General features: G+C 42.5%; 1 long non-coding RNA gene and 1 pseudogene across 1 annotated transcript; one reads left to right on the top strand and one right to left on the bottom strand.

Moving 5' to 3' along the window:
- Positions 1-6,266: 6,266 nt before the first annotated feature.
- Positions 6,267-75,058, top strand: LOC143116905 (NACHT, LRR and PYD domains-containing protein 12-like; annotated as a pseudogene).
- Positions 75,059-118,057: 42,999 nt separating this feature from the next.
- Positions 118,058-119,259, bottom strand: LOC143137554 (uncharacterized). Its single transcript, XR_012990016.1, has 5 exons — positions 118,976-119,259; positions 118,696-118,870; positions 118,489-118,550; positions 118,289-118,384; positions 118,058-118,186 (listed from the first exon to the last, which is right to left on the bottom strand). It is a non-coding gene; the product is annotated as an uncharacterized LOC143137554 (long non-coding RNA).
- Positions 119,260-127,531: the final 8,272 nt, after the last annotated feature.

The following is a 127,531-nucleotide window of genomic DNA, read 5'->3' as shown; positions in this document are numbered from 1 at the left end:
TAGGCCACAGCTGCCCACATCAGTTCATATGTACATGGACACTGCATTGTTAAACAGGCCTCAGTTCATATGTGGATGTACATGGACACTGCAGTGTTAAACAGGCCTCAGTTCATATGTACATGACACTGCAGTGTTAAACAGGCCTCAGTTCATATGTACATGTACACTGCAGTGTTAAACAGGCCTCAGTTCATATGTGGATGTACATGGACACTGCAGTGTTAAACGGGCCTCAGTTCACATGGACACTGCAGTGTTAAACAGGCTTCGGTTCATATGTGTCTGTATGGACACTGCAGTGTTAAACAGGCCTCAGTTCATATGTACATGGACACTGCAGTGTTAATCAGGCCTCAGTTCATATGTGGATGTACGTGGACACTGCAGTGTTAAACAGGCCTCAGTTCATATGTACATGGACACTGCAGTGTTAAACAGACCTCAGTTCACATGGACACTGCAGTGTTAAACAGGCTTCGGTTCATATGTGTCTGTATGGACACTGCAGTGTTAATCAGGCCTCAGTTCATATGTGGATGGACACTGCAGTGTTAAACAGGCCTCAGTTCATATGTACATGGACACTGCAGTGTTAAACAGGCCTCAGTTCATATGTACATGGACACTGCAGTGTTAAACAGGCCTCAGTTCATATGTACATGGACACTGCAGTGTTAAACAAGCCTCAGTTCATATGTGTCTGTATGGACACTGCAGTGTTAAACAGGCCTCAGTTCATATGTGGATGTACATGGACACTGCAGTGTTAAACGGGCCTCAGTTCATATGTACATGGACACTGCAGTGTTAAACAGGCCTCAGTTCATATGTGTCTGTATGGACACTGCAGTGTTAAACAGGCCTCAGTTCATATGTACATGGACACTGCAGTGTTAAACAGGCCTCAGTTCATATGTACATGGGCACTGCAGTGTTAAACAGGCCTCAGTTCATATGTACATGGACACTGCAGTGTTAAACAGGCCTCAGTTCATATGTACATGGACACTGCAGTGTTGAACAGGCATCAGTATAAGTATAAGTATATATACTTTTTTGATCCTGTGAGGGAAATTTGGTCTCTGACTTAATCCCAATCCGTGAATTAGTGAAACACACTCAGCACACAGTGAACACACAGTGAGGTGAAGCACACACTAATCCCGGCGCAGTGAGCTGCCTGCATCAACAGCGTCGCTCGGGGAGCAGTGAGGGGTTAGGTGCCTTGCTAAAGGGCACTTCAGCCGTGCCTACTGGTCGTGGTTCGACCGGCAACCCTCCGGTCACAAGTCCAAAGCACTAACCAGTAGGCCACAGCTGCCCACATCAGTTCATATGTACATGGACACTGCATTGTTAAACAGGCCTCAGTTCATATGTGGATGTACATGGACACTGCAGTGTTAAACAGGCCTCAGTTCATATGTACATGACACTGCAGTGTTAAACAGGCCTCAGTTCATATGTACATGTACACTGCAGTGTTAAACAGGCCTCAGTTCATATGTGGATGTACATGGACACTGCAGTGTTAAACGGGCCTCAGTTCACATGGACACTGCAGTGTTAAACAGGCTTCGGTTCATATGTGTCTGTATGGACACTGCAGTGTTAAACAGGCCTCAGTTCATATGTACATGGACACTGCAGTGTTAATCAGGCCTCAGTTCATATGTGGATGTACGTGGACACTGCAGTGTTAAACAGGCCTCAGTTCATATGTACATGGACACTGCAGTGTTAAACAGACCTCAGTTCACATGGACACTGCAGTGTTAAACAGGCTTCGGTTCATATGTGTCTGTATGGACACTGCAGTGTTAATCAGGCCTCAGTTCATATGTGGATGGACACTGCAGTGTTAAACAGGCCTCAGTTCATATGTACATGGACACTGCAGTGTTAAACAGGCCTCAGTTCATATGTACATGGACACTGCAGTGTTAAACAGGCCTCAGTTCATATGTACATGGACACTGCAGTGTTAAACAAGCCTCAGTTCATATGTGTCTGTATGGACACTGCAGTGTTAAACAGGCCTCAGTTCATATGTGGATGTACATGGACACTGCAGTGTTAAACGGGCCTCAGTTCATATGTACATGGACACTGCAGTGTTAAACAGGCCTCAGTTCATATGTGTCTGTATGGACACTGCAGTGTTAAACAGGCCTCAGTTCATATGTACATGGACACTGCAGTGTTAAACAGGCCTCAGTTCATATGTACATGGGCACTGCAGTGTTAAACAGGCCTCAGTTCATATGTACATGGACACTGCAGTGTTAAACAGGCCTCAGTTCATATGTACATGGACACTGCAGTGTTAAACAGGCCTCAGTTCATATGTACATGGACACTGCAGTGTTAATCAGGCCTCAGTTCATATGTGGATGTATGTGGTGGATGTTTTATCATGTTTGTCTCTGTTTATATGGTAGAACATCATCATCATCTTTGTGTTTATGATTCAATTCGGTATGTTCTCTTTTAAATTGTCTTTATTTATATATGCTTAAAAGTTACAAATCTTGCAGAAAAAATATATTTAGAGTATAATAATAATGCCGGTATTTTAAAACATTTGATGGGTTCAAAACAAAAGACCCTGTCTGCCTCAACCAAACAGCAACAATGAAATACAATATGTATCAACAGGACAGCTGAGATGCTATAAATGGACATTTTAGCTGCATCTTCTGAAGCTACAGTAGAGAGAAGTCTGTTGAAGTCTGCTAACTTCAGCAGCTACAGCAGACACAGGAGAGAGAAGCGTGTTGAGTTCAGGTGTTGAGTTCAGCAGCTACAGCAGACACAGGAGAGAGAAGTGTGTTGAGTTCAGCAGCTACAGCAGACACAGGAGAGAGAAGCGTGTTGAGTTCAGCAGCTACAGCAGACACAGGAGAGAGAAGCGTGTTGAGTTCAGGTGTTGAGTTCAGCAGACACAGGAGAGAGAAGCGTGTTGAGTTCAGCAGCTACAGCAGACACAGGAGAGAGAAGCGTGTTGAGTTCAGGTGTTGAGTTCAGCCATCTCCACTTCATCATAGAGGTCTTCATCTCCACTCTGCTGACCCTCTCTGCTCTGACGTCCAGAGGTCTGCTCTCCTCTTCTGCTCCTCAGCCTGAACCAGATCACAGCAGTGACCAGCCCCAGCAGCACACAGCCTATCAGTGGAGCGTACGCTCTGTAGAAAGGAGAGTGCACCCCAAACGGATCCCTGTACACAAGGCGGAAGGTGCCCTCAGAATAAACATAGTTCAAATTCCCTAATGTCCCCTTATATCCATACACTCTCCATGTGTAGAGCCCGCTGTCCTATGCTGTGAGGTTGGAGATGGTCAGAGTAGAGTTAGAAAGTAAATTGGACACAGTCACTCTGCCCCTCAGATCTTCAGGTAGCGGCACAGGGTTTGTTTTATAAGTATTATGGAAGTCTACAATCAGAACCTGTGGCTGGAACACTTTCTGATGGTACCACTGGATCCCATACGTTAAGAAAGACTCATTCAAGTGTTCAGTAATATCCAGAAGGACACTTTCACCATGAGAAACCACATCCAAAAGAGAGAATTTCATACAAACAAAGAGGACAACCATTTCTGTAGCAGCATCATGCTCCACACATGTATACAACCCAGAGTGTTGTGGTGACACAGAGGTAATGAGGAGGGAGTAGTTTTCAGTCTGGCTGCCGTTTAGCATGTACATCACTTCCTGTGGTTGAGTCTGATTAATGCTGGACTGGACAGACCTATTGTGAAAGATCCAGTGCACTTTTCTGGGGAGCCCTTCTTTCAGCATGCAGGGAAGAGTCACATTCTCCTCTTCATAAGCAAAGACAGATTTAGGCATTGTATATAACTTTCTGTTTCTATAACTTTGGCATTGAGCTCCTCTCCATACTGTACAATAGAAGGTAGAGTGACGTTCTCTAAGCCCAGACAGTGTGACCAGAGAGGTGTTGAGATCCACCTGCGGGGGGGCTACAGATCAAAACGAAAAACGACGGTTCCATGCTATCCATGTGGGGTTACATGCCCACCAAGTTTCGTGTACCCCGGTCTTTCAGTATCCCGGGAATCCTTGACGGAAATTTGGGCATGCGAAAAAGAAAAAAAAAAAATCTGACTAAACCTATATGACCGCCGCTTCGCCTCGCTGCGGTCATAATAAATGGCAGAAACAAACCAAATGCATGTAGCAGTAGGCTGGCCTTTTGCTGAAGAGATTTTCCATTTACTAATTTACTATGAACTAATCATGTTTTGGTACTTGTTGTCCAGTGAGATACCAGTGAGAATTGAGTGTGGATAATGCAATTTAGTGAGACAGTTAGAATCATATAGGCCAGTGGTCTCCAACACGGTGCCCGCGGGACGGCTATGAGGCGCCCCCAGCGCACCTTCTAAAAATAGCCAACAGGTCGCCTGCAGATCACGCTCTAAAAACACGCTCCATTGTGAAGTTTTCAATAGATATTTAAGTCTAGACCAGAACCATTTTAAGAATGTATGTAGCCATACATCTGTAACATTAAATTGATATTGGTGATACCTTACAAATTGTAGCTGCGTTACATTTTAGCCTTTGGCTCCAAATCCGTTTCCCATTCAATCTTTAAACAACAACGGAAGCGGAGCGCAGTAAAGGGGGAAAAAAACTTGGTCATCTGGTGTAGCCAATGGAAACATATCTTTGCAAAAGTTCTGTGGCCATTCCATGTTCGTCAAATACGGTTCTTGCATGATTGTTCAAGGACTGAAAAACAATTGCTTTAGCTCACAGGCCTTTTCTCCTCCGTAGGCTACTGCCGTATAATAGCGCTGAAAATTTTGTGGCATGCATGACTGAGCAGGACTGTGCATGACCTTTTTTGTCAGATCATGGAGAGATTTCAGGTGTGCAATAACTTTAAAAGGAGTCTTCATATGTTAGGGTGGTATGGGCGATTACTATTGAAATGTTAAAACCGAATTGTCCACTGAAATCAGGACTTAAACAACCCCTGAATTCATAATGGTGGGTGGGTATAAATTGGGTACAAATTGTAACCCAAATTATTAATTGCACATAAATATTGTTTTTTTTGTTAAAAGAATTGGATTAGATTCCCCATGCAAACTTTGAAATGAACAAACTGAACAAAAATGTTGGTTGTGTTGCATAGGCTATTGATAAAGTTGAAAATACAGTTGCTTAATATATAAAGACTTATAGGCCTACACAATATTGATAATTTAAAAGTAAAAATCACATAGGCCTATTATTTAGGAGGATTACCCTCGCAAAAAAGGGGTGAGGGTATGTTTGTTTCAAATGAGTAGCCCTCCATATGATTTCGGGTCTTCAGGTAGCCCTCATTCCCAATAAGGTTGGAAACCCCTGATATAGGCCTTTCAGCGTGATTTCTTTTTGTGGAAAAAATGTGCTGGACTGGGCGGCGGTCATATTTTGTACCGCTCTGCGGTACATCTAGTTAGTCATTAGGCTAGGCCTAGGCTACATATCAACATAAGACTAGCTTGTGCTAGTTTCTGCCTAGCAATAATGTCAATGCTTTAACTCCGCTAACCTTTCTCTCTGCCTTCCATCCATGTGTAAAACAGCAAGCAACCACGCAAATCTGTCGACTGTCAAAAATCCTGTAGTTTTCCTCGAACTTGATCGCTTGTAGGGTCATGCCATTAGACGAGGGGCCGCTCATTTATCCCCCTACATTTCTGTAAATAGACTTGACCTGCAATCGGTTCATTGGATAAACCAGAAACACATTCCCCAGTCCCAGGAGGCTTTGCTCTATTCTAGCCTAGGCCTACGTTAATTTAAGAACAAACAAACAAATTGAATTTTCTTTTTTTTTTTATTTGTGACCATGAAATTTCTGTAACGCCTGAATAAGACAAAAATGAATTAAGATAAAAAATTAAGGCTAGCCTACACAAAAATCAGCATGGGAAAGATGAGTGTGCAGGGTAACCATGAATGACATATAGACAGTGAACGAGTGGTATAAATAATGGTTGGACTTCCTAAGACTCTGAAGTGTAGATCATGGAGATTTTCGCGGAAAATTCATAATTAATCATTTTGATGGCCGCGTATGCGTCCGTGAAAATGGCTCTATGGGCCGGCCCGCACCGCGCACATTCCTCGGCCGGCCGACCGGGAGAACTCCCGATTGCCCCTGGACATATTGATTAGTGTGGTTTATTTTCGCGGAACGGATGTACAGGACTGAACAGCGGTCATATTTTGTACCGCTATGCGGTACATCTAGTTCATTAAGCAACTGTTTCCGGTTAATTGTGTAAAATTCCCCCCTCCCACCTACTCTACACCTATGCCTTGTACTGTGTCTTTAAGGAAACAATCTCAACACTGAAGGATGGGCTCTAGTGCTGTGTGACGTTATCTAAGCTGTAAAACCTTTTATAACAGCTTCTTGCAGGAACACAGAGTTCACTCAAACAGGTGTCAGCCAGTACAGGTGGAATATGTCTTCGGTGGTTAAAAAGATCTCAAGGTCAGTACATTTAATTATTTTGTTGTGAAATGGAATTTGAGGGTGACCACTTAACTGAAATGTTCTGTTTGTGCAATGGCTGCTGCAACAATTAGCTTCCACTGTAATCAATAAAACTGGCTACACCAGATGTGATAGCGGTGCATTCCTGTAAAAATTGGATAAATCTTCTAAAGCTATTTTTACGAACAGAGTTCTTCAGTTGTGGAACCACTGTAGTCCGGGATTAAGACTCTAAAACAAGCCGTATGAAATCTAACAAATTTCCATCTCTTGTTCGTACCAAGCAAGATATCACAGAAATAGAACAGAGGGGTATTTCACAAAGGCAGAATTAAGACATCCAAGATAAATGATAAAGTGAGGTTTGACATAGCATTGTCTGGTCATCCTATCTTAACTCGTTTCACTAATGCCAATCCAGGATGAGTAGGAGGGACTCTTGTCAAGCCAGGTGTAAGTAATTCAGGATGTGTGCACATTCTACTCCAAAGTGACCACGGTTGGAATTTAAAATAGTGTCATTCACACAAAGTGAACAACTGCTTTTGATATAGACTAACAATGAAGTCAAGTTTTCCTTTTTTGACTGGGGAATCATGGCTATTTCTGTAAAACAGCAGGAGTAGGTGTGGTAGACCTGTGGGATATTTTTTTATTTTTCTCATTGAATGTTTAGTATATCCTATATACCGGTACATGTAGTGAAATCTAATTGCCATCTTCTTACTCTGACCCATGTGTTTTCTGAAACTCCTATATTGGAATGTTTTGACTTAGGAAAGTTAAGATAACCCCTGTGTCACCGAACTGTGGGTAACCCTCAGGATGGGGGGGTCGTAAACATTTCTTATCTCTGTTAAAATACCAGATGGTTAGGTGATCACTGGAGGGTGACACCTTGTGATTTTCCGTGGGTGTGGGGTAAGGGTATAAGAATTGGCTTCACCCACAGATGGGTGGGCTTGTTACTTTGACATTTCATGTGTGTAACATGCTTCCGGTGTCGTGAATAAAGCTGCAGTCTGAATGCAACTGAATGCAAATTTATGTATGCACCCACGTGTGAGTGCTTCCTTGTCTCGGCACGCAACGTCATTAAGAAAGCGCTTGCCACTCCAAAGATGCACATAGTATGCCTATATATTGTCTTTATGTAACAAGATGTATGTTGTCTCCTTCTAAGGTCTCCCTGCCACAGAGCTTACTAAGGATAGACTGAGGCTGATTTTATCAAAAATACAAAATTCAGTTTATTGTACAAAAAGAATGCAAGTTTAAAATATTGAGGACCAGTCAATCACAACATATCCAGAGACATGACCCAAGGAAGCCAATAGCCAGTGCCACACTGTCAAACAATACACACACCCTTTATAAGAAAGGCAAGCACAGCAACTGGGAAATACTGCACCATGCATAAGAAAGGCAAGACACAGCAACTGGTAATTGCACACTCTATAAGAAAGGTATACACAGCAACCAATAGCCACCACACACTTCTATAAGAAAGGCAAACACAGCAACTAGTGAAAATATGGAGCTCAGTCAGGGCTTGGCCTATCCTGGGTTCTGTAAGGAGTGCTGAATAAGACTAGTCTCCCAATGCACAATTTAACAAAAGAAAATTATAAAAGAAAATAAAACAATCAAATGTTCCTTGGAGGTGTGACCTTACTATGCTAAGTAATACTGGGGGAAAAGCGGCAATTATCTGCCCGCTGATTGTCTGTAGCAGCTAAGGGAGACACAAGCATACAACCATCACTCTTCAATATACAATTAATATTTACACCATTAAAGAATACACAAGCATACAATAATCACTATACAGTCATAAATACTGACACTTTACACTTTTCATCCGTCTGTCTTTTCCCAGATGTACCCAATACATTAATATTCAAGATGGCATGGTTTGCTCTTTAATGCTTGCCATAGAGACTAGATAAATACCCTACTAAATATCCATCCCATATTAATAAATAGTATTACCATTCCTAGCAACACACACGCGCACACACACACACACACACACACACACACACACACACACACACACACGCTACATCAATTTAACTTTTGTACTATGTAGGTAACCTAGCCTGGGTGTTCCCATGCTGCCTTGCGCGCGATTTGATTCACGCTGCTAAGGCAGCCTGGAGACCATGGAGCAAATTTTCGCCTGAGATAGGGGACCAATCACAGAACAAGGGGGAAAGTAAGACGATGATGAGCTATGCACAGACGCATTTGATAGACATCCGTGGCACCCAATAAACAGATCTGGGCATTTTTTTTCAAATACGAGAAAATGAACGTTTGGTTTCCAGACCACGTCTCATTGAGAAGTGGTGGCGCTAGCCAGGCTATAGGTAACCATAAAATGGCTTACCAATGTAACGCCGAGCTGATCACGGCCCCCTCATAAGACCCAAGGCGAGAGTAGACAAGTGTTGGAACACGGTTTTACCCGCTTGCCGCTACGAGTGAGAAGAGACTGTTTAAGATAAACTGTATTAATATTTGCCATACGTCATGATCAATTAAGAGCGCTTACCAGCCGATAATGTTACACGGTTTAACCCACTTGCAGCAGCCGTCCTGTTAGTAGGCTATTTAGTTTATTCGCTTCTGAGGTATCAAGACCTCCGCGGTTAGTTGAACAAACTTTCCTGCGAACTCAGCTCGACACAGTAATTGTACACGCTGTTTGGACAAAAGACTGACGACTCACATACAGGTGGTTCCACTTGCTACCTTGCACTACTCTGATTAACAGAATCAAATCAGCTTCTTCCTTTACCTACTCCAGTCCCTGAAGGGCTAAAGTCTCTCTCGGCTCCCTCTATAGGGATGGAGTAAATAACGCGTTCCCCCCTGCTACACCCAGTTACATCTATAATCAAAATAGTTTAAAACACCTTCGAAAAACTGCCTCAACACTTCCAGTCGACTACTACAGTAGGCTGTTCATCAAATGTCTATCTACAAAAGAAGCAAACAACAAGTATGTTAACTAGATGTACCGCAGATCGGTACAAAATATGACCGCCGCCCAGTCCAGCACATTTTTTCCACAAAAATAAATCACGCTGAAAGGCCTATATGATTCTAACTGTCTCACTAAATTGCATTATCCACACTCAATTCTCACTGGTATCTGCTACAACAAGTACCAAAACATGATTAGTGCATAGATTTCACATGTAAAATTCATTTTATACAACCCCACCTCCATCTTGCCTGTTCATAATTCTGAGAAATTATTGAATTGTGTGCATGTGTGCATGTACATGTTTATGTTATGTGTGTGGGTGTGTGTGTATGTGTGTGTGTGTGTGTGTGTGTGTGTCTGTGTGTGTGTGTGTGTGTGTGTGTGTGTGTGTGTGCGTGCTTATGTGTGTGCCTGCGTATGTGCCTGTGCATGCAAGCGTACATATGTCTACTGTGTGAGTATGTGTCATACGTATGATTACTGTGAATGTATGTGTGTGTGTGTGTGTATCTGTTTGTGCACATGTGTGCACATGAAATGGGTTAACATGACCCCTGGAGGCAAACATACAAAAAAAAATGGTCCTCCTAAACCCTACGGTTCTCAAGATATTCATAGAAAACTGTGTCTGCCCTACCCTCCTTTCGGGGGGTCCAGTCCAGCGGGGGGGCTACAGATCAAAACGAAAAACAATGGTTCCATGCTATCCATGTGGGGTTACATGCCCACCAAGTTTTGTGTACCCCGGTCTTTCAGTGTCCCGGGAATCATTGAGGGAAATTTGGGCATGCGAAAAAAAAAAAAAAAAAAAAAAAAAATCTGACTAAACCTATATGACCGCCGCTTCGCTGCGCGACGGTCATAATAATTATAAGGCTACCATAATTAAAATGATAACCATATGGTATTAGGCAGACAATCTGTTGTGTTTTGCAAGTAAATACATGTAGCAAATAGTATATTTATGGAATAAAGCTCTTTGAATGACAGCTAGCTGAACCAATAAGACAACATAATCACCATTAGAATTAACTTAGCTTGGCTGTTAGCCTGGTCGGGACCAGGCTAGGTGCAGAGAATAACTTATATGTAACTTATGTGCCATCTCTTTTGTGAAACCTAGTCAAGGCTAAAATCATCCTGGATAACCAAAATATCCCAGCTTAATCCCTTATTTAGGTTTTGTGAAATACCCCTCAGGAGACTGTTACCCACAGCATACCCTTTACACATACACATGAAAAATCACAAGAAACTTCCCCCCAACAATGATCTACCATTCCAGTTAGTATTAACAGAGATAAGGATGTTACAAAACCCCTTAACCTTCTAATGGCCTAGGCTATGTTTGTGTCCTTGGGGTGAAGACAATCAGACACCCTACAGCAAACAGTCTTTTCACTCTCTGGAAATTTCCACAGATGGAGACTTTGGATGAAGGGAACCATTTTCACATAGCACATATGTATAGTTAAACTAAACATTTCAGTAAATGAGAAACATATAACAAATTACACTACACTGTGTGTCTGTGGGAGTTTATCCAATAGCACCAGAAGACAAAAGCTGACTCCAGATTAGCAAGGCCTCATGTACCTGTAGTCCCTCTGGTATCAGTGTATCCCACCATTGAGTTCTGTGCTCATGATAACAGTCGGGGAGGTGCCTGTAGACAACAACATGACCAGGACTGTAAATCAGTTACTAAGCAACACTGGAACACTGGGCTCCAATTCAAAGCCATCAACAACAGGGTCTGGTGTCAGATTCCTATAGTCATATATGTATGTAGTTTTCAAATTAAACGGGTATTTTTAAAAATATATTACAGTCTGTCAATTAACTAATATTTTATCTTGGTCTAAGTATGATGCTGGTGACTTGACTAAACAACATCAACTTAATGTTGTGCTTTACTTAATGCCCAATGTTTTATTTGTATAGAGAGCTTGAAACATGAATTAAAGCAACACCATGGAGTTTTTCAACCTTAATAATATTTCCAAGACCCTTGTGATGGTACATTGACTTACAATAGGTTGAATGACACGTATGCCATAGCCTGACAGGGTCTGTATTGCTTACTGGCACTACGGAACTTCGGGATGCGGGTGGTAACCCGAGCATAAAAAGAACTACAAAATTTGACTGCTTTACGGCATACCACCCCCCCCCCCCCCTTCCTAAAATTTGGACGTGAGAGCCCAATTAGCGTTTGTTTGCTGGTGTTATACGGTAACTGGCTTTCATGTTAACTGGCTGTGTGTGGAAGTGTAGGATCATTATGACACCCTCTGTATGCACGCCAAGTTTCGTGGAATTCCGTTCATGGGGGGGCCACACAATAAATTAATTTATGTTACTATACACCAACTGGCCTGTAGGTGGCCGGAGACAGTTTTCTGTGAATATCTCGAGAACTGTAGGGCCTAGGAGGTCCACCTTTTTTATGTATGTTGGTCTTAAGGGGGCATGTCAACCCATCCCATTACCCCTTATTTCATGTATAGCGCCACCTAGTTAAAAATTAAAAAGCAAAAAATTAGGTGTTTTCATCACAATATCTCTGGCTGACAAGGTCAAAACTGCACGAAATTAAAAGTGTAGGATCATTATGAAATCCTCCGAATGCATGCCAAGTTTTGTGTACTTTCGTTCATGGGGGGCCTTACAATAAAATAATTTATGTGTACATTTAGTGACGTACACCAACAAGGATTCCCGGGACACTGAAAGACCGGGGTACACAAAACTTGGTGGGCATGTAACCCCACATGGATAGCATGGAGCCGTCGTTTTTCATTTTTATCTGTAGCCCCCCCGCTGGACTGGACCCCCCGAAAGGAGGGTAGGGCAGACACAGTTCTCTGTGAATATCTTGAGAACTATAGGGCCTAGGATGACCATTTTTTTCCGTATGTTTGCCTCCAGGGGTCATGTTAACCCATTTCATGTGCACACATATGACATATGTACGCTTGCATGCACAGGCACATACGCAGGCACACACACAAGCACGCACACGTAGAATCATATAGGCCTTTCAGCGTGATTTCTTTTTGTGGAAAAAATTTGCTGGACTAAGCGGCGGTCATATTTTGTACCGCTCTGCGGTACATCTAGTTTTAAACTGTATTAATCGCAGATTTTCATTAGTAGTTAATTTGTATGTTAGTGACAAGCATTCTTTCCATTTTTCTGTAACATCAACTCCTAGGTCTTCAGTCCATTTATTGTATATACTTTGTAGTAATACATCACTGCTTTCCATGCTTATCAATAAATTGTACATAGAGCCGATCAATTTCTTCTTTTTGTTACTTTGGCTTAAAGAGGCCCTCTGCAACAATTTTAGCAAAAATTACCTTAATTATGCAGGTTGAGAGTCGTTCTGATGGTTCTACATCACTTTTTGGGTCATTTGGTAGGTGCTTCGTCTCCCCCTAGTGCTTCTCTGCGGAAAAAACGAATATGCAACTTTCTGATCGCGGTCCGAACACATCCAGATGTAACTCGGCAGAAATACTTGAAAATGTAGTCAGATTGTAGTTTCTAAGAAGACTGCAAAACAGGCTCCGACTTGGCTTTGTTGCTGTTGAAATTGTAAGTAGCCTACCCTTGGGTGAACTTCGTTTTTGTAATGTGATTTGATAGTCTCTTGAACAATGTGTTTGCTCGACCGTTTTATTGCGAGCCCTATGTGTTTAGCTTGGTTTATTGATGGCTAGCTCGCTAGCTAGTGGGGGTTTAGCGTAGCAGTCACTTGCTACCGAAGCTGTAGGGGGAGCTATGTCGTGAAAATGCGATCCCAAATCAGGCGAAAACCCAGAAACAGCGAAGGAATAACCAGACCTGCATAGGGCTTCTTTAAGATCTTAGCCATTTCCGGGCTGATTTCCTTTCCCAAGTCGAAATTCCTAGTTATCCAGTTCTTCAGTTGCATGTATCTACATATTTCTGTATCTTTTAGGTTAAATTTGCTTTTTAATTCACTGAATGGTACAACAGAGTCGTAATTTGTGACATCTGACAACCGCTGGATTCCAGCTTTTATCCATGTTTCCCAGTATAGCTGGGTGCTCTGTATATTTATTGATGGGTTGTTCCATATTTGTATGTGCCTGGGAAGCCCTATTTCTTGATGGAGAATTTGTTTTATTTTATTCCATGCCTTAAATGTACTATTAATAACAAAGTTTGTTGATTTAATGTTGTCTTTGGAAAAAAAGTGCTAACAGTAAACTGTTGCATTGTACTTGATTGTTTTCTATGTCTACCCATGGATCTTCATTTGTTTTATTATGACCGCCGCCGCATGTCCAAATTTCCGTCAAGGATTCCCGGGACACTGTAAGACCGGGGTACACAAAACTTGGTGGGCATGTAACCCCACATGGATAGCATGGAACCGTCGTTTTTCGTTTTGATCTGTAGCCAGCTACTGGTTATGTGTGTGACATCAAGTGTGAACATATTCAGTCATAGGGTTCCTTGTGTGTCTTTGGTGTTTGCAGACCACAGACAAAGAGACCTCCATCTCCAGTGCCCAGCTGTGTTTCCTTGAAGAGTGAGAAGTCTCTGCCTCCACCTCTTAACTTCAGCAGTGGACCAGTCCCATCAGGAATAAAGTGAGTTTAGACATATAGGAGATTGTGCAGGGAGTTCTACATACACACACACACACACACACACACACATTATATACACAAAACCCAAATCATGAGAGAAGATTGACAGAAAGAGATAAAACAGTGACTGGTTATGTTTGTGACATCAAGTGTGGACATATTCAGTCATTTGGTTCTTTGTTTGTCTTTGTGTTTGCAGACCACATACAAAGAGACCTCCATCTCCAGTGCCCAGCTGTGTTTCCTTGAAGTCTCTGCCTCCGCCTCTTAACTTCAGCAATGGATCAGTCCCATCAGGAATAAAGTGAGTTTAGACATACTAGTGCAGCGCCTGTTCAAACATGCTCTAGCCCAATTACATGCCTGCAGGTAGGCCTACTTTAAAAATAGGATGATAGGGAAAAACATAATTCCAGGTAAGCATTCAATAATGAATTCATGATAATATAATAAATGTGAAGTGAGCAGAATTTAACTCATTGAATGCCAAGCTGTTTTCGGGAGCTTTGTCCTAGAGTGCCAGCAATCTAGACCATTGTTGATGATTTTTGTACAGCCACAGCATATGCTGTGTTATAGCTATGAACACATACAATGGCTCATTTAAAAGGTGAGACTTTAAGCTCTCAGTGGGTGCAAACCGTGTATTTCTACACGCCTCTGTTCCTGAGAAATCCCAAGCTAAACAGTGGCTAGTTTTCATCAAAATCGCTGTTTTTTTTTCTAGAAATGGAGATATAACGTCTTTCATGAAATATGAAGTGTTGCCTGTAAACTTTCCGGGAAGTGATCAGCGAGACCTGGTGAGACTGCCACCTAGTGATAGACCCACGAAAATGGCCTGGTTTTGAGCTGACGTGCAGGCGTCACTGATTCGACCCAAAGCTGCAACCGAGTTATGATAAAATGTCCAGATAATGTGCGTTTTCATGAGTTTTCGATCGCCATATATTTCATCTCCATTCATCACAGAGTTCCCAAAATGACATATAAGGCGTGTTAGAGTGTCTAGTTTCGTAATTTTAAAAAAAAGCTAAAAACGTAATATTACGTTTTTGGCACTCAACGCATTTTGGCACTCAATGAGTTAAGCATGGCTGCATGTGACATTTTTTACAAATCAAAATGACATAATTCTAACAGCTGTTTTGAGTCAAGGCTATATGCTTAGCCTATTGATTAATTTGATGATAGAGAAAACATACCATTTTGTGGAATGATGCATCATCATATGAAATTTGCAACGGTATGACTTAAAAACAGTATCTGGTGGCCTATAAGTGACATCACACTATGTCTGCCACTCGTTGCTTGTTGCTGATTATGCTTTGCATGTGTGGCATTCTGAGACATTCTTTAATTCGGGAACATTATCACTTGTTTCAATTTAGGACATTGCAGTCATTTTGAAGAGCCACTGCATACCTGTGTGTGTTGGCGTGTTGCAAAATCCGGAGTCATTTTATGCAAGCAAACCGCATACAGGGGGTCTTTATTGTTGAGGTCAGACATGTGAACACATCTTGTACTCGCTTAAGTTTTTACCCGTGTAACCTACACTGATCCAGTTCTGCCAAAGCCCTGCTTCTATCCTCACTGGTAACTTACAGTATAGTGCTGTGTGGGAGGGGGAGTGGCTAGCGGCGAAAGCCAATGTGTGCTTCTATTACCAATATATTTAACGATATCTTTTGCATTTCTTATTCAAACAACGTCACTGCACTTACCCATGCCTGTAGCAAGACACCTGCCAAGTTTGAAATGAGTCTGACAAACGGTCAGCGAGATATGCGTGCCACAGACATTAGGACACACAGACACACACACAGACGCTTCTTGCTTTCATAGATAGATAGATAGATAGGAGATCATGCAGGGAGTTCTACATACACACACACACACACAAACATATACACAAAACCCAAATCATGAGAGAAGATTGACAGAAAGAGATAAAACAGTTACTGGTTATGTTTGTGACATCAAATGTGGACATATTCAGTCATTTGGTTCCTTGTGTGTCTTTGTGTTTGCAGACCACATACAAAGAGACCTCCATCTCCAGTGCCCAGCTGTGTTTCCTTGAAGTCTCTGCCTCCGCCTCTTAACTTCAGCAGTGGATCAGTCCCATCAGGAATAAAGTGAGTTTAGACATATAGGAGATCATGCAGTGAGATACAAACAGACACACACAAAGACCACCACCACCAATAATAATTATCATACCATTTCTGCCAGGTTTCATGAAAATCTAGCCAGTCAATTTACATAATTCAAACCAACAGATGAGTATAAACGTTCTGCTTCTTCTTTCTATAAGACCGGCAACTTCAGCCTTCATGTTTCCACATTGTTTTAAGTGATTTGAATCGACTCTCATGTTGTGATTCAGGAATGATACACACACATACAGATACACACACTTGTGTTGTGTTATTCAGGAATGATAATTCTCAGAATTAGAATGATGGGCACAGCGAAGCGGCAGATGTTTTTTCTTTTTCGCATGTCCAAATTTCCGTCAAGGATTCCCGGGACACTGAAAGACCGGGGTACACGAAACTTGGAGGGCATGTAACCCCATATGGATAGCATGGAACCATCATTTTTCGTTTTGATCTGTAGTCCCCCCGCTGGACTGGACCCCCCGAAAGGAGGGTAGGGCAGACACAGTTTTCCGTGAATATCTCGAGAACCCTAGGGTTTAGGAGGACCATTTTTTTTGTATGTTGATCTCAAGGGGCCATGTCAACCCATTCCATAACCACTCATTTCATGTATAGCGCCACCTAGTTAAACACAAAAAAGTAAAAATGAGGTGTTGTAATCGCAGGTATCTGTGACCTAACTTAGTCAAAACTGCACGAAATTGGAAGTGTAGGATCATTATGAAACCCTCTGAATGCACACCAAGTTTCGTGGAATTCCGTTCATGGGGGGCCACACAATAAATTAATTAATGTTACTATACACCAACTGGCCTGGCATTCCATATGCACACATGTGCATAAACAGATACACACGCACACACATACATTCACAGTAATCATACGTATGACACATACTCACACAGTAGACATATGTACGCATGTGTCACGTGGGTCTATTAGCTTGGTTTACCCGTGACCAGGCAAACAATTTAATAAGCAGCAGGGAATGTGGTGGGCAGGCGAAGGATACCAAAACAAGGATTTACTCTTATTATTTTGTTCAATTTATTAATCAGTTATGTCCTAGACCAGGGGTGTCAAACTCATTTTGGTTCAGGGGCCACATACAGCCCATCTGATCTCAAGTGGGCCGGACCAGTGAAATAATTGCAAAACATCCTTTGACAACTCCAAATCTCCAGATAAGTTTTTTTCAGTAGGCTATGCTTTACCCTTCAGCCTACATTTGTAGCCTACATAATCACAAGGGATATATTAGATTATTACACATTTATTCAGAGAAGCCAATGAAATTGAAATAAAATGCATTTCACTCTCATAAACAACTGGTTTATTTTTATAGTTGAGTGGATAGGCCTACATTTTTACATCTGACCACCTGAACCAACTCACCACACTAAACTCAAGTGGGAGCTATGAAGAAAGTTAACATCCTGCCTTAAAAATGTAAATGTGCAAATGTATGAAAAATAAAATGAATTTAACAAAAATAAGTTAGCAGTGCATGAGCAATACGATCAGCTGATACGATTAGGTTACATCAGATCAAATAATTTTGTAGGCTAGGTGGCGGTGCTGTGTAATAGGCTATCCACCATAAAGGCCAGATCCTGCACCCATTCCGGGCATTTAAATTGCTACTGGTCTGCCTTTTTTCTCCAAGAACTGTCCAATTTCCTCTCGTAGTTCAAAGAAACGCTTGAGTACGGCACCTCGGCTTAACCACCGTACTACAGCGTGGTATGGTAAGCCAGACAGAATGCCATTATCACTAAGAAAACTGACGGTGAGTCAGACCTCGCGACCTGATTAAATTTACAGTTTGCACAACCACACTTTAACATGATCCAAGTTTAGTGTTTTACAACACAACACTTCCTGGTGCAAAATACAATAAAATGCCCAAACATCTTGTCCTCCGTTTGCAGGCTGCACTTTGTCTCTGAATTTTGTCGCAACGCCTGCTTTTCTCCCGACAATGTAGCCAAACTGACAGCACAGGACCAGTCAACTCCGAACTTTTTTTTTGTTTTTTGGCTGCGCCTAGCGGCTGAATTGAGCATTTCGGTTATTTCTTTGAAAATTCATAACTCCTCACAGGAATGGGCTAGAGATTTTTTTTTTTTTTTGACATAGTCAGAAATTTATTCTCTACAAGTCTGGGCCGGATTAAACCATCTAGCGGGCCGCATCCGGCCCGCGGGCCGTATGTTTGACACCCCTGTCCTAGACAAAAAAATGTTAAAACATCACAAGTGGATTATAGTCCAATTCATGTTAGGATGGCAGTCACAAATTTCTAAAACAGTCTTCAAGTAAAAGCAATCAAGAGGCAATACCGCGTCTAGCCACTAGGAGCGCTGTACTCCTTCCAGCCACCGCACCAGCACAGTGAAGCGCAGAGCAAACGATCCCGTTTCCCAAACAGCTGACGGTCAGGTTGACCACGGCTAGCAGTTACAAGCTAGCGGACAAAGTTCAAACACCCACAACTAGCGTAGCGTGGCAGCAACAGATACAGCGGCAGGAGCAGTAGTAAGAGGCAAGCAGGCAGCAAGCAGAGCAAGCAGGAGTTCCGTCCCCAAACGGAGTAGGCAAGCAGGCAGCAAGCAGAGCAGGCGGCAATCGGAACAGCAGGGTAGCCTACCGTCCTTCCGTATGGCTCGTCCTCCGTCGGTAGAGGTTCCAGCCGCGCTGTAACACAGAAACAGCTCGGCAGTAGGCAGCACAACCAGCGGCTAGCAGGAATCTAATAAACAACACAGCTAATAGTCACTTACTAGGCCGGGCACAGACCCTCTAGTACAGCAGCCGGATATTCCGATCGCGGCCTCTCATCCGCGTTCTAGGATCAACGTGAAGGGAACGATACTGTCACTCTTGAGTTTCTCTGCCGCTGTTGCTGCTACATCCATCAACTCGATGCTGTCGCCTTCCGTGGAGCATCCCTGGTCAGGGGATAAAGTAGGAAAGCACCCTCCCCCAACACATCTGTCCCAAATCTCATTTAACCAGCCACCCGCCAGGATTGGTGGAAAGTTATGGGTCCATTATCCCTCATTATCAGTCAACATTGGGAGCACCAGGGAGGGGTAATACACAGCACACAAGAACACACGGGTGAATTTGACACAGCACACAAATAAAGCAAAATAATTCCTAAACAACCAAAATATTCACACATGTGACACATGCATGCACAGGCACATACGCAGGCACACACACAAGCACGCACACACACACACACACACACATACACACCCACACACATAAACATAAACATGTACATGCACACATGCACAAAATTCAAGAATTTCTCAGAATTATGAACAGGCAAGATGGGGGTGGCGTTGTATAAAATTAATTTTACATGTGAAATCTATGAACTAATCATGTTTTGGTACTTGTTGTCTAGCAGATACCAGTGATAATTGAGTGTGGATAATGCAATTTAGTGAGACAGTTAGAATCATATATGCCTTTCAGCGTGATTTATTTTTGTGGAAAAAATGTGCTGGACTGGGCGGGGGTCTGCGGTACATCTAGTTTGTATAGTGAATGTAAATATGTTTATAAGTGTTTATGTAGTTTACAGAAATGAGTAACTTCCAGAAAAAAACAGTATGTGTATTGGGACAAAAACAGACACAGACGCAAACACAGATGATAAATTGAACATCTTATCCCATGTCTATGCAGTGAGCTCAGTACTGATCTGATCCAGGATCAGTCCAGGTGTGGAGTGTGTGAGCAGGTACTGAGGGACCCAGTCATCACCACTTGTGGACACAGTTTCTGCAGGCAGTGCATCAACAGCTACTGGGAGCAGCCTGGACTACCAGGAGACCAAGCCTGTCCCCAGTGTGGGAAGACATGCAGAACCCAACCTCCTCTACAGCCTCCTCTGGATGAACACACGGATATGAGCACACAGGGTGAACACACAGGCCTCATCAACAGCAGAAGAGACCTGCACATACATATACCAGACAGAAAGAGAGAACTGGTTGCTTTTTTGCTTTTTAAAATTTGCATTTTCATTCTATCTGCTTTTCTATATGTAGAATATTACTATGAATATTACTACATTACTATATATGTTAGTGTAAAATTGAAAATGGTGCTATTTATTTTCCTTTGTTGTTGTTACTTATTAGTGATTGTGGATATACAGTAGGCCTATTTTTTGCAGTGAGTTCTTATGTATATTAATAATTTCAGTAGTTTTTCATTGACTTTTATTATGAGTTTTTAATGACTTGTATTGTCATTTGTAAACAGATGACGACCTGAAGAGAGTTATACAGAATCACAAAGCCAGTCTGAAGAGGAGGTTTGAGAACATATCTGAAGGCATCATCAAACCAGGAGCTGAGACACTCCTCAATAAGATCTACACAGAGCTCTACATCACAGAGGGAGAGAGTGAAGGGGTAAATAAGGATCATGAGGTTTGGCAGGTAGAGTCAGCATCCAGATCTCAAAACACAGAAGACACACCAATCAACTGCAATGACATCTTCAAGCCCTTACCTGGACAGGAGAAGCACATCAGAACTGTGATGACCAAAGGTGTTGCTGGCATTGGAAAAACAGTCTCAGTGCAAAAGTTCATTCTTGACTGGACAGATGAGGTTGCCAATCAGGATGTAGATTTTATGTTCCCCCTTTCTTTCCGTGAACTGAATATAGTCAGGAGTGATCAGTACAGTCTTCACAGGCTCCTGCTTGACTTCCACCCTGAGCTGAAGGACCTGAATGATGGTGAAGGATACAAAGACTGTCAGGTTGTGTTCATCTTTGATGGTTTGGATGAGAGTCGGTTGACTCTGGATCTGGAACAGAATAGTAAGTTGTCTGATGTGAAACAAACATCATCAGTGGATGTTCTGATGACAAGCCTCATTCAGGGAACTCTGCTTCCCTCTGCACTCATCTGGATAACCTCACGACCAGCAGCAGCCAGTAAAATTCCTACTCAGTACATTGATCAGGTAACAGAAGTACGAGGATTTAGTGACCCACAGAAGGAAGAGTACTTCAGGAAGAGGATCGATCAATGATGTGAGTCAGGCAAACAGAATCATCTCCCACATTAAGGAATCTAGGAGTCTCCATATTATGTGCCACATTCCAGTCTTCTGTTGGATTGCAGCCACTGTACTTCAGCAGATGCTGAAAAGGAAAAACATCAAAGACATTCCCAAAACACTGACTGAGATGTTCATACACTTCCTGCTCATCCAGACCAAAAGAAAGGATCAGAAATATAATGGAGGGACTGCAGCAGATCAAGATAAACTACTGGAATCTCAGAGAGAAATGTTGCTGAAGCTAGCAGAACTGGCTTTCAAACATTTGGAAAATGGGAATCTGATGTTTTATGAGGAAGACCTGCAAGAGTGTGGCATTGATGTCAGTGAAGCATTAGTGTACTCTGGCATGTGTACTGAGATCTTCAAGGAAGAATCTGTGTTTCACCAGAAGGTCTACTGCTTTGTGCATCTGAGTATCCAGGAGTTTCTGGCAGCTTTTTATGTGTTTCACTCTTATGTGACTGAGAACCTCGAGGCACTGAAATCCCTCATCAGTGACGAACACAGACAGAGAGCTGATCCCAACCCCTCGATTTTCTCATCTCTTCAAGCAGTGCTGGGCTTACAATCACAGGATCATCTACATGTGCTGCTCAAGAGTGCAGTGGATGAGGCTTTAAAGAGCAGAAATGGACACCTGGATCTTTTCCTTCGCTTCCTTATGGGCATCTCTCTGGAGAGCAATCAGAGACTTTTAAAGGGTCTACTGAACCAAACATACAGCACATCAAAGAGTATTAAAGTAACATGTCAGTATATGAAGGAGCTGAACAGAAAAGATCTCTCTCCTGAACGATGCATCAATCTTTTCCACTGCTTATTTGAAATGAATGATCATTCCATGCACAAAGAAATTCAGACATACTTGTCATCACCAAAGAACATCAAACAGAAGTTGTCTCCTGCCCACTGTTCAGCACTGGCCCACATGCTTCTGATGTCTGAGCAGGTCCTGGATGAGTTTGACCTGAAGAAATACAACACATCAGATGAGGGACGCAGGAGACTAATCCCAGCTGTGAGGTGCTGCAGAAAGGCACGGTAAGTTTCTGATGGAGAGACTGTGCTAACTATACTGACTAAATAATGTTGCAGTCACTGCTGTCTATTGTTGATGTAGCCTGACAGTAAAAAACATTTAGATACTTCAATTCTAAAATAAAGGTCATTACCGCTCACTGGCGTAAAATTGTTAGAGTGTTTCGAATGACACGTGTTCTGATGTAATATTACAAATTGTGTGTTCGTGTACTTTTGCATTCATTCATTATTCCGTTTTGAAAGTGAAATGGAAAATGAAAAAAGTGGTATATGCCTTTTTGAAGTTCTATAGTCACTTGTTATTAAGTAAACATGTGACCGCGCACATCCCTTTATACCGTTTCGGATGGGTGTTGGATCAGTAGCCTGGCCTCGGCCTGCCTACGTACTTCCGGTCGATTTCTTTTCTCTACAGTACTCCGTCTGGAATAGGTTGATTCGCGCTCGTTTACTTCGGAGGTTGGGCAGCCGACCAACCAGCGAACAGAGGGCGTCCCTGAGAGCGATTACATTACCCAGGCATGGTGTTTCAATTACTACGTCCCCGCCCCCGAAGCAGATCGCTTGGAATACATCAACGTAGGGAGTGAAAAGGGCTTATACTTATGAAATCTTTGAGCAAATGTGAATAAAAGGCGCAAATAAGGTTGGTGTGAGTTATTTCAGCTCTTTCTAGTTTAGCCTATTAACAGGAGTGTCAGGAACGAAGTCAAAGTGGAGTAGGATGTTATATCGACAGCTAAACTTTAGTCATAGATTTTGTCACTTGAAATAGGCTACGAACGTACCCGAGTCAAACTTTAGTTTAGTAGGCTACATGGTCGCGTCAAAATCGCTATTTTTCAAACACTAAGAAGGCTCGACATAACTTGAAACTTTGATCGAAGCATCATCAGTGTCTCTACATATGAACTCGAGCATTAAGAACATTGTTCATGTACACATAGTACTAAAAAGAAAGATTTTGGACAACTCACTCCTTGCAAGATGGCAAGATGGCAGCGAGCAGAAAAACAAGTGAGTTGTTCAAAACTTCTCTTTTTGTAAACTCTGTGTACACCAACAATGTTCTCAATGCTCGAGTTCATGTGTAGAGACACTGATGATAATTCGATCAAAGTTTCATGTTGTGTCGAGCCTTCGTAGTGTTTGAAAAATAGTGATTTTGACGCGATTGTATCAAAAAAGTAGTGGCCCTATAGGATTCCCATTCAAAAGGTAATTTCACCCGAAAACGACAATGCATACAAGCTTAAAAGTGGCGCTTTGGACGTACTTATGCATTAATATGAAAGTTTGACTTGGGTACATTCACAAAACACTATATGATGCATTTTGGCAAGAGTTACACAGATGTAACGTGTGATTGTTTCCTGATAAGATGCACGTTTGCTTGTTATGGGCGTGATGCAGAGAAACTTCTCTGTATGATGAAACGCCAGTTGTTAGTGATTGGTTCAAAGGAACTCCAATGATTTTAAACCTCAAACTGTGCCCTCCCACCCGGAAATAAACGTACACCTATAGATCTAGGCCAGACTCTCTGCGAAGTCAGTCTTTTACGATAGTCACTTGCTAAAATAAAAATTATCCTATATGTTCAGCTAAGGGATTAGGCTACAAAGACAAAGTTGACTTAATGAATACAAGAACATTTCTACAGCATTGAAAGTGCTCAAGAGCCTCATTCTCAAATGGAAAAGTTTGGAACAAGTACACAGACCACGTACTTGAGTAAAAGTTGAAATACCTATTGTAAAATATTACTCCAGTAAAAGTGGAAATGCTCCCTTTAAACGGCGACTTGAGTAAAAGTATAAAAGTACTTGGCTTCAAATGTACTTAATTATTATGACCGCCGTGCAGTCAAACGTAAAAGTAATTTGGTGTAATGTAGTTTCAATGTCTTGTTATGTCCTTTATACACTCAGTCAAGTCATTTAAAGGATAATTCCGGTATTTAGCACTTTGAGTCCCTTTTCTGGTTTGTTTTGGATGCACTAGAGTGGTGGACACCAAAGTTTTGATGATGGATCGTCGATGGACGATGGGACTTTCTGACTCGTTTTGAATTGCCTTTGACTGTTTCAGAGTGGCTGGCTATGGGCATGCACAAACATGTCCTTAAAGGGACAGTGTGGAACTTTTCAATTGTTTGTTAGCTTTATTAACATTTCCCATTCATAAATGTGGCCTCATTCATGTTTAATTACCATCACCACCAATTCGAAGCATACCTATGGGCTTAGAAATCGGCATTTACATATACATAGCGTTTATAAACGCTCCATCTACGTGCGCCACCATAAAATAACGGTGACCGGCTAGGGACATTTGTGAAATACAGCGCCGTCTTTGGCATGCAAAGAAAACTTTCATGGATTCATCTGCTGAATTTCCCTAAATTCAGCGATGTAAGTTATGAACCCATTTTCTACAAGCTACATGTCTTGCTAACATTCCAACATTGGCATTGTATTTTCCAACGAAACGAATAAAGAGAAAAAATAATTTGTTTATGATCTGTTGCTCTCTCAGCAAAGCTCTTGTGCACAGCCACCTGTTCAAAGGCTCTAGACCCAGAGACAGTTGATAAACTAACCTGGCATAGTTTTGCTAGAACTAGCAGACTAGGGTCGAAACTGGGTGGAAACAAATTCTTAGGGCAGCCGTGGCCTATTGGTTAGCGCTTCAGACTCGTAACCGGAGGGTTGCCAGTTCGAACCCTGACCAGTAGGCACGGCTGAAGTGCCCTTGAGCAAGGCACCTAACCCCTCACTGCTCCCCGAGCGCCGCTGTTGTTGCAGACAGCTCACTGTGCCAGTATTAGTGTGTGCTTCACCTCACTGTGCTGAGCGTGTTTCACTAATTTACGGATTGGGATAAATGTAGAGACCAAATTTCCCTCATGGGATCAAAAGAGTATATACTTATACTTATACTGACTACCACAAAGTTGCTGAATGTATGTTATTTCAGGTTAGTTTGCAACACACAAGTTTAACCAAAGTCCTTAGCTGCTACCTAGCTAGTGAACATCACTAGCCATCACTAGCTAACTAGCTCGGTTAACAGGCAAAATTAAATGATTTATTCCATGTCCGAAAGTGTGTTTCATTGGCATCACACACAAGCAATAACAAAAGAGAAAAGTTTATGTTTTGACAAACCTATTTAGGAATCCGGAACTAGGGCCATCATAGATAGATAGATAGATACTTTATTGATCCCCAAGGGGAAATTCAGGGGGTCTCAGTAGCATACAGACATCACACACAACATGCACTTACCGCAGAAATGGTAAATATAAGTATAAGTATAAACATATAACCAAACTCCACTGTACAATAGAGACAGTAGGAGATAAGAAAAACTAACAAAACTAAATACTAAATATACTATATAAATTAAATGTAAAAAATCCAGTGTGCTTGAGGGTGATCAAGCATGAGACGCTTGTAGTGACAGGGCCTGTAGTTCTGTGTGCATGGTGAGGTGCTCAAGAGAGTGAGTGTCATGGTGAAGGTGCAAAAGTAGTCCAACAGTAGTCCTGTAGTTCTGTGTGTTTGGTAATGTGCTCAAGAGAGTGAGTGTCATGGTGAAGGTGCAAAAAGTAGTCCAACAGTAGTCCTTTAGTTATGTGTGCATGGTAAGGTGCTCAAGAGAGTGAGTGTCATGGTGAAGGTGCAAAAAGTAGTCCAACATTAGTCCAACAGTGCAACAGTGCAATAATAAGGTCTAGAGACCAGTATAAATAATATGGACAAATAGGAGAGTAAAGTATAATGTAGACAAGGTAATATAAAAAAACTATAAACCATGTCAGTGCAAGAACAGGTTGAGGTAATAGGGTTACAGCCATTCAGTATTGTAGCAGAAGCCATTGATCATGTGTGCTAATCAGTGGCGGTTGCTGCTCTTTGGAACAGGGGAAGCTCTGATAAAAATGGTCAATTATTAAATTAATATTATTAAGGTGCTATATTGTTCTTTGAGGGCAAAAATTATCCCCAAACCCAGAATAGACCAAACAGTAGGCTATAGAGTTGGCATGATGGCAGACATGGCAGCTAGAGGGGCCTTCTACAGTTATTTCTCTGTGTACGTTCATCTGCCTTGCTGTTTTGTTTTTAATCTCCCCTGGTGGGCTTTTAAAATTCAAGTAAACATTAGCATAATATAGCCTACACCGCGCTAACTTAGCCTAAATACACAACTGAAACAAAAGCAAGTCACAAACTATGTATCTTCACATTACGGTTTTATTTACAGTATGCTATTTATAAAGACAAATAGAAATCGACTGCATTGCTCACAAATTATGAGAATTTGAGCTGCAACTTGCCTTGCCTCTCGACTTCACCTGCCAACACTAACGTTAACGCATCCCTTGAACTTGCACCACTTCCTGTCAGATCGCGACATATGCTGTCAATCAAAAAGAGTCCAGCCTCTATGACGGTTCCTCCAATCATCACACAGAAGCTCGGCGTCCGGGCCATCCCACTGTCCCATTCACTCCCAGAGACGCCGGGCTTCCCTGGAAATGATGATTTTGTGGCGCTTGTCCAATAAATGTCTAGCTTTTCTGCACTGAGATCAGCCCACTCTGTAGTGCCATTGAAAGTCCAGTGAAGTCTATGGGTTTTTGCATGGTTTTTTTGATGGATCGTGTCGTCACAGCAATGTATTACGGGTGCGAAATCACGATAAATGACCTTGTTGCTGAACAAACTAGCCATGAAGATGAACATGTTTTCAGCATGTTCTAGTTGGAATAGTAGGCTAGAAGCTTAGCTAATGTAATAGTGTTATTTGATGCGATTTTCAGTGATATTTTAGAGGAATTTAGTAGTCTTAGAGCAATCGCCTCTGGTACTAATATAGCATGAAAAAGAGTGTAGCAGGAAAACAGTAGTACAAATATTAGGCTGTGGACATTAGTAAAACAGTAGTAAAACAGTAGTAAAGCAGTAGTGGACAGTCGGTACTCAAACATGGAGAGGGTGGAGAGGCAGACAGACTAAGTAGAGAAGTCTATCTCTCCTCTTCCCTTTAGTGAAGCATTGAACAGTTCAATGGCCCTGGGGACAAATGACTTCCTCAGCCTTTCAGGTGTGCAAGGCAGTGAGCGAAGTGTCCAGCTGATCAAGCTCTTTTGCTTTATGATAGTGCTGTAGAGTGGATGGCATTCATTGTCCAAGATGTTGATCAGTTTGCTCAGGGTCCTTTTGTCTGATATTGAACCCCAGGGATTGTGTGTGCATTGCCAGGTTTAGCCTCAGTTATGAATTAAAATGTGTTTAATGCAATACATATAAACTGTAGAGATGCAACCTGGTCATTACAATATTTTTCCCCCCGTCGATTCTGCTCCATAACCCATTGCATTCCGTTAGTCCATAGCCTACATTGCACACAAACATTAACAATACACCGATAGTGCTTACTTTCACCTCCTGGACCTGCATCACTTTGTTTCCCCCCGAGGAACACGAGCCCCATGGCAATAGCTATTTTATTCCTTGTTTGGGACAGGGGAAAGTGTTGATTTGAGTGGAGGAAACTATTATCGCAATATAAAGTGATTATCATTACTGCAGTGTAATAATTAGTTAAGGGTAAGGCTATTTGCACCCCTGGTACAATTAGCAGTGTATGCGATTCGTACCCTGGTGCAATAAGAAGTGAATTATATTCGTACCCCGGTGCACACAGCAATGTGTCCTATTAGTACCCCGTCTGGTACAAATATCAATGTATGCTATTCGTACCCCGGTGCACACAGCAATCTGTTCTATTAGTACCCTGTCTGGTACAAATATCAATGTATGTTATTGGTACCCCGGTGCACACAGCGATGTGTTCTATTAGTACCCCATCTGGTACACATATCAGTGTATGCTATTTGCACCCCTGTGCATTTATTCTGGCATATTGATCACACAATTGTTATGACCTAGGGGTAAGGCCACAACAAAAGAGGGAGTCGAGAGGTTGGATCTTTAACTAAAATATGGATTTATTAACCAAACTAACCAAATAACAAACAAACAAACGGTGTGAGGTGGGTCAAAATCAGTCATCAGTAATGCATGGATGTTGTGTGTTTGCAATGTGTCTGAGTGCAGTGTTGCATGTCCAAAACCCAAAGTAAGAATGGCCCTCTAGGAGCAGTACCATCACCGTCAGGTAAAAGCTTACCTTCTGCGACCAGTCTTAGCCGTTCTAAAGCCACATCGCGTTCATTCCTTATTCTTTCCATTTCTAACTGACGCTCAGCTTCTCTTTCATGCCGCTCTGCCTCACGTTGAGCTTCTCTCTCTTGCCGTTCAGCTTCCCTTTCTTTCTGCTCTACCTCACGCTGAGCTTCTCTCTCTCTCCGTTCAGCTTCCCTTTCTTTCTGTTGCATTTCTATAAGCACTTTTTGTTGCTCAAAAGTGAGTGATATTTTGGAAAACTCTGTCGAAAGAGGTGTCGACGTTGCTCCTCCTAACTCTAACTCCTCCATGATTAGAGATGCTGGTGATGGAAGAATATTCCTAATAACCAATTCTGCCTGAACTGATGTTCTTATCTGGGCCAATTTCGCTGTTTTGGGTAAACCCAAGTCAAAATTATAATGTTCGCAAACCTGACGCAACTGATCCTTTTTTAAAGTATTCAAACCCTCAACAGATGGAGCTGAGAAAAAATCCTCCAAACTAGCCATACAAATGAGTTCTACAATACAGACATTAAATACAAACGATAAACGAGCTCACATTTTAATTTAAGTGTGGTCCCAACACTGCACATCAAGACGAGACAAAAGGAGCTGCCCAGCAAAAACAACGATCCCCTTCATGCAAAACCCGAGGACAGAGCTCTTTACTACACAATATCAGCGGCGCCTATACTCCCCCGACTATGTGCCGTTAAAGTAGGCCTCCACGACGGTGCCCTCTGCCCAGGATTGCACAAAAACAATAAACTAAAATAACAAACAAGCCATAAAGGCTTGGCGGGCACTCACAAAGCTCCGATAATTACGTTATCCAAAACGTTATCAATAAACTCAAATCTTGTATGCAGCGCAGGCCCACACTTACCAAACAATGGCCCACCGCAGATTCTTCAACCTGGCTCAATCAACAGCCAAGGCACTATAATTAACAAATTCCTCCCCGTCTCACGCACCAACAACGAAACTAACAAAACTTCCGAACACAATTAACTTTAACTAATCCACATGCGTCTTCCCAATGATTCAAAGCCATGCATTTAAAGAATGAACTAGTATCGGATCTTCGCAGGATCGGTATACAGCGCTTTCCAAATCAGACGCAACTAAACATGGATCTAATATATTTAAAGTGTTTTAACAATTTCCAACGCCTAGGCTATACAAAACGCAGTATATAAGCATTAAAGAAAAAAAATGCATATTTACCGATGTCGTTTCATATCCCGGACAAGAGCCCCCAATCTGTTACATTCTGCCTACTAGGCTATGTAACCAGAGAGGGAAGACCACGCGGATTTTTCCGTACAAAAATATGGTTTTATTTAAGTTAAAGAATTAACAACGTAGGTTAAGTAAAGTCAGTATAAATGATAGGTTGGAAAACAAAAGTGTATGCGATATAAGAATTGAGGTGTCGTGCGTAAGAAACAAATAGCCAAAATGGTAGCGGGAGAGGAGGATAAGCGGCGGCCTCCACAACCAGGTCTGGCGAGATCTTAAAGCCCACGATCCAGGAAGTAATCACACGCGCGTCGCATCACACCTGTGCCACACCTGTGCTTGGCCCACCTGTAGAGGAGACGCAAGACAGGAAAAGAGCAACAAGGAGGAGGAGTCCGGCAGGTCCGTGACACAATGTAATAAGATTTTTTTTTTTTTTTAAATAAGCAACATGTTTTTTGTTGTTATGTAATAGGGTGTGAATAGCACAGCTGTGTAATAGACACTCTGAATAAGGTATGCTGTTTGCATCAATGTACAGTTAGAAGTGGATGCTATTCGTACCCTCGTACTGCATGCTATTTACACCCTGGTGCATGAACTAACTAATTGTTGCAATCAAAACTTCCGTTTGAGAACTGATTTCTTGTTCAAATTTCGCGCCTTCTCTCCAGAGACGTTAGTACACATCAGGGGCGTAGATTTGCGTGGGGACCGAAGGACGTGTCCACACCAATGTCAAATTACGACTGAAATGTCCCCACCAATATTCAGGTTGAAATGGGGAAAAAGCGCTCACATGCGCTACACAAAGAGTTAAATCATTTCTCACTTCAGTGCTGCGGATCCTCTCGTACAGATCTTGTAATGTGCAGTAGCCTATAAGGGTAAATCGCGCTTATTTGAAGTTACCTATAATAACTACCAGTGAGCCGCAGTCTCCTGCGCAGCATGCAGTGCTTCAGCTTTACTTCACTACAACCATGAAGTGCGTCCAAATTCACCCATTCTTCTCTGTTGAACTCCTCGAGAAGTAGGCTACTCTCATCACACATGTGTCACATGAAAGAGACTTTTCAGCTTTTAAACGGTGCTAGCTAGCAACTGTTTGCTGTGATAGACAGTTCGCGAAAAAAAAAATAAGAAAAATAACTTCAAGAGATTTAATAATTATTCTCTGCGCCCATCTCCACATCCATTCGTCTCGGTGGAATATCGTAGGCCTACACACTCTTCACGCAACACACGACAAACCATATATCAGAATAAACAGCAGACCTTACCGAACACAAAGGTGTAATGCATTCCCGTGTATAGTTAGCTGTTCCAGAGTAATCCGGTTTTGAAATAAATTATAGCAAAATTCAACATGGTCTTTCGGCTGCATTTCTTAAAACTGAGCTGTGCTTACATCGCCTAGATATCTGTAAATATTAGAATCAGAGAATATACAGGCAGCTCACGGTTAAGAGTTTGTCAATGTAGCTTTAATGATTTCTTTTCACAAAATGCTAAGCATGCATGTATTTAAGTTTCTTAAAGCCCCCCTGTGTAAGAAATTCTCCCATCTAGTGGTTAGGAGTTATATAGCAACCAACCTCTCAAGCGCTTCCTCATTTAGAACTACGGGAGCCGTCACACATCAAAACTGACACTAGTTCTGGACTTCTAGCACGTCAAAGCATAAACTTCTCTCTGAAAGCGTAACTCTCACCAAAATGCACCCTAGGGTGTTTTGTGAATGTACACGAGTCAAACTGTTGTTTAAAAGCATAATTATGTCTGAAGCGCCACTTTCTAGCTTGTCCGTGTTTTCGTTTTTGGGTCAAATGGAGTTTTGAATGGGAACTATTTTTTAATACATGATCGCGTCAAAATCGATATTTTTAAAACACTAAGAAGGCTCGACACAACATGAAACTTCGATCGAAGTATCATCAGTGTCTCTACACATGAACTCGAGCATTGAAAACATTGTTCGTGTTCAAAGTGTTCACTAAAAGAAAGGTTTTGAACAACTCACTTGGGTTTTCTGCTCGCTGCCATCATGCCAGTCAAGGAGTGAGTTGTCCAAAACCTTTCTTTTTAGTAAACTGTGTGTACACTAACAATGTTCTCAATGCTCAAGTTCAAGTTCATGTGTAGAGAAACTGATGATACTTTGATCAAAGTTTCACGTTGTGTCGAGCCTTCTTAGCGTTTTAAAATAGCGATTTTGACGCATCAAAATAGTAGGCTAGTGCCCCTACGACTCCCATTCACAAAAGTTTGACTCGGGTAGCCTACATTCACAAAAAACACCATAGGATGCATTTCGGCGAGAGTTACGCTTGAATAAGCAATAACAACATATTCATAACATTTTGTGTAGTATTTTATTGCCATTGCTTGTGTGCGATGCCAATGCAACTCTTTCGGACCGAGCTAGCTAGCTATCGTTAGCACAGTAAACGGAAAGTGAATGGGAACGGCTACTGCAGCTCAGGACTTGGTTAAACTATATTGTTGCAAACTAAACTGAAATAACACGTTCAGCAACTTTGTGGTCTATTAGTCCTAGCATAACTATGTTAGGTTAGGTTGTCAACTGTCTCTGGGTCTAGAAACTAGAGATCAAGTGAGCTGGTGACAGATCATGAACAAAGTTATTTCTCTTTATTTATTTCGTTGGAAAATACAATGTCAATGTCGGACTGTTAGGAAGATATGACTTGTAGAAAATGGGCTCGTAACTTACATTGCTGAATGTAGGGAAATTCTGCAGATGAATCCAAGCTAATGTTTTTCTGTGCATCCAGACGCCAAAGACTGAGCTGTATTCGCATAGTATGTCCCTTGCTGGCCACCGGTATTTTAACATGGCGCAAGTACACGGCTGGTCGCCCCTGTGCTATGTAGATTTAAATGAGGATTTCTAAGCCAATAGGTATGCTTCGAATTGGTGGAGGTGGTAATTAAACATGAATGAGGCCACATTTATGAATGGTAAATGTTGATTTTGTTAACAAACAACTGAAAACGTTACACAGGGGGGCTTTAAAACTGAGCTGTGCTTAAATGGGCATGATTTCATAACAGACCAAATAGAAAATAAATGTTAAATATAGCCTACATATCTGTAGCCTACATATTAAAATCAGATTATGTAGGCTACACAGTGTAGTTAGATCAAGTTGGACAGTAGCACATTGTAATAATTTTTTATCTTATCTTAGCTTTTATCTTGATTTTGATTTATCTTAGTTTTTTTTTTTTTGGGGGGGGTTAGTGGGTAGTGTCCCCACCAAAGCTCAGACCAAACCTACGCCCTTGGTACACATGCACACTCACTCTGCCAAAACGCATCACACAGGAATCGAACACCAGTCTCCCATGTATTAACCCTTGTCTGTGACCACTGCACTATCTTCTTTCACAAGGAAATGGTGTTTGCAGGTAAACGTATACTTTGGCTAGTATTTAGACCCCCCCACCCATGGATGAAATTCTATGAAACCTGGCATACCCCCAGAGAATGTCAGGTTAATCATATACATCAAATTTGGTGCAGTTCTGAACATCTTAACTGAATATAGGGGCGATTAAAGTAGAATGATATTGTATTTTATCTTTTTACCGAGGGGGTGCAAATCACAAATGAGTGATTATGGGCTAGGTTGATGTGGGGCCTTGAGACCAACCTACCATAAAAAGTTATTCATCCTCAGTGCCACGGCTCTCACGATGGTGTTTCGATGTCCCGGGAATCGTTTGCCAAAAATTTAGGAAGTTGTTGATGGGGGAAAAAAAAAAAAAAAACTTTACTATACACCCCTTCACAGGCACAGACAGCCAGGCCCAGCCTAGCTTCATTTCGTAACACCTCCATTTATCACTCATTTCGTCTGAAAATTCTAAACAACAATGATTTTTTAATACTTCAAAATAACATTCCATAAATGAGCCTTACATTTTTCAGTAGCCATAGGTGTGTAGATTTGAACATCTGGTTTGGTTCTTACCGGGGCTTTTACTGCCTGAAATATCCGATTTTGTTTACTGTGCTCTGAAGTTAGTGCTGGCCTGGGGGTCATTTCTAGAAAAGTTAGTAACAACGTTGCTCAACCACCGTGGTACGACGCAACTTGTGACCAAACAACGACATTGTTACACCTGTTTCCAGAAAGCATCGTACCTGTGTCGCAATTCACTACCTCGGACGTTCGAACACCGTAGTTCCAACAACGTTGTTGATAATATCATTGGTGGAAACAGTGACAATGTGTAATACCCCACCCCCTAGACATCTGTCACGGCGTATGTCGACATTTTTCTAATTCAAACCAAGTGATTAATGCTGCCATTGTCATTGCCATTGGCAAAAACCTAAACCTATTGCAAGCATATAAAACAGTTAACTTAAGCCGACCAATAAGACTCATTATTTCTGTTAAATATCTATGTTGGAAAAAATATATAGCCTGGACGAATTACTTTTGTGTCTTAACGGCAGCGTGTCGGTGCACTACGCGCTCGGCCGTAGTTCACATCCAATCTTTTCTTTTCACCTCTGAGTAAGAGTAGGCCAACGAGACACAACAATAGGTTTTGACCATACATATTTATTTACTACATCGAGAGACCAATAAGACATCAGTCAAAAACAATTGAATCTACGTGTCACACTAGTTCACCTGTAGCGAGAAGCAAAAGGACAATCTCACATCATAAGAAAATCAAACCTACAATGCTGGGATAACAAGTCCCCTGCTTTAGCCACTACACCATGTATCACTGTGCCGATTTTAAGTGTCTGTGAAAATTATAATACTAGCTTATCAAAAAGCAAGGCAATACTCAAATTAACATAAATAGCAAGAATGAGCCAAGTAGGGGAATCAGTCTCTTAATCAAAATAAAGCTACAGGACAGATCAATCATTGAGTCACGAGATAAACATCCACTTCGTATTGTTTGGTTAGGCGGTTGTGATTTTTGATTAGGCACACCGGACACCAACTGGAACTACCAAGGAACGATACAAGTGCAACTGCCCAGGGGCAGTAGTTCAAACAACCAAACTTTGGGTCCTTGTTTGCGATTGACAGTTCAAACTCCCTTTTCTAGAAACACTAAATCCAAGAACGATGGAGCGAACTACCAAGGTTGCGACGCAAGTTAGCAAACGACGCTTTTCTAGAAACGAGCCCCTGGTAGGTCGTCTACTTCCACCCTTTCAACGGCACATGAACGGTTAGACAAAGAATTCTCAGTTAATATGGTATTAATATGGTTTTGTTTATTTTAACTTGCATAAAACACTGTCCTGCGCCTTATACACAATGTGGCTAATACACAGGACATTACGATACATGATTGTGGTTGATAACTTGGCATTAAATGGCACGTACATTACATATGGCTTATATTTAAATAAGTCTGTTAGCCCTCAAAACTCCTTGTTGTCCAGAGGTGCCACTGGGAGGGTTCAGGGATTGCGCTAAGCTAGAACCAACGTTATCGTCATTTTAAAAACATGTAATTTTTTTTGCCTTTTTATGCCTTTAATGTCAGGACAGTGAAGAATGACAGGAAGTGAGTGGGAGAGAGAGTCGGGGTGGGATCCGGAAAGGACCACGGGGCGGGAAACGAACCCGGGTCGCCGGTGTACGGTGCAGATGCCCCAGCCAGTCACGCCACGGCCGGGGCCAAAACATGTAATTTTTTACCAAAGGTGACAAAAGGTGTCAAAGACATTTCGATAGTGGGGGAAAAACTCTCAAAATGATCAATTACCATCAAACCTGGAAGCAAACTGAAATGACCATGGGACGTTTGTATGGATGTCATTTCCTGACCAGGTATGGGTAGATTAACTAGATCAGCACCAACGCCATCTATCCATAGACCGTGATCCAACCATTGACCTGCATTATAGAGAGTAGTGTCAACATGACTTTGAGGAGGGATATCTCTCTCACTATGATAGTTCTCGCTGACTATACAGTAGTTGTAGTAAAAATGTCAATGGTATTTATTTCAGAATAAGTGTGTGTATGATTTGAATTAGTAAAAAAAAGTTTAATCTACATATTTGTGTTCTTTGCCAATCATTTCTTTAAAAATAATTATCACCTGGAGAGAAGTAATACTCTTTTCTGATTAGCTGGAGGGGTGGTTTTTAATTCTGAATAATGGGACACCTATGAAGTAGAATCACCGGTCCATATCAATGCTTATGAATGGTAACTATGAATGGTAACTAGGACGACGATTGAGCCTGGAGGCAGGCTTCGCAACAATGGAATCAAGTGTAAACAAGCTAACTGTCCATGCTATCGCTGTTATAGGGCCAATGAAAGCTGTACAACAAGCTGAACTAGTGGATTTCTTTTTAAACGGAACCGTGTGTTTCCTTTGCGTGCTAGAAAGACATGGCTTTACAGCAGGGTGATAAGTGGGATAACGGCGTTCAAGGTGTGTCCAGTTATACAGAATTATTGGACCCGGGGGGAGGCAACTTCCCTCCGCTGCATGTCGGGGAGTTCTTTGCCCCTCACCCTCGTCCATTAATTGTGTATAACAGGACACATCGAAGGCTGTTATCCCTTACATAAATAAATACATATTTTAATGTTCTTTGATGTGTGTGTGTGTGTGTGTGCATATTGCATGCATTTTAATGATCTTTGTAGTGTCATTACAGCGGAATAATGCCTCTTGATTATGTTGTTTAATCCCTTTCTGTCATATTTTATCTTTTGTCATGTTATGTAGACTTGCTGATTGCACTCTTAAAGAGAACTCCTGTAGAATTGTGGCTACTGCTCTAAAGTCACCAAACTCCCTGATAGAGCTGGACCTGTGTCACAATGATCTGGCAGATTCTGGAGTTCAGATTCTCTCTAAGGGGCTGTCTAGTCCTTACTGCAAACTGCACACATTAAGGTTTGTGTAAGTCCATGCAAACTACAGATACAAAGACTCAGTTTATACTACATTGTCTATAAGTTTTTTTTTGGAATTTTAAATGTGCCCTAACATCAGACAGGTCAATATTTGTAATGCATTATATAACCTGAAATTTAATTTCTGTGTAAATATGAAATAATATTATTCCATTGCTTGGTTGAATTTCCCATTGTCCTAAATAATTTAGAACGCCCATTAAAGGTCCAGTATGTAGGAAATAATGGAAAATAAACTGTAACCATTCCAAAAATTATCACCATATGTTGTCAGAGAGTAAGGAAATACGATTAATTGAAGTAATGGCTTATTTGACAACATTACTCTAACCCGTAAAATCCCGTAAAACCCATGAAATAAAATGAGTTACGGGGCGGAATCTCTTGGAATTTTCGTTTATGTTTTGAACGATTAATTCTAGAATACCGTATTAATAATGGGCTAGCGCGTCCTCCTATTTGGGTTGCCAAATTAGCAAAGGCCAACTGTCAACAGCTGTCAGTTGTAGTCATGAACGCCTACGAGAGGCAGGCAAATTTCCAAAATTAAAACAAGAAACAAATTAAGTGGACATCGGAGGAGCTTCCTGAGATGGCGACGTCTTCGTCAAACGAAGAATATCAAATCTGACGCAGAGCTGGCCATATTACTCCACAACAGGTAGCCTAGGCTAAACTTCATCTGCATCGCTAACTTCAGCTAAATATGTTACGTTGGTTAGAGAGGTATGTTTTGTTTTCACTGTTTCCGTAATGTGTAGCTGGGTCATGGTTGGAGAAACTTTTAAGCAGCTGCAGGTCAACTAACGTTAGCTAAGTCTTCATTACATCTGGCAACCCAGAAGAGGCTCGCGTCTGGTAGTCTTGAGAACATTCACCAGTGTTTTGATTTTGGCCTACAGAACTTTCTGTAACAATCCTACAAATCGCACCTTTCGCATATGTTATATGAAGTAGATCCAATTTGTTGGGCATATCACACTGGTATATTAATTCGCCGTACTCATTGTGAAGTTTAAATTAACTGACAAGTTGCATCCAAGCTGTAAAATACAGATGTTCAGAACATAGCAACATAAAGCATATGACGGAGGTGGCTTTTACCTAGTTGGATGGCAAAAGGCTAAGTAAAATAGCGATGTTTCAAAACTAAAGTTCATCAGAATCCTGGGATATGCCTGCTTGACAACGGGAGAGATATAGAACTAAAAACTGGCCTTTGGCCGTAGCATCCATTCATTTAGAACTAGTAATGGCAGTTTGTCCTGCAAGTTGAGAAATTAGTTGAAAGTCGTCGGGAAAAAGTAGCTCTACAAATAAGACAGTTCTTGTGATTGAAATGTTTAAATTATAACCGGAAATTAACACAACGCAAGTGGTAACAGTGGAATAAGTAGGATAATGGACTCCACGGTGGTCTGTTAACAGAAATGAATGCACTTATGAGGTTGTAATACTCGTCGGGCCGTATTACAACCTTGACGGTGCATTCATTTCTGTTAAAGGGACACCAGGCAAGCCTGATGCTTTTTCTCTATGAAACTCCCTGTTGCTCGGTCTGAAGCTCTTTTCCTTTTCTTTGCATCTTCCGTAAAGGGTTTTCACTGCTTCTTTGCCGGCTCTGCCATTATACTGTACACACGTTTGCAACAATCGCTAGCGTTTCGTTAGCCTGCCTCTGTGCTGTGGATGCAGGATGTAAACTAATCCTGCTTCGGTCGGCGGGTTCGATACACTGAACTTGCAAGCGGGATATTCTTCCTACAGGCAGTAGGAGCGGGCGAGAGAGTCTTCATTCGCCCTGTAATGAGTCATTTAACTGACTTACGAAGAAGAGTAATTAACAAAAAAACGTTGCCTGGTGTCCCTTTAACAGACCACCGTGTCTTCCATTATCCCAGGGGTTTCAAACTCAAATGAGCTGGGGGCCACTTCTGCCAACGTCATCTGATTGGAGGGCCTCGTCAGTGTTAAAGAATAATACAAAAAAGAATGGCTATTTCCTAAAATGCAATGTTTTTTTTTTCAAATACTGTATTTTCAAATACAAAACTGCAAACTGAAAGTGCAAGCCTTTTTATTTATTTTTAGACACCTGTGCTATAAAATAATGAGAAAATAAATATAGGTATGTGTGTGTTTCACACCAAATAAAAATATGTTCCTCTCATAACTTATTTAAACCTGGCATATCAAAATGTCAAAAGGCCATGGCTTGAAAGTGGTCAGAGATAAAGTCCTACTGTAAATGTAAAAATCTTTGAGTATAAACAAAAGTTTATGAAGGGGGTACATTTACCCATCTAATTTGCCACTGGATGGTAAACACCTCAAATTATGCACCTTTCAGTAAATGCTGGATGTTGAACTATTTGAGCAGGTTTACTTTCTTTTTGTCATATTACCCAAATAACAAATTAACAGGAAAACAGTAGGCATAAGATGTAACAATAGTAAACTATTACTAGCCTGTTCCACAAACCGTTATTATACATAGTAGGTCTACAATAAACTAGCCTGGTCAAATCAGTTCCTATCGCGGGTGACTTTGTAGTTCTTCAGAGCTGTCTGTACCACGTCCATTACAGACACTATCATCACGATTACCACTGCCACCTCGAGCTATTTTGGGCAAAGGGTCGAAATAAGCATGGCGTCGTACGCAAAGACGCACCTCCATTCACAGACGCACCTTGACCATCACTGTCAATAGACGATCGATCATAATATAATCTCCAAAAGGCAGATATTCTCCTCTAGAATCAGAATAGGTGAATAGCATACCCTACCCAAGACTTCATCACACGTGAACATTTTTTCAACATTTGGTGTAGGCCTATTTCTGCTTCAATTTGTGCAAAACTATGGCCTGCATCGCTTCCTTGTCATTACAAACAAATGCACGTCTTCATGTTTCTCGCGTGTAGGCTAATACTGTCAGGGTTGCAGTATGGAGAGCTGGACCGAGGCGCAGGGCAAGTAGCGATCGAGGCACACGTAAACGTCAGAACAGGAATCTTTAATACAAAATGCACACTACAACCACGAAACAACATCAAAGACCGACAGGGGACTGAGGGGAGACAGAGGGTTTAAATACACAGGGACTTAACAAGGCACAGGTGGACACGAAACAAGGTAAAACGAGAGACAGGTGAACACAGGGCTGGAAATCATAATTAAATGAGCAGACTAATAATGACAAACAGGTGAGGGGCGGAGACACAGGGAACTGGGACATGGCAAGACAAACAAAGGAGCACATGGCTGACAGGAAGTAAACAAAGGAGGGACAGGGAACACAGGATCGTTACAGTACCCCCCCCTTTAAGGGCCGGATTCCAGACGGCCCAACAGAAAAAAAAGGAGAAGTCCCAGCAGGGTGGGTGGAGGGGGCCAAAGGCAGGAGGGCCAGGCGGGCGGCCGGTCAGGGACGGCGGTTCAGGCGGGCGACCGGGCGGACGGCCGGACAGGGACGGCGGTTCAGGCGGGCGGCCGGACAGGGACGGCGGTTCAGGCGGGCGGCCGGGCGGACAGGGACGGCGGTTCAGGCGGGCGGCCGGGCGGACAGGGACGGCGGTTCAGGCGGGCGGCCGGGCGGACGGCCGGTCAGGGACGGCAGTTCAGGCGGGCGGCCGGGCGGACGGCCGGGTGGATGGCCGGTCAGGGACGGCGGTTCAGGCAGGCGGCCGGGCGGATGGCCGGTCAGGGACTGCGTTTCAGGCAACTGGGCTGCAGGCACCGGAGTAGGGACTGGAGCCAGGCCTGGAGCCGGAGGGGGTACTGGAGCCGGAGCCTGGCCTGGAGCCGGAGCCAGAGTCAAACCCAGGACAGGAGCGGGTGCTGGAGCCAGAGCGGGGACTGGAACCGGACTCGGCGCAGGAGCCGGGCTCGGCGCAGGAGCAGGAGCCGGACTCGGCGCAGGAGCCGGAGCAGGAGCAGGACTCGGCGCGGGAGGCGGAGCCGGAGCAGGAGCCGGACTCGGCGGAGCCGGAGCAGGAGCCGGACTCGGAGGAGCAGGAGCCGGAGCAGGAGCAGGACTCGGCGCGGGAGGCGGAGCCGGAGCAGGAGCCGGACTCGGCGGAGCCGGAGCAGGAGCCGGACTCGGAGGAGCCGGAGCAGGAGCCGGAGCAGGAGCCGGACTCGGCGGAGCCAGAGCAGGAGCCGGACTCGGAGGAGCCGGAGCAGGAGCCGGAGCAGGAGCTGGACTCGAAGGAGCGGGAGCAGGAGCCGGAGGAGCCGGTGCAGAAGCCGGGCTCGGAGCCGGAGCCGGAGCCGGACTCTGCGGAGCTGGAGCAGGAGGCGGAGCCGGCGGAGCTGGAGCAGGAGCCGGCGCGGGAGGCGGAGCCGGAGCAGGAGCCGGACTCGCCGGAGCAGGAGCCGGACTCGGAGGAGCCGGAGCAGGAGCCGGACTCGGCGCGGGAGGCGGAGCAGGAGCAGGAGCCGGACTCGGCGGAGCCAGAGCAGGAGCAGGACTCGGCGCGGGAGGCGGAGCCGGAGCAGGAGCCGGACTCGACGCGGGAGGCGGAGCAGGAGCCGGACTCGGCGCGGGAGGCAGAGCCGGAGCAGGAGCCGGACTCGCCGGAGCAGGAGCCGGACTCGGAGGAGCCGGACTCGGCGCGGGAGGCGGAGCAGGAGCAGGAGCTGGACTCGGCGGAGCCAGAGCAGGAGCAGGACTCGGCGCGGGAGGCGGAGCCGGAGCAGGAGCCGGACTCGGCGCAGGAGCCGGACTCGGCGCAGGAGCCGGACTCGGCGCAGGAGCCGGACTCGGCGCAGGAGCCGGCGCGGGAGCAGGAGCCGGAGCGGGAGCCGGAGCCGGAGCGGGAGCCGGAGCCGGAGCGGGAGCCGGAGCCGGAGCGGGAGCCAGACTCGGCGCGGGAGGCGGAGCCGGACTCGGCGCGGGAGGCGGAGCCGGAGCAGGAGCCGGACTCGGCGCGGGAGGCGGAGCCGGAGCAGGAGCCGGACTCGGCGCGGGAGGCGGAGCCGGAGCAGGAGCCGGACTCGGCGCGGGAGGCGGAGCCGGAGCAGGAGCCGGACTCGGCGCGGGAGGCGGCGCAGGGACTGGAGTCATGGGAGCCGGAGTCAGAACTGGAGCACGAGCTGGCACAGGAGCTTGACTCAGGGATGGAGAGGGAGCTGGAACCGGAGTCGGGACTGGAGCCTGAGTCGGGACTGGAGCCTGAGTCGGGACTGGAGCCTGAGTCGGGACTGGAGCTGGAGCCGGAATCAGAGCTTGAGCTGGAGCTGGAATCAGGGCTGGAGCTGGAGCCAGAATCGGGACTGGAGCTGGAGCCAAAATCGGGACTGGAGCCGGAATCAGGGCTTGAGCTGGAGCCGGAATCAGGGCTTGAGCTGGAGCCGGAATCAGGGCTTGAGCTGGAGCCGGAATCAGGGCTTGAGCTGGAATCAGGGCTGGGGCCGGAATCGGGGCTGGGGCCGGAATCGGGGCTGGAGCCAGAATCGGGGCTGGAGCGGGAGCCGGCGCAGGAGTCTGAATCGGGGCTGGATCGGGAGCTGGATCAGGAGCGGGAGCTGGAGCCGGAGCCTGAGTCGGGACTGGAGCCTGAGTCGGGACTGGAGCCTGAGTCGGGACTGGAGCCTGAGTCGGGACTGGAGCCTGAGTCGGGACTGGAGCTGGAGCCGGAATCAGAGCTTGAGCTGGAGCCGGAATCAGGGCTGGAGCTGGAGCCAGAATCGGGACTGGAGCTGGAGCCAAAATCGGGACTGGAGCCGGAATCAGGGCTTGAGCTGGAGCCGGAATCAGGGCTTGAGCTGGAGCCGGAATCAGGGCTTGAGCTGGAGCCGGAATCAGGGCTTGAGCTGGAGCCGGAATCAGGGCTTGAGCTGGAATCAGGGCTGGGGCCGGAATCGGGGCTGGAGCCAGAATCGGGGCTGGAGCCAGAATCGGGGCTGGAGCGGGAGCCGGCGCAGGAGTCTGAATCGGGGCTGGATCGGGAGCTGGATCAGGAGCGGGAGCTGGAGCCGGAGCCGAAACCGCGACTGGAGCCGGAGTCGAAACCGCGACTGGAGCCGGAGTCGGGACTGGAGCTGGAGTCGGAGTTGGGACTGGAGCATGAGCCAGTGTAGGAGTCTGATTCGGGGCTGGAACCGGAATCGGCGCTGGAGCCGGAATCGGGGCTGGAGCCAGAATCGGGACTGGAGCCGGAGGCGCTTCAGAGCGCGGGGAATCGGGACTAGAACTCGGAGGCGCTTCAGAGCGCGGGGACTCGGGACTGGAACTCGGAGGCGCTTCAGAGCGCGGGGACTCGGGACTGGAACTCGGAGGCGCTTCAGAGCGCGGGGACTCGGGACTGGAACTCGGAGGCGCTTCAGAGCGCGGGGACTCGGGACTAGAACTCGGAGGCGCTTCAGAGCGCGGGGACTCGGGACTGGAACTCGGAGGCGCTTCAGAGCGCGGGGAATCGGGACTAGAACTCGGAGGCGCTTCAGAGCGCGGGGACTCGGGACTGGAACTCGGAGGTGCCTGAGAGCGCGGGGCTGGCACCGGAATCGGGGCTGGAGCGGGAGCCGGCGCAGGAGTCTGAATCGGGGCTGGAGAGGGAGCTACCGGAAGAACTGCAGGCCCAGGGCGTTGGGGAGTTGGGACTGGAGAGGGGCCTGGTCCCTCCTCCTCAGAGGACCAGTCATCTTCAGAGGTTTCCCCCTCCTCTTCATCCTCCCAGAACAGCTCCCAGGGCATTAGGTGCAGTGGCAAGTCAGAGTTAAAATCAAAAAACTTGCCTTCTTCCATGCTTGTCGGTCGGTCTTTCTGTCAGGGTTGCAGTATGGAGAGCTGGACCGAGGCGCAGGGCAAGTAGCGATCGATCGAGGCACACGTAAACGTCAGAACAGGAATCTTTAATACAAAATGCACACTACAACCACGAAACAACATCAAAGACCGACAGGGGACTGAGGGGAGACAGAGGGTTTAAATACACAGGGACTTAACAAGGCACAGGTGGACACGAAACAAGGTAAAACGAGAGACAGGTGAACACAGGGCTGGAAATCATAATTAAATGAGCAGACTAATAATGACAAACAGGTGAGGGGCGGAGACACAGGGAACTGGGACATGGCAAGACAAACAAAGGAGCACATGGCTGACAGGAAGTAAACAAAGGAGGGACAGGGAACACAGGATCGTTACAAATACACTGTTTTTCCTGAAAACTGTGTGCAGCGATTTTGGGGCTTTAATCAAGCTCTGGATGTCTAGCAACTAGTGGACAAGAGTACAAATGAGATTTGTTACCGTACTTGGATCTATCGTCTATTTAAATCAGTGTCGTTGTTTGTCACAATTAAAAATACCCTCAAGGGCCGAATTACATTATTATTTTGAAATAGGCCGCGGGCCGGGAGTTTGAAACCCCTGCATTATCCCTTACATACTACTTGCCCACAGGTAACAATTATTAATATGTCTGCAAATCTAATGCACCATCAAGTAAAATTCACCTGTTAGATAGTGAGGGAACAACTGTGGTTTACACTTTCATCTTTCTTTGTGCATTTACATTTTGTCAATTTGATTAATAATAACCCTGCATAATACAGGTGCTGGTCATATAATTAGAATATCATCAAAAAGTTGATTTATGTCAGTAATTCCATTCAAAAAGTGAAACTTGTATTTTATATTCATTCGTTACACACAGACTGATATATTTCAAATGTTTATTTATTTTCATTTTGATGATTATAACTGACAATTAATGACAATCCCAAACTCAGTATCTCAGAAAATTAGAATATTACTTAAGACGAAAAGAAACGTTTTTTAGAAATGTTGCCCAACTGAAAAGTATGAACATGAAAAGTATGAGCATGTACAACACTGAATTACTGCAGTAATGCGGTGTGGCATGGAGTTGATCAGGCTGTGGCACTGTTAGGTGTTATGAGAGCCCAGGTTGCTCTGATAGTGGCCTTCAGCTCTTCTGCATTGTTGGGTCTGGCGTATCGCATCTTCCTCTTCACAATACCCCATGGATTTTCTATGGGGTTAAGGTCAGGCGAGTTTGCTGGCCAATTAAGAACAGGGATACCATGGTCCTTAAACCAGGTACTGTGTGCAGGTGTCAAGTCTTATTGGAAAATGAAATCTGCATCTCCATAAAGGAGTTGCGTGTGTTGCAGTGCTGGAGACGCATCCCGTTCACTTTACATAGGCTTACGTCATCCGTTGCCAAACTGAATAGTGGGTTTGTTGCGTCGCGTTGCTCCCATCGATCGTGTTGAGAAGTTCGACTTTTGCTGCACCAAGCACCAGCCAATCAAATTACAAACAACAGAAAGGCACCAGCCAATCAAATTATGGTTATACCTACCTTAACTCATTGAGTGCCAAAAACGTAATATTAAGTTTTTCCTTCCCATGCGTTGAGTGGCAAAAACGTAATATTACGTTTTTAGCTTTTTTTTTTTAAATTACGAAACTAGACACTCTAATACACCTTATATGTGATTTTGGGAACTCTGTGATGAATAGAAATGAACTATATGACGATCGTGAAACTCATGAAAACGGACAATCTGGACATTTTATCTGGACATTTTATCATAACTCGGTTGCCGCTTTGGGTCGAATCAGTGACGCATGCACGTCAGGTCAAAACCAGGCCATTTTCGTGGGTCTATCACGAGGTGGCAGTCTCGCCAGGTCTCGCTGATCACTTCCCGGAATGTTTACACGAGTAAGTAACAGGCAACACTTCATATTTCATGAAAGACGTTTATCTCCATTTCTAGAAAAAAACAGCGATTTTGATGAAAACTAGCCACTGTTTGGCTTGGGATTTCTCAGGAACGGAGGCGTGTAGAAATACACGGTTTGCACCCACTGAGAGCTTAAAGTCTCATCTTTTAATCGAGCTATTGTACGTGTTCATAGCTATAACACAGAATATGCTGTGGCTGTACACAAATCATCAGCAATGGTCTAGATTGCTGGCACTCTAGGACAAAGCTCCCGAAAACAGCTTGGCATTCAATGAGTTAAGTCATTTGCATAGATACCGTCGGGAACACCCACTGGCATGCGTTGACGGAACGCAACTGTGTATGGAAGCTGTAAACTTCCTGGTAGATGGCTGCATTGACCCTGGACCTCAGAAAACACAGTGGACCAACACCAGCAGATGACATGGCACCCCAAACCATCACTGACTGTGGAAACAAGGTGTCAATGGTCGTCTTTTGGACAACTGTCAAGTCAGCAGTCTTCCCCATGATTGTGTAGCCTAAAGAACTAGACTGAAAGACCATTTAAAGGCCTATGCAGGTAGCCTAGAAATCTAGACACGCCCCTAGCGGCAGCAAATTGGGCTAGTCTAGCAACTCTCTGTTGGCTTGTGAGCTCCAGATATCGAAACTCCTCCGGGCCAATTAAATCGTGTATAGAGTCGTTAGGTGGGCTTAACATAATGATTGATGGCAGAGTTGCAACGGTTTGGCTTGAATTCCCTGCTACTTGAAAACAAATAAGATGGATGTTGCTGTTGGCGAACAGTGGGACACGAGTTAAGCTTTTATTAAGTTGGCAAACGTTTGAACTAGCCAACTAGCTCCGCTGGTGGGAAACGCATGGGACTCATAGCGCTGCCGCTGTCCTATTGCGTGCAGAGGGAATTTGAAAGACAACTTATTATCCCGCCCCTCGGACTGAGCACTGCGAACGGTGAGTGTCCAGACCCTACATGTTAATGTGGGTCTGGCTCGCCAGGCTACTATGCAGGTGTTTTGAGTTAATTAGCTGTATTTTCTGAGATACTGAATTTGGGTTTTCATTAGTTGTCAGTTATAATCATCAAAATTAAAAGAAATAAACACTTGAAATATATCAGTCTGTGTGGAATGAATGTATACATTACAAGTTTCACTTTTTGAATTGAATTACTGAAATAAATCAACTTTTTCATGATATTGTAATTATAAGGTTATGGTTATGGATTTAGCAGACGCCTTTGTCCAAAGCGACACATAAATACAAAACAACATAATAATATTTAAAATTAAACAGGGAACAGATTAAAATGTAGGTCAAATATAGTAAGGAGAATAGTTGTAGTACACAATAATATCAATTCAATCAATAGCCTAATAAAAAAGCAATGTAGAAAAAGGGGAAAGGCAATAATAAAACAATAATGTCAATTCAATCAATAATATATGTAATATATATGACCAGCACCTGTATTTTGATTTCTGTCATAATTAAAATGTTTAAACGTTGTTGCAGATTTGTTGACTGTAAACTCTTAGAGAAGTCCTGTGGAATTTTGGCTGCTGTTCTACAATCAGAAAACTCCCTGATAGAGCTGGACCTTAGTCACAATGACCTGGGAGATTCTGGAGTTCAGCTTCTCTCTAAGGGACTGTGTAGTCCCCACTGCAAACTGCACACATTAAGGTTGGTGTAAGCAAGGCTGTGCGGTAACTTTTTTTTCATGTGACACTGGTGATACAGACAGACCTGCCAACTTTGAAGATTTTTTTTGAGTAGCACCTCGAGCCGAGAAAAAAAAATGCTCACGTCGGCCTTCATGCATGCAGCCAAAAACAGATATAGCCATACTCGCAAGACACGTTTTGGATAGTGACTCATCTTTAATGTTGAATATCTATCTAAATGGGATCCAATCTGTTTCTAAAAGTGCTGAATCTTTTACAGTAGCTCTATAATGTTACCAATCTATTTTAGAGCCTAATAATGCTGACCTATGAAAAACACTTGTGTTGATAGGCACTGATGTGGGATTTTCTTTTATGTGGGCCCTATTCGATCATGCCTGGTATTATACCTCTTTTAAATCCATTATTATTAAAGATTTATTTGGTAAAGAAATACATCTGTCGCCCATGTTATGCCAACATTTGGGCAGCCATGGCCTACTGGTTAGCATTTCGGACTTGTAACTGGAGGGTTGCCGGTTCGAACCCCAACCAGTAGGCATGGCTGAAGTGCCCTTGAGCAAGGCACCTAACCCCTCACTGCTCCCCGAGCGCCGCTGTTGTTGCAGGCAGCTCACTGCGCCGGGATTAGTGTGTGCTTCACTTCACTGTGTGCTGAGTGTGTTTCACTAATTCACAAATTGGGATAAATGCAGAGACCCTCATTCCCTCACAGGATCAAAAGAGTTTATATACTTATACTTACACTTATACATATCTAATTCACCTGGATGTAGGCTACAGTCCGAGTCAGGCTGAGTGTCATGTCTACCTATGCATCTGGATTTGTGAAAAGGAAAAAAAAGAGTGTGATGTGGAAAGTAAAAAACAGTATAATGACATGACAGTATAATAACATCTCCCTCCATACATCCCCTATTGTGTCTTTCAGGCTCAGTAATTGTGGTATCACAGATGAAGGTTATGTTTGTCTGGCTCTCAGTCTAAACCTGTCCTGTGTGAAAGAACTGGATTTGAGCTACAATCATCCTGGAGCATCAGCACAGAAGCTGTTCTCTGCCATACTTGAGCATCCTCACCAAAAAGTTGAAACACTTCGGTATGTACTGTAACAAAGCAGAAATGCCAAATTTCAGTTTGTGTATATGCTGATTTACTTGTCTATGTATTTATTTATTTATTTGTGCGGTTGCAATCTCGTAGCCTCATGAGACCAGCCTGATCTCGCGAGCTTCAGGTTTTCACTCGCAGATCAGTCTTTCAACTTTCCGATAGAGAAAATTTGGAGCAGTTCACCAAACGAACGGCCAATCAGCGTTGGTTTTGAGGCGGGTTTAGGTGTGATGCAACGAACAACATGACTGCATCCACAGATGAGCATAGCTATCGCGCAAGTTTTATTCAAATTAGAAAGTATTCCTGGGTAGGCTGTGAAGCTATGAGTCTCAGCCAAGCAATGAACGACACAGACATCCTCCACGGCCGATTCCAGTTCATAATGGAGGAATATACTTTCTTCAGAAGTGTAGGGCCTACCGTGAAAACTTGATGGGAATTGTCGTTGATTAGGTTCATGTCACATACAAATGGTAAGTTAAAAAATGTTAACGTTAGTTACGTTACCTAACTTAATTGTATGTTTAACGAAGGCATTAGAAAAACACTTTGTTCATCTAATTGGTTGATTTGGCCCGTCGATAACCAACATAGGTGGTGATAGACAGATGGTTTATCCAATCAGCTAACCAGTATTTCCGCCCCTTCCCAAAAGTTCTCCAACGGAAAGTTCCCAGATGGACATGCAGAGCAAATGCAAAGTATCCATCTGGCGGAGTCAGGTTAGCATTCTCGTATGTGAGGATATATGAAATTACACTTGTTAGCCTAGATCCTATACATTCACCACACAGAACAGGACATTTGACTGAGATACTACAAAGAAAACCCTTAATTGTTTTTAAAACAAAAAAGACATGAAGAGGGGAAACCCAGGAGTGCAGTTACTGCTAAATTACAGGACTCCTCACTGCAAACTGCAGATATAAAGTTCCCTTTAGACTTTTTATATACAGCTAGATTTCTGTTGTATAAATTAAAGAGGAAACATTCAAATCAATAATGTGTCAGAAATTTAAATGCAGCATCAAGTGAAAAAAAACACCTGTTAGATAGTGAGGGAACAACAGTGGTTTAAACGTTTGTCATTCTTTGAGCATTTTACTACATTACTCTTTTAGAATTTGCCGTATCATCAGGCAGGTCAACATGACCTGCATTATTTAACATGAAAATGATTTATGTTGTGTAAATTAAAGAAGAAACATACAAATGAATAATGTGTCAAATTGCCATTTAAATGTAGCATCAAGTAAAAAAAACTCTAGCATTTTACTACATTTATTCAATTTCATTTCTAGAAAAATTGAGCAATATGGTGAATTCTGTTATAATTCTGTCAATTTTGTTGCAGGTTTGCTGATTGTAAACTCCCAGATACGTCCTGTGGAATTGTAGCTGCTGTTCTACAGTCACCAAACTCCCTGATAGAGCTGGACCTGAGTCACAATGATCTGGGGGATTATGGAGTTCAGCTTCTCTCTAAGGGACTTTCTGGTCCCCACTGCAAATTGCAGACTTTAAGGTTGGTGTAAGGCCATGCATTTCCTGATATTTTTGTATGTGTTTGTTTCCTTTATTGTTGTTAGTATAATTGCATAGTAACAATAAAATATGCAAGATGTTCAGCCCATCATAGCATTAAAGTGTAACAGAGTAAAAACAAGGGTCTATCTAGGGTCTATCTACGGTAGTTAACCCTTTAGGCGCCAGAGGTTTTTTTCCGAAACGATCAATTTTGACATCTTCATTTCAAAAGGCTTTATCTTAAAAGTGATAAGAGATAGAGACTTTCTGTAAATTAGAGAAATATTAAGGATGACCCAAAGTTTATGTAGAGATTAAATGTTTATATCTAATTTGCATATTATGACGTCATATGGTGGCGGCCATCTTGGATTATAGAATTTTCATGAAAAGTCGCATGTTTGAATGATAAAATGCACCACTTCTTTCCCCCCAAAATGCCCCTCACCTTCTGTATGCTATATTGCACAATACTGAATGCTCAGGTAAATAGTAAGTAGTGAACAAACTGTGTAAATCATTACTAATAAATGGCAGAAACAAACCAAATGCATGTAGCGGTAGACTGGCCTTTTGCTGTAGAGATTTTCCATTTACTACATACAGTAGGCACTCTGATTCCATGTATGGGGCACATATATATTATTCAGATGACACACAAACACAAGTAGACAAGACCTGTTTAGTTCAAAAGCTCATTTGCCACGGCAAGGCACAGATCAGAAGTGAGATGACGAGACAAGACAAGAGACAATGTTAGTATTTTTTTTCTTTTTGTTGTTTTTGTTGATGTTTTTTTGTTTTTTTTCTTAGCTGACAAAGACACGCACATCACAAGGACATGAACACACAAAAAGGAACACATAGTGTATGTCCTAAATGATCAGGTAAATAGATAGCAAATCAACAGTGTAAATCATTACTAATAAATGGCTGACAGTTTTTTTTATGTAGCAGGCCTTTTGCTGTAGAGATAATGACTCCCTATCCCTATCAATACAGGGCCGGCATTCCCATCATCTTGTGATAGCCTATGCATGACCTAATGTGTGTGTGTGTGTGTGGGAGAGGGAGAGGGAGAGAGTGTGTCACCACCTCCACCATGCGAGCAGCATGGCCAGATCTGCCTGGCGCACGCCGAGTGGAGAGAATTTGCGCAGCTCGGACTAGGCCTACTGTCATTCTCACTCCCCACACTGCCACTACGTTCCCGCCTAACTGTCCTATGAGCACTTCGACCTCGTCTAACATACCCAGTGGCATTAGACAAAGGCTCCACCATGTTACTATCACTGCGATTGTGGAGAGGCACACGTTCAGAAGACAGAAGCTAGCGCTAACGTTATGGACATTAGGCTACCTCCAGCTCGTTCGCCACACCACTAACACCCTGCTAACTTCCCGATGAACACTCCGAACCCGTGAAACATTATTCCCACCAGTGACATTGGGCAAACGATTCAACGTTTGTGCTTGGTGTAAGCTAAACTATGGAGTAAACTCTCACTTTGTCCAGCTGCATCATTGCAAGGCAGGGACGCATCTGAAGTTTCACCAAACGAATCACCGTCATTTTCTGAAGGCAGATATTCCCCTTCAGAATCAGGGTCCGCGAATAGAAGCAGACATCCCAAGTCTCCCGGAAGTTCCGGGAGTCTCCCGCATATTGATAGCGGCTCCCTGACGCCCGCAAATTAGATCAAATCAAATGCGAGACTGCGTGTGCATCTGAGTGTAGCGCGCACACGACGGGAGAGAGAGAGAGGTGGTGCGTGTGTGTCTGAGCGCATCCAAGACAGAGAGCATCCTGATTGGCCTGTTTCACTAAATCAATCAATCAGTTTTCAGTGTAGGCGGGCTTTTATCTCTTTTCTCCCGAACTTAATTAATCAGTTCAGTGTATAGGAACAGGAGGGTCATGGCAGAGTCAGTGCCTCAAAAAAAGGTAAATATAAGACCCATTTCAAAGTGTAGGCTACCCTTGTCTCATAGAGTAAAGCATAATGATGGACCTAGTCTTGCACCCTGCACTGTTTGTAACAGTGACTTTAGCATTGTCCATAGCGGGTTAAATGATTGCAAAAGACATGTTGAGATGAGTTTAACAAGTGTCAATTCATGTGCATATTATTCAGGCCTATAGCCTACTAGATGGCTAGTTGCCAAGGCTACATGAAAAGACCAAACTACCAAAATCTACATATTTTATTTTCACAATTTATATCTATAGGCCTTCCTTATTTGTTGTCCTGACTAGACATTATTGAACATATTAATCTTTTTTTTTTTTTTTGGGGGGGGGGGGCTTTGTGATACCTCCCTGAAATGACTTTTTGGAGGTTGGGATGTCTGTAGAAGACCCAACACTTCCTTTCAGGTAAACTTTTTTGATGCCATTAGACGATAATCTAATGCAAATACTCGCTGACGTTGACAATATCGCTCTGACAAAGTGGCTCACACGCACACTACCTCCGGTATTGCACACACTGATTCAATGCGCTGTAGCTCAAAAGTTTTGTTTAAAGCGTGACCTTTTTCGGACTCGGGGATGACGTATGACATGTCTGCCATCTAGTGGAGTGGATGTCGAACGAAATATGACACCCTATTTGACTAAATCGGCCGTTTTATTCAGTACCGCATCTTGTAAACTCGACAGTGGCGCCTAGAGGGTTAACAACTTCAAACTTTCGATTGAGATCAAAAGTATGTTCACTGATGCTGTTTTGTGCAAGACTGTTTAAGTATAAGTATATATACTCTTTTGATCCCGTGAGGGAAATTTGGTCTCTGCATTTATCCCAATCCGTGAATTAGTGAAACACACTCAGCACACACACAATGAGGTGAAGCGCACACTAATCCCGGCACAGTGAGCTGCCTGCAACAACAGCAGCGCTCGGGGAGCAGTTAGGGGTTAGGTGCCTTGCTCAAGGGCACTTCAGCTGTGCCTAATGGTCAGGGTTAGAACCGGCAACACTCTGGTTACAAGTCCGAAGCGCGAACCAGTAGGACACGGCTGCCCCCTAAGCATCTAAACTGTTCTTCCTTTCCTTTCTGTATGTCTTAAGTTATTGGGTTAATCAATTATACAAGAATGAGTTATTTAGGACCTCTATGAATGTTGATCAATGTGAATGGTAGTGTTTTTCACACAAGAAAGCATGTTGGTTCAAGAAGAGTAAACCAAAGTAAGTAGTCACTATTTCTGCTGAGCCTTGTTTTACTGTTAAGACTCCAAGAAAATTCTTGAATCTTATCGCCAGGCTTTGAAGTAGGGTTGCCACATTTGATTTGTGAAAATCACGTGATTATATATATACAGATTATAAATTATAAATCATAAATTAAAAAGTTAGAAATATTAAGAAATGCTGCTAATTGTATGCTATTGAACTTAGGCTACATGGTGCATTGTCACTAAGGTCGCTCAGTCTAAGCTTTCTCATAAAACCCTTTCACCAGCTCTTGTAAGGCTAATCCATAAACTCTAGCCATGTTTGTATGTGCCACATTGATAACACAATATTAACCCTTGTGTTATCCTCAAATCTTACTGACACTTTTTATCCTTGGGGTCAATTTGACTCCAGCTAAATAAACCCTCAGAAAATGATTATAATTCATATTGTTACCCAGTTTTTTGTGACAGGTACTTAACAAGAGTGTAATAACCACCATCAAAAGCCCTACAAAACAAACCCACCCCCCCACACCCCTTTATGAACCTTGGAACCCAGGCTGGCAATATTGCCCATCCAGTGTCAGCAGCCCAAAGGCTTGCTGTTGCTTCCCCTTTTGACTTATACAGTCCTGCCAAAATGACTTATATGTAATATGTACTTGTGTATGTAATAATGACAATAACAATATGTTCTCATACTATTCAAATAATAATATCCATAATGTGTCAAATTTTCATGTATCCTATGTTTCATACAGCTGGGGTCAAACTGACCCCAAGGAACATCAATGTACAAAATATTTGTACAGGACATTGAAAAGAAATTATTGTACAAATTTCATGCTAACTCTGTTGTACCCTTCAATTGAGGAAAAGTCATGAAACATGAAGCAAAAAAAAGTGAACCATATATTTTATGATGTTAAACGTTGCTTGGGGTCAAATTGACCCCAAGGATAACATGAGGACAATACTATGCATAATATTAAGTTGTTACAAGCAGTTATAAGTTTCATATATTAAAAGGGGATATCAACAATGACACCTGGAACTGGCCAGTCTATCTCTCCCTCTCTCTGGTGCGCACTCTAGATGCGTTTCCCAATTAATTAGAGTAAGTAATGTTCAAGTATGATGCTGCTGCATTATCATCCTTGCATGTAACACAAAGTTGGTGCATTTTAACATTGTAAACATTCTCGAAGAGAGCAATATTTTGCAATATTTTGGTACCCTCTCTGTCCCTTGTTGCCCTTGTGCGTGATGTGCGTGTTGAATACAATGTTGAAACATTTCCTATAGTTTCTTACATATATTTGCTCTGATGCACTCGTTAACGCAGACACACGCACACGCTTTGAACTCCTTTCCCTGCTGCTGTCACTTTCTATAGGCTTATTACAGAGCAACTACGTCAGGCACGTGTAACTACAAAGTGGGGTCTGTGGTTGTGCGGTAGTTGCTAGGTTCTAATGTAAACTCTATTTTTGCTGCCAATCAACAAAAAACATGCCTTTTATGTCTGTGCACGTAGGCTACATAGGATTTGATGTACGATAAACACAACCAATAACAAAAACGTTTGAAACTAGCAGAAATTATCATCAGAAGTTAATTTTCACCAAAAACCGGGACAATTTGTGTCCCGGGAAATATTAATTATCCGGGACAGTCACTCAAAAAAGAGAACAATCCCGGGAAATCCAGTGCATGTGACAACCCTACTTTGAAGAGTTATGTCAGAGGGTAGCTAGATCTGCTGTTTTTATGCCTGGTGCCCAATTGCTGCTATCGCCAATGGCTCATGTGTGCGGCTCGAGCCCCCACATCTTAACCGGAACTCCTGTCCTCGCTCCAGAATTCTGGAGTAACTGCACTGCAGCTCTACAGAGCCAGTCTAAGAGACACAGGATAATGGCAGCTACAGAGAGGGAGAAACGAGTGAAAATATAAGATGTATAGAGAAAACAGAGATAAATAAAAAAGAAATGTGTAAAATATTAAAATGCCATTTTGTTTAACAAGTCTTCCCTAAATTCTAAAATGTACAAATATGTAGACCTATTCATGAGCTCATATCCTAAATACACCTAGCAAGAAATCATATGAAACAAACAAAATCGATAGCTGCAGTGACAACACATGGTGATAAACTATACTAAATCTGTGTATGTGAATTCTTTGACCAGCTGATGGTGATAGTGATCTGATCTGATGTTGTGTTCTTATGCAGGCTTGCTGATTGTAAACTCACAGATAAATATTGTGAGATTGCGGCTTCAGTTCTACAGTCACCAAACTTCCTGCAATGGCTGGACTTTAGTGACAATGACCTGGGGGATTCTGGAGTCCAGCTTCTCTCTAAGGGACTGACCAATTCCAACTGCAGAATATGCACATTAAGGTATATGCAGACATTTGTTTGTCTTAAATTTCCTCATTAGTTAGAAGAACCATGACAACATAACAGTCGAACATCAACTGGCTAGCCAAATGAAAAAAAAGTAGCAATTAGCATCCTACCCGGCTTCTATTCTTGTGCAGGTGTCATTCTACTTTTGAGCTTATTTGTTAATCTTAAAATGTCTGAACTGATCAAATCTGTGTCATATTAGTTCATGTAAGGGATAATGGACGACAGGCTAATAATACACGTTAATACACGTTCTAGAAAAACGGCCCGACGCGAAGCGGAGAAAAGCATCTAGAAAAGTGTATTAACTTTGTCTAGTCGAATGGCGTGAAGTCCATTATCCTGATTATTCCATTGTTGCCTCTTGCGTTGTGTTCATTTCCTGTTATAATGGAAACGTTTTAAACTCTAAAACTGTATTGTTTGTAGAACTACTTCTTTCCGCCACATATCAACAAATTTCTCCACTGGCAGCTCAAACTGCCGCAGGGAGAACTGGTACAATTGTAACAGCGGTATTATTATACAGTGTTTTATTCTCAAAATATGGTGTAGCTACGGAAACGTAAACAGACACATATCATGTAATTATGTAAAATCTTACAGCCATCCAAATATGAATGGTCTACTATACAACCAGAGATATTAACTCATTGAGTGCCAAAAATGTAATATTATGCTTTCCTTTCCATGCGTTGAGTGCCAAAAACGTAATATTACGTTTTTAGCTTTTTTTTTAAATTACGAAACTAGACACTCTAATACACCTTATATGTGATTTTGGGAACTCTGTGATGAATGGAAATTAAATATACTGTATGACGATAGTGAAACTCATGAAAATGCACAATCTGGACATTTTATCTGGACATTTTATCATAACTCGGTTGCCGCTTTGGGTTGAATCAGTGACGCATGCACGTCAGGTCAAAACCAGGCCATTTTCGTGGGTCTATCACTAGGTGGCAGTCTCGCCAGGTCTCGCTGATCACTTCCCGGAATGTTTACACAAGTAAGTAACAGGCAACACTTCATATTTCATGAAAGACGTTATATCTCCAGTTCTAGAAAAAAACAGCGTTTTTGATGAAAACTAGCCACTGTTTAGCTTGGGATTTCTCAGGAACAGAGGCGTGTAGAAATACACGGTTTGCACCCACCGAGCGCTTAAAGTCTCACCTTTTAATCAAGCTATTCTACGTGTTCATAGCTATAACACAGAATATGCTGTGGCTGTACAAAAATCATCAACAATGGTCTAGATTGCTGGCACTCTAGGACAAAGCTCCCGAAAACAGCTTGGCATTCAATGAGTTAAAAAAAGGTGCAAAAAGGTGCAAAATTCAAGCATTGCGATTTTTTTTTAAACTGCAACGATTTGTTTAAGTTTGCTTTGTGAAATTTGAGCATGTGGACTTCAGTCACATGTCATTCATATCTTCAGTCCATCTGTTTCAAGTTAACATTAGTGCCATTTGATTTATATAGTCACAGCAAATGCAATTAAATGAAAATAAAAACATGACCTGTGCCGGTCAGTTGTAACACCCATCTCGATGGCAAAATTAACTGATTTTATCACGCATGCGCGAACACTTCTGATTGTGAGTTAATGATTATGATTTTTGTGCCGCGATCACACCCAAATAAAGTTAACACAGGAACTTGAAATATCACTGTTGGACCAAATGCTTCAGACATTTGACCAAAATAAGCATATTTAGAGGTTATTGTGAGCTACCTACTAGTTCTAAATGACTGGTTGCTATGGCCAAAGGTGAGTCGTTAGTTCCATCTTTCCTGTTGTCACACAGGCATATCTCAGGATTCTGATGAACCTTAGCTTTGAAACATCGGTATTTTACTTTGCCTACATGTCATCCAACTAGCTAAAATCCATGTCCATCATATGCTACGATGTTACTATGTGCTGAACGTCTGTATTGTATAGCTTGGATGCATTGTGACGGTTAATTTAAACTCAACCAGCGAATTAATATACAAGTATGATATGGCCAACAAATTGGATCTACTTCATAGGTGTGCAAATAGCATATGGTTAATACACGTTCTAAATTATGCAGGACAATGGGAAATTCAACCAAGTAGTGGAATAAAATAGCAATATGGCACAAGTAAGCATAGCATTGGTAGCACATATCGCCATGGCTTTTATTCTGCCTCGTGCTGCAGGTAATCATAGCCAAGTCCTTTTAGGCAAGTCCCTCCACTCGGTGGCCAAATTGCAACGCTTTTTGGGCACTTATTGGGCATCTATTTCGGCAGAACTGTGCTTGCGCAAGGCTTCATGACACCAATCTTGCTCCAGCAGCGAGATCACAACACATGATTGGCACGATGTTTTCACAACACACCACATGATTGGCTCAATGTATTCACAACACAACACATGATTGGCTCAATGTATTCACATGTCGACGTTTTGCCACAGAAACTAACCCTATGCATTTTTTATGGAGGATTTTTGGAGTGCTGTGTCTCCTCATTAGAAAGACTCTGGCTATATCTGCTACCAATGCCACTTTGCCATATTGCTTTCATGCAACAGTTCTACTACCAACTAGTCTAGTCTAGTTCTTATGTCTCATTCCATCAAACTACAGACCCGCTACCCAATCTGGCAAACTTACATAGTGTGGTTATAGACGATAGAGGGCCGCGAAGCGAATGCAGAAGTGCCATTAACCCGGTTGATGAACCACTGAAACTATTTTGGAAACATTATATTAAGGTACAAAAAACTCTTTGGTGTTGCTTTAAAAGACACCAAATTATGTTTTCTAACGGTTTCGCACTAATTTTTTTTTTCATTCATCCTCCACCCGAAAATAGTTCAAATCTTCCAATAGTTAAAACGTAACACTTCACTGGGGAGCCACGTTCAGGGACAAAGATGTGCTTGTGCACGCAGTATTTTGTAGAGCCCACTCACTTGTCTATATGTCATAATATGCTAATTGAACATTCACCCTATTGTACTTACTCCATTTTGTCACTCAATAGCTGTCAAAATGTGATGTAATGAAATCGCTGCTCTCTTGCTGTGAATGAATGGAATGTTCACATTGGACAATTGAGACCAAAAAGCGGAGTGTCCAAATGGGAATGTCCTGAGATACATTGTCACCAGTAGTATGCATGAAAAAACAATGAAATCTCTCTCTCTCTCTCAGGCTCTCTGATTGTCTCATCTCAGAGAAAGGTTGTGGTTTTCTGGCTTCAGCTCTGACTTCAAACCCCTCCCATCTAAAGGAGCTGGATCTGAGCTACAATCATCCTGGAGAATCAGGACTGAAGCTGTTATCTGCCACACTGGAGCATCCTACCTATAAACTGGAGATACTTAAGTATGTGCGAAAAGAAACCCCAGCGTTGCACATGTATACATTGTGTCCATTGTGGATACCGTAGATATTTCTTCATATCCAGTGTAGTGGCCTATTTTCAAATGTGTATTGTAATAGCTGTTTTACACTGATGTATACATCTTATCTCTTTGATACAGCATCCAATAATTCAAATATTTAGAGATTCAAATTCCCTGAATGTTTAGGAACCTTTGCAAACAGTTTTCTGTTTGTCTTGAGTTCTCCGCAAAACATGCGTGAACACTCAGTGGAGCTGGATGAAGGGTTACTGTTAAAATAGACTCTTTACACCAAATTGTTTTAAATCTAACTGTTCAGAGAACGCATATTTGCCACAAACATTTGCCACTATTTGCCAAATTTGAACACCTCTCAAATTCCAGGCTTTGAGATTACCAGAAAGACAAGGAGCTACGAAGAAGGACAGGGAGCTATTTATCCCGGGAGACAAAAACTATTATTTTCTGATTGTCTGACAGGGGGCTATTAACTAATGCTTAAAGACACAAGGCAACTTTTTTGGGACTTTAGCTTATTTACCATATTCCCCCAGAGTTAGATAAGTTGATACATACCCTGGGCTCAATGATGCAATATACATGGTCACTTTCCTGCAATCTTAAATGTGTCTTCAATTTATCTATGTGACAACATCAGTGTTGTAAAATTATTGTGCAGTTTCAATCTATCTTTAGGGGTTAATTAATTAATATGTTTCCTCCTCCACTTGAGCATACTCCTTCTCTACCAGCTGATCAACATTAGACCGGTTAAATAGATAGGTACCACCTCTTGTCTTGTTTATCTGTCTTGCTCTGATGAAGACCATTTTTGGCCGAAACATGTTGGTGGTGTTTTTATTGGTTCAAGAATGAACTAGCCTTTAAAGCCTTTTCATTTTAGAACTTGAAGGGTGCCTTGGATCTACCTAATTTTGTGAAGGGGAGGTGGATGTATTAATTCTGTATATCATAAAACTTATGAAGTAGATCAAATTTAACCGAGTTAAATATTAATTAGGTCTGTTATCACTGTGAGTAACCAAAGAAAGTAATACAACAAACAAATCATTAATTCAGGGTTCACAACATGTAGTCCCTAAAGGTTTTACTGGTGGTCCCTGATCTTGCATTAAATAATAATAATGGAGTTCTCACTGTTGGAAATTGCATTTGTTGTTCAAAGGTAGTCCTCAGGTTGTTTCCTAACTATAATCAGGACAGACAGTGTCGGGGCTTTTTACTACATGATCGTCTCTTGCTGAGAACTAGAGGGGCCTTGAGTTGTCACCTTGGGACATGTGTATGCAATAAAGACAGCTGGAAAGAGAGTTACTTCATTACTTTATATCAGGGGAAACATATATGGCAGCAGACTATTTGTGGAATAATAAATCACCTTGCATTTCAAAGGTGGCACAAACAGAAAAGCAACAGTGGTTGACATCTGTCAAACCACCCCAACAGATTAACATCCAGCTTGACTCATCTTGACTGACCCCAAATAGATCAGCATGTAACTTGGGCATCGTAATTGATGACCAACTTAACTTCTCTCTTCGCATGTAGCCTCAACTGCAAAATCATGTTGGTTTATCCTTTACAAGATTAGAAAGATCAAACCTGATCTGTCACAAGTTTCTACACAACGTCTTGTACAGGCCATGGTCATCTCCAAGCTGTACTATTGTAATTCACTGTTAGCTGGCCTACCTGTTTATAAGATTGTTTCAACTGATTCAGAATGCTGCAGCATACCTGGTCTTCAATCTGCCAAAGAGGACACATGTAACTACTTTCCTAGTTACTCTCCACTGGCTCCCTATAGTTGCCAAAATTAAATTTAAATCTCTCTCTTTGGCCTATAGGACACTGACTGGATCTGCTCTCTGCTATCGTCATTCAATAATCAAAAAAAGTAGTCACTATTTCTGCTGAGACTCATTTTGCTGTTAAGACTTTAAGTAAATTCTTGAATCTTCTTACCAGGCTTTGAGGAGTTGTGTCAGTGGGTAGCTAGATCTGCTGTTTTTATCCATTTCCCTTATATCTTCCTATCTTGGTTTAAAAACACCAGTCTTGCTTCCCTTGTGGATTTAATGGCTGCCACCGCCAACAGCTTGTGTCTGTGTCTGTGGCTTGAGTCCCTATCTTTCAACCGGAACTCCTGGTTCTCCTCACTCCAGAATTTTGGAGTAACTACACTGCAGCTCTGCAGAGCCAGTCTACAAGACACAGGACAATGGCGGATACAGATAGGGAGATATAAGGGAAACCAGTGAAAATATATTAAGAAAAGAGAAAAGAGAGATAGATAATAAAAAATAATGTGTATAGTGTAAAATATTAAAATACCATTTTGTTTAACAAGTCTTCCCTAAATTCTAAAATGCATAAATATGTAGGCATATTCATGAGCTCATATCCTGAATAGCACCTAGCAAGAAATGAAACAAGCAAAATAGATAGCTGCAGGGACAACATGTGGTGATAATTTATACTAAATATGTGTATGTGAATTATTTGACCAGCTGCTGAGTATGGTGACAGTAGTTATCTGATCTGATGTGTTCTTATGCAGGCTTGCTGGTTGTAAACTCACAGATAAATATTGCGAGATTGTGGCTTCAGTTCTACAGTCACCAAACTCCCTGCAACAGCTGGACTTGAGTGACAATGACCTGGGGGATTCTGGAGTCCAGCTTCTCTCTAAGGGACTGTCCAGTTCCAGCTGTAGAATATGCACATTAAGGTAGGTGCAGACATTTCTTAGTCTTATATTTCCGCATTAGTTAGAGGAAAACAAGACAACATATCAGTCGATCAACTGGTTAGCCAAATGAAAAAAGTAGCAATTAACATCCTACCCTACTTATGCAGTTAGGTCCAGAAATATTTGGACAGTGACACAATTTTCGTAATTTTGGCCTTGTACGCTACCACAATGAATTTGAAATTAAATAATCCAGATGAAATTGAAGTGCAGACTTTAAGAGTATTTACATCAGAATTGGAGGAAGAATTCAGGAATTGCAAACATTTTCATACATACAGTAGTTCCCTCATTTCAAGGGACCTAAAGTGATAGAACAAATAAATATAATGATAAATAAAATGTTTGTTCTTAATACTTTGTTGAGAATCCTTTGCAGTTTGTTACTGCCTGCTGTCTGGAACCCATACAGCAAACATCACTAAACATTTGGTTTCCTCCTCAATGATGCTTTGTCAGGCCTTGACTGCAGCTGTCTTCAGTTGCTGTTTGATTGTAGGTCTTTCTGCCTTAAATTTTGTCTTAAGCAATTGGAATGCAGTGTTTCCCACAGAATTGGATTCAATTTGTGGCGGTAGCTGACTTGGACAAGGGGGGGGGGCATCGTCTTGGTAGTGTATAGGTCTAATTGAGTGCCTGTCACTTGAGGGAACCCTTGCAAATTGCAATTGTAACACAGTTTAAAGGCTGCTGATGTGTAGATGCAATTCATAACGTTTTCTACATAGTTAAAATAAAGGTTCGTACTTCTCCTTGGGACAAGCACTTTTGAGTTTTGGAAAACACTTTTCCATTTACATCGGGATTTTGCAAACAGAGTCAATAAAATGAGACCTTCAAAGAAATGTACAAGCTGCTGTAAGTAGGCTAAGCATGCTCGGCATCCAAACAGTATTCTAACGTTAACTTTGAGATACTGCTTGATTGCATAACTTAATTTAGTTTAGTCTCTTCAATGTAGCCTACTATGTTGTGATAAGATCTTAGCAGAGTTAACTTCAATGCAGCAGTTTTGAACAAATTTGCGCAGCATGGTCACGATGCTAAGCGGATTTAATAGCAATTTAGCCAGACGTCTTCTATGCAATGCTTCTATGTGGCAACAACAATCCTTCAACAATGGTGAATATTTTGTTAAATGCACATGCAGAGGAGGGGCAGCGGGCTACGAGAGAGAGCGGGGCGGGGTAAGGAAAGGCTGCGTGCGCAAAAAGCGCAGCTCAATGGCAATGGAAGGATTTGATCTTATATTTAATTTAATTTAAATTAAATTAAACATAGAATATTTATGTGTGGCGGCCGATTTTTATTTTGTGGCGCCCCGCCACAGATTAGTCAATGTATGGGAAACACTGGAATGCATGCTCGATCTAATCTAGTGGGTTCAGTTATAAGTTGAGTTAGATTTATGCTGTTAAAGAGATTGCAATCTTTTTGAGAGGAGCGATCCAGCCAATTAGAATTGAAGACACCTAATAAGATCTTTTCACTGGTGCAGTCTAAAGAATTAATGGTAGACAAGATACACTCAGTAGTTACTGCTGGAGCAGATGGAGGTTTATAAATATTTTCATAAAAAAAATATTTTAACGAAAAGGCCTTCAAAATGCCGGGATTCTCATTTGGAAGAACAAGTTCTGCAGTTAGATTTGAGGATACATATATTAAGAGGCCCCCACCTCTTGAGGCGCTATCGTTTCTAAATAGATAATTGTTAAGTTAGACTTCATCATCAGGAATATTGCTGTTTAGCCAAGTTTCAGATGAAGTGATTATTATAGGTAAGCCAGGCACTTAATAAATCAATTTTAGGTGGCAAGCTCTTATTGTTCAAATGAATAACATGTAGCTCTTTAGCACAATTCATTATTCCAAAATAACTGAATAAGATGATGTGGTGTGAGCTATTCCAAGCCTTCTCCATACTTTTCTCTTCCCATCATTCTGGTACAGGTTGAACTTACTTTTAGCTGTTCAAAGAATGCTGTTCCAGAACTGGGCGGACTTTTTTAAATGTGTTCTGGCAAACTCGTATCAGTCTTTTCTATTCTTGAGGCTTATGAAATGTTTGCACCTTGTGGTGAACCCTCTGTATTTGCTCTTGTGAAGTCTTCTCTTTATGGTAGACTTGGATAATGATATGCCTACTTCCTGGAGAGTCTTCTTCACTCCACTAGATGTCATGATTAATAATAATAATAAGCTTTATTTGTATAGCACCTTTCATACACAGAATGCAGCTCAAAGTGCTTTACATTTGGAGCATGTAACACAATAATACAGAAGAGTCAGTCATTATCAGTCATTCCTCTTCGTTGCTGTGGCCGTTTATGATCCAATCAGCAACATATCAGAAAGAGGATCATGAAGGGGATCCATTTGCTTAAGACAAAACTTAAGGCAGAAATACCTTCGAACAAACAGTAACTGAAGACAGCTGGGGGGTATTCCATCAACCTCGCTAATGAAGGCGGCACTTCAGCCGTTCCCACTGGTCAGGGTTTCGACCGGCAACCCTCCGGTTAGAAGTCGGAAGCGCTAACCAGTAGGCCACGGCTGCAAGTAGCAGGGAATTCAAACCGTTTCAACTCTGCCATCAATCATTATGTTAAGCCCGCCTAACGACTCTATACATGATGTGATTGGCCCTATCAAAGTTTAATTTGTCCAGCTCACAAGCCAATGGAGAGTTGCTAGACTAGCCTAGGCAGCAAATTAAATTAGCTAGGGTGTGTCTAGATTTCTTGGCTAACATCAAGCCATTCTGAAGTTGTGACAAGCATGAAAGCTGGCCTTTGGAAAATGTAGTTCAGAGAAAGCCTAATTGTATGCAATGCAATAGGCTACCTGCAAAACGGGGCTTTCAGTTGGTGTTGATGACTGTTCATTCTGCACCCAGATAGCAATTAGTCATTGAATCTATGTTAAGTCAATATTACTTTGTCAATGATAAAATAATTGAATCAACGTTGCACTGCAACATTAATTCTACATTTTGCAATTCTACTTTTGCACCGTTCATTAATATTGAAACAATGTTGAAATTCTAACTACAAATCAACAAGATTTCAACGGTATTTCCACTAAAATTAATATTGAAACAATGTTGAAACTACAACCAAACTAAAGATCAACATGATTTCAATGGTATTTCCCTTGATATTAAACCTCAGTAAACCACTATTAGCCTAATCTGGCAAAATATTGGGAAATTCATATCCTGCGTTATCTACAGCCAGGATAAATTTGGCTAGGCCTAGGTATGTCTGGTTTAGGCTACACAAGCTTGCATAAATAATCATTGACAACTTGTTATCAGTTAAGCAAGTGCATTTATTCACTCTTCATCTAGAAATTCACATGTGCTGTGCTCTCCTGTCATCCATTCAGTCTATCATTCATAGCAGTTGCAGTCAGCCTGATCCTCCAGTAGCAGAGTGAAGCGGCACCTAACAGAAATAGAAGGGGAAAAAGAGACAGTGGTTAGATAAATATGTAGCCTGACGAGCCAGTCCCATATTAAAATGTAGGGTCTGGGCACTCACCATTCGCAGTGCTCAGTCCGAGGGGCGGGATAATCCGTTGTCTTTCAAATTCCCTCTGCACGCAATAGGACAGCGCTATGAATCCCATGCGTTTCCCATCAGCGGAGCTAGTTGGCTAGTTCAAACTTTTGCCAACTTAATAAAAGCTTAACTCGTGTCACACTGTTCACCAACAGCAACATCCATCTTATTTGTTTTCAAGTAGCAGGGAATTCAAGCCAAACCGTTGCAACTCAATCAACCAAACGACTCTATACACTATTTGATTGGCCTGATAGAAGTTTAATTTTTCAAGCTCACAAGCCAACGGAGAGTTGCTAGACTAACCCTGGAAGCAAATGTAATTTGCTGCCGCTAGGGTGCGTCTAGATTTCTAGGCTAATAAATATGTTTAACTTAACAACAAACTAACAGCTAAGCCTACAATCAAGTCATTTTACGCCACAACCTACCACTCATACAAACGTAGTTCAAATCGAAGGCTAAGTTTCAGCCAGTGACTGTTTACCATAGAAGGCCATTTCCCTCATCAGGCCAGCTATCGCTAAGAAAGGCGGCTACCAATTTGAGTGTGAAGCTTAGCACTACAGCCCCACTGCACACAACCATGAACCTAGAAACATTCCCGAGGTCTAGCTAACGTAATGTAACTTACCTACTGAATCCTCGGTTATCGCTTAATCAAGTTCTGAACTTACTCGACGTAATATCAATATTATCAGACTAACTTACTAGAATTAAACGTAACATCCTCTCTAGACGTAGCAGCTATGAGTGTGTTGGTGTCAGGTAACACCAGCTTGCTTGCTTACTTGTTTATGTGTTACTTCACATAGATACTCCATTCGAATAGAAAATACAAATTAATTGTAACTTACATTGGGTGTGGTAGGAAAACGTCTGTTTCGTCGTAGTTTGTTGGACGAAGCAGACACCAAGAACGTAAACTGTCTTGAAGAGAATTGAACAGTGTGGTTCAAAAGCAATTAATTACAGGATGTGTAGGACTAGTTTAGGGAGCGCCTGATTGTATGCAGGGGGGCCTGCACCTGATTACTTTACAACCCTTCTAAATGAGACCCATTCGTGATGTCATGCATTTTTAATCCCCTATTTCTCAAAAAGTATACACTTTTCAAAAAAACTAACTCAAAATAACTCTCTTGCCCAATTCCAGACCTACACAACAGTAGAGCTGCATTCATTTTTGAAAAGGTAAAAAGAAAAGGTTATAATAATGAAAAAAAAGGGAATTTCAAGATAGTGGATTCCATCCACTATAATAATACTAAGAAGAAGAAGAAGCCAGGAGAATTCAAGATAGTGGATTCCATCCAACATAAAAAGGAAAACCTATAAAATACATTTAGCAAAAACCTTTTTAAAAAGATATGTTTTTAGGTTTCGTTTAAAAACATCTGTAGTCTGTCGGTCCCACATGTGGTCAGGAAAGGGCGTTCCACAGCCTCGGTCTTGTATGCATAAAAAAACAATGAAAAAGACAATATCTCTCACTCTATCTCTCTATCTTTCTCTCTCTCTCTCTCTATCTCTCTCTGTCTCTCTCTCAGGCTCTCCGATTGTCTCATCTCAGAGAAGGGTTGTGGTTTTCTGGCTTCAGCGATGACTTCAAACCCCTCCCATGTAAAACAGCTGGATCTGAGTTACAATCATCCTGGAGAATCAGGACTGAAGCTGTTAACTGCTAGACTGGAGGATCCTGTCTGTAAACTGGAGATACTTAAGTATGTTCGGAAAGAAACCCCAGTGTTGCACAATTTAGACATTATGTCCATTGCGGAGACCGTAGTTATTTCTTCATATCCAGTGTAGTAGCCTATTTTCAAATGTGTATTGTAATAGCTGCTTTACACTGAAGTATATTTGTTATCTCTTTGATGCAGCATCCAATCATACAAATATTTAGAGATTCAAATTTCCAAACATAACCAAATGTTTAGGAACCTTTGCAAACAGTTTTGTGTTTGTCTTGAGTTCTCCGCAAAACATTTCTGAACACTCAGTGGAGCTGGACGAAGGGTTACTGTTAAAATGGACTCTTTACACCAAATTGTTTTAAATCTAACTGTTCAGAGAATGCATATTTTGCCACAAACATTTGCCACTATTTACCAAATGTGAATGCCTTTCAGATGCCAGGCCAATTCCATTTCCACACCAATGTTTTGGGACTTTAGCTTATTCACCGTATTCCCCCACAGTTAGATAAGTCGATACATACCCTGGGCTCAATGATGCAATAGACATGGTCACTTTCCTGTCATCTTAAATATGTCTTCAACTTATCTATGTGAGAATTCCAGTGTTGTAAAATGAATGTAAAGTTTCAACATTCATTTCTTTACCTTTATTTTACCAGGAAGGTCCCATTGAGACACAGTGTCTCTTATGCCAGAGAGTCCTGGTCAAGATGCCAGCAACTGTTTAAATTAGAAAAACAAAGAAATTACAACATGGGACATGTGTACAGAGCAAAGACATCAATAGTACACTAACACAGAGGACACAGAGTCAACAAAGACTAGGGAGAGCTAAAATACATTAGAATAAAATAGAACACTAGAAGCAGTGACACTCACTTCAGTGTAAGTCGGCTTTAAAATACTTTTAAAAGGAGGGTAAGGAGTCCAAGTTGAGTTTATGTAGTAGTTCATTCCAGGGATGTGGTGCAAAGGATGAGAAAGCAGATTTCCCCGGTTTTGTTTGTGAAGTTGGAGACTGTAGGAGGTGCTTGTTTGAGGAACGGGTGTTGTATGTAGAAGAGCAAAATGACAAAAAGACTACAAATATAACTGGGAAGTTTGCCCATTAAGGTAGCCTGGCGGGCCATCCTATATCATTGACATGTATAGTCTGGAATCGAATCATTCACCTGCTTAATCCAAGGGGCGGGCAGAGAATTGTCTTTCAAACTGCCTTGGCATGCAATAGGCCAGCGCTACGATCATATCCGTATCCGGTCGGCAAAACGGCAAATACATCCTTCTTCGAAAGGAATGACTTAAGTGCATTGTGTTGCTCTACTTTCAAAGAAAAGCACAAGTCCAACTCCTCCAAAGTTGACGCCAACGCCGATTTAAACAACCGCTCTTCGTTCGCCATAGCCACCTTCCTTGTTGTTCACCGTCGCAGGACTGCCGTTATCCTGTTAAGCCCGCCTTAAGACTCTCTAACGAAATAGGGCGCTGTGATTGGAGAACATCCACGGTGTTAAGCCAATAGAAATTTCTATGGTTCGATACTAGACGTACAGGCTGAGCAAATTAATTTGCTGCCGCTAGGGTGCGTCTAGATTTCTAGGCTACCATTAAGGCCTTTGCTATGAAGATTAAAATATGTATTTTTCTTCTTAAATGCAATGAAATCCATTGAACCTTTTCATATAGCATGCTGTGATGTGTTCTAGAAGGTGCTCCTATTACAAACCGCAAGGTAGAGTGATACACAACATCCAGTTCCTTTAGGAGGCCCAGAGAGGCATACATGTATATTAAGTCACCATAATCTAACACTGATAAAAAGAATCACACTCGCCTCGCGTTTAAGTTTGTCACCCAACAAAGCTAGATATGAATTTTTACACATGTGTCTCCATGTCATATTGGAGTCTTTTGACGGATTGTAAATTAAATCAGGTCCGTGGCTCTCTAAGAGAGCCTCTTATGCTGTAACTTTTACAGACAGTCTTAACAGCTACCATTGAAGTTCTAGTCAACTCCGGTCTGTTTGACGGGCGTAGTAACAATTACTAGGGGGCATGGCTTTTGTGAATGGTCAATTCCTCTTAAAGATATATCGTGGCTTAGTTTTAGGAAGCTTACAGTTACTAACACAGGCAATAGTACAATGATCACTAATATCATTACAGAATATGCCAATAGATAGATAGATAGATATATACTTTATTGATCCCAGGGGAAATTCAAGGTCTAAGTAGTATACAGACAACACACACACATTCACTAACAGCAGAAAAACAAATTAAAAGTATATAATATAAAAAAATAAAAAACACAACTAAGCAATAAGGACGGTCGAAGATAAGAATATACTAAATATACTAAAATACAAATTATACTAAATAACACTTAATCTAAATCAATTCTAATAAACAGTATCCACATAGTGGGTGCTTAATCAATCAAGAGGCGCTTGCAATGACTGAGGCAGGGACTGAGCCTGTGATTCTCTGTGCATAGTAAGGTAAGGTGAGGTGCTCTGTGTGAGTGAGTGTCATGGTGATGGTGCAAATGAGTAAGTCAAACAGTGCAACAGTGCAAGAATGAAGTCTATTTATCTATCGTGCTTGACATGAAACCAGTTTTTTTCAGCAGGAACATGTGAGGAGGACCTGTCTCTTAATTAATGCGGTGGTTTCACTTTTCCCATACATTTTTTTAAAACCTTTAAAAATTTTAAGTCAATGGTTTTACAATGTTTCAGTCAAGCTTTGGTTGGTTTAAATACAACTGGTGTGCAAAATTTAAAGTAGTGGATCAACTTTGATTTGCTGTGCTGCATATGGGACAATAGATGCACATAGTAAATTATATAAAGTAGGCCTATTCAAATATTTAAATAGCTTAGTCTACCTTTGAAAACAAATTGAAGGGAATCCAGTCCAGTACACATGTTTGGCAAGTAGCCTAGGCTCTACTACAGATACAGGTGAAGAACAGTCAGTCTCAACTAGTAGCACAACCAGATATGTACAGCCAGCTTCAAAAGCAAGCAGCCCAGACCCTAAAGTTGGGTATTTATAGCTGTGAAGGTAATTCATACAAAATGATTGTATTTCGTCAAAATATATTGGTAACTTCTGTAGACATCTAAAACGGGGAGGGTGTTAAAATTAGTAGAAAAAAAACTATTGCATAAAACAGTTTTAAGTTGTCATATGTATCTTTTTTGCCGTGGTATTTGGACTTAGAAAATGTGCAGATACCCTGATATTTATGTGGGGCATTTGTTAGAATCACATCATTAAAAAAGTTTATTAGTTAGGCTAGTTGAATTTATCTTTAGGTGTTAACTGATTAGTATATGTCTTCCTCCACTTGAGCATGCCCCTCTTTTTCCAGCTGATCGACATTAGACCGGTTAGATAGATAGGTGGCACCTCTTGTCTCGTGTCTCTGTTCTGCCCTGATGAAGGCCGAAACCTGGTGGCGGCGTTTTCATGAACTAGCCTAATTAACTCATTGAGTGCATGCGTTGAGTGCCAAAAACGTAATATTACGTTTTTAGCTTTTTTTTTTTTAATTACGAAACTAGACACTCTAACACACCTTATATGTGATTTTGGGAACTCTGTGATGAATAGAAATGAAATATATGACGATCGTGAAACTCATGAAAACGCACAATCTGGACATTTTATCATAACTCGGTTGCCGCTTTGGGTCGAATCAGTGACGCATGCACGTCAGGTCAAAACCAGGCCATTTTCGTGGGTCTATCACGAGGTGGCAGTCTCGCCAGGTCTCACTGATCACTTCCCGGAATGTTTACACGAGTAAGTAACAGGCAACACTTCATATTTCATGAAAGACGTTATATCTCCATTTCTAGAAAAAAAACAGTGATTTTGATGAAAACTAGCCACTGTTTAGCTTGGGATTTCTCAGGAACAGAGGCGTGTAGAAATACACGGTTTGCACCCACTGAATGCTTAAAGTATTACCTTTTAATCGAGCTATTGAACGTGTTCATAGCTATAACACAGAATATGCTGTGGCTGTACAAAAATCATCAACAATGGTCTAGATTGCTGGCACTCTAGGACAAAGCTCCCGAAAACAGCTTGGCATTCAATGAGTTAATAAACTTAAACTGTATTATTTATTATTGTTAAATTTAATTATATATCTTGAAGAGTGCCATCGATCTACCTGGTTTTGTGAAGGGAGGTTTTAATTATGTATATTGGGACAAATTTAACCAAGTTAAAAATCCATTAGGCCTATTATCTACGGTGGCCAACAGGTGCAAACGATGTGGAATTTATGACAACAAATGCAAATCAACAAAACACGTGCAAATAGACAGAACACAAACACTTAAGAACACATCTTCATCTTCATTTGACAACACGTGCACATAATTTAGAAAATGCACTGCAAATTCAGAAAACATTTATTTCAGAAACGAGCTGCCAATTCACAACACGCAATTCAGAAATGTGCTAAGAAAATCACAACACAACGGAAATGTTTCCAGGGGACACTTAAAAGTGATGAACACCTCTGAATAGGTGGCAAACTACATATGTACAGACAGTAAAGGAGAGGTGTTCCTCACTTTTAAGTGCCATTAAAATGTTAAGATAAACCCAAATTCTTACATTTCAAGCCTGATTTTTAAAAACAGGAGCTATCGTTGTCACACCCGTTTGCCACCTGTTCACTTTTAAGTGTCCCCTGGAAACACTTCTGTTGTGTTGTGAATTTCATGTGTTGTGAATTTTCATTTTACACATTTCTGAAATGTAAGCGTTGTCTGAATTTGCAGCGCGTTTTCTAAATGATGTGCACGTGTTACCAAATGAAAATGTTTTCTTAAGTTGGTTGTGTTTTATCTATTTGCACGTGTTTGTTGATTTACATCTGTTGTCATAAGTTGCAAGTTGTTTGCACCTGTCAACCACCGTAATTATCACTGTCAGTAACCAAATAAAGTAGTACAACAAGCAATCAGTAATTCATAGTTCACAACACGTGGTCCGTGACCCACAGGTGGGCCGTGAAGGCGTTGCTGGTGGTCCCTGATTAAACTAGATGTACCGCAGAGCGGTACAAAATATGACCGCCGCCCAGTCCAGCACATTTTTTCCACAAAAAGAAATCACGCTGAAAGGCCTATATGATTCTAACTGTCTCACTAAATTACATTATCCACACTCAATTCTCACTGGTATCTGCTAGACAACAAGTCCCAAAACATGATTAGTTCATAGATTTCACATGTAAAATTCATTTTATACAACCCCACCTCCATCTTGCCTGTTCATAATTCTGAGAAATTCTTGATTGTTTGTGTTATGTTTATGTTATGTGTGTGGGTGTGTGTGTGTGTGAGTGTGTGTGTGTGTGTGTGTGTGCGTGCTTGTGTGTGTGCCTGCGTATGTGCCTGTGCATGGAAGCGTACATATGTCTACTGTGTGAGTATATGTCATACGTATGATTACTGTGAATGTGTGCGTGTGTATCTGTTTGTGCACATGTGTGCACATGAAATGGGTTAACATGACCCCTGGAGGCAAATATACGGAAAAAAAATGGTCATCCTAGGCCCTACAGTTCTCAATATTCACAGAGAACTGTGTCTGGCCTACCCTCCTTTCGGGGGGTCCAGTCCAGCGGGGGGGCTACAGATCAAAACGAAAAATGACGGTTCCATGCTATCCATGTGGGGGTACATGCCCACCAAGTTTTGTGTATCCCGGTCTTTCAGTGTCCCGGGAATCCTTGTTGGTGTACATCACTAAATGTACACATAAATTATTTTATTGTAAGGCCCCCCATGAACGAAAGTACACAAAACTTGGCATGCATTCGGAGGGTGTCATAATGATCCTACACTTTCAATTTCGTGCAGTTTTGACCATGTCAGCCAGAGATATTGTGATGAAAACACCTACATTTTTGCTTTTTCATTTTTAACTAGGTGGCGCTATACATGAAATAAGTGGTAATGGGATGGGTTGACATGGCCCCTTGAGATCAACATACAAAAAAAAGGTGGACCTCCTAGGCCCTACGGTTCTCGAGATATTCACAAAAAACTGTCTCCGGCCACCTACAGGCCAGTTGGTGTATAGTAACATAAATTAATTTATTGTGTGGCCCCCCATGAACGGAATTCCACGAAACTTGGCGTGCATTCAGAGGGTGTCATAATGATCCTACACTTCCAATTTCGTGCAGTTTTGACTATGTTAGGTCACAGATACCTGCGATTACAACACCTCATTTTTACTTTTTTGTGTTTAACTAGGTGGCGCTATACATGAAATGAGTGGTTATGGAATGGGTTGACATGGCCCCTTGAGATCAACTTACAAAAAAAAAAATGGTCCTCCTAAACCTTACGGTTCTCGAGATATTCACAGAAAACTGTGTCTGCCCTACCCTCCTTTCGGGGGGTGCAGTCCAGCGGGGGGGCTACAGATCAAAACGAAAAACGATGGTTCCATGCTATCCATATGGGGTTACATGCCCACCAAGTTTCGTCTACCCCGGTCTTTCAGTGTCCCGGGACTCATTGACGGAAATTTGGACATGCGAAAAAAAAAAAAAAAAAAATCTGACTAAACCTATATGACCGCCGCTTCGCTGCGCGGCGGTCATAATAATGTAATATATGTACAATACAGACAGTGTCGGGGCTTTTTACTTCATGGATCATTACATGCCAAACGTACGAATCTACCCACTCGACCATCACAGATCTGCCTGAAAAAAAATCAAGGTTCACACACTTCTTAATAGGTATAGTCCCAAATATTAGCTCTCTAGCTAATAAAACTACACCCGCCCCCCTGCTTTTTAAGCAGCATTTTCTGAAGATTGCAAAGTGTTTAAGCTCATTCAAACTTTCTAGGCTTAAAATATGCTACCATGACTTGAGAAATATGTTTTTCTAAGGGTGTGGCTTGGGTATATCATAGTATTTGTGGTACTTGAATTTGCTTCAAAATTTTACTCTACGTTCTGTGGCAGCATCTTTGAAGGTGACTTAATGTTAAAGATAGAACCTTCACAGGTGGCACAAACAAAAAAAAACAGCAGTGTTGACATCTGTCAAATGTAACATATGCATGACATTTTGTTTTTCTTACAGAACTGACCATGCTTCCTTAGACAGAACACGACCACGTTTGCTCAGATGTAAGTTTTTATTTATTTAGTTTTTGTGATCATTCACATTCACATGTTTTAGCATGGTATGTTTGAATGTGTGTAGGGCTGTGTGTGTGTGTGTGTGTTTGTAGGAGTGTGTTTATTGGTCTCTGTGTGTATATGTGTGTGTGTTGGAGTGTGTATATGTGTTTGTGTGTGTGTGTGTGTGTGTTTGTAGGAGTGTGTTTATTGGTCTCTGTGTGTATATGTGTGTGTGTTGGAGTGTGTGTTTGTGTTTGTGTGTGTGTGTTTGTTTGTTTGTGTGTGTGTGTGTGTGTGTGTGTGTGGGTGTTCATGTTCTCTCCTCTCCTCTTGTCTGCAGATGCCTGTGAGCTCACATTGGACCCAAACACAGCAGACAGAAATCTCTCTCTCTCTGAGGGGAACAGAAAGGTGACACGTGTGAGTGAGGAGCAGCCGTATCCTGACCACCCAGAGAGATTTGACGTGTATCCTCAGGTGTTGTGTAGAGAGGGTCTGTCTGGACGCTGCTACTGGGAGGCTGAGTGGAGTGATGGAGCTGTTATATCTGTGGCCTATAAAAGCATCAAGAGGAAAGGGAGTGGTTATGACGCCACAATGGGACGGAATGCCAAGTCCTGGAGTCTGAGCTGCTCTCCTGACAGTTACTCTGTCTGCCACAATAAGAAACACACTGACATACCTGCCCCATCCTCCCGCTCCAGAACAGTAGGAGTTTACCTGGACTGGCCGTCCGGCACTCTGTCCTTCTACAGCGTCTCCACTGACACACTCACCCACCTGCACACGTTCCACTCCACATTCACTGAGCCCCTCTATCCAGGGTTTAGGCTTTATTATGACTCCTCAGTGTCCCTGTGCCAGATCACATGAGCTCCTCCTCCAACAGGTATGTCAACCTGTCACCCTTTCTCTTAGTCTCTACTCCTCTACTCCCTTTATCTCAGTCCTCCTCCCTTCTCTTCCACTCTCTCTCTGTCTTTCATTCTCTGCCTCTCTGTCCCCTCTTCCTCTCTCTCTCTCTACTCCCTCTTTTCCTTCCTCTCTCTTTCTAACCCTTCCTTCCCTCTGTCTCCTCTCCTCCTCTGTCTCTGTCTCCTCTCATTTCCCTCCTCCACTCCTCATTCTCTCTCCCTCATCTCCCTCTATGTTCCTTGGGGTCCACATCACAGAAAATCTTTCTTGGTCTCCCAGCTCCTCTAGTCTGGTGAAGATGGCGCATCAGTTTACTTTCTACGGACCCGTAACCCTTTAATGCATAACCTGGGTCAAAAGTGACCCGGATGACTTAAAATGTTGAATATTTTCAACATAAATTGATTTCATCATCCAGTATTCCATGAATTCGTCAATTAACTTGTTTTTAACCATCACATATCTCTATTTTATTTTTTTCTGTTCTTTCTTTTTAGAAAAAGTTTTGTATCACTACCCCTTTAATGTGCAACATGGGTCAAAAATGACCCACATTCATTTCCTATAGTAATTCATGCATAAATGTGTTTATATTTGCACTATTTTAGGAATTTATGTATTTAATCAGTCAATATTCCAGATATAAATGTAACATCTTGTTTTTGTCAACTTTTTCCTTGTTTACATTAACAACACAGTTTTTGCATTACTTTGTCCAGTTTTCAGACATGGGTCAAAAATGACCTGCATTCATTTCCTATGCTTTTTCATACATGGCTGCGTATTCCTTTGCTATATCTATTGAAAATAATGTATGTATCATTGAATATTGCAGTTAATCTTGCAGTTATTCAATAAAAATATTTTTGATTACTTCAGATAAGTTTACAGACATATGTCAAATGTGACACCTGTGTGGACTTTTGATTAGAAGCAAAAACAAGATATTGTGGTATAAAACTATCACTGGTTTGTAGACATCATTAGCCTGGGTGTTCCCATGCTGTCTTGCGCGCGATTTGATTCACGCTAAGGCAGCCTGGAAACTACCGCTCTAATTTTTGCCGTAGATAGGGAACCAATCACAGAACAGGGGGGAAAGCAAGACTATGATGAGCTATGCACAGACGCATTTGATAGACATCCGTGGCACCCAATAAACGGATCTGGGCATTTTTTTTCAAATACGAGAAAATGAACGTTTGGTTCCCAGACCACGTCTCATTGAGAAGTGGTGGCGCTAGCCAGGCTAGGACATCATGATGAGAGAACGAGTTTGAAACTGTAAAGCATGTACCGTATTTTCCGGACTATAAGTCGCTCCTGAGTATAAGTCGCATCAGTCAAAAAATGCGTCATGAGCAGGAAAAAAACATGTATAAGTCGCACCGGGCTATAAGTCGCATTTATTTAGAAATGTATTTCACAAAATCCAAAACCAAAAACAGAGACTAGCCTATGTAACTGGATTATTGAGGCCACAAAGATTAAGGGCTATATTTTGGGGCACCAGCGCATGGCGTACAGTTCGTTTTTCAGTCGCGCGAAGTTGAATTCGGTATTTTGCACCTCTATTTTTTAAGCATTGCGCCCAGGGGTGTGGCAATTAACAACCTAGGGCGGGCCCCTGGCGCGTTGTCTAAAAATCGCTATCATACACCACCTAAACCTGGTCAGAAGTCAATGGCGAGTTGTTCATATGCTATTTTAAGAGCGCATGTCAACAGTCATATTGGCAGGTGCACGCACCATCCTTCTATCATTCATGAACGCACACCAGCGCACTTCCATGCAAAGCATTACAAATTGCACGATTATGGGAAACATAATTAGAATAAAGAAAGATATTACGAAATACTGTACATCTCATGATGAGTAGTTATTCACCATCATTTGCAAATTGGTAATGACGGTTAAAAGTGATTAGGGGAGAGGCGAGAGACACGTATGGAGCACAGCTGAAGACGCACCGTCACGAGATATAAGCAACTCCTCTGCAGGATAAATGTTGTTTTATTCAGTCATTTGAGCAACATTAGGGTAAGTGTTGCTTTTTCCAGCCTATGTTTTCGATGGTAACCCATTGTCAGTCAATAGTGAAAGTAACTGCATATAACTGTCTTGTCGTTGACTGACTCCTTGGTGAAGTTAGTTTCACTTTGCCAATGAGTTCAAATAATAGACGAGTGCAAATGCGTGAAGGCTATGCTAGGTTTTAGTAAAGCATGGTTTAAGAATGACTATTCCATACGGTCTCGCAAGCTGCCTCCTTCAAATGCGCCGTTGAATGCCAAAATACCGATGCATTTATTTGACATATCGCGCGTTGCGCCGTTAAAGGGAATGACAGATGTCATTCTCATTGGTTTAAAATGATGTTACGCCCCAAACACGCCCATATGACTGATTAAAAGACCTAGGACAGGGGTGGGCAAACTTTTTGGCTCAAGGGCCACATTGGGTTTTGAAAATTGGCCGGCGGGCCACACAACCCCCCCCACGACACACGCCTAAAAAAATACATTTTTTATAGCCTATAATTTAGTATGAAAAGTATTTGTTTTAAAATACTGCTAATTTTATGCTGTTTAACAAATGTATAAATTGTACACTATCGCTTTAAGACAGTCGCTTTAATTCACGTTTATTTCTCAATGATCTTCTGCCTGCTCCACTATGGCTAGTGCTGTACCTACGGCTGGGCCCTCTCACAGTTTTTAAATGGTCAGTAGTGGGAACTACTGTTGCCTTCATGATTTCCTTTTAAAACTTTCTTATAAGGAGGAGATATCAATTATCAACAATCACAAGCCAGCTGGAACCTGCGGCTCTCTCTCCCTCTCGTGAGTGCAGACGCGTTCCCAATTAAATGGATTGCATATGTTCACGTTAGATCTGCTGCAAAGGAGATAACTAAGAGTTAACTTAGTTTAACATGATGTTATCTCTATTTAACATGATGTTTTGACATTGACATTGTAAACGTTATCTAAGGAGAGTGAAAAGCAGTTTCCAGTAAAGCTAACCAACGTCTATCGCAGGAAAAAAATAGCGAGCAGCCTGATAACTAGCCTAAATGAAATGCTCGGCGGGCCGGATGAAAGTGCTTGGCGGGCGGGCCGTAGTTTGCCCATCCCTGACCTAGGAACACCTTGTTACGCCATGCGCTCCACTTTTGAGAACGAAACCCCTCCCAATGTGAACTGGACATCCTACTAAATTTGAATAGACTTTTGACGAGTGACGATGCACTTTAGAATGTCATGATAGGGCCCTAATGAAGTTGAAGGAGTGAAGGCAGCTGTTACGCCCGGCTCATGGCACAACACAAAAGAGGCTGACAACAGATTCCAATTATAAATAAATGATATTTATTTAAAGTGATCTAGAATGAATAGATATGTCTAGGGGTGAAAAATTAAGTGTATGGATGCGTGTTAGTCATATGTAAGTGAGTAGCAGTGGTTTGCAGTGCGTGTGTCAAAAATGTGTCTGAATGATGGGAGAGAGACAAGGGATGGCGATGATATATAGGCCTACACCGGCGCCAGGTGAGGCCAATCTCCCTTAATTAGGTCTCCCCACTGCAAGCCGGCAACCTGCCCGGGTGGCCACCACAGAAAACGGCAGACGGCCCGTAGGGGGAGCAAAGGGGCGTCACACCTCCTTCCCCAGAAAGGTTTCCACCCAGGAAACATCAAGACACAATATCAAATCAAACATCAATAAACAAAAAAAAACCCTCTGTGACCCCATTCCATCTCTGGGTCGTCCCAACACCCGGGCCCTTGAATACTGGGAAGACAAAAGAGAGAACAGGTCACAAGCAACAAACATGCTTATGCTTGAGAAAGAGCATCTGCAATTACATTTTCAACACCCTTAATGTGCTGGATCCGCAAGGGATACGGCTGGAGGATTAAGCTCCAGCACATGATCCGCTGATTTGAGTTTCGCATCCTGTCGATAAATACCATTATTATGGTCAGTGTGAACAATTACAGGACTAAATAAATCTCAAAGAACTGGACTGCGAGGATGAGTGCCAGTGCCTCCTTTTCCACCGTAGCATAAGCCATATGGTGGCGCAAGAACTTTAGAAAAATAGCATACAGGATGCTCAACACCACTTGGGCTGGTCTGTAATAGGACGGCACCAATCCCATAATCACTGGCATCGACAGCCAATTGGAAAGGCTCGCCAAATCTGGGAGCAGCCAGAATCGGTGCGCTAGAGAGGAGAGCCTTAGCAGCCTCAAAGGCCTGCTGAGAGGCCTCAGTCCACAGAAAAGGAACTTTGACACTCAGGAGGTTTGTCAAGGGTGTGACAACTGTAATAAGAAATGTCCTAATAGCATTAAACAATGGAGCCTTATTTCTCTTTTGTTGAGCACTAAGGATCATTCTATAATGCTCAGCTACCTGCACACCCAGCGGGCACCGTGATGTCAATTTGATGTCAAGAATTAGTCAAGGTTTTGACCACCATGTTGAGCATCTATAATTTCATACTATTTTAGCATTACAAGCTATGGCTTGCTTGTGGTTGTAAAGACGTCCAACAAGGGATCAATCTAACATGTAGTCACTGGTCTATAAACTTGGGTCAATATGATTGATGTTAAATCAACGTTGATTTGATATCAAGAAAAAAGGCATAGGAAAAAGGGCGTCAAAATGATATGGAATTGACGTCATTGAATTGACCACCATATGAGAACCAATAATGTTAATAATCTTAATAGTAGTAATAATAGCCCACTAGGCTAATGTTACTATTGTTTTGACACTTCTACCAACCAGTCTGGTAATATAACAGACTAAAATGCCAACAGTAATCATTTTCACGATTGTTTTTAACGGATGCTTATCGCCGCTTGATAAGCGCATGCGCACACACAGCAATTCCCATCCCCCACCCCTGATCAAATTCAAATTCGCGCAGCACTCTAGAATCTTCGCTGAGTTTGCTCCTTTTCAACTGCAGTCACCAGTGACTTCAACAATCAACCATCACTTTTCTGTCATGCCTCTGACTGAATGTGTAAGCTGTACAAACTCTGCCGTCATCATATCCCAGGTAAGAATTACAGTACTTTTGTATGCCAATTGAAAACGTGGATTTATTCGAAATATATTGTTTTCATAATGGAATGTTAATCAAAGCCGTTAGTCATGTTTAGAATTAGCTAGTGAGCTAACGCTAGCGATGTTAGCTGTTAATGTTAACTTTTCCAGTAGCAGACTAACTTAACTATTATGTGGAATATCTGTTTGTTTGCCTGTTTGTCTGTTTGTTAGTTTTAGAATGAAATATCAGGCGCAAGTAAGTTAGCTATACATTTAAAGTAATGTTAGCTACATTTAAAATGGCTGTAAACATGCAGGCTAGCAGACACAGATGAAAGTTGTTAACGTTAGAATTAATAACGGTTAACGTTAGCTCTACCTTGCGAACTTCCATGGGACATAGGTAACGTTAGGTCACTGTATTTAAACTTAATAGTGCTAGTGTTGATACATAATATAGTGTTGCTATAACTGCAAAGAGGTCCTGTATGAATTAAGTAATATATCAGTTATCTACCCACTGATTTAAGGAACTGCAGTTTAATATAGCCATTTTTATTAACAGACCTGTCATTTAATGGATGTGATGGGTGGGTGGCACCTCAATATCATGCCTACAAGTAAAGGGATCTTTAGTTTGTGAAGGGTAGTGTTAGGCTACATGTTCTTCATTTCATAGCCCTTATTTGCCCCTTGTTTGATGTACCTGACTTGCTCTGAGGCATGTGTTAAGATGCATGTGAGTGTAGTAGTGCTTCAGTGATGGTCTTTTCATGTTCAGTGTGTTTTGCAATATATTAATCTTAGTCTCCCTCTGTTTGCAGGTGGTGTGTTGTGAGGATTGCTGCAGTAAGAACACTGAGTGCATTCTGGAATATTTCCAAATGTGTGCCACGTCCAAGCTCGCAAGAGAGTTCACTCACCAGGTAAAGACACACACACACACACAATGTTATTTTGAAGTATTAAAAAACATTGTTGTTTTAGAATTTTCGAACGAAATGGTTGGTAATTAGCACGTTTACAAGTATAGTTTACATTCCGGTATGATGGCAGAAGTGTCTTTGTGTACTGTGTGCCAAAACTATACTATTTAGCATGGTTGTGCAGCTACTTCAAATACTGTAAGTATTGTCATTTATCTACATATAACACTACCGTTAAGCGTGGGAAAAAAGTGGGGGTGGGGTGGGGATTGCATGGAAGGAGATGCATGCTATTTCAAGAGTTGAACACCCATTCACTTTACTTTTTTAGCACAGTTAATTTGGACTAAATGCATCAGTTTTTCCAACAGTTTTTACATGGGTTCCTCTGAATTCCCCATCAAAAACTTTACAATAAACTCATATTTTTGTTCAGTCTCTCTCAAATTTGAAGGGTTTGTTACATAAACCATATATTTTTTGCATAAAACGTAAAAACTACTGCTAACGTAACGTTAATTTACCCACTGCATTACAGATATTGGTTTGTACCATCACTGTATTCAAGAGTTCGATGATGGAGAAAGTGAACTTTCTTTTGAGATTACACCTATCAAAGCCTTTACCGAAATAGTCACGCTGCCCCTCCATTTCAATTGTTGATGCGGCAAAAGTAGACCTATCATGCTTATCAAGTGTAACTCTCTGAAGACATCCTTAACTTGTGAGTGTTGGAATTTGCTAGGTAGTTCATTTAAGTTCACTCAAAATGTCAGGCCGATTGTATGGTGTGTGCGTCTCGTCACTGCTATGGCGCGTTTACATGTTATCGGTCACTGCCAGCACGTTCTATACCCAGCGTCGTCCATCCTTGCAAATGGGTTCAAGTGAGGACATAGAGTTAAGTTGTAAACAATTGTAAAAATGATTGCCATAATCTGATTACACTCAAAAGACGTCTGATTTTGGTACTCTACAAATTAATGTTTTACTTTTGTTATGCAATGTTAATGGTATACAGATTAAAACATGTTTTCAGTGTCTCTTTAGCTGAAAACTACTTCCAACACGCATGCCTCTTCCATGAATAGGCGCTCTTAGCCTGGCTAACGTCAGACCTCATTGAGATAGGGTCTGGGAATTAGACATTAATTTTCTCGTATTTGAAACATGGTTTACGAATGCCCAGAGCCGTTTATTGGGCGCTACGAATGTCTATCAAATGCGTCTGTACATAGCTCATAACGGCTTCGGCGTGTCGTCATCGTCTTGCTGCCCTCCCTCCGTTCTGTGAATTGTTCCTTCGTTGAGGTGAAAACGAAGTCCATAGAATCCAGGCTGCCTAGCAGCGTGAATAAAATCGCGTGCGTAAGGCAGCATGGGAAAACCCAGGCTAAGGCACTCTAGTCCTTGAGCCACCCCCTAGTCCACCCACCCACCTACCCATCCGCCCCCCGGAAAAAAAAAAATAAAACTTGGGGGTGTCACTCCCGGGATTTTAAAAACAATTCTAGTTGCTCAACATCATGTCTGATTAGCAATAACTGCTATGAAACAGAGACATTACATTTTCTGGTCAGTGAGGTTTAAATTAATTAGTTCCTGAATCCTATCCCATTTAATGTGACTTCAGAGGGCTTGAGAGTGATAGGATTTAAACCGTGGCGGACCGCCATGCTTAAATAAATGTAGAGGAAACACTGGATATTCCTTTCCTTGTTCTACAACAACAACCTAATAACATGATCATGCTGATGGCTGATAGCTTTTGCTCTTCCCAAATACAAGTAGCCAGGTGAGATGTTTGCAACTACATTACTTTTTATAAATCCAGTTGCAGCAGGCCTAGTTCCAAACCACAATTGTTGAACTGTGATGAACTGCCCTATTTGTGATTGTTTTTAGAGATTCTAGAGGTTTTATACTAGTGCTGCCACTAACAACTAATAACTCATTTTGTTGTATAACTCACACTCCTCCTTGTCCACAGGTGGCAGCAGTGCGGTGGAGGCAGAGTGGCAGCAGAGCTGGCCTAAACAAAACAGTCTTCAGCCCTTGGAATCGCACCTGGCTCTTTGGCCCCAAGAACAAACCTTCCCGTCATAGGTGCCTCTGATAGTGCATCACTCACAAGAATGGTAACAAGAATGCACTTAAAGAATGCCCTGGCAGGAGCATCACATATGAATACTTTCACAGACAGTTGAAGTGCTTTGCCTCCATGAACAATGCCATCTTGCTGTAACTGCTGCAACTCCTGGAGAAAGTCACTTAAGTACTCTTCCTCTGAATTTGGTTTAGCAACTCCACAGTAGATGGCCACAATGAAAGGAGCAAAGTTGTGAAAGTTGCAGAGTATGGGCCACATTTGGAAGTTGGAGGATTTAAAAAGTGGCACACCATCAATGTTAAAGCACAAATATAGGTGCTCAACGATTCCTGGATGCTGAGACAAACGTTTGGTTTTGGAGTAGCATTGTCGAGAATGGTCAGAAAAATCTACCAAAAAGTTTGTAAATTAAAGGATGGAAAAAGTATGGGATTTTAAAATAGAAAATGTGTAGGAACCCTGTTAAAAGAAACCTTTTCTCTGTCTCTCCATTCAACTGGATCTCTCAATGTTCTCCAACATTCCATTACTTGTTACTACATTGTACATGTTGTCATACATTGTTCATATTTAGCCATATTTATTCTGCCCTTATAAGATAACTACTAATACACTGCACATATTTAATTTATATTACTCTAAACCACCTTCTATAAACCAACTTTATACTACTGTCTATACTTTGTATATCACTTTTCTGCTTTTTTGCACTTCTAGTTAGACACAAACTGCATTTTGTTGTCTTTGTACTTGTATTCTGCACAAATAATCAAAATATGTCAATAAATGCTGATGTAATTTTGACATCAATGTTTGTCGCATTTATGTTTATTTGACATTGAAGCTTGATATTGAATGATATCAAAACATCAACATCTTGACAGCAAATAGATGTAGAATTGACATCAAATGCCAACAAAGCTTGACATGGAAATGACATCTTGATGTAGAATAAATGTTGAATTGACATCAAAGCTTGACATTGAATGATATCAGAATAGCATCAAAACGACATCAACATCATGACATCTTGATGTCAAATAAATGTCGAATTGACATCAAAGCTTGACGTTGAATGATATCAGAATAGCATCAAAACGACATCAACATCTTGACGTCAAATAAATGTTGAATTTACATCAAATGCCAACAAAGTATGACATCAAAATAACATCAAAATGACATCGCGGAGGTCAAAATCTTGACGTCAAATTGACATCAGTACATTGACGTCGATACAACTTTCATTCTAGACCTGTTTCTAGACGTAATTTTGACGTCGATGTTTGATGTCATATTGATGTTGAATTGACATCAAATGCCCACTGGGTAGTTGCTCCTTAGTGAGATAGGCTAACATCCCCTCAGTGGGCTGAGCAATAAACTCCTCAACAATATTAGACATCCTAATGCTAAGTTACAAGGACACAGGCTATTTACAACATTGTATAGTCAATCCTCAATGTAGACTAAATACAATTTATACCGGCCACAGCCTACAAATAATCAGCACAAAGGTGCACTGGTTGCGGTGCTACCGCACAACTTGGGTCAAACCAGAAAAAGGAAGAGAAATAAATGCTAAACAATTAAACACCCTTCAAACAGAACGTTTTACTCTTGTTAGTAGAATTAACACTCATAAGGCTAGTCGGACAAACTAGGCGTCCCCTGTCTATCTACTACAACCCATAACATGTTAAACTGACTTACCATAAGCAGACGTTACATTTGGAATTGCATTTCCACAATCCCAGCTTCCATAGCATAGCCAGGCCTACTAGACAAGGATGAACTCTGACGCAACTTAATGGTAGCTCAAACTACTGCACCAAACAGGGGACAAAACAAAACAGTTTAACACAGTTTAGCTCACCACTTAGTTGCAAATGGGTGAGTTCGTCAGCATCAGCTAAACAAGCCCAACACTGGATTTAAAGCTACTCGACAACAAAGGTAAGCAAGACAAACTTACTCTCTAAACTACTGCTGTTCACAACGATTTCACATTTACGTTACATAGGCTACCACCACCAATCGTAACTGAAATCCAGCAGCTACAGGCCTCTAAGTGGCAATAACGGTACGAAATAGCTATTGGGCTACAAACCATATCTGACGAACGAAAGCAATATAAACACACACGCACTTGGCTCTCTCTCTCGTTCAAAAAAAATTAGTGTATGAGGAAAGAAGAACTACTACTCACCCCGGCATGGACCATCGTGCACTCCAGACCTGTCGTTAATACTATACTGTCCTACACCTGTCGCTTCTGAAGCGTGCCAGGCTTGAGGCTCACTGCCCTCCAATGAGTGCAGCCGTTCTCACGTGCCCCTTAAAGGAGTTTTAGGGTATTTCCCAGAATTGGGGCCTATTTCTGTCCACAGGGTGTAATTCTATTAAAAACACATTAAATCTAATAATGTTTAGCATCACTAATTAGTATAAAGAAAAACAAGCCTAGACTTTTTTAATGGTTGCTCCTACTCATGATTTAGACACATTTTATTGGTGTTTTATGGTACAATATCAGTGTTTTGGTGTTGTCCGCAACCAGAGTTTTCACATATTGTGCCATATCTCAAACATTATTTATCAAAAATGAATTAAAAATCATGCATATGAATTAAATGTTATCTGAACTAATGAACTGCATGCACACATTATGCATATATATGCATTTCCTGCTTTATTTTGCTTAATGTTTACCTGTCCCATGGTTTAGCCGTCATTACCAGCACACTCTACATAAAGACACTTTGCTACTGTTTTTTCATCAAAAAAATATTTGGTAACCATGGTCACCTAATATCACAGTGGAATACATGGGTGTCAAGCAGAAAGATTGATGCCTTGATGTCCAGAAACATAAGAAAATCTACTCTTTATCCCTCATTTTGGGCATGTACACTTATTATGTGTCATTACCATACGCATTGTATTTCTGTATTTTTGAATATTCCTGAAATTTTTAAATTATTTTAATAGTTTAAATGATGTACATTACATGTAGAAAGCTAGCTACACTTGCATGGTGATAATTTTTGCTTCTCAGGGTAGTTTTTCTGTATAAATGTCATCACCAACACAGTCATTACCAGCACATTATAGGTTGAAATGTAGTGGTAATGACGACTGTGTTGGTGATGACATTTTTGCAGATACTCTTTTTAAAAGAAATACATTTTTTTTTTCTTCACAAAGTCAATTCAACTTGGGTTTCTAAATTATAAACATTTAATTGCAATAGATTACGATCAGAAATTTGTCATCACCGCAACAAATGTCATTACCAGAACTGCAATGTCATCACCATCACCATGCATATTTTTGCCAATAGATTATGTATAAATTACAATAAATTACATTAATTAGATATTTTTGACAATGTTGGACAGTCTAAATTGCCACTGGATGAAAACAGATATGATATATGGTATTTATTTCAAATAAATGAAATTCCAAGCCAGGGTCGAGTGAAAAAATCAAAAAATAAGATACTTAAACGACTATAATTCATGTTGTAAGTAAAATTCAACAATTCTAATAAGTTCAAGATAAAATAGACTTCATGTGAAACCATAATTGATCATTGATTGATCATTGATTGACCATTTCATCTTTAAAATGTACATATTAGATGATGTGATGGTAATGACATTTACCTGAAAAATGACAAAAAATCATAAATTCCCTTATATTGTGGTCTCAACCAAGCTCACAAGGTTACTCCTATCAAAATGACTGATAACTTGATGCATACCAATTAGTACAATTTTGAATTTTATTTTTCAAAATTTCAGTAACCCAAATAGGCCCGAAATCTGAGAAATGCCCTTTAACAAACTCCCTCCCGGGATTGTTTCCGACGATAAGGAGTAAACAACCAAACACGAAAATAAATAAACCCGGAAAACAACAAAACAGTGCTCGAAGGAAAAGCCTCTTGACCAAGCTGAGCAACTGCTTCTTACCTGGAGTGCACAGCGGTTGACGTTGCCGAGAAAAATAAAGAAAATATATATGAATGAAGCCACGCTACAATTTGTAACCGGAGAAAAAATCCGGAGAGCTCCCAATTTGTGTTACGCCCGGCTCATGGCACAACACAAAAGAGGCTGACAACAGATTCCAATTATAAATAAATGATATTTATTTAAAGTGATCTAGAATGAATAGATATGTCTAGGGGTGAAAAATTAAGTGTATGGATGCGTGTTAGTCATATGTAAGTGAGTAGCAGTGGTTTGCAGTGCGTGTGTCAAAAATGTGTCTGAATGATGGGAGAGAGAGAGAGATACAAGGGATGGCGATGATATATATAGGCCTACACCGGCGCCAGGTGAGGCCAATCTCCCTTAATTAGGTCTCCCCACTGCAAGCCGGCAACCTGCAGTAGGGGGAGCAAAGGGGCGTCACAGCAGCCAAGAGGAGGGCAGGAAGGTAATTGCAAAGCAAAAGATTCACTGAAAGAAAATGCCATGAGGTACACCAAAATGTATCTAAAATGTGGAGAATACAATGCAATCAAGCATTTTGGGCGATGTGGAGTCACAAGCTGGGAGCAGATTAAATGCTCATGATAGAGAAAAAGATGCGGTTTTAGACGTGACCGAAATGATAGGCCTATAGACCCGACGGTAATTGTAAAGCAATTTACAAAAAAAAATCACTGAACACAAATGCTGATGTGGTACATTAAATTTTAGCTAAAAATGTGGAGAATGCAATGCAATCAATCATTTTGTACGATATATTGGCACAGGCTGGCAGCAGAACAATTGCTTGGCTGGCCACCTCCGAGAGAGCGAGAGAAAAAAAGATGCACATTTAAAACCAGGGTCTAAATTCCAGCGCGGAATTGCGGGTATTGCGAATAAATTATTACTTAGTAGCATAATAATAAAAGTCCCGCAAATCTAGCCATCATAATGCGAGAGATTCCCACACATTTTACAGCCTGTCTGACATTAATATAACTAGATGTACCGCAGAGCGGTACAAAATATGACCGCCGCCCAGTCCAGCACATTTTTTCCACAAAAAGAAATCACGCTGAAAGGCCTATATGATTCTAACTGTCTCACTAAATTGCATTATCCACACTCAATTCTCACTGGTATCTGCTAGACAACAAGTACCAAAACATGATTAGTTCATAGATTTCACATGTAAAATTAATTTTATACAACCCCACCTCCATCTTGCCTGTTGTGCTGATTGTTTGTGTTATGTTTATGTTATGTGTGTGGGTGTGTGAGTGTGTGTGGGTGTGTGAGTGTGTGTGTGTGTGTGTGTGCGTGCTTGTGTGTGTGCCTGCGTATGTGCCTGTGCATGGAAGCGTACATATGTCTACTGTGTGAGTATGTGTCATACACAGTGCCGGCCCAAACCTTTTTGGCGCCCTAAGCAGAATTTGATTTGGGGGCCCCCTCCCACAACGCAGTCACCTGTGCTTGGCGATAATTGACAACTTCACACTATAATGTCATATTATAAATTAATACAGTGAGGTTATGTATTAATACAGCGACTGATTATGAACTACTGTCCCCCTGGACACAGATGCATAAGGACCCTCTCCCCCTACCCTGTTTGTGCAAATGTGGGTACAAACGGGTGTGTGTGTGGGGGGGGGGGGGGTTATATGTGATTTCCTGTATTCTGGTGCATTTTTGGGATGGTCAGCTGGAGAAGGGCAGTACCTAAATTTGTTCAGATTCATAGCCTTTTGCTTTTTGACTTATTGGTAGTGAATTCATACAACTACTTGGGGTTCAGGGTCCCTTGACCTCTTGGGCACGGTAGGCTCATTCAGTAATCCATCCTTGCTCACATGCCAAAAATGTTTTGGGGCTCCAATCTAAACTTCTGGCCCCATGTGCTTGGTAAACCAATGTATTAATATAGTTGTTATTTACACCAACCCTGTCACCTTTTAATCTTAGGGGGTACTAAAATCACAGATTTATTTGAAACATTCATATTCAAAGTGAAGCACTAAGGGTGGTTTACTGAAGTTGAATTGACAAATAACAAAATACAACAGCATTTGTATTTGTTGTAAACAAGTACATCAGTTTAATGACTTGTTTTTCAACAGATTTGCTGAACAAATCCGCAAATGTGCATTAAATGAGCAATTTTCAACTACAAAATAAAAACAAAATAGACAAACATTAATAATCAAAAATAAAATGTCCCAAAAAATAGATATAGATAATTATTCCTACTTCGTTCCTGTTTTTTAGGCATCTGCAACTCTGCAGTGGACGAACCTGCAATGATTAAATAAATACATAAATAAATAAAAAAAACGATGTTAAATGTGTCATGTCATATTAACAGGCTATGTAACCATTTGCCATCAAGAAAACCTCACCTTCTGGTAGGTAGAGTTAGGTAGAGGTAGAGATGTGCTCCAAAGGACTTCAACAGTGTCTCTGAAAAAAAAAAAAATATTGCATAAGTGCATAGTTGATCGAGCAGAATGAGTTTATTTTGCTATCATTACTTACACTCAAATAACAAGCAATTCCACATGTAACAATTAGGGATGCACCGAATCCAGATTTTTGGGGTTCGGCCGAATACCGAATCCACTGGTTAAGATTCTGCCGAATCCGAAACCGAATCCTACTCCATCCTCAGTCCATTAACACAGTAAGCACATTTATGAAGTAAATAACATCCACAGCAGTGTATATTTAATTTTATTTTAACTGTAAAAAAGGCAACATTAGGCCAGGATGACTATTTTGACAATTAGGCCATCTCAAGATCCAACCAATAGCCTATACAAAATATGAGTCTTAATCCCATAAAGTACAAAGTACAAACCAAAGTGCAACCAAGTAGGCTACAAACCAAAATCTTTCAGTTTTCACCAAAGTGCAACAATGCAAATAAAAGTTTTTTTTTAAATCAAAATGTTTGGTGACTAGCTAATGGTTGGCTATTGAACAATTACTCAAAAAACTGCTGTTGTTTTGGTTGGAACAGCTAAACTACGATTAACAGTAGCCAAATATAACACAAAATTGTAGGCCTAATCACACACCTATAACCGTAACCTGTAGGCTAACCTCAACCTCTTACATGAAATGAATGTTCCCTTTCAGGAAAACAAGACGCTCGGCATTAAGAGGTGACAGCCGGATGCACAACTCGTATTCTTTCGAATGTTTCATACGCAAATGTTTTAACAGCGGCGATGTTATGTACTGTTTAGGGTCCTTACCACCACGAGACAAAACGGCATTGCAAATTGAACATGTAGCTCGACTAGAATCACCTTCTTTGGACTGAAAGTACTGCCAAACAACACTTTTTCTGCTCACGAGTTCCATTTTCACTTTCTCACTCACACAGCCTGAGCTACTGCATTCGAACGGGCCACCTACGTAAACACCTTCCTATAATCAACGGCGGCGTCATGACGTCGACCAGCGTAGCGCGCATAGTGTAAGCGTAGGGTTCGGTTCGGTGGGGGAAAATTCTAAGGTTCGGCAGAAACCGAACCCCGTCAAAAAATCCAATATTCGGCCGAATCCGAAACCGAATCCTGGATTCGGTGCATCCCTAGTAACAATTCATATTCTATTGGCAAATGAGGCATAATCAAAAGAGTATATACTTAATTGCAGTATGGTGAACGCTTAACATGGTGATCTACTGCAGCCTAAATATTAGGGTAGCACCGCTACATCACTTGCCACTATCTTAATCAAATGTAAGTTTATTTTCATCACAGAAGTCTCCCCACCCAACATGGTATATTTTCTCAAACACTACCATCTCTCTCCAAAGATCTTAGAGCAAAGCGCACGTACTGTTCCATCTTTGCCTATGAAGCTGGAACGTTACCGATGCCCAGAGTCGCGCTAGTCAGTGGGTTGGGTTGGGACTGGGAGCCTGGGCTTAGTCTGTTGTTGCTATCAGACTTACCACTATGTCACATATTATAGAACAGTAATAAACTATCAACACTTTCAGGTGCGAAATCAGAAACAATCCCTCTGTGGTAAATTTGCCTTCAGCTACGTTTTCATGTAGCTACTGTAGTGCTAATGTCCACTTCAGTCAGCTAGCTAACTTTAATTTACGACATAATAAGCCCACCTAGAGCTAGGGTACATGCTTGATTGAACATCCAAAACAATCCCAATATACTTGACATCTGAAATACATCTAGATAAATATATATTAATGGGAGACATTTCTCTGTTGATGGCGGAGATTTAGCTCTGGTGATGGCTTATATTAGATCATGACAGCTAGCTAGCTACCTCAAGCACAAAACATACTGTAAATAATCATGCAAACATACCTGTATCTTGCTCGTTTTTCTCCTCCTCTGTCATTTTCTTCGTTCTGTTTTCGGCACCAGAGGGATATGTCCTTTTTTGTGACTTGTCTTAACATTAACGTTACCGTCTCTTCCGATTGTTGAACTTGATGCAGTGTCTGCACGAATTGTCTATGCACCCGAGGTGTCTAGTTTATGCGCGTGACTCAAAGGCTGGCGGATACAGTAGGGGTGACTCAAAGGCTGGCGGATACAAAGGGTGGCCAGGGGGCCCCAAGCAGCCGCTTAGTTCGCTTATGCCTCGGGCCGGCCCTGGTCATACGTATGATTACTGTGAATGTGTGTGTGTGTGTATCTGTTTGTGCACATGTGTGCACATGAACTGGGTTAACATGACCCCTGGAGGCAAATATACGGAAAAAATGGTCATCCTAGGACCTACAGTTCTCAAGATATTCACAGAGAACTGTGTCTGGCCTACCAGACACCGGGGGGTCCAGTCCAGCGGGGGGGCTACAGATCAAAACGAAAAATGACGGTTACATGCTATCCATGTGGGGGTACATGCCCACCAAGTTTTGTGTACCCCGGTCTTTCAGTGTCCCGGGAATCCTTGTTGGTGTACGTCACTAAATGTACACATAAATTGTTTTATTGTAAGGCCCCCCATGAACGAAAGTACACAAAACTTGGCATGCATTCGGAGGGTGTCATAATGATCCTACACTTTCAATTTCGTGCAGTTTTGACCATGTCAGCCAGAGATATTGTGATGAAAACACCTAATTTTTTGCTTTTTAATTTTTAACTAGGTGGCGCTATACATGAAATAAGTGGTAATGGGATGGGTTGACATGGCCCCTTGAGATCAACATACAAAAAAAAGGTGGACCTCCTAGGCCCTACGGTTCTCGAGATATTCACAGAAAACTGTCTCCGGCCACCTACAGGCCAGTTGGTGTATAGTAACATAAATTAATTTATTGTGTGGCCCCCCATGAACGGAATTCCACGAAACTTGGCGTGCATTGAGAGGGTGTCATAATGATCCTACACTTCCAATTTCGTGCAGTTTTGACTATGTTAGGTCACAGATACCTGCGATTACAACACCTCATTTTTACTTTTTTGTGTTTAACTAGGTGGCGCTATACATGAAATGAGTGGTTATGGAATGGGTTGACATGGCCCCTTGAGATCAACATACAAAAAAAAATGGTCCTCCTAAACCTTACGGTTCTCGAGATATTCACAGAAAACTGTGTCTGCCCTACCCTCCTTTCGGGGGGTGCAGTCCAGCGGGGGGGCTACAGATCAAAACGAAAAACGATGGTTCCATGCTATCCATATGGGGTTACATGCCCACCAAGTTTCGTCTACCCCGGTCTTTCAGTGTCCCGGGAATCATTGACGGAAATTTGGACATGCGAAAAAAAAAAAAATTCTGACTAAACCTATATGACCGCCGCTTCGCTGCGCGGCGGTCATAATAATGGAGCGGCCTGAATGCGAGACTATTGACGGACCAACTCTGACTTCAATTGATTCAATTCGATGCAGAGACACACACACATGCGCGCGCAGGACCACTTTGGGGGTGCCTCTCTCGTTGCTCTCTCTCTCAGCAGGATTTGTCACCGCTGAAGTCAAATTATAGCTATAGGTGCTTCAACATCAACCGCTATCGACAGGAAAGGAAAACAAACATTTAGCGATCAGGAACCGTCAGGAATTTTGCAAACACAGAAGCATTACCGCCTATAACGCGAGAGAACATGGATGACTTGTCTATTTGACGTTTGATTGCGGACGTGAACAGACAGCTACAGACACGGAGCGCACATTAGGCCTACTTTCACTTTCTGTGCGTATTCATTACGTAAAAGATAATTAGTTGCAAAACAGCGATCACATATTACATGGCAGTGCGTTTTGTTTTCAAATGTTTTCATGCATGTCTAGATAACGGGTGAGGAATGTTTAGGAGACTCGTAAATCCTCAAATTTAGGATGCGCAAAGCACAGCACCTTTATTTGGCCATGGCTTGTATTCGAGTCAGCTATATAGCCTAGTCCTTTATTTCTTGCATTTTATTGTGAGACATAGGCCTACTTTTCGTTTGGAGCGGCATGGGTAGGCTATCAAAAGCAGATGTTCAATTTCAGATTTAATTTACGTTTGTACTGTTGATTATATTGCTAAATATCGGGACTGATGACCACTGAAATCTGTGGGGTATTTAATGGCTTACTATTAAGTTTCATGAAACTTAATAGTAAGCCATTAAATACCCCACATATTTCAGTATTTAAATAATGTCGGGATTTCGATTGCCATCCACTTATTGAGAGATAAGGTATCCGCTTTCATTCATTCATAGAATGTGTGCTGTGCTGCAAGGGAAACCTTATTCCGTATAGCCAAAGAGGTCTAAGATAGCCTAAATGTAGTTATTTTTTAAATTATATATGATTTACTTTTTTATAAAATTCATAGGCTGATGCCTGGCAGCAACAATTGTGTTTAAATGTAGGTTACTGCTTCAGCCTCTAGCTCAGAAGGGGGCGGCATGCGACTGGTAGCTTGAGAGCAACGTGTTGGAGACTCATGGTGTAGGACAATGACTTTTCATTGGCAACAATACCAACCAACAATATAAAATATTAAGAAGAGCTATTTTATTAAATTGAAACAAAATTATACTGGCTTTTATTTGTCCAAATCTGAGGCCCGGCTATAAATAGAATCCCGGCCATAATTTGACGATTTAGGTATGCACGTGTGTTTCAGGCATAGTGCAAGCACTAATCTCTGACTGAAAGTGCACAGGACTTGACTTGTGCATTTGAGAGCGCTCTCTCGCGGCTGTAGACGTAATGTTTCACGTAGGGTTCATGTCAGTTAATATAAATTAACATTTAAAAACATGTTCAATTATATATTTTTTTCATATACTATAAGTCACACCTGACTATAAGTCACAGGACCAGCCAAACTATGAAAAAATGTGTGACTTATAGTCCGGAAAATACGGTATTTATATAACCTCAAACATATTCCCCCTACTGTACGTGCGCTCTGTATCCCTGTGTCTCTTTGTCGCTTTGTGTCTCACTGTGGCTGGGCGAAGCCTGTTTGAAAAAAGCATGCTTGGCCTTGCAGCTGCAGAGATAAAGACGTCATCGGAGGTGGGCTCTACTCAAAAACAGCTAGTATGAGAGAAAACGAGTAAATGATATGTAACCCATGAACGATGTGTGACCTGTGATCACTGTATAATCCCCTGAACTTTGTGTAAACCTCTGAACTTGGGCTACGGTGAAAAGTTGGTACCCTTGGCAGCAATAGTGCTGACTTGCGAAGATCGGACAGACCGGACAACGATCCTTTCATAATGCCACCTATGGGTTCGAAGTTGGCAAATATTGTGTCAGCATCTAAGGAGGGGTATAAATGTTGGTGTTCAACAATTGATCGTGAGTGGGATCGTGCGATCCACTCAGCCTTTGCGCTATGTAGTCATTAAAGGAATTTTGCACGGAACTCTGCCATACTTTTGCGCCTTCTTTTTGGGATACGTTATTGACTTCAGCACTTATAATGGCGTATTTTTGTTACGTTTTAGACAAGATATTTGGACTTAATTTCTGGCCCGAGTCAGAATATCTGATACAACAATATATTAAAACAATTACTTTGATAAAAGTATTAGGTTGTAATTGTTTTAAACAAAATAACAACACATACTATAGTTGAAATATGTGAAATACACATATTCCATCTATCATATCTCAATTTGTCACACATGACATCACTAATAACCAATCACACCATAGTGAGCTATACTATATCTGTAGTATAGAGAACTGTGGTGAATGTGTTCAAATAAACTGAAGCTGATTAAGTAAAACACATGGGTACAATAAATGGCCATTTCAGCACTACATGACACATGTAAATTCTCTCTGATGTCCTTTTGTGGCTCTGTTTGGTTTCCTTTTTCCACATATTTCAATGGTAAGTAATGGGTGAATCTCAATATCCCCCTCAGCCCTGAACCCTCAAAGACTTAACTGCCATCAGGCCAAACATGAAATTGATTCATGTCAGTTCTGTTTCTGAGGGTTCACGACTTAGGGGGTCTTGGGATTTACACTATATGTGTTTGGAAGAAGGAAGTGACCTCCACACTGCTGATCCTGTGTGGCTCTTTGCCCAGCTTATTATCAGGGTGTTGTGCAGTTAGTATAGGCATCAAGTGCATCCAGTACATTGGACAAGAGCACTATGGACACATGGGCCATCTCTATCCCTGCTTTTATTAGTATGACTACACATCTATGCAGAGAACATACATTTGGCTCATAGTTCCCTGGTCCAGAGTGCTAAAGCACACCTATGTCCTAGAATTCTATCAGACTTCTACCGCTCAGAGCATGAAAATGCACTGTTCTGTTATCAGAAGTCTTCTTCTTCTTCCTTTTACAGTGCATGAAAATGCACTGTTCTGTTATTTAAAGTCGTCTTCCTTTTATTATTACAGTGGATAAAAATGCACTTTTGTGTTATCTGAAGTCTTATTAGAGTACTGTTTTCCGATTTATTAGAGTGCATGAAAATGCACTCTACGGTTATCCGATTTCTTATTACAGTGTATAAAAATGCACTGTACTGTTCTTCCTAGGCATTTTATTCTTCTTCTTCTAATGTAGTTAATGCAGCTTCAACCGTTTAACGTAGAAACTTCATTCAAACTATATTATGTAGGTCTTACTTAGGACGTGTGGGCTTTGTATTTTTCATCTTTGTAACTTTTCTACTTTTTAAACTATTAATTAAAAACTATTAAAAATGTCCCCATAGACTTAACATTGGGCTGATGACATCACAATAGGGCCATTAAGCAATTAGAATCCTCGTCCAGGTGGCCAGGGCACTTGCACCAACTGTCAGTTTATCAGGCTTTAAGCATACAATCTGGCTCTCTTAACCCTCTATACCCCATAGCATCCGTCGGCGGCCGTTCTGAGACACCTGCTACAGTAAAACCTTCATGCATGAAATAATACTGCGTTGGTGGATACATGAACACCAGACTTTTATTTTGACATACTTAAATGGCTAGGTCGCTATTGACATTTCTCCGGTATTTTTGAGTTTAGCCTACACACGCTTTTGACTGCCCGGCTGAGGACTTACGGTGCCTCTGGAGTTATGGCCTCTAACAAGCATCCGCGTCTTTTCTCATTAGATGAGATACTATTGATGTGCATCCATCATGTTTTTGATGTCAGTGACGATCATATTGATGTAAGAAAATGACAAAATAAAAATATGAAAGTGTAATATATTCAACGGTAGCATCCTCCCGTTTGTCATGATTAACTTAGTTGCTTCTCTGGCACATTCGTATGGCTGTCACTGTGAAAGTCAGTTTGAGTTTAGCTAGCACCAGCAAAATATAGGCATAATTCAGTGATGGGTCATAGCCTAATTAACCATAAAGTTTATGATAAACCCATGCCAGGTTTATTTGCAGTTATATCTTAGCACATAACGTTAACATTACTCCTTTCTGGCATGTTCAGTAAAGCTAAAATTATTGTTATCCAACTTACAGTATAATATGACTATTCATTAGGCCTACATAATTAGCCCATATGAAACTTGTGTGGCCTTTATTGGTGCGGATTATGCATGCTGCGTATGCGGGAAATTACTGTATTAATATAAATGCCAGTACAATTATCATTGTACTTAAATCAATGAATGTGATTATGTCCTAGTTACGTGCCCTTTAGTGTCGTACACTGACATTCGTCAATGGGGATAGTCGCCGACCCTCATTAGATGTGGATATTTGGAGGCAAGGATAGCCTTTAAGAAACAAGGTTATCGCAGTTGCTGTGAGACATTCGGCCCTTCTCCAGTCTCGCTCAAAATCAAAACACATCCAATTCACGCTTGGACTTTTCGATTATGTTTCTAAATGTTGGGACTGATGGACACTGAACTCTGGGTGTTTTTTGAACGTTCGTTGTGAAGTGGTTTACTGTAAAAGGAGCGTCGGATATCCCGTCTGTCTTTGCACAATTATAGGGCCATGATAATGCGCTAGCCTAGAGTCGAGAGAAAGAAGACTAAATAAATATGCGGACATGTTATGTGCAATTCAACAACTGCACACATGACATGTAAAAAATATAGGCCTAGCCTATATTATTGTGTAGGAAATTGAGTTTATTCAACCTGCTAGCAAGCCAAAATGTGTTGCATATGGCTTTATCATTGTCCTCTAAAATGCAATAGCCTGTAAGCAACTTGAATATATTGCACACCCAGTTTGAACACCCTGATGGACACTGAACTCTGGGGGTTATTTGAACGTTCACTGAAATGGTTTAGGCTACTGGAGCGTGAGAATTCCGCCCGTCTTTGCGCAATTGCATTGATTGATGGCCATTAATTAATTAATATAGGTGGCCTGCACGCACAGAGTTTGTTTGATGCATGGAGTTTCCGACCGTTCTCCCCTGAGAGCTTAGAGAATAAAATGAGGAGAGCTACCTGTATTTTACATAATGTGTAACATTTATTCACATGGCCAGTTCAAAATCACATAAGGTTTTGACTGAAATGTGTGCCGATATCAATTATTGGGAAAAACATTGTTTGGAGTGGATGGCGGGTGGATTGTTGATGTCTGAAGGTGCAGATGACATGACTACAGCTCATCCATGCCTGTTGGAATTTGATAGGATACAGGAACTGCAGAGATAAATTGAAAATGAGGATTGGTAATGTCGGAATAGCGGTACTAAAAAAAATCGGAGTAGGGGCATGTCTAAATAGAGGCATGTCGTAATAACAGTATGTTGTAATAGAGGGTCGTCATAATAACGGGATGTCGTAATAAAGAGTGAACCCCGATATTGACCTAAAGTGTGTTGAAACATGATACCGAGTGTGAACTTTTGTCTCATAGCCCATGTCAGCTTGTCCCCTGCATTCCAAAATCCGGCGCTAGTTAGCCGATGCTACCAACAGGCTTTAATGGGAGTGCCTTAGGCACTGGGCTAGCCATGCAAATAAATCACTATTTTACACCATTTACGAGGCTCAAAGTAGCTTCACACTTCATTGGTAGACTTCCGAGGGCCCTGATATTTAAAACGAGACATTGAGAACTTTGAAAAAGCACTGGTAGTTTATTTACAAGACGATTTATACAGACAGTACCTTCACAAAGTTTTCCAGGCACCGCCATCTTGAAATCTTGCGTGTCATGGGAAGTTGATTGACAAGAAAGAGCGAAACTACAGCTGATACGTGATACGAACCATCCTGTCTTCATCTTATCAGCCGTTATCTCAGCTGAAGCTACAGTCCTTAGGCTATATTCACTCCTTCTTCACGTGTACAGCACGTCTTCCGTCAACATTACTAACGAGTATTCACATATCAGCTGTAGTTTCACTCTTTCTCGTCAACCACTTCCACGATGACAACCTAGCAACCAACATAGCAACCAACATGATTATCCTAGCAACCAGCCTAGCAACTACCTAGAGTACCCTAGCAACAGCCTAGCAACCATGTCAAATACCCTAGCAACAGCCTATCAACCACTTCCACAGTTACAACCTAGCAACCAATATAGCAACCAATGAGACCCTAACCCTAGCAACCAGCATAGCAAACAGCACAACTAACCTAGCAACAGCCTAGAAACCACCTCTAGTACCCTAGCAATAACCTATCAACCACTTCCACAATGACAACCTAGCAACCAACATTATAACCCTAGCAACAAGCCTTGAGTTACTATAGCAACCACCACAACTACCCTAGCAACACCCTAGCAACCATATAAATTACCCTAGCAACAACCTTGCAACCAACACTATAATGTCAACCTAGCAACCACCATAGCAACCAAAATGATTACCCTAGCAACCATCATAGCAATCACTTTATTTTGCATAGCAACCATCATATGTTCCCTAGCAACAACTTAACAACCATCTGAATTATCCTAGCAACAACCTAGCAACGACCACTATAATGTCAACCTAGCAACCACCATAGCAATCAACATGATTACCTTAGCAACCACCATAGCAACCACTTTATTTTGCATAGCAACCACAATAATTACCCTAGCAACCATATGATTTACCATAGCAACAACCTAGCAACCACCACTACAATGTCAACCACCATAACAACCAACATGATTACCCTAGCAACCAGTATAGCAACCACTTTATTTATATGTACCTTTTGCACTTCTGGTTGAATGTCAACTGCATTTCATTGGTTCTGTACCTGTACTCTGCTAAATGACATGAAGTTGAAACTAATCTAATCAAATCTAAAACTGTTGTCTGTTTGAAGACTTCATCATAACACCCTCTTTCTACACATCCCTCTTTCTCTCTTCTACCTCTTCTTCTCCTTCTCTCTTTCTGTCCCTTATCTTTCAGTATAAACAAGGTTACTGTGGGCCATCAGCCCAGGAACTGTGGCCACTAGGATACAAGCACTAGGGTGATGGTTCCTGCTGGGTTTACACTTATCATGGGCCATTTTACCATCTGCCAAAATTTAAACATAAATTCATTAAGACAAGACACTGGGCAACATTACACTGTAACCACGTAAGCTTAGCAACATCCATTGTGATGTGTAAGCACCTGGTGTTTGATCTGTAGCTCTGGCATTTGAGCAGGGATTGTTACTATGGTATTAGTCCAGGTTTGGCCCATAGACTGCATAAAAAAACTGTTCATACACATGTGTGAACCTGAGATGCTGTTGAAATATTGATATGTATATTCAATATATAGACTACTGTTTTGTTGATACTAAATAAATGTTGATATTGCTTTCTTTACATTTTGTGCTTTTCCTGAAATGAATGTGTGGATTATGAGAATGTTTTAGCAACAACAATATGATGTATTAATCAATATGATGTAGTATTATGATTGACTTAAAATATGTAAATTAAATGTGTTTCTGACTTTAAAATGTCTAAATAAAGATTCTGAAAGGACTTGTAATGAACCTGTTGTAATTTGTTTAATTGTTTTCTATCCCATAACAAAATTAAGTATGTGCTTTTTTTCTCCTTCAAATTTTCTTTTTCTTTTTGTAGTTGGACATGCCAAGATTTGGGCCAAAACTGCAAAATGGCTGCCACATGGCTACCCCCATTTCAAACTTTGTGTGTATGTGTGTGTGTGTGTGTGTGTGTGTGAGTGTGTGTGTGAGTGTGTGTGTGTGTATGTGTGTCCGTGTGCGTGTGTGATGGAAAAACACTGCTGCAAACGGCTCCACTATGTACACATATTGATACACAGAGCCACACACACACACACACACATACACAGTGCACACCACAAAATGAAGCCTGGTTTTGCACTGCATGTCGTGCTTGTGTTTTACGTGTGTAGAACTGAATTTAAATAAGAAGAAAACCCAACCTGCACCTGGGATGTGTGTCTCAAACAGACAGTGTAACATGAAAATCAAGCATGGCAAAGACTGCACTGTTAAACAGGCCTCAGTTCATATGTGGATGTACATGAACACTGCAGTGTTAAACAGGCCTCAGTTCATATGTGGATGTACATGAACACTGCAATGTTAAACAGGCCTCAGTTCATATATGTCTGTATGGACACTGCAGTGTTAAACAGGCCTCAGTTCATATGTGGATGTACATAGACACTGCAGTGTTAAACAGGCCTCAGTTCATATGTACATGTCTGGGGTGTTGATGCTTTATCATGTTCATCTCTGTTGAGGTGGTTTAGATAATGTCATCATCATCCTTATGTTTATAATTCAATTCAGTACAGAATATCATCTTTTAAATTGCCTTTATTTATATGTGTTTAAAAGTTACAAATTTAACTAATTTTCAAAAGCAGCAGGAAAACCTAGCCTGGCCTTAATTGCCTTCCTACGTACTTCCGCTCGATTTTCATCTCCCTCCACGACTCCGTCTGGGATTCCGGCAATTGACCGCGTTCGCAGCGGTAGATTCGACTCCGCGCCAATCAGCGAGCAGGAGGCGGGAGTTGTGAGAGACGACGTCGAGATTCTGCGCTGTGTTTGAATTGTAGTCCTCGAGGAGTTTGGCAATGGCATAAGTTAATGAAGCAATTCAGTCCGTGCTGGCTACGCTTCCAAATATTCAGGAACTGAACTCCGAACAAAAGGACTGTTTAACACATTTTATTTCGGGCAAAGATGTCGTGGCCCTACTCCCTATGGGATTTGGGAAACGTTTGATTTGTATCGCGCAGTAGCCTCGATATTAAATTACAGCATGTGCGGCAGACCCGGTATGAATGAAGCGGCGTATTTTCAATGATGATCACATCTAGCTTTGACAATTGTGATGATATTGTATCGCTGAGGCTATTTGCCCCCGTGTTGGGCTTTCCCCTGTGTTCCCGGCGTGTGCGTGTGTGTGTGTGTGTGCACGAGTGTTTGTGTCTCCCTCTCCCTCCTGTGTCATGGAATGTGTCAATGAGTTCTGATGTGTTTTGATTGGGGGGAGGTGTCCGGGAGGGAATATTTAGGTGTATGGATAGGTTAGCGATTGCTAAGGGGAGGGAATAGAGTAGGGGGTTCTAAGACGTCTAAGTTTAGTCAGAGTAGAAGTGGATTACGTGCGACTGAGTTGTGTTGCGTTGTGTTGTTGGCCGATGAGTGTGAATGACGAGTGATTGAGACCGTGATTTATCAGCGATCATTTTGTTGTTTTGTAGTGGACACCTCCTGTTGCCCGTGCACTAGCCTGTACATCTATAGGAAATAAACTACCGGAGTTTTGGAACGATATATCAGCCTCTGTCAGGATCTGGCCCGGACCTCTGAGTTTGTGCCACCCTGGTGGCCTTTTTGTGTATTGTCGTGTTTGTTTTTGCCTGTTCCCCATGTGCTTTGTGTTTACCTGCCTGTCACCTGTCTTGTCTCCGCCCCATCTCCTTATTTGGTCTGTGCTTCCTGTCTCGTTTGGTTTCCCTCCTTTTCTGCCTCCTCACCTGTTCCCTGTTATTGTCTCGTTGGTTTCGTCCAGTCCTCTGTCTTTCTGTTAATTGGTATGTGTATTTGTACCCTCCTGTTTCTTTGTTCCCTGTCGGCTCGTCTCTCTGTTTCGTCAAGTCCAAGTCCTGTATTTATGTATGCATGTAAGTAAGTAAGTCAGTCTGTAATAAAGTGTGTTTTCCGTCAGAAAAGAGTCTTGCGCTTGGGTCCTCCTTCACAACCCTGACAGTACGAGCCGACCAAGAATGGACCCAGCAGACTCTGATTTCCCGATGGACGAGCTGAGTGAAGTGGATTACGCTCTCGGCAGGCTCAATTCTGAGCTTGTCAAGTCCACTGACTTGGAGCGCCGGCAAGCTATCGTTACCTTGATGCAGAGGACTATTTCCTCAAGGCCCGGGCTACTGAAGGTTCCAGGAATGGCTACCCTGGCCAACCAGCTCTCAGGTCTGGGTAAGAGCCTTCAGTCCCTCCTTGTTCCCTCCGGCAATCCAGTTTTTGAGGCTGCTAGTCTCGCGCCTGCCCCTGCCCCTGCCCCTCCAGCTCATTGCCAGGGGCTTAGGGTGGGCGTGCTGCGCCTGCAGCCGGTCACCTCAGGTCCAGAGCCTCAGCCTGACGAGTTCCAGTTCCCCCCTGAACTCATCCAGGTCCCTCAGGCTACCTCCAGGAGGAGACGTGCCAAGCGTCGTCCAACCCGGTCCTCTGACACCATGCCTCCGGTGCCCAGCCCAGAGGCGCCTGCTCCTGCGCCCAGCCCAGAGGCGCCTGCTCCTGCGCCCAGCCCAGAGGCGCCTGCTCCTGCGCCCGCAGCCGAGTCAGCTCCTGTTCCCGCAGCCGAGTCAGCTCCTGTTCCCGCAGCCGAGTCAGCTCCTGTTCCCGCAGCCGAGTCCGCTCCTGTGCCCGCAGCCGAGTCCGCTCCTGTGCCCGCAGCCGAGTCCGCTCCTGTGCCCGCAGCCGAGTCCGCTCCTGTGCCCGCAGCCGAGTCCGCTCCTGTGCCCGCAGCCGAGTCCGCTCCTGTGCCCGCAGCCCCCGACGCCACGACTGCAGCCCAGTCTCCCGACGCCACGACTGCAGCCGTGTCTCCCGACGCCACGCCTGCAGCCGTGTCTCCCGACGCCACGCCTGCAGCCCAGTCTCCCGACGCCACGCCTGCAGCCCTGTCTCCCGACGCCACGCCTGCAGCCCTGTCTCCCGACGCCACGCCTGCAGCCCTGTCTCCCGACGCCACGCCTGCAGCCCAGTCTCCCGACGCCACGCCTGCAGCCCAGTCTCCCGACGCCACGCCTGCAGCCCAGTCGCCCGCAGCCCAGTCGCCCGACGCCACGCCTGCAGCCGCGTCTCCCGACGCCACGCCTGCAGCCCAGTCGCCCGACGCCACGCCTGCAGCCGCGTCTCCCGACGCCATGCCGGCAACCCAGCCTCTGCCTGTCTGTCCAGCCCTGCTTCTGCCCGAGCCGGACCCGCCTCCCTCTGACTTTCTGGCCCCGCCTCTGCCCGAGTCGGTTCCGCCTCCATCTGACTCTCCGGCCCCGCCTCTGCCCGAGCCGGCCCCGCCTCTTCCCGAGCCGGTCCTGCCTCTTCCCGAGCCCTTCTCTGTCCCTGTCCCCATCGCTGTGCCTGTCTTTGTGCCCGTCACCGTCCCCGTCCCCGTTCCCGTCTCTGTCTCTGTCTGTGTCTCTGTCCCAGTCACCATCCTAGTCACCATTCCAGTCACCGTCCCTGTTACTGTCACTGTCTTTGTTCCTGTCCCTTCTCCTGCCCCTGAGTCTGTCCTACCGGAGTCTGTGTCTGTCCTGCCTGAGTCTGTCCCGTCTGCTTGTTCCCTGCCCAAGCCCTCCGAGTCTGCCCCATCCGAGTCTGCCCCGTCCGAGTCTGCCCCGTCCGAGTCTGTCCTGCCTGCTTGTTCCCTGCCCAAGCCCTCCGAGTCTGCCCCGTCCGAGTCTGCCCCGTCCTTACGGTCTGTCGGACCAGTCCCTCCGTCCAGGCCCCCTCCGCCCACCCTGGTTGGACTTTTCTGGGGACGCCAGGAGGCGTCCGTTGAGGGGGGGGTACTGTCAGGATCTGGCCCGGACCTCTGAGTTTGTGCCACCCTGGTGGCCTTTTTGTGTATTGTCGTGTTTGTTTTTGCCTGTTCCCCATGTGCTTTGTGTTTACCTGCCTGTCACCTGTCTTGTCTCCGCCCCATCTCCTTATTTGGTCTGTGCTTCCTGTCTCGTTTGGTTTCCCTCCTTTTCTGCCTCACCTGTTCCCTGTTATTGTCTCGTTGGTTTCGTCCAGTCCTCTGTCTTTCTGTTAATTGGTATGTGTATTTGTACCCTCCTGTTTCTTTGTTCCCTGTCGGCTCGTCTCTCTGTTTCGTCAAGTCCAAGTCCTGTATTTATGTATGCATGTAAGTAAGTCAGTCTGTAATAAAGTGTGTTTTCCGTCAGAAAAGAGTCTTGCGCTTGGGTCCTCCTTCACAACCCTGACAGCCTCCCAGTCTCCTAACTTCTCATCGGCGTTACAATATGTTATCTTCAACCTTACTGTTGAATAGTTATTTGCTATTCTTCCACAAACTCTTACATTTGTATCGCAAAGCTGGCATGGTCATTTACATCCATCTTGTTCGCTTTGGTGGGGAATGATTGTTGTGGGCAATTTCTGAGTGTTGTAGTGTAGCTTACTTCACGATCGAGCTGGTGCATAACATACGTCACGGCCAAACTTTAGCGATTGGGTGAAATCAGATCCAATCGTTTCAAACTTCTACAGAGTCCACGCATCCAGCTTGCAAACATTCATCAATAGCCGAGATCCCAGACCGTTGTAGAAGCGAAGCGTACCAAGGGGATGGCAAATTGCCAGGCTAAGGAAAACCGGGTCATGTTTGGAGTTTATCTTTTTTTCATTTAATTTGCAAGTTTAATAGTGTATGTCTCCTTTAAATGCCAGAAAACTACAGTGACGTCAAGATGTAGTTCCCAAAGGGGTTTTTGTAGTGATTTCTGGGTAGATTCAGAGGAGCGGGAACGTAAAGGAGACAAGGCTGCTGGCACGAATGCAGGAGAATAATAGCGTGTGTAAGTTGCATAATTGTTAAAATAACGACAGAATACACATTTAGTAGTATGTGGGCAGCCGTGGCCTACTGGTTAGCACTTCGGACCTGGAGGCTTGCCGGTTCAAACCCCGCCCAGTAGGCATGGCTGAAGTGCCCTTGAGCAAGGCACCTAACCCCTCACTGCTCCCCGAGCGCCGCTGTTGATGCAGGCAGCTCACTGCGCTGGGATTAGTGTGTGCTTCACCTCACTGTACACTGTGTGCTGTGTAATAATAAATAAATGCAGAGACCAAATTTCCCTCAGAGGATCAAAACGAGTATATGTATATATATACATATATATATATACATATATATACAGGGTGTGATTTGTAGGGGGGTATGGTGAGGATTTCCCCCCCTCTGGTTTTCCTATCCCTACCTCTGCTAAATTATTTTTATCGTCGGGGGGGGGGGGGGACAACATTTATCCCCCTCTGCCCCTCATATTGACTAAAAGCTACTTCATATAAGTAAAGCGCTGCAACGTGAGAACAGTCTAGTAGGCTAGCCTACATAATAATCTGACATCAGAAACGCACCGTCACCGTCAGCACTGATGCTGCTGACACAGTGGCTGCGTGATAACTTAATTTGGCCTTGATCGTGCAGGACATTTCAGAATGTCGAGTGTGTAATCTGTCATAAAAGGCTAGGTTCAATGGAAAAGTTATCTGGACAAATGAAAGAAAACGAGAAGGATTCAGTGAAGCATAATAATGTTTTAGAACCTTCAAAATTAGAAAACTGATGCAACTGAGATGGAGGACAACTGCACGTAGAGTAGAACGTAGGCCTATTGTCCGAAGGAACTTACATTAAATGAGGAGATATTTGCTGAATGTCACAAAAAGTGTTACAGAAATTGCTTGGCATCGCTTATTCAATGGCTCTCTACCGAAACACCTGTAGTTTGCGGAGGACGACCGAGAAAGCACTCGTTTGATAAATCAGCCAGTAGTAGACAAATAACTTTTAGAAATAATCTGTACTGCAAAAACGAATGTTGGTGGGTATTTAAACTCTCTAGCGGGTGTTTTAACAGCTGCAAGAAATAGAAGCTTCATGGTCTTTATGTTCTGGTTCGTAAATTAGCCTATTTTCATAAAACTTCAAGTTGCCCTATAACTTTACTCTCCAAACTCTTCACTGCACTGTAGGCAAATAACTGACAGTATGATAGGCTATTTATTTTCTGTAGGCTACAATAAACACATTTATTTTTTCAACTTTTGCAATATTACGCACTTGGCTACTGAACGCAAATCAGCAGGAAAGAGAATGCACGTAGCCTACGCAGCGTGTAGCGCAATGTGTAGGCTATTTGGTTACCAACTAACACTGTTAGCCAATTCACTAACTTAAGACTTCAGTGCCATCATATACAACAAATACAGAAAGGATGGAGGCAGCAAAAGTCATTTCAGATGGGGCAAGAACAAGGTGAATTTGTATGCTTGTCAAAACGTAGTCCTACCCTGCATTGGAGGAGCTGATAATCATACCAAGCACACTCGCTGTTTAGTCATACACCACGGTAAACTAAAACTAAAATGTTACAAAGGTGGCAAAAATAATAGGGTATTATTAGCCATGACATTACTAGGCTATTAATCGTTCGTTCATTTTTTTTTTTTTTTTTTGGTGGGGGGGGGGGTTAGAAACTTATTCAAAATCATCCCCCCCTCTGGTTTTTACACAAATCGCACCCTGTATATATATATATATATATATATATATATGTAACTTCGTACTTTTTGAGAAATGAGTTAGTTTGCTAAAGGAGGCCTGTTGATTTAGATATGTGAATTAGCCTCGCTGTCCTGAAATGTGTGCTTGCAGATTTGTCCTTGGTCAATGCAATACTGTTTCGTTTGTTATGAAAGTAAAGGTTGAATGACATTGCTAAGTGTGCTAAGAAACTAAACAATGTTTTATTAAGGTCACTAAAAGCCACATTGTTTTATCTAGTTTTGAGACTATCCTGAGATCTGTATCCTGGTGAGAACACCCCCCAATGCAGTGACGTGTATGAAGTTGTAAGTGTATTGAATGTCTCGTTGCTTCATGTTCAATGATATTTTTATGTAATGTATGAGTTTGATGTAGGGTGTATTCATGATTTTGCGTATTTCTCACATTGTAGTATCACCGCTACCGTTTTATGCCACTGAGATTTACACTGTACCATGTTGAGTTAGTTTTATCCTGCTAGATTTGTAGGCTGCTACTTTTAGCTCTGCCATCTTAAATGGATTTTTGTAAGGCTAGTTAATGTTAATGAAACACTAGTTGCTGGAGATTGAACATTGGTTCTATTTGTTATACACTTGTAGAAGACAGAAGTGAAAACATTTTCTTTTGGTTGGGCTTTTGTATTGGACCACATTGAGAGCTACAGAGCTTAATTTTCTTTTGTACTTATATATCCTTTCTAAAGATCCTTTTTCCATATATCCTAAATATATCTTTGTTGGTTTTGGTGTCCGTTATTCCCCGCCAACACATATTTAAACATTTTTCCAGAAAAAACTGTCATGTGAGACTCAATCTTAATCAAACAAACAGCTACAATGAAATACAATATTTAATATCAGCAGGACGGCTGAGTTGCCACAAATGAAAATGTAACCCGTATCTTATGTTGCTACTAGATCCTGTGTTCAGAAGCAGACACAGGAGAGAGAAGCGTGTTGAGTTCAGGTGTTTTCAGCAGCTACAGCAGACACAGGAGAGAGAAGCGTGTTGAGTTCAGATGTGTTCAGCAGCTACAGCAGACACAGGAGAGAGAAGTGTGTTGAGTTCAGGTGTTGAGTTCAGCAGCTACAGCAGACACAGGAGAGAGAAGCGTGTTGAGTTCAGCAGCTACAGCAGACACAGGAGAGAGAAGCGTGTTGAGTTCAGATGTGTTCAGCAGCTACAGCAGACACAGGAGAGAGAAGTGTGTTGAGTTCAGGTGTTGAGTTCAGCAGCTACAGCAGACACAGGAGAAAGAAGCGTGTTGAGTTCAGATGTGTTCAGCAGCTTCAGCAGACACAGGAGAGAGAAGCGTGTTGAGTTCAGCAGCTTCAGCAGACACAGGAGAGAGAAGCGTGTTGAGTTCAGGTGTTGAGTTCAGCCATCTCCACTTCATCATAGAGGTCTTCATCTCCACTCTGCTGACCCTCTCTGCTCTGACGTCCAGAGGTCTGCTCTCCTCTTCTGCTCCTCAGCCTGAACCAGATCACAGCAGTGACCAGCCCCAGCAGCACACAGCCTATCAGTGGAGCGTACGCTCTGTAGAAAGGAGAGTGCACCCCAAACAGATCCCTGTACACAAGGCGGAAAGTGCCCTCAAAACAAACATAATTTGGGCAGCCGTGGCCTACTGGTTAGCACTTTGGCCCTGTAACTGGAGGGTTGCCGGTTCGAACCCCGACCAGTAGGCATGGCTGAAGTGCCCTTGAGCAAGGCACCTAACCCCTCACTGCTCCCCGAGCGCCGCTGTTGATGCAGGCAGCTCACTGTGCTGGGATTAGTGTGTGCTTCACCTCACTGTGTGTACACTGTGTGCTGTGTGTGTTTCACTAATTCACGGATTGGGATAAATGCAGAGACCAAATTTCCCTCACGGGATCAAAAGACTATACTTATACTTATACTTATACTAATTTCCTAATTCAGACACTCCACACACACTCCATGTGCACAGCCCGCTGTCCTCTGCTGTGAGGTGGAGTTAGAAAGTAAATTGGACACAGTCACTCGGCCCCTCAGATCTTCAGGTAGAGGCACAGGGTTTTTGTAGTAGATACTGTCGAAATCTACAGTCAGAACCTGTGGCTGGAACACTTTCTGACGGTACCACTGGATCCCAGCCTTTGCCAAAACAAAGACCCATTCAATTGTTCAGTAATATCCAAAAGGACACTTTCACTGTGGGAAAACTCCACATCCAAAAGAGAGAATTTCTTACAAACAAAGAGGAAAACCTCTTCTGTAGCAGCATCATGCTCCAAACACTTATACCACCAGTGTTGTAGTGACAGAGGGAATGATGAGGGAGTAGTTCCCAGTCTGGCTGCCGTTTAGCATGTACATCACTTCCTGTGGTTGAGTCTGATTAATGCTGGACTGGACAGACCCATTGTGAAAGATCCAGTGCATTTTTCTGGGGAGCTCTCCTTTCAGCATGCAGGGAAGAGTCACATTCTCTTCTTCATAAGCAAAGACATATTTAGGACGTGTAAGTAAATTTCTATTGCTATAACTTTGGCATTGAGCTCCTCTCCATACTGTACAATAGAAGATAGAGTGAAGTTTTCTAAATCTAGACACTGTTACCAGAGAGGTGTTGAGATCCACCTGCAGTCTGCCCCTCAGATCCTCCACAAGTGGCTCCAGTGAGGAGTTGGTGTCCAGGACCAGAGTCCAGCCATACCATGTAACTCCAGATTCATATTCAGAGTTAATCAGATATCTTCTTCTGTACAGCTGTATGCTGCTCCCATGATCCAGAATGTTATTCAGACTACACAGTTCAACACTGCTATCATATGTTACAAGTTCTACCTCAGCCTCTTAACCACCTTCTGCACAGACAGTGAGACTGAAGTGTGTGTGTTCTGTGATGTTTCCTCCTCTCCAGCCTTCAGCCCTGTAGTCTCCACTCTGGGACATGCTGAGGTTCATCATTATAAAGTACAAATCAGAGAAGTCATCACACTTCACCTCGTATCCGTCTGGCTGTGGTCTCTCTGGCTGTGAGCAGTTGATCAGCAGCAGATCTCCATCTCCAGAAACCCTGTACAGCACGTAGTCGTCCACCTTGGAGAACCTGGTGTTAAATTTAGCTTTGCCTCCTTCATGTCCAGACACGAGTTCAGGATCTGGACTGAGGTGGACACCATGTGTGTGTGTGTGTATGACTGTATGTGTGTATATGGATGTATGTGTGTGTGTATGAATGTATGTGTGTGTGTATGAATGTGTGTGTGTGTGTGTGTGTGTGTGAATGTGTGTGTGTGTGTGTGTATGAATGTATGTGTGTGTGTGTGTGTGTGTGTGTGTGTATGAATGAATGTATGTGTGTGTATGAATGTATGTGTGTGTGTGTGTGTATGAATGTATGTGTGTGTGTGTGTATGGATGTATGTGTGTGTGTGTGTGTGTGTGTGTATGAATGTATGTGTGTGTGTGTGTGTGTATGAATGTATGTGTGTGTGTGTGTGTTAGGGCTGTAACGATACACCAACCTCACGATTCGGTTTGTATCACGATTTTTGACCCACGATTCGATACGAATCTCGATTTTTCTTTGTTTCCCCTTTTTTTTTGGGGGGGGGGGGGGGCTAGACATTTTATTAAATAACATTTTAATAGCCTCCCTTAGAACAGTGTTTTTCAACCACTGTGCTGGGGCACACTAGTGTGCCGTGAGAGATCATCAGGTGTGCCGCAGAAAATTACCCAAATGTCATTCACTGGTCCAGAAAAGCAGCTGTTGCATCAAAGAATTTATAACCACATGCTCTCATTGATTGTATGATTGCACTACTTGTGGTATGCAGGCATTGTACAACGGGGGATCCCATATCCAGTATTCACAGAATCATCACATATCCAGTTCATAACAACAATTCAATTAGATATAGTCACCTACAAATGAAACAGAGGGCGCTTGTTTTATTGAGCAGGTCAGTCTTGCATAGAAGCCATAATAAGGCCATATCTGTGTATTATTTGAAATTTTAGGCTATGGTATGTTTTTTCTTCACACAGGATGTTACTGTGCCGTGGGACATTTTAAGTGTCAAAAGTGTGCCGTAGCACAAAAAAGGTTGAAAAACACTGCCTTAGAACACCGGAGGATTACAATATAATATATCTATTATTTTATATCCTGATATACAAATATTTTTCTGAATGACTGATATTTATGACAGCACACTTTATGCAGATTAGCCTATAGCCTAGGCCTACTATTTTTTTATTACAACTCTACCTCTTTAATTCAGCTGTCTGGTTGAAGCCTGGAAATATTGTAAACAAAGTAGCATAGTTGGCTAGCTAGCCTATCATAGTATACTGATTGGACTGTTCAGTTTCCCCATGTGTCAAGGTAATACTTGTTCTCCTTGGGACAGGCCCTTTTGGGAAACGTTGGTATTGAGATGATCAGTCAACTTCAATGCAAGAGTTTTAAACAAATATGTGCAGCATGCTAATGATGCTAAGCGGATTTAATAGTAATTTAGCTAGTCGTCTTCTATGCGTCCTTGCTTTCACGATTGTGAATGTTTTATTTAAGTCGCGCCTGTTCATTGAGCAGGAGAGGGAGGTAGAGTGAGAGGGAGGGAGCGCGAGAGAGAGCGGGGCAAGGAGAGGGGGTTTACTTCTATACTGTTTGGTAAAGTTGTACACATAGTCTACAATGAAAGCAAGGAGAGGTATGAAATTATTATTTATTTATTTATTTGTTTGTTTTTGGACAACATAGGCTACCGATACATAAAGCGGGAGATTGCGGCCGCGTAAGCTGCAAAGAACTGCGTGAAACACTAGAAAGGGTGTGTCGCGATTCTGCCTTTTCACACCGCGACACAGTATCGTGGATATGAATGTCGCGATTTCGGTTTCAAATCGTATATCGTTACAGCCCTAGTGTGTGTGTATGAATGTATGTGTGTATGGATTTAACCAAGTTGCTCCTGCAACAGCACAGCTGGCTTTACATGAAAGAGAGAGAGAGAGAGAGAGTGTGTGTGTGTGTTTGTGTGTGTGTGTGTGTGTATGTGTTATTCAAAAACCTACAGCCTCTTATCTTGATATCATATTACTGGTAAGGAAGACACATCTCACCATCTTCTTCTTGTGTTAGTTTGCATGCGTCACCAGAACCCTCCTCATATCTTCCACATCTTCCACTCTTCTGAGAAATGACTTCTGCCTTCATCTCCTCCTCTCCCTCAACCACACACACAGAACACCATTACACACATACACACCACAAAGACAAAAAAAATCACACACACACACACACACAAACACACACACACACACACACACGCACATGCACGCAGACATACACACACACACACACACACGCGCGTCTGCGCTGCGCTGTAGCCTTGGCCTAAAAGGCAGGGCGGGGGTAGCGACGGGCCCCGGGAGGTCACGGGCCCTGGTGCGACTGCACTTGCTGCACCTGTAACAGTGTACATTTTCCAGTATTTATAATTACACAAAGATGTTCTTATTTTGATACACCATATGTATGTACAGTGTCTTCTTCTTCTGGGTGTCTATGGAGCTTCTTGCCCCCCTCCTCTTATCCCCCTCTAATATTTCCTTTTTTCTTATTTTTATGTCCTTGCCCCCTTCACCTCTTCCCTGTTTCTGTCACCCTGGGGAAGAGGTATGCTTTCTGTCTAATTCACTTTTCTAAATCTAATATATATATCCCTTCTTTACATTACGATCCATCACTTTTAAAACTATGATTTTGTATATTATTTGTCTCTGCATATTTCCCTTAATGTATTGTAGTGGTAATTTGTTTGGTTTCATGTATTTTGTTATGTAACATAGCGTCACATGGTGTAACATAAACCAGTGACTAATTAGCTACCTAGTTAGCCTACTGTACTTACTGTAGTGTGTAGGCTACTGTACACTGGTTAGCGATTGATGGCTAGCGATTAGCATCGTGGCTAACGACTTAGCATTTTCTTTGTTGCTTCTTATAGGAGTTGGGGAAGGAGAGATTAACACCCAGCTGTGTACTGTATGTTGGTTTTCAGGTGTGTCATTAATTTCGATTGGTTTGTTGATTTGTGGTTTGTGTGTTTCTGTTAGTGTGATCCTAGCAAGTTAGCTCATTTCTGTTTTATGCTAGCTCCCGCTAGCTAGCGAGCTAACTAGCTACACTGTTTGAATGGGAGGCTAGGCTAGGTTTTTAATGTGTTGCCTTGAATTACTCCCTAGACCCTGGAGGTTTGTCTAGGTAGCTTAAACTGTATTTGTTGGGTTTTATTTAACTTTATTTCATGTTTAAATTGTAATTGAGTTACTCCCTGTTTCTGTCACCCTGGGGAAGAGGAGTTGGGGAAGGAGAGATTAACACCCAGCTGTGTACTGTATGTTGGTTTTCAGACTAAAAAGAACTGAAAGGAACAGCTGTGTCTGCGTCACCATTTTTATACCACCACCTCAACCAATCACAACGCAGAGCCGATTACCACCGGTTACACACCTACTATAGTCACGCCACTGCTCCTGACCCATCACCAGTGTACATTGGCCTTAATAATGATTCTGCTCATGCTCCTGTCCTTATGTCTGCAGGTGTCTTAGGGGCAGCCGTGGCCTACTGGTTAGCGCTTCGGACTTGTAACCGCAGGGTTGCTGGTTCGAACCCCGACCAGTAGGCACGGCTGAAGTGCTCTTGAGCAAGGCACCTAACCCCTCACTGCTCCCCAAGCGCCGCTGTTGATGCAAGCAGCTCAGTGCACCGGGATTAGTGTGTGCTTCACCTCACTGTGTGCTGAGTGTGTTTCAGTAATTTTCGATGTTCCCTCCCTCCCTCCCTAACCACCACCAGGTTGGACCTTGTCCAACCGTCCAGGGTATGGATGTAGATTTGTTTGTGTACCGAAGGACGTGTCCACACCAATGTCAAATGACGACTGAAATGTCCCCACCATTATTCAGGTTGAAACTGGAAAAAAACGCCTCATGCGGTACACAAAGGGTTAAATAATTTCCCACTTCAGTGTCGCCTCCCAAAATACGTATTTTAGAAAGGTCTGTTTTTTGATTGGCTTAGCTCACTGTATGCTGTCGATTCAAAGTTTTTGCACACTTGGCTGTAAAGATCTGGGTAGTGTCCCCACCAAAAGCTCAGACCAAACCTACGCCCCAAGCTCAGACCAAACCTACACCCCAAGCTCAGACCAAACCTACACCCTTGGTCCAGGGGGTAGGCTCCGCCCCTACCGTCTCGTTCCGGTAGGATAGGGTCTGCATGCTCAGTGACCTGGACCTAGGACGGGGCCTATGCCAAAGACTCTCATTGTTGCTTATTCTATTCATTCATTTGGTATTTATTAATTTGCTGATGTCTTTTGTAAATCCTTAGATGGATTAAAATATGTGTTAACTTCAGTCATGTCTTCCTGAGTATTTCTGGGTGAACTACAGGCCTGCCTTAGACAGAGCATGCATGCAGGAGAGCAGAGAGAGAGAGAGAGAGAGGAAGGGGGAGAGGGAGAGAGGGAGAGAGGAGGGGGGGGAGGGTGAGAGAGATAAAGGGTGAGAGAGAGAGAGAGAGGAAGGGGGGGAGGGAGAGAGAGAGAGAGAGGGAAGGTGAGAGAGGGTGAGAGACAGAGAGAGAAAGGGAAGGAGAGATAGAGAGAGAGGAGGGGGAAGGGTGAGAGAGACAGAGAGGGTGAGAGACACAGAGAGAGAAGGAAGGAGAGAGAGAGGAGGGGGGAGGGTGAGACCGTGAGAGAGACAGAGAGGGTGAGAGACAGAGAGAGAGAAGGAAGGAGAGAGAGAGAGGAGAAGTTTCTGTCCTCAAGATTTAGCAGAGATAAACCCACTGCTCATAGAGAGTTACCATGGAGACAGATGTAGTGATAAGCAGAGTCACACGTCTGACACCTAAATCCTTCAGTGTGTGTGTGTGTGTGTGTGTGCGTGTGTGTGTGTGTGTGTGTGTGTGTGTGGTGTGTGTGTGTGCGTGCGTGTGTGTGTGTGTGTGTGTGTGTGTGTGTGTGTGTGTGGGGTGTGTGCGTGTGTATGTTTAGTGTGTGTGTGTGTGTGTGTGTAAGTGTGTGTGTGTGTGAGAGTGTGCGTAAGTGTGTGTGTGCGTGTGTGTAAGTGTGTGTGTAAGTGTGTGTGTGTGTGTGTTTGTCCATTTAGTTCTACCCCAACAGATATGAATCTAACTGTCAGAAAACAGGAAATCTTGAGGTTGTAAACATATGTGGATGGACACTGCAGTGTTAATCAGGCCTCAGTTCATATGTACATGGACACTGCAGTGTTAAACAGGCCTCAGTTCATATGTGGATGTACATGGACACTGCAGTGTTAAACAGGCCTCAGTTCATATGTACATGGACACTGCAGTGTTAAACAGGCCTCAGTTTATATGTGGATGTTCATGGACACTGCAGTGTTAAACAGGCCTCAGTTCATATGTACATGGACACTGCAGTGTTAAACAGGCCTCAGTTCATATGTACTGTACATGGACACTGCAGTGTTAAACAGGCCTCAGTTCATATGTGGATGTACATGGACACTGCAGTGTTAAACAGGCCTCAGTTCATATGTACATGGACACTGCAGTGTTAAACAGGCCTCAGTTCATATGTACATGGACACTGCAGTGTTAAACAGGCCTCAGTTCATATGTGGTTGTACATGGACACTGCAGTGTTAAACAGTTCATATGTGGCACTGCATGAAAAGTGTGATTTTCGTCCCCGTAAACGACCGGAGATCTCCCTCATTTTCGGTAGTTGACGACAATTTGCAACCCGCGTTTGTCGCCGTTTGTCTGTGCCACAAATTGTCGGAACCGAACAATGACGTATGTGGAGAGCTTGCAGAGTGCTAATGGCCCTAATTAGCATATGAATGCAGCGAAACCGCGGCTGGCCAAGCCTGGCTTGAATATCCTTACTCAGTATTGGATAAAACCACAACTTTCAAACAAGTAAAATCACTCGTGATTGGTTGGCAGATCTGTCACTATTCGTCACCCTGCCTCATAATAAATGTATATATATAAATATATATTAATTTATTTATTCATATTAAGCTGTATATTCATGTCATTGTTATCCTATGTAGGCTACCATCAAGGACATGAATGAATTTATAGAGGAAATGAACATTTGCCAGGAACTAGAGATGCACCGATATGGAATTTTAGGGCCGATAACGATAACCGATATTTATTGGTTTGTTTTGGCCGATACCGATACGATAACCGATAATATTACTCTTGAAAAAAAATTGTGAAAAGTGATTTGGGGAAAGCATTTAATGAGCATAATTTTATTGCAGTAATTTTACCTACCACCAAATGATGGACAGAACTCATAATAGTCCTCAACAGTGCGGCAGTCAACAACATAACAGTAGCCTAGCCCTACAGTATGTGTGGCTCCTTTAAGTGAACCTGACGTCAGTGAATTGCGAGTGAGTGGCTAGAGAGTATGAATCATTTTAATTTAGGACTAAACGCTCATAAACGGCTCAGCTGGGAATAAGCTACAGTACATGTATAGTGACCAAATCAGAGTTTGTGAGGGAAACTTAGGTTTAGTTTCAACTGCGGGTAACTGAATAAAGCTGCAACTCCTCAGACTGTATCTTATGTCCGTCTACTCTGTTGCGCACAACCTGCTGCAGCAGAAATGAAAGGGGTTAGCCCCGAAGGTTTTAATAACTTATTATGATGACCTGTCTGGAACTGATGCAGGAATGGTTCGCATATTTCTAGGTAGTAATACAAAACCCAAGCTAACGTAATGCAAATATAATACTAAAACACAACTTAGAACTAGGCCTACTTATGTACCCGTCCCACTAACGAGTTTGCTTATTTGTTTCCCCGATCAGCGCGGTAAAGTGCAAACACACCAGCACAAGACGGCTCTAGATAGGGCTGAGCTCCGCTCTGGTAAGGTTAAATGGCGGATCATTCACGAGACGATTTTGAGATGCACAGATTCCCAAATGAACACATATCCACAGATTTTGTTAGAGTGGTGAAATACATTCACACCGCTGACATTATATTGAGGAAAAAGTATAGCCAACCAAGCTCAAGTAGCTCAGTGTAGCCAGACGGACCTACGTAGGCCTAAATTAGGACTTTAAAAAATATCGGCGCAAATTATTGGCCAGAATTCTGTTATCGGACCGATAATAATATTTTCATTTTTTCACTTATCGGCCAATAATATATCGGCCGCCGATATATCGTGCATCCCTACCAGGAACATGTTTATGCAAAGAAAGAGCTTTATTAAAACAAACACAACTATATACAAAGCGAGGATCTGCCCACACATGGGTGGAGGATGATCCAAAAACTACAACTCAGTGAACTGTCCGTTTGCCTCCTCTGGGATGTCGGTAACTGGCGCTGTTCTTTCCGAGGCAGGTCCGTTGTTCAGGCGCCTATTGTGCGTGGCTCTGTACTTTGGAGTCGCCTCTTACCGGGACTGCAGCTTCGCACAGAGTTCAGAGAGCTCCAGCCTACGAAATGACGGCGACCGTACAATCCATCCAGAGACCCCACCAGCAACGCCATCTTCTTGGTCAGACAGTTCCACCTCGTCATCTGCTAGCACACTCTGTCTCGATTCCAACAGCTGTAAAAAAAACAATGAATCAGTACTGTGCGATGATGCACTGCGTATGGACACAACACATCTATCAATGCACCAAATAAAGTCTTACCCTCTTTCTTCTCGCTCGACTCCGAGCTGAACTCTTCGCAGCTTCCGCCCGCAATGAGTTTTCTGGCTGGGTATACCTAAAACTCCTGCGTACCGTCTCGTAATATGTCTTACAGGCGGCTGGAAAACAATTAAATGATAGTGGTATGAATAAAAATCAAACGCAAGTCACAGTAACATTAAACAAGGAAGGAGAAACAGTTAAAAAAAAAAGTCACTTACACACAATGTCGTCTTTCAACATCGTGTAAATCTGGACTTGCAGATATTGCTCCGAGCAAATAGGAGGCCACCGCCTCATTATGAGGCGAGATTAGTCTGTGAAAACAAAATGTAGAGTTATGATCGGTATCTATCCTATGGTATCTATACGTATCTATTTCCTTATACCGCAGAATGAAAGCATATTCTTTAAATCTTACCCTTGCTCCGGTTCGTAGCGCCTGCAATTTGTCTCCGAGTTGTGAAGACGGCGTACTGCTTCCTGTAAATGACGACACAAAAAAATACACTTTAATAAAGCTGGTTCTGCTCACTTGTTCTTTTGCAAGGCTACTAGGCTACTCTTAGCTTTGGTTTTAGGCTAGGGTACTTTTAGCTTAGCTAGCAGTCATCGAACATATTCTTACCGCAAGCTTGGGATTGTGCACCAGTCTTCTCTTCTTAAAGTTTGTCTCTCCCGCACAGTTTTTCGACTCCAGAGCAGCCAACCGGTCCTCTATGGACAGCAACCTAGAGTTTACCTAATTGCAGACAGCTCCGAGCAAAGAGGAAGTCACGACCCCATTAGGAGGCAAAGTTAGTCTGTGAAAACAAAATGTACAGTTAAGATCGGTATCTATCAACGTAGCCAATCTATTTCCTTATAGCCTACAGCAGAATGAAAGCATAGTATTCTTTAAATCTTACCATTGCTCCGGTAGCGCCTATGTGTCTCCGAGTGAACCCTGGTAGGCTACGGCTGGCTCTGATTTCCCGAAAGCAGATGTCCATTCTCCTGGCGAGACAAGTAACCACTCATCTGGCACTAGATCCAATGCTCTCCATTCTTCCAAGCAAAAAGGGAAGTGCTCGTTTAAAGGTCCCCTCTTCTAGAAGGAATGAGCGCAGACGATCGCGGGTGCGTTGTTTATGATTCACATCCACATACATCCAAATAACATGAAGTAGTAGCCTAATGAAACTGTAGGCTAGCCTTACTGTTCTGCTGAATTCCAGCCTGTGGGAAGGCGAGGCTTGGAGATGCTCCTCTCTGAATTTGCCGCCGCACACTGACTGTTGTTTATCCTATCAGCTGTTCTGGTGGAAGCGCGACCACAGTGCAACCACTGCTCACTAGAGGAAGTGTCTCCCCTGCTGGCGTGGGGGCGTAACGGTTGGACTTAGTGGTTTATTGAAGTGACCCTGCTGTGGCGTATAGACTGAGAATTTTTTGGACTGTGTAAATAGTCTACTACTAGCCTGGCTAATGTCATACCCTCATCTCAAATGAGACGGGGTCTGGAAACTAGGCATTCATTTTCTCGTATTTGAAACATGGTTTACGAATGCCCAGAGCCGTTTATTGGGCACTACGAATGTCTATCAAATGCGTCTGTACGTAGCTCATAACGGCTTCGGTGTGTCGTCATCGTCTTGCTGCACCCTCCCCGCTCTGTGATTGGTCCCCTATCTCAGGTGAAAATTTGCTCCATGGTGCCAGGCTGCCTTGCAGCGCGAATTAAATCGTGCGCGCAAGGCAGCATGGGAAAACCCAGGCTAGTCTACTACCAGGGAAACAGCCAATCTATTTCCCTGGTAGTAGACTATTTACACAGTCCAAAACATTGGCTATTTCCCTGGTAGACTATTTACACAGTCCAAAACATTCTCAGTCTATACGCCACAGCAGGGTCACTTATATAGGTATATATTTTTTATTCAACAAAAATATATGCAATTTTGCATATATTTTTGTTGAATGAAGATAGTGATAAAGACAATCATTTATATATTTGCCTCTGAAATTCTCATTGTGTTGGTGTGAAGGGAAAATCTGAATCTAAACTCTATCGACTGTTTTTAGTCAGGTTACATTATTGGAGCTTGCAGGGAACAGACATGTCATACCCAGCATCATTTCTGCCTGTTGAGCGTATTACTGGGAGTTGTTTAAGCAAGACCAAAGGCCATAGTCATGCCAGCATGCACAGTTCACTCTCCCTGCTACCCTGATTTGCATTTGTATAGCTCACAGCATTTTCATTTACATGTTAAAGCCTCCCCTAGAATTAGGAGGAGGGGGGTCGTGGGCGGACGACTGCCAAGCAAGGCCCACATCAATTTCTGACAATTCATGGCAGTTTTCGGCATTGCCTGCAAACTGCCGCGAACAGCAGTTAACCTGAACTTCCACGACAATCTACAGTGCCGCATACTGACGGAAATCACACTTTTCATGCAGTGTGGATGTACATGTACACTGCAGTGTTAAACAGGCCTCAGTTCATATGTGGATGTACATGGACACTGCAGTGTTAAACAGGCCTCAGTTCATATGTACATGGACACTGCAGTATTAAACAGGCCTCGGTTCATATGTGTCTGTATGTGGTGGATGTTTTATCATGTTTGTCTCTGTTTATATGGTAGAACATCATCATCATCTTTGTGTTTATGATTCAATTCGGTATGTTCTCTTTTAAATTGTCTTTATTTATATATGTTTAAAAGTTACAAATCTTGCAAAAAAAATATATTTAGAGTATAATAATAATGCCGGTATTTTAAAACATTTGATGGGTTCAAAACAAAAGACCCTGTCTGCCTCAACCAAACAGCAACAATGAAATACAATATGTATCAACAGGACAGCTGAGATGCTATAAATGGACATTTTAGCTGCATCTTCTGAAGCTACAGTAGAGAGAAGTCTGTTGAAGTCTGCTAAGTTCAGGAGCTACAGCAGACACAGGAGAGAGAAGCGTGTTGAGTTAAGATGTGTTGAGTTCAGCAGCTACAGCAGACACAGGAGAGAGAAGCGTGTTGAGTTCAGGTGTTGAGTTCAGCAGCTACAGCAGACACAGGAGAGAGAAGCGTGTTGAGTTCAGGTGTTGAGTTCAGCCATCTCCACGTCATCATAGAGGTCTTCATCTCCACTCTGCTGACCCTCTCTGCTCTGACGTCCAGAGGTCTGCTCTCCTCTTCTGCTCCTCAGCCTGAACCAGATCACAGCAGTGACCAGCCCCAGCAGCACACAGCCTATCAGTGGAGCGTACGCTCTGTAGAAAGGAGAGTGCACCCCAAATGGATCCCTGAACACAAGGCGGAAGGTGCCCTCAGAACAAACATAGGTCAGATTTCCTAATGTCCCCTTACGTCCATACACTCTCCATGTGTACAGCCTGCTGTCCTCTGCTGTGAGGTTGGAGATGGTCAGAGTGGAGTTAGAAAGTAAATTGGACACAGTCACTCGGCCCCTCAGATCTTCAGGTAGAGGCACAGGGTTTGTTTTATAAATTTTATGGAAGTCTACAATCAGAACCTGTGGCTGGAACACTTTCTGACGGTACCACTGGATCCCACACATAAAGAAAGACTCATTCAAGTGTTCAGTAATATCCAGAAGGACACTTTCACCATGAGAAAACAAAACATCCAAAAGAGAGAATTTCATACAAACAAAGAGGACAACCATTTCTGTAGCAGCATCATGCTTCACACATGTATACAACCCAGAGTGTTGTGGTGACACAGAGGTAATGATGAGGGAGTAGTTCCCAGTCTGGCTGCCGTTTAGCATGTACAGGAACGTCTCTCCCTGTGGTTGAGTCTGATTAATGCTGGACTGGACAGACCCATTGTGAAAGGTCCAGTGCACTTTTCTGGGGAGCTCTCCTTTCAGAATACAGGGAAAAGTCACATTCTCCTCTTCATAAGCAAAGACAAATTTAGGATGTGTAAAAACATCTCTGTAGCTATAGCTTTGGCATTGAGCTCCTCTCCATACTGCACAAATGGAGATAGAGCGAGATTCTCTAAGCCCAGACAGTGTGACCAGAGAGGTGTTGAGATCCACCTGCAGTCTGCCCCTCAGATCCTCCACGAGTGGCTCCAGTGAGGAGCTGGTGTCCAGGACCAGAGTCCAGTCAGACCATGTAACTTTATGATGATTTTGGCTCAGATTAAATTGCCCGCTTCTTCTGTACAGCTGTATGCTGCTCCCGTGATCCAGAGTGGAATTCAGACTACACAGTGCAGCACTGCCATCATATGCTACATAAGACTCTTCTGTATCACGTTCTGCACAGACGGTGAGACTGAAGTGTGTGTGTTCTGTCATGTTTCCTCCTCTCCAGCCTTCAGCCCTGTAGTCTCCACTCTGGGACATGCTGAGGTTCATCATTTCAAAATAGAAAGAAGAGGAGTTGAAACACTTCACCTTGTATCCATGTGGCTGTGGTCTCTCTGGCTGTGAGCAGTTGATCAGCAGCAGATCTCCATCTCCAGAAACCCTGTACAGCACGTAGTCATCCACCCTGGAGAAGCTGGGATAAATTACAGCACCTCCTCCTTCATGTCCGAACATGAGTTCAGGATCTGGACTGAGGTGGACACAAGTGATGAAAATCAGCAGGACAAATCCACTCACACACACTGCAGTCTCCATTCTGAGTTCTGTGTTTGCGTTGAAGTTTAGTCTGTTTGTGTCACTCTGCTTCTACCAGACAGACTGTGAGAGCTCTGACAGGCTCATCCTACCCTTCTATCAACCGGAACTGGTCTGTGTGTGTGTGTGTGTGAGTGAGTGAGTGTGTGTGTGTGTGTGTGTGTGTGTGTGTGTGTGTTAGTTCCGGAGCCTTCACTCTCTCTATCAGATCTAATATAGAGATAACACTGACAGATAGCACTCAATACTTACTAAACCAAACTATCAGCTTTCCTTTTTAGCTTATTTTACAACAGACCATGTGTTATGTAATGGTCTGATGGGGTTTGTTATGTCGCAAATAAGACATCAGTTCATGCAAATGAGACATCAGTTCATATGTACATGGACACTGCAGTGTTAAACAGGCCTCAGTTCATATGCACATGGACACTGCAGTGTTAAACAGGCCTCAGTTCATATGTGCATGGACACTGCAGTGTTAAACAGGCCTCAGTTCATATGCACATGGACACTGCAGTGTTAATCAGGCCCCAGTTCATATGTGGATTTACATGGACACTGCAGTGTTAAACAGGCCTCAGTTGATATGTGGATGTATGAGGTGGATGTTTTATCATGTTTGTTTCTGTTTAGATGGTAGGACATCGTCATCATATTTATGTTTATGATTCAATTCAGTACAGAATGTCCTCTTTTAAATTTACTTTATTTATGTATGTTTAAAATGTACAAATCTTGCAGAAAAAATATTTTAGAGTATAGTAACAATGCCGGTATTTTAAAACATTTGCTGGGTTCAAAACAAATGTGAGACCCCGTCTGTCTCAACCAAACAGCAACAATAAAATACAATATTTATCAACAGGACAGCTGAGATGCTATAAATGGACATTTTGGAAAACTTTCTTATGGTACCACTGGATCCCATACGTAATGAAAGACTCATTCAAGTGTTCAGTAATATCTAGAAGGACACTTTCACCGTAAGAAAACTCCACATCCAAGAAAGAGAATTTCAGACAAACAAAGAGGACAAATACTTCTTGCTCAGTACTTTCTCTCAAATAACATCTATACACCCCAGAGTGTTGTGGTGACACAGAGGGGATGATGAGGGAGTAGTTCCCAGTCTGGCTGCCGTTTAGCATGTACATCACTTCCTGTGGGTCAGTCTGATTAATGTTGATCCAGAATCCAGAATCATTGTAAATGGCCCAGTTCACTTGGCTGTGGAGCTCTCCTTTCAGAGTGCAAGTAAGAGTCACATTCTCCTCTTCATAAGGAAAGACAAGGTTAGGCAATATACGTAGATTCTTGTAGCTTGTTACGGCCCCCGTATGCTAATGTTGCATGATGCTAAAGCAATGTGTATTTGACCCTGGTGGCAAAATGTTGGTTTGTTTTCTGTCTTGTCTTACCTGTTGATTAATCTATTTCAGTCTAGAAATGTAATTATGTTTAGCTTTAGTCCTTCTATGTATATAGTGTGTAATCCTCACCAGTAATTTTGGTATAATACCAAACAGCTTTTATTTATGGAGACTAGAGTCACCATTTCAGCGGGAGGGTGTTACGTCCCCCGAAGTTCCTTATGATTTAACATTATGATTTTTGGCACACCCTACTGGCTGTGAGTGGTAGGGGTGCTGTTACCTGCCGTTTTCTATGTTTGCTCCCTAACCAGGTGATCCAATTAGCCAGGATGCGGTGCACCTGGCCAGCCTCTTCAAAAGGCACATTCTGGACCTGGTCTGCAGAGCATTGTCTGTTTTTTTTCCTGTTGGTTGCTACCACCTCGTCGTCTCCAGTTTTTCAACGCCTTTGAGCCTTTTTGCCGGTTTTCAAGCCTGCTTTTTGCCCTTTTTAGGGAACAAATAAATACCCCTTTTGAGCCTTAACCCAGCTGTTGTCCTCCAATTTACGTTGCGGTTTTCCTGTGGGGAACCGTAACATAGCTATAGCTTTGGCATTGAGCTCCTCTCCATACTGTACAATAGAACTTGTCATCTTTTGTAACTCTAGCCAGTGTGACCAGAGAGGTGTTGAGGTCCACCTGCAGTCTGCCCCTCAGATCCTCCACAAGTGGCTCATGTGAGGAGCTGGTGTCTAGGGTTGTGCCGATGGACGATATCATCGTCCATCGTGATGGTTGACAGGCATCACGATGGAAAGCAACCATCGTGATGCCACGCCCCCACATGCCAGTCACTAATTCCTGCTGTAACAGGCTAAAAAAAAAAAACCTTTCCCTGAAAATGAAATTGAGCCTACTTTAAAGGCTGTCAACCAAACAGTTATCACATATTAGTCTACCGTCTTGTAAAATAAAAGACTTATTAGTCTACCCTCTTATTCAAAAAATTCCTGACTGTGACGTGAATGTGTAGCCTAATTGTCTTTTTGTAGCCTACATGTCTCACAGGCCTATAGCCTACATTGGACGTAATAGGTGTAGCATAATGTTTTAGCAGAAAATATAGATTTATTATTGTTAGTCTACGACTAGGACATTCTAGCGCTCAAATATTTTTGCAAGGCTACAGCGAGCGCCAAATGCGTCCTTCTCCTCTATGTTAAAATAAACAATTTCTTTCGTTAATTATAGGATCAGAAGGTAGCCTATTCGTCTTTCACTGTAAGGCTTGTATTTCATGCATTTAGCAAAAGTCCCAGACAGCAGCGGAGTGGTAATCGGGATTCGTTATTTGTAAAAGTGTTTTTACTTCGCCCTCCTATAGCCTGGACTGCGCGACCGCAGCCCTTTACTTTCACTTCCCGCCGCCCTCAGTCAGCATAGACGGTAGCCTGATAACGTGGGATGCTGCATAGTACTAAGATTTTAAATGAGTGACCACGATAGTAGTCTTAAGTAGCTTTTTTGCTGGGCCCAGCGAAGGCTGGCAATGTGTAATATTCCGCCGGTTGGTGCACACGCAAGTGTTCAGATTGATTGTTGTTACGCCCCCCTGTGTCCCCATCAGGTTCTGTGTAGTCAGTGCACGGGCAGTGCAGACCTGGCGGTGTCAATTAGTTATTGTGCACACCTGTTGGAAGGTGTGGCTGGGTATTTAAGAGGTTCTATACACTCTCTGTTTGGGCACTATCTTTCATTTCGGGCACTGGGTGTCATTAGGCATATTCTCTCTCACATCAACTTTTAACGCTTTACATCTACCTCCCTCTTTCTCTCTTATTACTGACACAGACATTCACACATAGCCTACATTTAGTTTATCTTCCTTCCCCCTAGACATTTGGTTATAGTTGTTATCTTTGATTACTTTAAATAAAATACCTTTCGGTTAACCTTAATTCTGTTGTCTGCCTCCATTTTATGTTATGGTTAAGAGCCAGCCGTAACATAATTGGGGTGCTCTCGTCCGGAACAACAAGTAGGTTGTGAGATTGGACCTAGACTGCTCACAGTAATCCAGGTGAGAACATTTCCGAATATTCAATTGACCTAGTAGGCTAATCAGCAGACTCCGGTTAGGTAGAGTGCTCCAGCTGGGCTGAGCCCTTCCAACGGTGCACTGTTTTGTTTCTTTGTTTTCTTTCTGTCTGTCTTTAATTCTAGGGGTAATTCTGGTCGGGAAACTCGAGTTCCTGTTGGGGGCACGCTTCTCGCACAATTTGTCAACCACATTGTGACGAGGTTCACGCGTTAATCAGTCGCCCCGAGGCCGGCAGGCCCCTGAAGACTAGCCAGGTGGAGGTAGTTTGTTGTTATGGTATTCAGGATACCGGAGGACTGTTTAACACCAAATTCAGCGAAATACTGGGGATTGGTTGACTGTTTCACCTGGATTGCTTTGAAGTACTCTTTGGCTGTGCGTGTGTTTTGGTAAGTTTAAATGTCAGTAGCCCATTTGTTATCTGGTACGGTAGCGTTCGTTTTGTGATTGTTTGGCTAATTGTTTGATGGCCTGTGAAGGGTAAGCACAAGTGATTGACTGCGTGTGTAGTCATTGTATAGCCTAAAAGTGTTAGAATACGAACGGTTACCTGTGCGTAGCTGCTTGCGAGGGTTCGTGAGTAAGACCTCAGCCAGCGCTAGTTTGTGCTGATGAAGTTATGAATGACTTTGTCTAGGCGATTTGCACGGTGCGAGTTGTCACGTCATTCTTAAGTAGTTTGCTACGCATGTTGTGATAACAGCAGTGAGGGTTACATGATAATCACACGATCTCTTTAGCATATAATGTTACTGGGTTAAAACATTTTTGTTTGTGATACAGTAACTTCACATTTGCATTCTCTTTGTGCCTATTTGCTATCGTTGGTCTGCTTGCTGTAATCCTTACAAGGGGGAGTGTTTGTTGTGTGTGGGTGTGAGGAGAGATATATTTGTGTGCCATTGGTTTTGATAGTTGCCTATTTCTGATCTGATCTTATAAATTGCTATGGGAGCTTGGGTTGCCTTCTGACCTATTTTATAGGTTGCACTTAGCTTCTAGTGGTGGTCTGTGGTTGTTTTATCTTGTGCTATATTTTTACAACGTCCCAACTTTTCAGTGGTGTAGGTGGTTATCATGGCTACGTTTCTAGAGGAGTTTTTAACTAATCCTTCAGAGGAGTTGCTACTGGGTTTTACTAAAGACCAGTTATGGCAGCTTTCTGAGCATTATGAATTAATAATAACTTCTCAGGAGAAAAAGATTAAGGAAACCTTATTTTTAGCCATTAAGAACCAATTAACAACTAAAGGTGTGTTCGGGGCAAAACCTATTGAAACTGTCCCTGGTGAGACTGTAACATCTGTAACAAAAGTGAGTGAGGAGAAATTACAAGCCATGGTTCTGCAAGAAAAGCAG

This window comes from Alosa pseudoharengus, unplaced genomic scaffold (genome assembly GCF_046254945.1).
Source record: "Alosa pseudoharengus isolate Yale_2024_CS ecotype anadromous, Long Island Sound unplaced genomic scaffold, YU_APseudo_1.1 YU_APseudo_1.1_scf_1, whole genome shotgun sequence".
NCBI classification, from domain to species: Eukaryota; Metazoa; Chordata; class Actinopteri; order Clupeiformes; family Clupeidae; genus Alosa; species Alosa pseudoharengus.
Note: the sequence above shows the minus strand (reverse complement) of the source record. Positions and strands in the feature narration are given on the sequence as shown.